The sequence below is a fragment of the Abrus precatorius genome, unplaced genomic scaffold, assembly GCF_003935025.1.
Source record: "Abrus precatorius isolate BTA unplaced genomic scaffold, Abrus_2018 Scaffold3, whole genome shotgun sequence".
In the NCBI taxonomy this organism is placed as follows: Eukaryota; Viridiplantae; Streptophyta; class Magnoliopsida; order Fabales; family Fabaceae; genus Abrus; species Abrus precatorius.
Window position 1 is genome coordinate 34,002,169 of NW_020874373.1, and position 134,372 is coordinate 34,136,540.

At 30.2% G+C, this 134,372-nt stretch overlaps 12 protein-coding genes and 2 pseudogenes across 25 annotated transcripts; 1 reads left to right on the forward strand and 13 right to left on the reverse strand.

The window, feature by feature from the left end:
- Positions 1-8,195: 8,195 nt before the first annotated feature.
- Positions 8,196-10,732, reverse strand: LOC113862544 (UDP-glycosyltransferase 83A1-like). The gene is made up of 2 exons (XM_027495625.1): positions 10,243-10,732; positions 8,196-9,043 (listed from the first exon to the last, which is right to left on the reverse strand). Exons 1-2 carry the CDS (start codon positions 10,730-10,732, stop codon positions 8,196-8,198), a joined length of 1,338 nt encoding a protein of 445 aa, XP_027351426.1.
- Positions 10,733-18,713: 7,981 nt separating this feature from the next.
- Positions 18,714-23,002, reverse strand: LOC113862545 (annotated as a pseudogene).
- A 1,873-nt stretch (positions 23,003-24,875) lies between these two features.
- LOC113861701 (UDP-glycosyltransferase 83A1-like) lies at positions 24,876-26,623 on the reverse strand. The gene is made up of 2 exons (XM_027494690.1): positions 26,021-26,623; positions 24,876-25,919 (listed from the first exon to the last, which is right to left on the reverse strand). The coding sequence occupies exons 1-2, from the start codon at positions 26,619-26,621 to the stop codon at positions 25,072-25,074; spliced, it is 1,449 nt and encodes a 482-aa protein (XP_027350491.1). The 5' UTR covers positions 26,622-26,623; the 3' UTR covers positions 24,876-25,071.
- Positions 26,624-31,133: 4,510 nt separating this feature from the next.
- LOC113863708 lies at positions 31,134-33,200 on the reverse strand (annotated as a pseudogene).
- A 1,138-nt stretch (positions 33,201-34,338) lies between these two features.
- LOC113862546 (UDP-glycosyltransferase 83A1-like) lies at positions 34,339-37,782 on the reverse strand. Its single transcript, XM_027495627.1, has 2 exons — positions 37,281-37,782; positions 34,339-35,213 (listed from the first exon to the last, which is right to left on the reverse strand). The coding sequence occupies exons 1-2, from the start codon at positions 37,780-37,782 to the stop codon at positions 34,339-34,341; spliced, it is 1,377 nt and encodes a 458-aa protein (XP_027351428.1).
- Positions 37,783-39,633: 1,851 nt separating this feature from the next.
- Positions 39,634-41,688, reverse strand: LOC113863718 (UDP-glycosyltransferase 83A1-like). The gene is made up of 2 exons (XM_027497395.1): positions 41,165-41,688; positions 39,634-40,522 (listed from the first exon to the last, which is right to left on the reverse strand). The coding sequence occupies exons 1-2, from the start codon at positions 41,634-41,636 to the stop codon at positions 39,675-39,677; spliced, it is 1,320 nt and encodes a 439-aa protein (XP_027353196.1). The 5' UTR covers positions 41,637-41,688; the 3' UTR covers positions 39,634-39,674.
- A 5,514-nt stretch (positions 41,689-47,202) lies between these two features.
- Positions 47,203-64,110, reverse strand: LOC113861187. 4 transcript variants are annotated; one of them, XM_027493843.1, is made up of 16 exons: positions 63,880-64,110; positions 63,682-63,754; positions 63,476-63,595; positions 63,271-63,331; positions 60,741-62,238; positions 60,592-60,623; positions 59,961-60,093; positions 58,891-58,988; positions 58,166-58,210; positions 51,983-52,088; positions 51,506-51,632; positions 50,474-50,589; positions 50,176-50,252; positions 48,878-49,012; positions 47,856-47,924; positions 47,203-47,625 (listed from the first exon to the last, which is right to left on the reverse strand). In XM_027493843.1, the coding sequence occupies exons 3-16, from the start codon at positions 63,586-63,588 to the stop codon at positions 47,353-47,355; spliced, it is 2,883 nt and encodes a 960-aa protein (XP_027349644.1). In that variant the 5' UTR covers positions 63,589-63,595; positions 63,682-63,754; positions 63,880-64,110; the 3' UTR covers positions 47,203-47,352. The 4 variants fall into 4 exon arrangements, with proteins under 4 accessions (XP_027349644.1, XP_027349643.1, XP_027349645.1 ...); XM_027493842.1 differs by having other exon boundaries at positions 63,163-63,331; positions 63,880-64,078; XM_027493844.1 differs by lacking the exon at positions 63,880-64,110 and having other exon boundaries at positions 47,206-47,625; positions 63,682-63,809.
- A 1,889-nt stretch (positions 64,111-65,999) lies between these two features.
- LOC113860723 (histone H3.2) lies at positions 66,000-66,767 on the reverse strand. The gene has a single exon (XM_027493225.1). It carries the CDS (start codon positions 66,638-66,640, stop codon positions 66,230-66,232), a length of 411 nt encoding a protein of 136 aa, XP_027349026.1. The 5' UTR covers positions 66,641-66,767; the 3' UTR covers positions 66,000-66,229.
- A 1,807-nt stretch (positions 66,768-68,574) lies between these two features.
- On the forward strand, positions 68,575-78,206 carry LOC113863891 (protein RIK). 5 transcript variants are annotated; one of them, XR_003504569.1, is made up of 12 exons: positions 68,575-68,913; positions 70,083-70,299; positions 71,080-71,181; positions 71,272-71,306; positions 71,396-71,471; positions 71,818-71,949; positions 72,027-72,104; positions 73,051-73,144; positions 73,247-73,364; positions 74,367-75,000; positions 76,070-77,310; positions 77,504-78,206. XR_003504569.1 is itself a non-coding variant. In XM_027497658.1 (12 exons), the coding sequence occupies exons 1-12, from the start codon at positions 68,834-68,836 to the stop codon at positions 77,623-77,625; spliced, it is 1,887 nt and encodes a 628-aa protein (XP_027353459.1). In that variant the 5' UTR covers positions 68,663-68,833; the 3' UTR covers positions 77,626-78,079. The 5 variants fall into 5 exon arrangements, 1 of the variants encoding a protein (XP_027353459.1); XR_003504571.1 differs by having other exon boundaries at positions 68,663-68,913; positions 70,087-70,299; positions 77,504-78,051; XR_003504570.1 differs by lacking the exon at positions 77,504-78,206 and having other exon boundaries at positions 68,663-68,913; positions 76,070-76,389; positions 77,112-77,129.
- Positions 78,207-79,388: 1,182 nt separating this feature from the next.
- Positions 79,389-82,891, reverse strand: LOC113862783 (glycine-rich RNA-binding protein 4, mitochondrial-like). Of its 2 annotated transcripts, none has more exons than XM_027495985.1 (5): positions 82,740-82,851; positions 81,698-81,842; positions 81,551-81,619; positions 80,963-81,069; positions 79,389-80,235 (listed from the first exon to the last, which is right to left on the reverse strand). In XM_027495985.1, the coding sequence occupies exons 2-5, from the start codon at positions 81,831-81,833 to the stop codon at positions 79,777-79,779; spliced, it is 771 nt and encodes a 256-aa protein (XP_027351786.1). In that variant the 5' UTR covers positions 81,834-81,842; positions 82,740-82,851; the 3' UTR covers positions 79,389-79,776. The 2 variants fall into 2 exon arrangements, with proteins under 2 accessions (XP_027351786.1, XP_027351785.1); XM_027495984.1 differs by having other exon boundaries at positions 79,578-80,235; positions 82,744-82,891.
- A 4,011-nt stretch (positions 82,892-86,902) lies between these two features.
- Positions 86,903-89,880, reverse strand: LOC113862643 (exocyst complex component EXO70E2). The gene is made up of 2 exons (XM_027495738.1): positions 89,545-89,880; positions 86,903-89,409 (listed from the first exon to the last, which is right to left on the reverse strand). The coding sequence occupies exon 2, from the start codon at positions 89,209-89,211 to the stop codon at positions 87,178-87,180; it is 2,034 nt and encodes a 677-aa protein (XP_027351539.1). The 5' UTR covers positions 89,212-89,409; positions 89,545-89,880; the 3' UTR covers positions 86,903-87,177.
- A 4,279-nt stretch (positions 89,881-94,159) lies between these two features.
- On the reverse strand, positions 94,160-100,529 carry LOC113861826 (serine carboxypeptidase-like 25). 4 transcript variants are annotated; one of them, XM_027494878.1, is made up of 8 exons: positions 100,165-100,529; positions 97,826-98,029; positions 96,972-97,147; positions 96,375-96,610; positions 95,870-96,022; positions 95,645-95,740; positions 95,162-95,267; positions 94,160-94,389 (listed from the first exon to the last, which is right to left on the reverse strand). In XM_027494878.1, exons 1-8 carry the CDS (start codon positions 100,430-100,432, stop codon positions 94,246-94,248), a joined length of 1,383 nt encoding a protein of 460 aa, XP_027350679.1. In that variant the 5' UTR covers positions 100,433-100,529; the 3' UTR covers positions 94,160-94,245. The 4 variants fall into 4 exon arrangements, with proteins under 4 accessions (XP_027350679.1, XP_027350680.1, XP_027350678.1 ...); XM_027494879.1 differs by having other exon boundaries at positions 95,870-95,992; positions 96,351-96,610; XM_027494877.1 differs by having other exon boundaries at positions 95,870-96,000; positions 96,329-96,610.
- A 7,309-nt stretch (positions 100,530-107,838) lies between these two features.
- LOC113861526 (probable endo-1,3(4)-beta-glucanase ARB_01444) lies at positions 107,839-109,947 on the reverse strand. 2 transcript variants are annotated; one of them, XM_027494397.1, is made up of 3 exons: positions 109,508-109,947; positions 108,164-109,429; positions 107,839-108,121 (listed from the first exon to the last, which is right to left on the reverse strand). In XM_027494397.1, the coding sequence occupies exons 1-3, from the start codon at positions 109,913-109,915 to the stop codon at positions 107,951-107,953; spliced, it is 1,845 nt and encodes a 614-aa protein (XP_027350198.1). In that variant the 5' UTR covers positions 109,916-109,947; the 3' UTR covers positions 107,839-107,950. The 2 variants fall into 2 exon arrangements, with proteins under 2 accessions (XP_027350198.1, XP_027350197.1); XM_027494396.1 differs by having other exon boundaries at positions 107,839-109,947.
- A 3,271-nt stretch (positions 109,948-113,218) lies between these two features.
- Positions 113,219-117,472, reverse strand: LOC113862746 (LRR receptor-like serine/threonine-protein kinase RPK2). 2 transcript variants are annotated; one of them, XM_027495917.1, is made up of 2 exons: positions 116,941-117,433; positions 113,219-116,892 (listed from the first exon to the last, which is right to left on the reverse strand). In XM_027495917.1, exons 1-2 carry the CDS (start codon positions 117,240-117,242, stop codon positions 113,838-113,840), a joined length of 3,357 nt encoding a protein of 1,118 aa, XP_027351718.1. In that variant the 5' UTR covers positions 117,243-117,433; the 3' UTR covers positions 113,219-113,837. The 2 variants fall into 2 exon arrangements, with proteins under 2 accessions (XP_027351718.1, XP_027351719.1); XM_027495918.1 differs by having other exon boundaries at positions 113,219-117,472.
- Between the last annotated feature and the right edge of the window lie 16,900 nt (positions 117,473-134,372).

Below are 134,372 nucleotides of genomic sequence, written 5' to 3' on the forward strand. Positions count from 1 at the left end.
AGAGTTTTCTCTTTTTAAAATAAAAAGTACACTTATTTTTTAATTTTTTTAAAAAATTATTTTTAAGAATACAAACAAACATATTTTAAGACTTTTTTTAAAAAAACAATAATAATAAAGAAGGGAAAGAGACAAAAATTGTTATTTATACAAATGATTTAATGAGAACCATAATTCAGCCTACCTTTATTGACATGAAAATGGCCGGTCTAATTCAACTCATAAACAAAATAAAAGTGATTTTCTTTTTTAATTTTTTATACCCTTAACGAAAAATATATTGACAAAAAATTTAAAAAGTAAAAATATAATATCAGATTTGATGTAATAAAGAAATTAAATAAAAGAGAAATAAATTAATGTATTAAATATCATAAAGTGCATAGATTCATGATTATTTAGACTCTTTTTTATTAATTTTACAAAAATATAAAAAAAGGTCATAAATCTTTCGTAAATTAACATACATATGATTTAGTAGTGCAATAAAAAAATATCAAATATATTAAAATAATATCAAATATTATTAAAAAAATCACTTACTAATAATTTAAAATCGGATTATAGCCTCTCTCTCTCTATATATAATTATTTTACCGATAATACAAGCATATAATAACATTATATATTTTTATAGGTTTTCGCTTTTCGGATTAATTTTAATTTATATATTTAATTAAAATTTTAATTCCTTATCACAGTTCATGCAATGAATTTAATAGGATAGAATATAATATTACATGATAAGAAGATTGAATAAGATCGCAATAAAATTCTGTTAAATTTAGCATGTATTAAAATAATAATAATAATAATATATTAAATATATTATATTATTTATTATGTTTATGTTTATTCTAAACCCTCCTAATCATAAAATTTACACAAAAAGTAAGATACGATATGTTCAAAGAAACGATTTATTATATCATTTTACTTGATCAAATATAAAAATACGATAAAACTATCATATCGTAGTCTATAATTTTATCTATTAAACAGAACTTTAGTATAAAATTTTTTATATTATCAATAAATTAATTTTTATTACTGATATAAATTTTTTATGCATTACTTAAATATTGTTAAATTAATTAAAAAATATATATGACTATGTTTAAATTTAGTAAAAAATATAAAGTTCTGCTCGTAAGACAATAAGTGAAGGATCTCCACCGTTGAAAAATAAGAGAAATATTAAAAATATATAATTAAAAATTATAAATAAATTTTATTTAATAAAAAGTATATTTTTTATATTTTTTTTTCATGGTTTGCACTTTGGGGCGTGCTCAACGTGTATTTATGGGGGGATCCAATAATGTAGTTGCAACAGTAACATTTATTGAAGGTGTCATCAATATTCGTTGTATTAGTTGTAATTTATTGCAATCGTACTTTTATACCTAATCTTTTATTTAACTTATAATTAATGGCTATTAATAAATTATAACCTGTTAAATGTAAGTTAAATAAAAAGTTCATATTTAGTATAAGAGTATTTAGACTTATACTTACACTCAATTTGAATCTTTCATTTAACTTAAATTTAACGGTTAATGAAATAATAAATTATAACCCGTTAGATATAAGTTAAATAAAAAGTTTAAATTTAGTGTAAAAATTTTTAGACTTGCATAAGTCGTGTAAGTCTAAAAACTCTTACATTTAATTTGAATTTTTTATTTAATTTAAATCTAACGAGTTATAATTTATTACTTTATTAACCGTTAGATTTAAGTTAAATGAAAAGTTTAAATTAGGTATAACAACTTTTAGATTTACATTCATATAAGAAGATATCCGTATATAAATGAAAAATATGTAGGCATAGACTAATTATTTAAGCAATAAAGACAGTCTCTCGAAACATCCTAATACAAAAAGCATGACGAAACAAAGTGTAAGACACAAATCTACCCTTTCCAGCTCGATGACGACAAATTTTAAAATGAGAACATTTTTTCAGATACATTCATTGAAAATTAAAAGATTATAAGGAAAAATAATAATTTAAACATAAAATATAAATGATTTTTATAATTTTTAATGAATTTGAAGTAATAATAAAAAATGTGATAGAAAGAGTAAAAGAGTGCGTTATCATTAGTATTACTCTTTTCTATCTCTAAATCAAGACTACATGGATTCAAACATTACAATAATTCAGCTAACGTACATTGATTTTACAGCTTAACATTATGACACTAACGTGCACATTGAATTTGAGATCTTATTCATGGATACGGAACTTATCCACGGGCCATGCATTAATAATCAAACCAATAAGGGTAGCAGTGTAAGTTTTAATAGAACAAGCTAATACAGATAAGTTTAAAATAATTCAAACTTTTAAAATTGATAACTTAACCTTTTACGAGGAATGCATTATGTAGTGACTCACTTTACGATTTTTTAAAAAATATTTTTACTATATATTGTATTAAACCAATGGTGTTCTCCATTCTGCATAAATAAAGTTTAGGTATCAAAAGAAATTTGATGGGAATTGATATAGTAGACGACAGTAAATGAACTCGAAAAGCAATACAAATTATAGAAGCATAATATCTAACAATTACATAAATGTGAAATAAATTATCTGCCCACAATAAGTTTGGTCACATATATGAATTGGAAGAATTGATGAAAACCAAATTATGCATTGTCGCAATCGGACGGACAGTCTATAAGAAAAATATCTTTAAAAATAAAAGTATTTTCAAATATAAGATGAGTCCTTATTAAATTTATTTTAAGCAAATTTTGAAAAAAAATTAAAATAATATGATATTTAAAGCTAAAAATAAGTTTGAAAGTTATTTACATGTAGGGAAGATATTAATACCCTACAACGTCCATCTAAAAATAGTTACCAAAAATTAATTGTACAAATTTATTTTAATTTTAAAAAATATTTATTATTTCTATTTTAGAAGAGAAAATTTATTTATTAAAATGTTAACTCGATATCTTAAAAAAAAGACAAAAATTATTTTAACTTGATGGTACAGTTCTGCTCCTACTTATCTAGGTGCACTGGAGAACTCAAAACTACTTAGTTTTATCTAAAAATTATAAAATTAGTTGATTAAAATTAAGTTTTGTAAAGAAGATTTATTTTGAGATTAATTTATAAAATAATATTTAGAATACGAGAGATAACGCGATTATATACGCATTTTATAAGAAATATTACGGAAGGTGAAAAAAGATCACACAACCATATTGCAAATCATTAAAAAATATTTTTACTTGTAAATAAAATATTTGAATTTATATTTTTAAATTATAATTAACGTTGAAACAGTAGTTAAGATATCGTAAGGTATACATAAATCTCTTATAATTTATTAGACAATCGAATGTAATGTAAATTACACATCGATGTTATAAAAATTTTCATAATAAAATTACGTAATAAAATATTTTGTTATTTAATTTATTCAAATTAGAAATATGACTCAAAACAATTAAAAAAATTAAAAATTTATTTAATGAAAGGAATAAATATATTTAATTGATTAAAAAGATTAAAACTTCGTTTAATAAATTTATATTACATAAAACCCAAGGTAACGTTAATACACCTAAGTCTTAACGATTTAAAGCATATAAAAGTAGAGATGTTACATAATAATACTATATAAATCACTGCATTAATATAATAAAAATATTATAGATGATAAATTTTAATGAAATAATAAAAAAATAATCAATGAATTTTAGAAATCAAATAGAATTGTTTTAATATATTAACAATGTATAAAACTCAAGGTAACGTTGGTACACATGAATTTTTGACAATTTATAACGCATAAAGGTAGAAGTTCTACATATTAACTATAAATTGTTGAACTTAGTATACTAAAATAATTTTTATTTTAATTAATGGATTGGTAAATTATTTATTTTATAACTAGAAGGAAAATATATTTTGGTTGATAAAGTCAGCATTTTTTTAAAAATAATTAATTTTTCTTAAAATTATTCATATATTACATGAAACCTAAGATATCGTAAGTATACATAATCTCAATGATTTACAACGTATAATGGTAGAGATGTTACACATTAACATTATATATCATTTCCTTAATTCTGTATAGTTATTTATTATATAATTTTAAAATGGAGTTAACTTATCAATCATGAGATAAAAAATAAAATAAGATATGAATCTAAATTAAATTATATTAATTTTTACATAAAAAATAATTAAATAATTAAAATTAATAAACATTAATATTTAGATAATAATAATGTATTTAGAGATAAATGTTTTATTTAATTTTATTGCAAAAAAAAATCTTTTTTATTTTTTTATTATTATCACTATTCCATTATTATCATTTTTTAAAATTTATTAGTAAAAACAAACACATAAACTAAAAAATGTTGATACGTAAATAGTATCTTATTTATTCATAAATATAAAAAAAATAAAAAAATAGATGTAAAGTAGATGTGAAACCGATGTAATAGGAGGTAGTAAAAAAAAACATAAATCCACATAATAGATGGGATCACTATGTATGGTAGATGGCATCGAGAAAGAGACATTACATCTATTTCATTGTATTATAAAAATATAAAGAAAAGATGTCAAAGTTGAAATTAAATGTAAAAGTAAGCTGGCAAGGTCACGGGAACTAGTTTGCAATGCATGGTCTAATCGAGAGAAAAAGACACAATATACTAAAATATTTCATCTTTATCTTTATAGGCAAATCATCATAATATTTTAGCTGTAGAGGAAACATACTCAAACGCTGACAAAAAATAATATTCAAGCTCCAACTCAAAGAGAAAAAGAACAAAGATCATACCATATACTTAAACACAAGAAATAACATTCAAATTACAACCTAACAAAAGAGAAGAGGAAAGTCATACGGAAAAAATTATACAAAGTCTGAGGATAATAATCTATTTGTATTTTTGGATTTTTTTTCTTTGGTCTTCTTTCTTTTTCATTTTTTTTTTCTATTGCTTCACTCTTGTTTCTTCTTTTGTATTTTTTATCCTTTTCTCTCGCTCAGATCTTTCAAAGAAACTTGTTATCTTTCCTAAATTTTTTTCTCTAAAACTTTGTTCTCTTCTATTCAAAAATAATTTTTTTTGACAAAAAGAACTACCCTAGTTGGATCTCTTACTTACCTTTTTATATCTATCTATTTAGGATTTTTTTACAAAACGCTAAAAATTTTAAATTTCTTTTTTCATGTTTAAAGCTTATTGTGGATGCTGAGCATAAATCTGCACACTGAAAATTTTATTTCTGGGGCCAAACTTATTTTTTAAATTTTTTATTATTTTTGTTTGTAACTAACATTTTATTATATAAAACACGAGAGCAACTGTAGGAAAGAAAATAGAAAAAAAAATGGTATTCACATGCATGAAAACCAATATTTCCATTAGAGCATATTCTTTGCATGGACACATACTTTGCCCTCCACCAAATGGCACAAAAGTGTAAGGAGCTGGCCCATTTCCTAGAAAGCATTCTAGATTCTTATGTATTGAACTTGCACTCCATTACAACCACACAAGTATAAAACAGCCTAAGTAAACTTAGATGATTACGTATTAATTGCTATATAAAGTTATTAATTCTTGCAAAGTAATTATGTTGTTTTGCTTTGTAAGTGACCACTTAAAAAGATATAAAATGGTGTAGAACAAGTTTTGGAATTTACCATGTAAACAAAGTTTGTTTCTTAATGGAATTGCAAAATAGAAGTTTAAATTTACAACATTTATGGCATTTTTTGGTATTTTTTATTTAATATCTTATTATATTTTTTATAATTTCTTTTTAACAATAATCTATTACAATAAGATAAAAGATAAATCTAATATGCATAGGCATCACTCTTAATAACTTATTAAAACTAAAACGTATTTTTTATATTATAATTTTAAATTTTATACTAGAAAATAAAATAATTGGAACATTTTTAAAGTAAAAAAGACATTTATATTTATTTGTTCTTTAAAGATAATGAGTTTGTTTAATTTTTAATTAAAGATATATTATAAACTTAAATAATTATCATAAAAAATATTTTAATCTCTTTTTATAACTTAAAATTAACTTTTAATAAAAATTTAACAATTATTATTGTAGACTTCATGTATGATTATCTAATTCTTTTGACATATATTCATTTAGTAATACTTAAACTTCAAAATATAAATATTATCTCATCTAATTATATACTCTTTTAAAAAAATAAATTGCATATATTTTTTTAAAAGAGAACGATCTTGATATAAGAATTTATATTTTTTAAAAAAATATAAGAAGTAAAGGATTAATTATATTTTTTGAAGAAATATAGGGAAAATTTTTGTTTATAAAATATCAACAAAGGACAATTTTGAAAAAAAATCAATAAATATTATGTGCATTTGTATGTTAGCATGCACGTTACCAAAATAAAAAGAATTATTTTTTCTTTTTTATTATCTTAAAAAAATAGTCAAATCATTTATGTTTTTAGTCATTTCAAATAAAGAATTTATTAATTAAATAATAAATATTAAATTAATTTGTGTGAAAATAAATAAAAATTATTAACTATAAAAAGTAAACTATTCGATCAAATAATATTGAGTATGTTATTTTGTCTCTTCTTAAGAAAGAAGCGAACTATTTTTTTTTTTAAATTGTGTTCAAATATAAAGACCGATTAAGAAGCAAGTTTGTTTTTTATAAAAATTACCAGTGCAAAATTTAAAGATTTTAAAATTAAGAATGTATTAAAACTTAAAAGAGTTAATCACGAATACAAAATCTTTGTTAAAAATAATATTATATTTATATATGAAAGATAAAATAATTTTTTTCTTATTCTCACACCTAATATTAATATGAAAAAAAAGATAAAAAGGCAAATGAAAATAAATGTTTCAAACTCAAAATTATTTCTATGCACAGCAGAAAAGCTTTTAGTAAAAAAAAAAAAAAAAACTGTGAAGTCTAACGAACATATAATAATGCAGTAACATATAATGACGGAAAATCATTCATTCAAATTTTTTGTTGTGCTATTTTTTTTTCTTGTATAGAAAGAATGTAAATATGAAAAAAATAAGAGCATGTTTGTTTCTCTTTTTAAAAAGTTTTCAATTTTTAAATAAGAAAACAAAAATAATCTAAGGGAACAAAAATAATTTAAGTAATAACATTTGAATAGTGTTTATTTGTCAAAAGAGGTAATATATGAAGGAATACTTAAAATTTATTTGAGTAAGACTTGTGTAAGAATAGTGGTCACCAAATATCTATATAAAATTTTTAAAAATAGTAAAAATCTTAATTGAGTTCAAGAATTAATCATAATTAATTGCTTTAAAGGATAAATACAGTTTATTTATATTTCTAACCTTAGTCCTTTTGTCTTTCTTTTTGTTTTGTCTCTTTCTAAAAAAAAATGGATTACTTTTCAACATTATGTAGTGTTGAGTCAGATATAAGTTAAGTAAAAAAAGTTTTACATTGTCTAATACTATAGAAGATGAATAGTATATAAAGGATAGCGTCCCCTTACCAATTGCTTTAAGGCTTGAAATGGATGTGATAACTCAACCCACTTGTGATTTGTTCAATGAATTAGTGACCTAACCAACTTAACATAACACATGCAAAATAATATTTCACCCATATAAATTTTATAGAATTGACTATTAAGTTCATCGACTTCTTTTAAGAAAATAAGGATTGACTAAGTTTTAAATTATAAATAAAAATCTTGATATTCAATTTTAAAAAGTAAGAATACAAACTAAATTTGTATTTTAATACACGTATACTTATCTATATATAATATAGTTAACATGACACTACTTTCCATTGTAAGGTATCTAACCTTAAAATGGCTAAGAAAAGTGATTGAGAGAAAGAGAATTCAGCATAAAGCAAAGTATATAGTATGGATCTGAGTACAAGAGATCAGGTTATATATAGACAAATTACAGAGGAAAGAAATAACTATTATTGATAGAAAAATGATTTAGTTACAACTAAAAACTAAGTTATTTAGGGCTATATATCCTTCACATCTACTACTAAATACTTTTATTCTTTAACCCTCTCATTTTATTTAGACTTGATTATTAAAGTTGTGTGCTAGATTGTACTCATTTCCAGTGTTTTTAGAAGCATCAATAAGGCATGAAAAACATTCTTATTTCTGATTGGCCCAATTGATAAACTTGTTGATATTTTTTTCACCTTCTACTTTGTTCTTGATAACCATTTCCATCAGTTTCAAAGATCTTACTTTTATTACGTCATCTTCAAGTAGTTGCTCCACCTTCTTCTTTATCTCTTCCCTTAATATTAATCCATTTTCATCCTTGTCAAATCCCAGTCCAACCTTCCACACATCACAGATATATGTCTTGTTCATAAGTTGATCACTGCAGAATGGCCAACACAAGAAAGGCACCCCGTTATATACACCTTCCATGGTTGAATTCCAACCACAGTGGCTAATGAAACATGCTAAGGAAGGGTGGCTCAAAATTTTCTTTTGTGGTGCCCAACCAACAATTTTACCTTGTGTTCCCCGAAATTCATCTGGGAATTCATTATTCACCTTGGAACCATTATCTTTGCGCACAACCCAAATAAAAGGCCTTTTAAGGAGATCAAGTGCAAGAGCTAATTCTTTGAATTGACTTTGTTCTATTGAGGCCATGCTACCAAACGCAACATATATCACAGATTGAGGTGGCTGCTGATCCAACCAATCTAAGCATGCTGTGTCTTCTTGCCACAATAAACTTATGTTGTGCTCATTTTCCACCAAAGGGCCAATTGGTAGGAGTTTTGGGGATGTGGAAAATGCTCCTGCTTCAAGATCGAATGTAGTGTTACAAAGCCACCATTCTCCTAAAATCAAATTTTGCATCTCTTGCTTCATATGAAGGAAGAAAAAGGCACTATCCAAGCAGTACCACGGCATGGCAGCTCCGTCCATCATAGGCAAATTTGAGGAAAGCTTAATTTCTTGTTTTCTGGTTGGAAGTCCTGAAATGCCAAAAATGCAATTTTAATAATAAATAAGTATTGCACTTCATAAATCTAGAGTTCAACAATAATATACTAAGTGAGATATAATTAAAGTCAAATTAATAATTTAATCTATACACTGTCATTGTTTTTTTATTTTAATCCAACGTAATACAAAGCATTTGTATCGTTTGCCACTGTCTTTGCTGAGAGAGCATGGTTATGATGTCATATCATTTAAGCAAAGACAGTAAACAACTTAGCAAAATTTAACAATTAATAAAATAATTTTGACAAATAAGAAGGATATATGATTTTTTATGGAAGGATTAAAAATGTAAATTTCTTTAATTTAAGAAAAATTTCGATATCAAGTATCTAAATTTTAATTTAATGTATAATTAATTATTAAAATTAACTAATTAAGAGAACAATATAATGCTTGATTAAATCTAGACAAATTTCCATTGGACCATACAAAACACAACGCTCAGCGATTGCATGTGACACGAAGAATATAGGTAAATACTACTGAATGATTATCGATAAATAGTGGTCATGGTCAGTATATACTTAGAATTGCTCACGAATTTCTTTTGAAATAAATGTCATATGCAAACGAATGATGAAACTTCGAGTTAAATATTATTAGAAATGAATTAGACTAAAAGTTAACTTATAGAAGATAGATTATTCAAATCTTAAAAATAAAAGAAAAATATTCATGTACGATACTTTCAAGTTTTTAATATTTGAAGCGTATTATAAAAAGAAAATAAAAAACAAAAGATAAAAATAATAAAATTTAATGTAAGTGTCAAGTTTTTTAGATTTAATAATATTTTTATTGTATTTATAAAAAAAAAATGAATATTTAATTTATCAAGACTAATAAAAAGCAGTTATATATTATAAATTTATATTCTATTGCATAAATATTTATAATATTGTATAATCAAATTAGTGAGTTATATATATTAAATGAATGTATACACTTTTATGGATAAGAGGTAAGAGAAATTAATATTATGTTATCACAAATTTTATAATAAATAAAAATATTAATTGTTTTAGTAGTTAATGCATTTAAAAAATGATCTTTATTTTTTATATTTAGGAATAAAATAATTTCTTTTTATAAATATAAGAAGAGACAGTATAACATTAAAAAATTACATTATGCACTTAGAACATCTTAATATATAGATATTTCTTACCATTTTTGGAATCTATGTATCCTTCATCAACAAGCCTCTGTATGGAGTCAAAGGATATAAGAGAAGTTGCTGAGGCTGGCCAGAATAGAGCCCCTTTAATTCCTAATTCGAGGCCGACTTGCAAGGCCCATCCCATATTTTTAGTGACAATTATACAAGAAATCTTGTTTTCACTATCCAGATCATTTATATCTTTTATGAGCTTGGGAAGCTTAGCATGCATGTTGTTTATGGTGGACTTGATAACTTTGGTTTGATCCTTTCTGTCATCTTCAGAATCCACACCATCTGGGAGAGAAACTACATTTATATGTGATTCTATGACTTTGCTCTGCCCCACAAATGCACTCTTCAGTTTGTTGTAGTCACCATCTGAAATCACGAAAGTGACTTTGCATATTTTGTTGATCAAAACCATAGAGAACTGCAAAAGGGGATTCATGTGTCCTAGGATTGGGTAAGGTATTGCAAGAAAGTGTGGAATGCCCATTGGTAAGGTGTGGAATGTAGGATTGTGGTAGAGTTATTGTTGATTTGTCCAAGAGCATTATTTGTGAAGTATATATGGAAGGCTTGAGCAGCAAACATTACATTCCAGGTTTGTTTTCTAGTTTTTGGGTCAAGTCAGGCGTGAAGAATGGGGTCTGCTAAAGCTCGCATTCCAGGTCTCTCTGATTTATTTTTTAAGAAATGTCGACTTTTGTGAATGAGAAAAATTGACGTTGAAAGAGTTAATCTAATTTAACTTTAGTGTAAATATTTTGAGGTCGAATCAAATTCTCTGTGATAAAAAGAACATACCAAAAAGTTAAGCGTGAGCTATGGGTTTGTTTGTAGTATTGAACTTGGACGCATGCATGAGGCTGTACCTGCAGGTGGTGAGTGCGCATCAATTTCCAAATTCCAATTGACCTGTAATTGAAGAGTCAAGAACTTGGTCAACACGCCATGGAAACTGCACATTCTGCAAATGCAGCTGTCGCGACCCAAATTGCAATGCGACACCAGTGTCACTCCACACATTTTGGCTGTTTGAAGAAAGTGAGATGGGAAAGTGTTATGAAACTTGCAAATATTTCAGTTCTTTTAATCTAAAAGATTTTTTTATTGTTAATTATCATTCTTTCTCTTTCGTCTTTCGAACTTTTTCTTTTTCTTCCTTCTAAACTTTTAATAAAACCTTAATTTAAGTTTAGAGTTGAATTCACTGTCAATTTCAATAATAGTGAGAAATTTTTTAAAAATAAAATAGCCTATAAAAAATCATATTAAATTTGAAACTTAATTTATGCATAAGAAAAGGAAAAAAAAAAAAACTCACAGTGTGTCTACTACATCCATTCTAATGTTTACCTTAAATTGACGAAAAAAAATTATAATAGCCTTTAAAATTATTTATGTTACTCCTTTGATCCAAATTAAAAGAATGAGAACAATTAAAATAAATGAACAAACAAATAAGTAAACAAATGATTAAGCAAAAGAGAAATAGATATAAAAAATAAATTTTAGTTTGATGGTTTAATTTAAATTTTACAATATTTTTGTGCAATCAAAAACTCAAAAGCATATAATTTTTAAAGAAAACAAGTATGGATTAATTGATTTTAATTAAATAAAAATAAAGCAAATGAATTAAACATTAGCATAAGTTTTTAATATTTAAAATAAATAATTAAAAGTGATAAATTTTAGTAAAAACTATTATTTTAAAATATAAAATATAATAAATATTATATATTTTAATAAATTTATTTTTTATAAGGCATAAACTTAATTTTAAAAGTTGAAATTAATAAACTTATTTTTATAATTAAAACAATATTATTTTTGAATAAAAACATTTATAATATAATAAGATGAATTATTAATAAATAACGAAAACAAAATATATACTATATGAACCGATCACTTATTAATAACACGAGTTTGTTTACCGTGATAAGAATGATTTTGACCTGGACACAGTGAATTATACATACACTCGCAGGAATTCAATTGAGTTAAGAATAGCATAAATGTAATATTCATAAACAAAGTTGAAAACGTCAATTTTTTTTGGAATTAAATACGTACCATCAATTTGAATAATTCTCATTCATGATTTGAAAAAAAATCAAGAAAATTTTCACGCAATATGATTTGAATAGAAAAAATTAGACTGAATAGATTGAACACATGTGTATAAATGTAATTTTTTTAACACGTTAATTATTACTAATTAAAATTTATTAAAATTTATAAAATATAATTGAGAGATTGAAATTTATTTGTTCTTTATTTTTAATAATTTTTAATTAATAAAAAATATACTAAAAATATCTTTTTCATTTTTAAAATTTGTTTTTTTTTTGGTGACCTCATATAATTGCCCATCGATGAATGTATTAAAAATAATTTTTATATTAAACTATTTGTTGCAATGTAGAAATTTAATTTTTAGTGATCGTCAAATATATATTTAGTGTGTTTGGATTGGATTGTTTTTGTGGATTATTTAAAAATAGTATTATTCATTTGTGATTGACAAATTTTAGAAAACTAGCTTAAAATCTTTGGCCTTTTTTTTTATAAAGGAAATATGTTATCTAAAATAAATAAAATCTTGGAGCTTATAATTAAAATACAAAATTATTGAATATGTTTTTTGCTAGGGTTTTCTTTTACGCTCCAAGATTTTTTTTCTTGAGATAAGTGAGAGAAAGAGCCTCTGCTACTCTGCTAGGGTTTTCTTAGCCCTAGGTTTTTTTGCTGTCAATCCAGACGTCGTCACGCTTCTGGTGGTCGCACGGTGGTGTGTGAAGGGGTTCTTCCCCAGAACCCTAACATCATGTAGTTGTAAAGGTGAATATGGAGCCTCTTGAAGAAGAGAATTGTCCCAACGAAGACACGGATCTGGTGTTCAGAAGTAAGAAGAAGATAAAGAGGGTTCAATCACCTTCCTTGGAGGATCTGGACCCGAGAATGCAAGAGGATGCTTCTCAGGATCCCGACATAAACCAGGTGAAACCAAACCCTAATATCTCTACATGTATGACATATAGGGATAAGGTTATTGAAGTTAATGACCTAGATCTAGTCTTAGATGATGACGAAATTATAAAATTAGTTATGGATGATTTTAACATTCTTCTGGATTCTGATGAAATTGTATCAGAAGATGATAATAATCATCTTTGCCCTGAGCTAAAAATCCCTTTAGAGGACTACGAGGCTTGGTGTAATCCTTGGAAATTTACCCTCATAATAAAATTGTTAGGTAAGTCCATTAGTTTTAGTTTCCTAAGTCAAAATTAATAATCTTTGGGGGTAAGAATGGTAACCTTAAAATTTTGGACTTGAACAATGATTTTTTCTTAGTTAAATTTGAGAACTTAGCTTATTATAAACATGCCTTATTCAAAGGACCTTAGCTTATAATGGATCATTACCTTTTAGTTCAACGATAGAGGCCTCTGTTTAGGCCCAAAGATCATAACCTTAGGAAATTGGCTATTTGGGTCCGCATCCCAGATCTTCCTCTAGAATTGTACAATGAGAAATTTTTATGGCAGGTCAATACCTGCCTGGGATCTATGCTAAAAATTGATTCTCATACCTCCTTATTAGCTAGAGGTCGCTTTGCTAGAATTTGTGTTGAGATTGATCTAAATAAGAGACTTATCCCTTCATTTAAAGCCCTAGGACAGGTATTTAGAATAGAGTATGAGGGATTGCATCTTATATGTTTTAAATGTGAGAAATATGGGCATAAACTGGATTCTTGTAATGATATTTCTAAATCCCCCTCTGTTAGGATTGATGCTGAGAATTCTCTTCATCCTTCTGTAATGTCTAAAGATAAAATGTCTATTGGGCCTGAGTGTTATTCTGGGGATAGTGCTTAGGAATCCCAATTAGATAAGTCTAGTGAGGAACATAGTCAATTTGGTCCTTGGATGTTGGTCAAAAAACCCTTTAAGAAAAAACCAGCTCAATCTAGAGTTTCTGGGGGGTCTACTCCTAGGGGTAAGGGTAAAGAGTTATCCTCTGGGTCAAGATTTGGGGTGCTTCAAAAAACAGATATTGAGTTGGAACAAGAATCTTATCCTAATCAAAAGAGTTTATTTGATAGTAAGGAGAAAACTAACTTAGAAGTGTCTCATTACCTTGAAGGATCTAGACCTAGGTTTGTAGGTAAATCCTTTAATGATCATAGTTCTAATAAGAATCTTAAAAAGTTAACTAAGTCTAGATCCAAACCTAAGCATGAACTTCTTAATGATTCAAGAAGTGAGTCTAATCAAGTAGTGAAACAAGTTTTGTCTGAAGGGGTTTCTAGGGTTAGCAACTTAGATATTGAAAAAGATAAGGATATCATGCTTCTTATGAGTCAAATGCAGAAAGATATTAATAATAACCCATCCCAAAATTGTTCTATTCAGGGCTTGTTAAGTATGAATCATAATAATAACTGGTCCTTTTATATTAAACTTGATAAACCACCTGATAAGGAGGTTCTTATGGATATGGATTTAGGTGGTAACATAGGATCGGGAAATGAAGCTATTCTTGATGTCCCTCTGGACCTAGAATCTGGGTTAGTGAATGACCAACATCATTTAGATGCTTCCTAATTTTCTTTATTTTTATGAATAGTTTTTTTTGGAATTGTAGAGGAGCTAGTGGCAAGGGTTTTCATAGGATTATTAATGATCTAATTGACATTTACAGCCTGGACTTTATATCTTTATTTAAGCCTAGGGTCAGCCTTGAGAAGGCTGATAGTATTATTAATAAAATTAAACTTGATAGTAATACTAAAGTAGATGCGCTTGGATTTTCTGGAGGCATTTGGTATTTCTAGAACTCCTCTAAGGTTAAGGCTTGTGTTTTATCTAAATCTAAGTTTATTATTCATATGGAAATTAGTTGTTGTGGTCATCCTGACTGGATTCTCTTGGTTATTTATGTCAACCCTAAGGAAAGAGTTAGAATAGATTGCTGGAATGAGTTGATTGTTTTTAGTCGTACTGTTACTAGCCCTTGGTGTGTTGCTGGAGATTTTAACTTTGTTCTATATGAAAAGGAAAAACTTGGTGGGGGTCCTGTCAATACTTATCTTATTAACAACTTTGCTGATTATCTTAATAACTGTAGACTTCAAGATTTGGAGTTTAAAGGAACTTCTTTTACTTGGCAGAGAGATAACCTTAGAGAGAGAATAGATAGAGTTGTGGCTAATGAGGATTGACGCCTTTTATTTCAGAATAATATAGTTCTTCATATTCCTGTCCCTAAGTCTGACCATGTGGGACTTTGGCTCAAATTGAATTTCAGGGATAAGGGTCACTCTGCTAACAAACCTTTCAAGTTTTTAGCTCCTTGGGTTTCTCACCCTGACTTCCCTAGCCTTGTAAAAGCCTCTTGGTCCAGATCTAGCTCTTGGACTGATAATATTCTTAGGTTTACTAATATTTTATCTGATTGGAACATATCCACTTTTGAAAATATTTTCTATAGGAAAAAAAGAATTTTTAGCAGAATAGAAGGGATCTCTAGGAAACTTGCTCTTTGACCTAATCCTTTCCTCACTAATCTTGTTAAGTCTCTTTGGAAAGAATATAATCAAATCTTGGATCATGAGGAATCTTATTAGTTCCATTACTACAGATCTAATTAGATGAAGTTAGGAGATAGAAACACCAGTTTTTTTCATAGAGCAGCAGTTGTCCGCAGAAATAAAAATGTTATAACTGCCCTTAAAGATGATAACGGTAACTGGGAATACAATCCTTCTAAGTTTCAAGTTATTGCCCTGGATTATTTTAAGGACATTTATCATGATCCTTCTCCCTAGGATTTCCATCTGATGACCCAGTCTGGTTTTCCCTCTCTAAGAGTCTCTAACAACAAGAGATTCTCTGTTGACCCTTCCATTGAGAAGGTTAAGGCTGCTCTTTTTAGCATAAGAAATTTTAAATTCCTTGGTCCTGATGGAATTCATGCTTTATTTTTTAAAAGCCAGTGGAATACTTTATCTCTTATCATATTTAATTTTGTTCTTGATCTGTTTCAATATCCTGATAGAATTGTTGTTGTTAATCATACAATAATCACCCTTATTTCCAAAGTAGAGAGCCCTGAAACTATTAAAAATTTTAGGCCAATTTCTCTTTGCAATGTCAGCTATAAAATTGTTACAAAACTCTTTGCTAATAGGCTTAGGGATTCCCTCCCTCATTTAATCTCAGCTAATCAATCTAGTTTTATTCCTGAGAGACAAGGCATTGATAATGTCCTTATCTTGTAGGAGTTAGTTCACTCTTTTCAAAACGTTAAACGTGGATCTAATTTCATGATTATTAAGCTTGATTTGGAAAAATTCTATGGCAGGCTGAGATGGAACTTTGTCTATGAGACCCTTCATAATATAGGTCTAAATTCTTCTTTGGTCAATTTAATTTACCATTGTTTATCCTCCTCTTCCATGTCTATTAATTGGAATAATAATTTCTCCACTCCTTTTGCTCCCTCTAGAGGTATTCGCCAGGGTGATCCTTTATCTCCCTATCTATTCGTTCTTTGCATAGAAAGACTTGCCTATTTCATTAGGGATAAAGTTACTAGTGAAGATTGGGCTCCTTTTTCTTTTGGGTCTCAAGGGCCTAAAATTTCCCATATGCTTTTTACTGATGATCTTATTCTTGTTGCTAAAGCTAACTCTCGTCAAGCTAATCTTATTTCAGAGCTATTATCTGAGTTTTGCTCTGCTTCTGGTCTTAAAGTTAATACTGATAAGTCTTCTCTTTATTTCTCTAAACATACATATATATCTACTATTAAGGTTATTAGTGATTCTCTAGCTATCAAACCTATTAGCCATCTTGGTACTTATTTAGGGGTTCCTATTCTTCACCAAAAACCTAATAGATTCCATCTAACCTTTATTTTAGATAAAATCAGGAAAAAGTTAGCACTTTGGAAAATGAACTCTCTTTCTATGACTGGTAGGGTTACTCTAGCCCAAGCTTGTCTAATGAGTATACCTGCCTATATCATGCAATCCTTGGTAATTCCCTGTCTGCAATGAGATAAATAGCCTACGTAGGAATTTCATTTGGAGTTCTTTAGAAAAGCAGAAATGTCACCTTATTGGCTGGCAATTCATATGCAAACCTAAAAATGAGGGTGGCTTGAGATTCAGAGATCTAAATTTACTTAACAAGGCCTCTATGATGAAATTATGCTGGAGGATGGTCACCTCTCCTTCTGAATTATGGGCTCAAGTTCTTTTTCACAAATATAATTTTAGTCCTAGTTAGAATTTTGGTGTGAAGAAAGTTTCCAGCTAGTCCTATTTATGGAAAAATTTAATGAGTATTTGGACTGAATTTTCCCAAGGTCTAGGCTGGTGTGTTAGGAATAGAATGTCCATTAAATTTTGAACTGATAATTGGATCCCTCAAGTTGATAGGTTGATTGACCAGGTTGTTATTCCTAGCACTGAGCTTGATTTGGAGGCTCTTGTTGCTTTGTTTGCTGCACAAGGCAGCTGGAACTGGGATAAAATCCACTCTCTCCTTCGTGCCCATATAGGTGATCACATCTCTTCCATTGACCCCTCTCTTAGACTTACAAGGCCTAATTCTGCCTTCTGGTCTATTTCCAATAATGGGTTATTTTCTCTCAAGTCTGCTTATTATATGCTGGATAATGTCTATCTTCATCCAGCTAGTAGGACTAACCTATTCAAAATTATTTGGAAGTGGAAAGGTCCCCTAAAATTGCTTTTCTTCTTTGAAAATTAGCTCATGGTAGATTATTTACTAATGAGGAGCGATTTCTTAGAGGTATGTCTGAATCATCTTCTTGCCCTAGGTGTGGAGATGGGCCTGAATCTATTATGCATGTATTACGGGATTGTTTCTTTGCTAAGAAGATTTGAGATAATTTTATTTTCTCTAATTAGTGGGTCTCTTTTTTCAGCTTGGGAATTTTCAATTGGTTACTGTCCAATCTCTCTAATTCTCACTACTCTCTCTTCCATAATTGGTCTATTTTATTTGGCTGTGTTATTTGGAATATCTGGAATGCTAGAAATCTTTTTGTTTTTCAGAATTGTTTTTCTCAGCCTGGTAATGTTGCTAAAAAATCTTTATATGATGCTAATTATTTTTCTTTTAATGGCAGGTCTAGTACTACATCTTTTTCCAATTTAATTTCTGACTTTGGGTTGGTTCGATAGAGTCCTTCTCCTTTTGATCAGTTCAAACTAAATGTGGATGGAGCAATTTCTAATTATAATGGGGTGGCTGCCGGTGGAGGATTAATTCGAGACTGTCATGGTAAATTTTGTTTTGGGTTTAGTAGAAGCCTGAGCTTTTGCTCTCCTCTCCTTGTTGAGCATTGGAGAATTTATTTTGGTATTCAGGTGGTTATTTCTGCCAAAATTCAAGTAATTTGGATAAAGAGTGATTCTAAGAAAGCAATTACTCTTGTATTGAATGTCCAGCTTCCTTCCCACCCTCTATATTCTTTACTTTGTAATATTAGAAATGCTTTGAAATCTATTAGATTTGTGAGATTCGCTTATATTTGTAGAGCAGTGAATCAATGTGCAGAGTTTTTAGCTAAATTGGAGCTAGATTCTCTAACTTCTTGTTCCCAGATTATAGATCCCCCTCCCCTTCTCTTGCCTTTCTTATATTTGGATTCTAGTGCTCATGGTTGTCTTAGGCATAGTGTCTAGTTTGTCTATTGTTTTGGGCTTTTAAGCCCCTCTTTCTAGCAAAAAAAAAAAAAACAACAAAATTATCAACTTATTTTTATTTAACACTAATTTTAATTAATCTTTTATAATTAATTATTTAAATACAAAATTAGATATTAAAAATAACTTTAAATCCTTTTTTAATTTTATCATAAAAATAATCATTTTATACCATTTAAAATAATAAATTATTTTAAAATTACTTTACACTTAATAAAACTTTTTGTATAATCAATAATCACAATAGTTAGTTATAAGTATAATCGATTATACATTTTCATTTTATTTTATCTAATTCAAATTAACACGCACTACTTAATATTCTGTTGTTTCAAAGATTTAACAGTAACGTTGAAATCTTTGATATTAGCTATAATTTTGCTTTACAATGAAAGTCTTAAAAAATGATCTGGAAGTTAGCACCATTGATTAAGAATGAACAATATCAAATATAAAATTTTTATTCACCAATGAGCTCAGTTAAACAAAGCCTATGTTAGAATGCACCATTGATTAAGAACTAGTGACAAGACATGAAGTTTGTTAGCTGTCATATGAATTTCGAGGCAACGAGGATGACAGAAACACATGATAGTTGACCCCGTAGACCCTTCCTTCTTTTGTCCGGCTGCATAAAGAAAAGAGAGAAAAACAAATTTATTTAAATAATTCTTAAAAGTTTTTTCTATATTTTGAAATTTATTTTTATTTCTCGTTTTTCCGCCAATCTAAATTCTAAGTAAAGGATAAATTTATCCATATAAAATAAATAATATCATTTATAATCAAAAGAGATGTGAAAAACAAAGAGACAGATAAGAATGTAAAATAAGATGAGTGGTATAATTAAAGAGAAAAAATCATATAAGAATAACAATATTACTCAAAGAAATTAACGGGACATGCGAAGAAAAGCTTCATTTATATAGAATAATTGAAGTGTAGGGAATATAATTTAGTCGTAAAAGTGAGATTCTTTCCCTGGCCTCTTCATAGTCCAATCAAAAATCGTATTTCTTAAATAAATCTAATCATTTATACTTTTTAATGAACGACTTGCGATACAGTCTAATCATAATTAAGTTCTAAAATTATTAAATCTAAGTTTTTAAAATTGGATCAATAATTTGATTTATTTTTTTTTTTACTATGCATAAAGGATTCATATAGAAAGAAACAATATTTTTTGGAAAAAAAGGACAGATCAAATTTAACGTGTTGAAAAAGTTTCTTAAAGATGGAAAGTGACATATTAATTTGTGTCTTATTTTGTCTTTATTTAATTAATTTAATATTGATAGAAATTTTGAAAATGATAGAGAAGAAAAATCAATTCACTCAAGTCTATTATTTAAATAAAGCTAATTCTCCAAGTTAAATATATCTAAAATTTTTGAAGTATTTAAATTTTAGTATATAAAGTTGGATTTTAAAATTAATAAAAGGTTAGGTATCTTATTTATTTTATTTTTTGATCAGTACTTCTTCCTAAAACCAATTTAGCTGAGTTATTCATCGTGGTCATTTCCTTCAATTTCAATGATCTTGTTTTAATGTCTTGGTCGTAAAGAAGTTGTTCCACCTTCTTTCTTATCTCTATGATGTCCAGCACAATTTCGGTGATTCGGTGCCGTTTTCTTTGACTTCCTAAACAAATAAATAATATTTTAATAAATGAATAGTAACTTCATTTGACTATAAATAGCCGTGAGGAATGAAATCAGAATATGCATCGCAAGAGGGTTTATCAAGCATTGATAGAATTCTAGTGAGAGAAAAATAGAGTGTTGAGTAAATCTTAAGAGTGTGAGAAAAATATACTGGGGTGGGTATCATCTTTATTTCTTCTTGGTATTACAAAATTTGTAATATTTGAATAGGAAGTGGGTCTCACTGGGTACACTATATTTTACATCTTTTGTGTGATAGAGTGTTGAAAGGATATTGTAAATATCTCGAGATATAGTGGAATATTTTTCAGAGTTTGTCCCGTGGTTTTTCTTCCACATTGGAGGTTTTCCACGTTAAATATTGGTGTTCTTTATCTGCTTATTTTATTCAGTTAGAATAATTCTTAGTATGCTCTGTGGTTGCAGTTTAGTCTGATCTTCCACATCAGAAAAGAATTATTTCTGTTATCCTTCCGTGGCTGATTGTTGGATTGCTGGAGAAGTGTGTATTTGTATTAGTGTTGTAACTGGAAAGGTTCTGACTAAGGAAAGACTTGGTATTGAAGTGATCCGTTGTGATCCACCTTTCTTTCCTGGGAAGTATTCCAGTGCACACTTTACAAGTTACACCGCTGCGCTGTTAGATCTATTTATTAGGTCTGAATTATTGCTTGCCAGTTTACGTCAGATTTTTAATTTACACATCCAAGTTATTCCGCATTTGAGCCCAACAATCTCTCCAGTCCAACCTTCCACATATCACAAATATATGACATATTAACAAATTGATCGCTGAAAAAAGGCCAACACAAGGTGTGCCACCACATACACCTTCTATAGTAGAATTCCACCCACAATGACTAATAAAGCAAGCTATGGCAGGATGGTTCAATATCTTCTTTTGTGGAGCCCAACCAACAATTTTACCTTTGGTTCCTTGGAATTCATTTGGGTATGCATTGTTTATTTTGTTTTCGTTATTTGGACGCACAACCCAAAGAAAAGGCCTATTGAGGAGATCAAGTGCAAGAGCTAATTCTTTGAATTGGATGGGTTCAATTACTGCCAAACTACCAAAGGAAACATATACAACAGATTGGGGTGGATGTTGATCCAACCAAGCTAGGCAAGTAGAATCTTCTTCCCAAAATGAACTTTTGTTGGTGTCACTTTGCATCAATGGGCCAATTGGAAGAAGCTTTGGTGATATGGCTAGTGCTCCAGGCTCAAGATCACAAGAGGTGTTGCAAAGCCACCATTCTCCTAACTTAAAAGTTCGTGTATCTTCTACCATGTGAAGGAAAAAGTTCTTATCAATACTACACCAAGGCAAGTTTGATGTGTCTATCATAGGCGAATTTGGTACAAGCTGAATTTTCTGCTTGCTGGTTGGTAGTCCTACAATGTTAAAAGAAAATTAAGAAAATTATTTGTCTTTGCTTACAATCTGATACAGCGATAGACCCTTTTTATATATCGACAAAATTAGTGAGAAAGAGACTATCTAATCAGAATCTTAAGATTATTAATTAAAAATATATTAAAATACGTTAGACATTATAAAGAGAAATATATTAATAATATTCTATGATAATGTTTTTAATTTTTTATTTCTTAAATCACTGATCTCCAAACATTGGTTAACATTTACCAATTAATAATAACAATATGAGCATTACGAGATTGATGAAAAGACAAAAACCATGCAATTTAACTGCACAGATCGATGGAGAGTCAAACTACAGTTTGTCACTGTATTTTAAAGTTTTTAACATACAAATAATGGATTAATTTATGTAATAGAGTAATTAATCAATTCTTACCAGTTTCAGAGTCAATAATTCCTTCATCAATAAGCCTTGGGATGGATGCAAAAGAGGCCAATGAAGTAGCTGATGCAGGCCATAGAAGAGCCCCTTTAATTCCCAATTTGTTGCCGACATCTAAGGCCCATCCTATGTTTTTAGAGACAAGAAGACAAGTGATATTGTTGTCACCATCCAAAGCATTGATTTCTTGTATAAGCTTGTGAAGCTTAGTAGGCATGGTGCTTCTGAGTGACAAAATTACCTTTGTTTGGTCACTTCTTTCATCTTCTGGATCCAAACCATCTGGGAGAGAGACAAACTTTATGTGTGACCCCAAGTGGTCAATTGCATTCTTCACTCTCTTTTGGCTGAATTCAGTGATTAAAAATGTGATTTTGCAACCTTGTTCTATCAAAACCTGAGAGAACTGAAGAAGTGGATTGATGTGTCCTAGAATTGGATAAGGCATAACTAGAAAATGTGGATGTCTCATTTCTGTTATAAATGTGAAGGGAGAATAGGGATTAGGGAGTGGACATGGAGTAGAGTTATGATAGAAAAATGTCTAAATTTATAGCACGACAAAATTAAAGTACACTATACAAGTATTTTTCACGTTCTTATCGAAACAAAATTGAAATTTTATTTTGATAAATAAACCATGTTATGAAGCTGAAATTCAAATTTTTATTCGATCATAGTATTAAAAAAAATACCTCTAATATAATATAGATCATAAGTTTTATCTGCTTTTTGATTTGTTGCTTGGTGAGAAGGTTGATTGAATTAGTTGGTTTCTTCAAGTGATACGTGGGTCTCAAGAAATCTAATAAAATAAATAGTGATAATGTGTTGATTTGCTTCTACAGTCTACAGAAAGGTTGACTGAATCACATGGCTTCTTGCGGTACGGGGGTCTTAAGAAATCTTCCACTGAAGTGAAAAAACAAAATGTATGTATTTTTAAAGTAAGAATAAAATTAAAGTGAAAAATAATTAAAAATGTATTGTTGAATTTATGAGATATTTTAATTAAAATAAAAAAAAGCATGTAGTTTTACTCTCTAAATTTGCATCTAACTCCCAACAAAATAATAACAAAAAATGCTAATTAATCAAATACACGAGTACAATTTTTTTTTAGTTTTATCTATATCTTAATCTAATGCTCCTATAGAAATCTTATATTTTTTTTAGAGTGAAACATCAATATGCTTTGTATTGGGGTCAATTTCTTTAGTTGCCAAAGCCAACCTTTCGGAGAAAGTCTACATAAATATAATATTTAATAAATTGTTCGATCTGAGTAACAAATTTCGTTACGACAACCTCCGAAACACGAACACGATGGATTAAGATTCGATGTACGTATCTGCATTATGCTGTGTGGGAGAAAGGGACCATTCGGGTGGGGAAAAAAATTCCACTCTTTAGGTTTTTCACTTTTTTTAGGTTAGAAAATTATTAACCTTTTTTAATACTCTCTTCAATGTTTTTTTATTAAGATCCAAAAATAAGGAATTAGATTTTTTTAGGAGAAATTTTATATTTTAGTTTAAAATGATTTAATTAATACATTTTGTGATGATTTTGAATAAAAAAAATTTAAAGCCTTAGATATAAGATAAATGATAAACTAATGAAGAAACTTAATTATAATAACTAAAAAAAGTTGAGGAATTAAATTTACCAAACAGTTATTAGCTAACCAAATCACACATTAATTATAGTAAAGAGATTAAGAGTATAATAAAGTTAAAAGTCTAGCTTGGTCATTTAAAAATAATAATAAATTAATAAGAACCTAACAGCAATGTAAAGTTCAAAATTTTTCAGCGGTAAAAGCTCTGAACAGTTAAAATTAAAAGCTCTTGTTATGTTGACAATCATTGTTTAATATAAGGGTATCATAAAATTTGAAGCTGATCCTCTAATATTCCATAATCATCATTTTTCCTATTCTGTATTGTGAGTTTGAATGGAAAAATAATTATTCCCTTAAATATAGGGAGAAATAGTCTCTATTGTTTATTGGAAAGCCCATGTTTGTGAGAAAGATTTATAATATTATTCAATTTAACGCATGTTTTTTACCCTCCAAATTTTATATCCATATTACATCCTTTTCTATTTTTGTTTTCTTCTTTTTTTGATATCACACTCATCTATGGACTAACAAAATATTTGTGTTCTTGCTTTTCTTTCTTTGCTCCATTTATGTTCATAATGCAATTTTTTTTTTTAAACCTCGCATTCTCAACATTTTTGAAGTTTTGCACAAGTTTCTTTAAGTTAATATTGGGCACAAGTTTTGGCAAGAAAAACCGAGCCCTTGGACTTGCTCTGTTCTAGCTAGTGTTAGCTGAATGAAACCAAATGAAATTATTGAAAACAAAATTTATGCAACACATAAAAACAGATTGGCTATAATAATTAATGAAAGGAACACACGATTCATTGAATGAACTTACAACACAAACGGGATGTATACGACAGGACACGTTTATTCTAGATCATTTTGTCTATTACATAAATATATGTACGTAATGAATTTCAAACATTAAGAAAAAAAACAAAAAACATCTAATCCAAAGTATTGTTACTTTGCCCAGTTGATAAACTTTTCAACATTTTTTGAAGATTGACCACCTTTAGCTATGTTCTTCAATGTCAATTCCTTTAGTTTCAAGGAACTCGCCTTAATGTCTTCATCCCCAAGTAATTGCTCCACCTTCTTCCTTATTTCTTCCTTTGATATTATTCCATTTTCATCTTTGTCTAATCCCACTCCAACCTTCCACACATCACAAATATATGACTTGTTAACAAGTTGATCCTTAGCAAATGGCCAACACAAGAAAGGTATTCCACCACATACGCCTTCTATAGTAGAATTCCAACCACAATGACTAATAAAGCAAGCAATGGCAAGGTGGTTCAATATCTTCTTTTGTGGTGCCCAACCTACAATTCTTCCTTTACTTCCATGAAATTCAACAGGGTATGCATTGTTTACCTTGTTGTCATTACTAGGACGTACAACCCAAAGAAAAGGCTTGTTAAGAAAATCAAGTCCAAGAGCTAATTCTTTAAATTGGTTGGGCTCCACTACTGCCAAACTTCCAAAGGAAACATATATGACAGAATGAGGCGGCTGTTGATCTAACCATTCTAAGCAAGTTGTGTCCTCTTGCCAAAATGAACTTTTGTTGCTCTCACTTGCCATCAAGGGGCCAATTGGTAGGAACCTTGGTGATATGCAAAAAGCAGCTGGTTCAAGGTCATAGGTAGAGTTGCAAAGCCACCAATCTCCTAACGTCATAGTTTGCATCTCATGCACAATATGATCAAAGTGTAACTTATCATGGCCGCGCCATGGTAAGTTTGAGGTGTCCATCAAAGGCATATTTGGGGAGAGTAGAATTTCTTGTTTCTTAAAGGGAATTCCTACAATGCCAAAACTATATAATGAATGCTCAAATTTTGACATAAAATTACTAAATAAATATAGTATAACAAGAATAAGAATTATTAGATATTATTCTCACCATATGAGTCTATAATCCCATCATCAATCAGCCTTGGGATGCAATCACACAAGGCCAAAGAAGTAGCTGATGCTGGCCATAGAAGAGCCCCTTTGATTCCCAACTTGTTGCCAACTTTCAAGGCCCAAGCCATACTCATTGTGACAACTATACAGGTGATCTTATTGTCAACATCCAAAGCATTGACATCTTCTATGAGCTTGGGAAGCATAGTGGGCATGTTGCTTTTGATTGAGAAAACAACTTTCTTCTGATCACTTCTATCATCTTCAGGGCCCAAACCATCTGGGAGTGTCACAAACTTTATCTCTGATCCTTTGAGGTTGTCTAGCCCAACACCACTAGTTGTGTTTAGCCGTTTGTGGCTGAACTCTGTGTTGAGAAAAGTGATTTTGCAACCATGTTTGGCAAGAAGCTGAGACAAGTGCATAAGGGGATTCACATGTCCTAGAACTGGATATGGTATAACAAGAAAGTGAGGGATACCCATGTGGTTGAAATTTTGACTCTCAAGAGAATGAGTTGTGAGGAGATTGAAAGATGCAAGTGTGAGTGATGAAATGTTCCAATTTTTGGGTAAAAGCTTGTACTTTGTTGCCATTAAAGATGAATTGACTTTTCGGCACAAGAGTACTAGGTTCATTTACTCGAATTACGAACATATGGACGCTTGTTTCGTTTTCATAGAACACGTACAAAAGCGTTAATGAAAAACGTTAATTCTTAAACAGTAGTTTTAAAAAATAATAGGAAAACTATAGATATATCAATGTTATTTATGCAACACATTCTGAAACAGTTTACACCTACAAATAAGGGAGAAAAAAAGATGTATAAGATAAAATAAGTGGCGTAATTAAGATATCAAAAAAGTAAATGATATATATATATATATATATATATATAATTGTTGTAAAAATTTATTATATGAATAACATTCATCGTATGAAAAAGCTTTTCTTTTGAAGCTCACGAAATTTATTTGATTTCATTTACGACAAAAGGAGTTGCGTTCTCTATGAATTGAAATGGTGTCGTGTTTCTCTTCATGGACAAATGCTTCGTTGTCTTAGATTGCTTTTCCTTGGGCGAGGGTGGTCACAGAGATCGGATTCCCTACCGTAATAGTGACTGAACAAAAATAAAATCTTCAATCTTAATTTTATTTTCATCTATTAAAAATTTTATAATACAAAATTTGAACCATTGCATCATGACTGCACGATCCAATAGTTAGATTATAAGTGCTGGAATCCAGGTCTCTGCTCACCAATAAATAGCATGTTTCAATTCAAATTTAAAGGATATGAATAAATTATTTCAACGCCATTAGTAATAATTTTTGTACTTCATTCACATTTATAATTTTTTAATGTGTTTTCAAATATATCTTTAATAAATTTTGGAGATTTTTTTGGGCTAAAATCAACTAAAGTTGTAATTTTTAGTAAATTATTGTCCTAAACCCTAAACTTAAACATACGATGTAATTGACTATATCAGGTTTATTCAGCTCAAGTCATTAAATTACAAAAATATTCAATTTGTTCATACGACAGTTATTGTAAAATCAACAAATAAAGGGGGGAAAAATATGAGAGCTTGAGTTGGACGGATTTGCAATATCAAGTTAGAAGAATGCGATAATATTAATCTTTGTAAAACATTAATCTTTTTGTCTATCCAGTTTATTAAAATGCGATAATATTACCTGACTGTTACTTTTATGATTCATGTCAAGCCTATATAATATTAAAATTTTAACAGACCTTATATAATTAAATAATTTTAATCTTACATCACAAGGTCTTACATTCTATTATGTTTACCTAGCGAGTTAGCTAGGTTCATTTCAAAACCATTTGGTAAACGAAAATTGATTTATTATGTGATATTTTCATTGAAAAAGAGAACAGAAGAAAACATTAAATAGGTCGAATTCTATTAAAGTTCGTATGGCCCCGTTTACGGTGTTATATACATTCGAGGATTCATATAAAAATAGATATACATATAGGGATATTAAACAGTTAAGATCTTATTTAAAATTTTTATGTTTATCTTTATATATTTTCACATTATTCTATTTCAGAAAATTGAATCAGATTCAGAAAAATCATAGCTCCATTAGCTGGAATAATATAAGGACCTACCCAGGAAAATTATGCCAATCTCCTGCAAGCCTATCAAACCGCACTGTTCCACCGATTGTAGGCACCGCAACAGTACTTAATTTGCATGAAAATTTTGCTTCATTGTTTAATTTTACTTTTGCCTCTTATACTCTTATTCTTTTATTGCATAAAAAGAGTGTGAGTGGTGCTTGTGTCAAATTGAATTAAACTTACGAGTCTTCCACTGTTATTATCTTATTATATAAAAATTTATATAAAGATATAAATAGACAGATACATGCATATACCCAATATCTGTAAAGAAGAATCGTTCAATGTTAGCTTCATTTTCATATTTTGGCAGCAATGATTGTATACTCATGTTTAAAAAGATATTTAAAAACAATCTTTCTATGTATATAGGTGCTTTTGTTTCGTCTTTAAGAACGCCAATGTTTTTTAATATTATATCAGATATCTGACTAATCTAGATCAAGACAGGTACGATTATTATTGATATTTTTTTTTCTTTCAAACTTTACTTGCAATATCAAGATAGTGTAGACACTTTTGGAAGGACTTTTTAACCACTATACTTCTAATGTCGAGGGCTAATATCTCATCTTCGTCTATAAAAATCCTTGATTTAACTTTGAATTAGAAGGAAAGTTTGAAATTTTGCATTTCTTATCATAATTTTTTTAAAAGAATACATAGAGAATTAACTGAATCACGTAAATTCTTTTGTTATTATTCTAAAACATCTTAAAATATTTTTGACACCTATCATCTATATACTAAAATTTTGATCCACTATTTTAAGTTTCTCAGTTGAAATACATGCACACATTATGTATGAAAAGGTTTGTAAGGAGAGGAGACAAAAATTGATTGATTATTATACCTTTAACGTAAATAAGTAAAATTATTAAGCTTAAGTATTTATATTTAAAATTATTTTGTTAGTAGTCAACATATTTTAAGCAAAAATTACTTTTTTACGTTCTTTAAGATAGAAAGATTGATATCTTAAGAAAAAAAAAGAAATAGATTAAAATAAAACAGAGATAAAATAAAATATATGATGAATATAAATATTAAGAAATGAAAAATTCTACGAATTCGAATAAGTTTTGGCAAGAAAAATCATGCCTTTGGACTTGGAGCATGTTTGCACAATATCAGCTCAAAATGCTTATCTTCATTTGACTTTGATATTTGTTTATTTATTTCCTTTTCATCTAAAATCAAACTGATTTTATGATTACAAGAATCCGAATGAAGCATTCCAAAAATGTTATTCTTATCCTAATGTCTGGTGAATAAAAACCAAATGAAGTTCTGAAAAACAGCCAAGTTCGTTACAAGTTACAACAACTTCCAAACTATTACTAGTCCTCTCAGTTGATAAAATTTTCAAGATTCTTTGAACAGTGACATCCTTTAGCTATGTTCTTCATGCTCATTTCCTTCATTTTCAACGACCTTGCTTTTATGTTGTCTGTCACCAACCACTTGCTCCAATGCCAGTCCAATGCCAGTTTTGTGTATAACTATTGTCAGTCCAACCTTCCACACATTACAAACATATATATGACCTGTTACAAATAGGACATAGGAAAACGGCCAACACAGAAAAGATTCATGTTATAAATTTAAGCTTAATTCACCTATAAGGAGTATTTTTTGTTATATTCTTATGTAAAACATCTAAACAACATATTATTATGCACATGATAATTGTTTTGTGTATAACTATTGAAGATATCTTTTAGACTTCTAGTAGTTTCTTTTGGTTTTTTAATTTGTTTTTAGACTATGTATATATTGAAAAAAGATATAATATAATATATATATATATATATATGATAATAAATATAATATTATTTTTCAATTGTTTAAATAATAAAATTGCTAGATACCCATTCTACAGTATAATTGACTTTAAAGAGATTGCAAGATCCGAATGTGAGTGAGAGTTTTTTGGACACACGTTTGTGGTTGTACTTGTTTGTCGTTGAAGATGCCTTGACTTTTCGGGCACGCTAGTGAAAGTAATCGTTGTGGACTCGAATATTCTACCTCCTCTCAATGTTGAATATTAGTCAATTAAATCTCTAAAATTATCAAAATATTATTTTTAATTATGAAAACTGTCAAACTGTTGTTATTTTAATCTTGCTATCAATGTTGGACAAATCCATTCTATTGATGTCAAATATAGATACTCGTATAATCCACTTGCATCCGTATCCTAAACATATTTGTTAATTATTATTTAATTATTAGCGATATTTTTTTATATTTTATAGAATTTATTAAAATATTTTCTTATTTTTAAGGATTTTATTTCTGTAGAATTGTTATTTGACTAAGATCAAATCAATGGTATCATGAAATATTTAATATGCATATAAAAGTAATAGTATATTTTAGTTAATATATATTCTCATACTTATATTATAATCATATTGTATCCGATACTCGCCATGCAGTACAACATAGCTTGCTATTGACATCATTACCTTTTTCTGCACACCCATCTCACTCTTCTTGTATCCCTGAAATTTTGTATGTGTTCACTGTTCAAAAACTCATATAGGTGCTTATCAATGACATTGCAGGTGATGCTTTTGCAATGGTTTCCATGTGTTTAATTTTCCGTGATTTGAAGTACTCTAGTAGATGCAATAATTAGTGCTATTACTATAATACATTTGTTGAAAGCCTGAATGAGGAATTTAGGATTACTCTGTGTAGAGAGACAATCGACACTCTCAGAAGTTGCATAGTGTAGAGTTTACAATCATGTTTTAACAGAATGCAGCACTCGCAATTATGAACCTTAGAAAATTTTGAAAAGGCAAACCAACCGACAACTAGCTCAACACTAGTTAATTGATTTGTTGGTAGTGTCCCTAAAATGTTATTCTTCTCCTAGTGTTGTTGAAATGAACAAAAATGTTCTTGAAAAAGGATAACTAAACCAGAACATTTTGTTACTCTGCCCAGTTGATGAAGTTTTCAAGATTCTTTGAAGAATGCCCACCACTTACAATGTTATTCATGGTTAACTCCTTCAGTTTCAACGACCTTGCTTTTACATCTTCATTATCAAGAAGTTGGTCCACCTTCTTCCTTATCTCTTCCTTAGATATTAGACCACTTTCTTTCTGGTCTAATCCAAGTCCAACCTTCCAAATATCACAAATATATGACTTGTTAACAAATTGATCCTTTGAAAATGGCCAACACAGGAAAGGTACACCACCACATACACCTTCTATAGTAGAATTCCAACCACAGTGACTAATGAAGCAGGCTATGGCAGGGTGGTTCAATATTTTTCTTTGGGGTGCCCAACCTACAATTTTGCCTTTACTTGCATGGAATTCATCAGGGTATGCATTGTTTACATTGTTATCATTACTCTGAAGTACAACCCAAAGAAAAGGCTTGTTAAGGAAATCAAGTCCAAGAGCTAATTCTTTGAATTGGTTTGGGCCCATTACTGTTGAACTTACCAAAGGCAACATATATGACAGATTGAGGTGGCTGTTGATCTAGCCATTCTACGCAAGTTGTATCTTCTTGCAAGAATGAACTTCTGTTGTTGTCACTTATCATCAAGGGGCCAATTGGTAGGAATCTTGGTGAGAGGGAAAATGCTGCAGGCTCAAGATCATGTGTAGTGTTGCAAAGCCACCATTCTCCTAACTTCAAAGTTTGAATCTCTTGTGCAATGTGATGAAAGAGGATCTTACCAAGGCCACGCCATGGAAAATTTGCCGTGTCCAACATAGGCATATTTGGGGCCAGCTGAATTTCTTGTATTTTGGTGGGATTTCCTGCAATGCCAAAGGAAATTAACTGAGAAATTAAGATCAGCCATTGGGAGCTGAAGTTATAGATAAGATTTTCTGATAATTCTCAAACGTAAGTGCTGGGATTAGAATCAAGAAGAGCATTTAATGTTACATTTGGCTTGATTCTCCTAAGTCTATGTTTTTTACAAGCTATACTAAACAATTGTTTAGTGAAACATAAAATATTAGAACAATGCTATTTATCTGATATGGATACATGTGGCAGCAAAGAAACAAGTGGTGGTGGAACAGAAAATTCACTTGTCCATAATGTATGTCATTTTTGTAGTGAGTTTCATTGTGTTCATTCATACATATTAGTAGGTGTTAATTAGTAATTATACTCTTAAAAGTTTTGACATGGAAGTCCTAGAGATTATCAAAACAATTTATATCATAGCAAATAAATGACCTACTTAGATACATTTTGGTATTCTATATCTGAATATCAAAACCACCATCATCCTCCAAAGTTATCCTACTTCTAAAAGCAGCTCTTTTCAGATGTTTTCAAAGATAACAGGAAAATTTACCCATTTATGTATAATATACAACAAAATAGCATTTTTTTATACTGAAACAAACTGGTTCAATAATTATCAGTCCCTTCTCAGAAACATACGTATTCTTTATTAACTTTGTGAATGTAACAAGGAGTAAATTAAAATATCTGTAGTGTCACAATGAACAGAAAATATGATTCTTACCATCCGAATCAATGATTCCATCATCAATCAACCTTTGGATACAATCACATGTGGCCAACGAAGTTGCAGATGCAGGCCATAGAAGAGATCCTTTGATACCCAATTTGTGGCCAACTTCCAAGGCCCAAGCCATATTCACTGTGACAATTATGCAAGTGATCTTATTGTTAACATCCAAAGCATTGGTATCTTGTATGAGCTTAGGAAGCATAGTAGGCATGTTGCTTTTGATTGAGAAAATAACTTTCCTATGGTCACTTCTATCATCTTGAGGGTCCAAACCATCTGGGAATGTCACAAACTTTATTCTTGAACCCTTCATGAGATTGTCTAGTCCATCACCTGCTGATGTGTTTGCTCGTTTGTGGTTGAACTCTGTGTTCAGAAAAGTGATATTGCAGCCATGTTTGGCTAGAAGCTGAGACAAGTGCATGAGGGGATTCACATGTCCTAGAGATGGATATGGAATGACAAGAAAGTGACGGTTAGCCATCTAGCTCAAAATTGGCTTTAAGAATTCAGAGGATGAAGTTTTAGAAGATTGTAAGATCAAGTGTGAGGTATTGTTCCTTGGGCAAAGATTTTGTAGTATGTTATCATTCAATATATAAGTGTGAGCTATCAAAATTGTTTATACATTATAATATTACTATAATACTTTTATACTATTTTTTATATTTATTTTTTATTATATTATCTATCACGTCTTTTTTTTTTTCCTTGTTTTATCCCTCAATTCATTTAACACCTAATTTAACAGGTGTCAAGCAAAAATTTCACCATCATAATAGACTGAGAACACGAATATGAAACTAAGAACTTTAAAAAAGTTTTTATTTGGTTTCATTGACCAAATGTAAAATGAATATTAATGTAAATATATTTACGTTGCATTACATCGTTTGTTGCAAAGTACAATTATATATATTGAATGTAAAATATTTAAATGCACAAAAACATGTTAAAGAAAGTCCTTATCCAGTCACGCAAATCTATGTGTGAAACTTCTGCAAACTTATGAAATCACACTGCTTCACCGATTAGAGCGCCACAGGGCTACTTAGTTTGCAAGACATTTGTTTATTTGACCCTATCATCACACTGCCCAAGCATTAATCTTTGCTTCACTATCGATGAACAGGTCGATAAAAGACACGAAAAAAAAAAAATACGTGATAAATTGTTTGTTCATTGACAAGATGCACTCTTACTGGCTCAACCTGACGTAATTTAATTTTAAAAAAAAAAAGGCATAGTTTAAACTACATAAAAATTGTTGCTAATCAAGAGTTCGATTCTGATTGTGAAGGTAAAAACTTAGTGGTAATTATTGTCCAATAAATATTTATTGTAATTCCATTACATAGAAGTTAATAATTTAATTCTCACAAAATATATTTGCTCAATACTTAAGTCTAATTCACTCTTAAAAAGGTAACTCATAACAAAAAGATCACTCTAACTCTAAGAGTAATTTCTCTGTTCCAAACTAACGTAACACATCTTAATAATAACCAATATCAAATATAAAATTATAAACTTCCATTTGCTTTTTCTGTTTCCATCACGTCAAATTTCAAGATGATGGGAAAAGCTTTGTTCACAACATCAGAGCGTCAAACAGAACATCCTCATCCTTTGAGCCACTCCTCAAACTTTCTGAAATTCTCATAGGATTGCCCTCCAACTGCATTGTTATTTATGATCATCTCCTTAAGCTTTTGACACCTTCCCCTTAAGTTCTCATCTCCAAGAAGTTGATCCACTTTCTTCTTTATCTCCCAACGTGATATCAACCCTTTCTCATCCAAATCAAATCCCAACCCAACATTCCACATATCACAAATATAAGCCTTGTCAAATAGTTGGTCAGCAAAATAAGGCCAACACAAGAAAGGTACCCCATTGGACACACCTTCCATGGTAGAATTCCAACCACAATGACTAATGAAACAAGCTGTGGCAGGATGGCTTAACACCTTCTGTTGAGGTGCCCATTTCACAATTTTACCACAAGTGCCTTGAAATTCATCTGGGTATGCGTTTTTGGTGCCTCCACTTGCATCCTCACGCACAACCCAAAGAAAAGACTTGTTTGTGAGTTCAAGTCCAAGAGCTAGTTCTTTGAATTGATCAGGGTCAAAAACGGTGAAGCTACCAAAGGCAATGTATATCACAGAACAAGGTGATTGTTGATCAAGCCAAGTCAAGCATGATAGGTCTTCTTCCCAGAATTGTCCTAGTGATCTAAACTCATCATCAATCTCCTTCAGTGGACCGATTGGTAGGATCTTTGGTGATAAAGATAATGCTCCAAGTTCAAGTTCACTATTGGAGTTGCAAAGCCACCAATCTGTTAATTGTGAATATTGCATCATATTTGCAATGTAATTATATATAATCTTCTGCTCGGTTGAGTCTCCTATGCAGCACCATGGTATGTCAGCTGTATCCATAACTGGCATTCTTGGGGATAGCTGAAATTTTCCTTTTACAATTGGGAATCCTGCAGTGGTAACCAGAGGGAACTAGATGAAGTATTTATACACACATACCCGTTACATGCATAAGGTTTGAGCAGTTTATCTTGTAAGATAAATAACTTTATCTTAAACAAATTAATAGAATTTTATTTATAAAAAAAATAATACAACTTTTAATATAATGTTTTAGTTTTTTTAGTATATCCAAGATGAAGTTATTTATTTGTGGAAGAACTTGAGCAATTCTGGTAATGTTATTATCATAAATGCTACAGTTGCATTACCTTTAAGGGATAGGTTTGCATTCAGAAAATTTAAAGTTTCTTTTCTTGAATGGATACATTTGCAATAAGAAAATGAAAGGGCATTGGAGGATCATCTAGCGTTTACATGTGGTTCCGTAAAGGTAATTATGAAAAAACTTGACAACATTCACCGATGAAGAAACGACCAACAACAACTTGACTTCTAATGTTAGACAATCAAGATCAAACTAAGGACGTAAGTGAAGTGAATTGTTTATGAACAAAATTTAAATATTATAGCATGTGTATTAGGATTAATTTCCGATTAAAATCATTTTTTTATCTCAATAATTGCTATTGATTATAGTTTTTAAAATGAGATGTCAATTTTTATAAGATTAATTGTTATTAGTTGAACAACACTAAGAATACTTATAACAATATATCTAAACTTGTTAATTTAACTAAATAATTTTTTAAAAGATATTAACATTAATGATTTATAAATAACTAAATGTGCATTACTTAAAGATTTAAGAATTGTTTGTTTTATAGTTAGAATATCATTTTTTTCACTTTTCAATACAAAACATTTTTTCTAATAAAAGTATGTCATACAAATTAATTTTTATATATCTTAAAAATATTCAGTGATTTAAATTTAATTCTATTAAACTTTAAAACAAACAAACACTTAATAATTTTACTATCTTATTTTTATTTATCTAATTTTATTTTTTAAAAACTAATTAAACTTTAAGGCTCTTTTTAATAAATATAATAACAGAATATAATTAAATATTTTTTCATCTTATCAATTTTTTAGTGTTTATTTAATTAATTAGAAATGATTAGTTATATCTTACTTTCTAATATAAACTTTATCTTCTAATAGAGTTTGAATTAAAAATAGTTGAGATAAAATAACATAATATATTTAATTTATTATTTTGATACATATAAAATAAGATCATATATATCTTACTTTTATCATTTTTTATTTTTTATTTGATTCAAATATTTTATCATTTTTATTCCGTCTACTAAGCATGTACTGAAATGATAACGATCAACCTTTGAATGAAAAACACAACATCTGGGTCATTAAAATTTCATTTTTTTAACTCTTCAGTAATAAAATGCATGCTAAATAACAAATTAACAAACCTAACAACTAATTCAACGAAAACTTTGATAATTAAAGGAGAAAATAATCAAGACATACATAAGTTAAGTGACTTAAATTCAAGCTTCATATTTTTAACTAAACAAGTTAAATTCTAAGTTTTGAATTAAGTTAATATAATGAAAAATGTTTGCTTATTTTCTGTTTCTGAGGCAAACTTAAAACCCAACTAGAATGAAACTAAAAACGAGAGTAGTTGAGCAGTCACTGATGAGCGTTTATATATCCTCCGTTATCTCCATCAAATGTAAATGAGAAAGTAACACAATAATTCCCCTATTATATAATTACGAAAAAGGAAATAACAGCACAATAAGTAGAAAAGTGCATTTCACCAAATAGTCCGATGGCACGATTCTAGCTATTAAGACTTAGAATTTGTTTTTATATAAAAAAAAAATTTAAAATAATTTAATTTTAGCTTTTTTAAAAAAAATCACTTCAAATAACTTTTTTTTAGAAGTTATATAAGTAAATTTTTATTAATAATTTTAACATTTAATGGTATTAATACATTGAATTCTATAATTAAAAAAAAGTTATTATATATAACTTTTTTTTCTTGCAACAGATTAGAAAATTGTTTTTTTTTCAAAAATTGAGACAAATGACCTTAAATTCATAACTGATGAAAATGTCAATGGCTAACTTCTGATTACCAAATGTCTTACCATCACTGTCTATAATTCCATCTTCAATGAGTCTTGGAATGTTGTCTTGCAAGACAAATATAGCTGCTGAACAAGGGCAGAAGAGAGCACTTTTGATTCCTAGCTTATTAGCAATTTCCAAGGACCATGCCATATTCGCATCAGCAACTATGCCAGTGATTTTCTCACTACCATTATCAAAAGCATTAATATCCCTTATAACCTTCTCAAGCAAACAAGGCATGGTGCTTAAGATTGCCATGCATAAACTAGCCAAGTCATTTCTGTCATCATGAGGGCCTAAACCATCTGGAACAGAGATTAGTCTAAATCCAAATCCATCATGATTAACATGCTCATTTGTCGCACTCACCTTTCTCTTGTGGTTGAAATCTGTGTTGATAAAGGTGACTTTGAAGCCTTGTTGGGTTAGTTTTTGAGAGAAGTGCATGAGAGGATTGACATGCCCTTGAGCTGGAAATGGCAAAACTAGTACATGTTTCATACCCATCTTAATCTTAACTAGTTTGTGAGTGAGTAGAGAAGACAAATGAGAGGTAGTGGTTCTTATTGAGATGGAGAAGAAGCATTTATAACGATGCTGGAGTCTGCAGATAGAGAAGGATTGAGAAGCTGAGCTCTTTATTAAATGATTTGAAAAATAAAATTATATATATTCTCTAAACTATGTATATCCTTAGGAGAGATAAAATTTTAAAAATGACCACCGTACGCAGCAAAGTTTTTCGTTTTAATTTTTTTTATTATTAATACATAAATATATTTCTACACTTATGAAATAAAAGGAGGGTGATATAAGTATAAAAAATGAACAAATAAAAGATGAAATAAAAAAAAGATAAATTTATGATAAAAGAATGTGACAAAAATTAAAATTAATTACTAAAATATCAACTTGTTTTTCTTTTACTTTTACTTTTAAATATTATATAAAAAGTAGTGAGGTAACTTATTGTTACTTTTACTATTTTTTATATAATTTTTTTAAAATGAAAATAAATGATATTAACAAAAAGAAAGAATAGATATGTTATTTAATAAATAATTTTTATAAATTTTAAAAATTTTCTTTTACTGTTAGTTTCTTGTGTTTCTTTTTCAGTAAAACCTAGAAAGGTTGGGGTTAAAATTCTAAGAAGATATTTGGTAGGAAGATTTTTCTAAATTTTGTAAGAATCTTATATTAATAGATTATATTTTCATGTTTGGTACAAATTTTAAAACTATAATAATTTTATTTTTTAATTATATTTTCTATCAAAATATTTTTATGGAACTTTTTACCAATTAAGAAAAGTTTAAACTATATTCATTAAAACAATTATAAAAATCTCTTAACCATAGCAAACATATTTTCATTCTTAAATTATGGTGTGTCCCATGTGTTGAGGAAACATAAAGAATGCGGTGAGGCAATGTTCAATGAATTCGAATCAATTTTGACAAACACACCTCATACATGATCGCCATCTTTATCTATATAGTTTTATATCTCAGTATATAATCTGTCAATCATAATTTTTAAATAAAATATCTTGAACCAAAATGTGTTTAGATATTATTTTTTATATATTGAGTAATTTTATAATTTAAATTTTTATGAATTATTTTTAAATTTTAAAAATTATATTTCTTTAAATTAATTTTATTTAATATAATAAAATATTTATTGTAAATGCGTTTATGTAACGGCTTTCGGATTATGAAAGTGATTCTTGTGATGAGAAAGGCTTAGGTGACTGAGACTGGTGAAAAAATTTAACGTGGAAAGCCCAATAGCATTTTGGACTGTTTGGTAAATAGAACAAAATAAGAAAAGATTCAAAGCTATTGCTGGATAGTAACAGAACAAGAGTAAGATAAATAACTATTTTCTAATTTTATTAGATCAATTGTTGTTTATTCAAATAATGATACATTTTAATGAATAAAATTAGAAAAGTAAGAAAACTTTAATTTAACCCCTCTCTTTTTCTCCTTTTTTTATTTATATTTTATTGGTTAAATTAAAAAATTGTATTGAGTAATGTGTGTGTTGGGCATTGACCTCTGTTTTTATCTGAAAAACAGTTCAAAATGATAAATTTACTTTTAAGTGAAAATAAGTCTAAATAGGTTAAAAGATGTCTCATTTTATTGAGAGAGAAATAGAGAGAGGAAGGAAGGGAATATTTATTACACTATAATAATAAGATTAATTTTAATAACATCATTAAAACTTATTTAAGTACTTGAAAATAATAAAATTTATTATAAAAATATTTATTACATAACTTTTAAATGAACTTTAAAAACTTATATTTATAGTTTCTCAATAATAATAATGACAATTAATGAAAGTAAAAAAAACGACTCCTGAAGAGAATTTTATTTAAAGCATTATTACTTCGCCCAGCTGATAAACATGTTGAGATTCTTTGATGATTGACCACCTTCTACAATGTTGTTCATGGTCATTTCCTTCAAATTCGAAGACCTTGCTTTTATATCTTCATCGCCTAGCAGTTGCTCCACCTTCTTCCTCATCTCTTCCCTTGATACTAATCCATTCTTATCCTTCTCTAATCCCAATCCAATCTTCCACACATCACAAATGTAAGACTTATCAACATATTGGTCAGTGGCAAATGGCCAACACAAGAAAGGTACACCACTACATATACCTTCTAGGGTAGAATTCCAACCACAATGACTAATGAAGCAAGCAATGGCTGGATGATTCAATATCTTTTTTTGTGGTGCCCACCCAACAATCTTACCTTTACTTCCATGGAAATCTTGTGGGTATTCATTGTTTACCTTATTGTGATTGCTACGACGTGCAACCCAAAGAAAAGGCTTGTTAAGGTGATCAAGTGCAAGAGCTAATTCTTTGAATTGGTTGGGTTCTACAATTGCCAAACTACCAAAGGACACATATATGACTGATTGAGGTGGTTGTTGATCTAACCATTCCAAGCAAGTTGCGTCTTCTTGCCAAAATGAACTTTTGTTATTGTCACTTTCCATCAAAGGACCAATTGGTAGGAACTTTGGTGATAGGGAAAATGCTGCTGGCTCAAGATCATATGTAGTGTTGGAAAGCCACCATTCTCCTAACTCCAGAGTTTGCATCTCTTGCACAAGATGATCAAAGAAGAACTTACTAAAGCCACGCCATGGAAAATTTTCTGTGTCTATCATAGGCATATTTGGAGAGAGTTGGATCTCTTGTTTTTTGGTAGGACGCCCTACAATACCACCAGAAAATCATGAATAAATGTCTCTGCTTGCACTATTAATTAACAGAAAATATGAAACTAATATTTCAATGTTTTAATTTGTGTCTATTCAGTTTATGGTTAAGTCATGTCCCAAACCTCTATCAAGCTTTACAATGATATTTTAGATCTAACGGAGGTTTGAGAGAATTAAACTTAGAGTTTGAAGTGCTACGGCACTTAGCAGCAAAATGTCTTTCTGATAATTATAGCAAATGTTTCAAGTAATTAAGATTTAGGGTGCATTCAGATAAACTATATAGTTAAATTAATCACTGACAAATGTTAATCAATGCTCTAAGAGCACTTTAAATAATTAAAAACAATGTTTTTTTGTTAAAAACATAATAACTATATTATTTTCTGTAATTTCTAATGCAATTTAACACAATCTTCAATAAAAATATTATCTTTCTGATTTCTTAATTAACTTATATACTGAAGACACTGATTAGCAAGACCCTCAAACATTTATATAACCAAATTTTATCATTGAAATAAATGATAAAAGTTATTGAAAAGCTTATTAAAATAAACAAAAATAATAATATAAATTAAATAAATTATCATAAATTATTTCAAACACTACCTGAAAAAGAAAAAAAAAATTACCTTCAGAATCGATAATTTGATCATCAATGAGCCTGGGGATAGAGGCAGCACAGACCAACGAAGTAGCAGAGGCTGGAAATAGCAGGGCCCCTTTGATACCCAAATTGTGGCCAACTTCCAAAGCCCAACCCATATTTATAGTAACAACTATGCAAGTGATTTTATTCTGAACATCCAAAGCATCAATATCTTCAATAAGCTTTGGAAGCATAGAAGGCAAGGTGCTTTTGATTGAAAGAAGAACTTTGGGTATATCACTTCTATCATCTTCAGGGTCCAACCCATCAGGGAGTGTCGCCACCTTTATCTCATTGTTCTCTTGCCCTGCACCATTGCTTCGTTTGTGGCTGAACTCTGTGTGTACAAATGTGACTTTGCAACCACGTTTGGCCAAAACATGAGAGAATTGCATGAGGGGGTTCACATGTCCTTGAACTGGGAATGGTATACAAAGAAAGTGAGGGATACCCATTGCGTTAATTGTTGATGCTAACAAAAAAAATTATTCTAAGATTCAAGTGTGTGATTTTTATTTATTTGTATTGCACCTTATAGTTGTGTGTGTATGCTCTTACATGTCTTTGGACAAGTCAAAGTTGGTGGATTTGAAGCCTCTGTTATGATCAATTGTTTTGAAGGGTCTACATATTATTCGCCGAAGGTAACTTTCATATTTTCTGGCATGCATGCAGTCGCCAGTTTTGAACGTTGAAAAGCTTCAGGGTTTTTTAATTAGTATTTTAAGGAATTAAAAAATAAAAATTATTAAAAGTTTCACAAGTTCTCAATTCTTATAACAGTTTATCACTAAACCTCTTAAAGTCTGAGTTAAATAAAGTGATAGAATGTTATAAGTTAAATAAAGATGACAAGATTTAACATTTTTCATATATATATATATATATATATATATATATAAAAGATGTAATTTAACCTTATTTTTATTTTGATAATATCTCTTATTTATTTAAAAGTTTAATTTTGATGTACACCAATGAAAAAAAATACTCCTATATCCAACCACCCATTAAATACTATGCAAAAACATAAAATGTGTTATACTGATAATATACAAAATTAAATATACCTTTCATAATAATAAATATATGAAGAGTTTATATTTATGCATTCTCAATCTAAAGTTTTTCATTGTCAAATAATAAAAAATATACAGTAAATATATCTTTTAATTATAATTAAATAATAATATAAAATCCATACACAAACAATATTCAAATTAAATTTATATATTATAACACTGAAACCTTTCTCTTATTTTTAAAATTTTTATGCTAAGCATTGTTTTCTGTAAGTCTCAACTTATGCATTCAAAACATTTTAAATATTTATTTTTATATTATTTTTCTCTTCCTAATTTCACTAACTTATAATTTTATATTCATTGTTTTTAAATACTATACTTTTATACATTAAATTAAAATATAATATTTTTAAAGTAATTTAATCTCCTGATATATTATTCCAAAAAAATAACACCTAATATTTTTAATATTTTATTATCCTTGTAGTTAATTTTTAAATAATTCTGAATATTTCATAATATTAAACGTTGCTTAAATATATATTGGTGTGTATGAGTAACTTCGTCATTAAATAAAGATGAAGTTACCTATTTTAAGAGAGGAAAAAAGTATAATGAAAAATATTTTATCCTCAATAACAAAGATTTATTCTATTAAATAATAATAACTTTTATAAAATATTGTATAAATAATAGTATTTTAAATTTGAAGGAAATCATAAAATATTAAATTAATTAAGATTTTTAAATATAATATTTATAATGCTAAATTTTGAATTTTTATTATATATTTTAAGCTTTTATATGAATTAATTATATATAGTTTTATAATTTTATATTTTTAAAGTTTTACTTAAATTTAAATATGGTACAGCATTGAGCATAAGATACGTGCATGATACAGAATCGGGGACAATATTAGTCAAGCGTAATAGCTGACGAGGTGGACTCTTAAGTTTAGTGCAATTTGAAGTAAACTTTGAAAAGTAAGAGACCTTATGATTTACGGTTGACGAAAACACAAAAATTAGGGATAGCATCTGTGCAAAACATAAGATTATTCTTTCACTTTTCTGTCTCTATATTTTATTTTTCTTTCTATTTTCACCTCCATTTCTTGTCTTGGTTTTTTTCTTAACAAAATTTAGGTGCAATTTTTAATTATCATTTTTATTTGCTAATTAAAATTAGTTTTATTAAATACAAACCTTTTATTAAACGTCAATTTTTAAAAAGTCAAAAGTAAAATAAATCAATGAAAATACTAAAATATGTTTTAAAAATTTTTTGAAAAAATAAAATCTTCTTTCTCATTTTCAAATTTACCGTGAAAGACTATCTAGTCTCATTTCTATTCTCAATAGATACAGAGCCAGTGCAGTTAACATGGAAACTGCGTGTGCAGTTCTTTGTTCGTTTAAGCCAATTTGATAAGGTTTAAGCAATTAATTTTTGCTTAAGCTCATATGCACTAGCTTAAGCGCATGAAGGCTTAAGCAAGTAATACATGCATGGAGTGAGACAGTGAACTACAGCGAGTGCATGATGCCCTTAATCTAAAATGTACGCACTTAAGTGAAAAATAACAGAGAGCTTACCTCCCAGGATTACAAATTGGCTTAAGCATATTTGATTTGACTTAAGCTGATGAGTTGTGAGCTTAAGCACACATTTGTAAGGCTTAAGCGAGTAAATGATGAGCTTAAGCGATACCGTAATGACTTAAGTCTAAAAAAACAGATAGCACACTTTTCAAGATTACACTCTTACTTAAGCGTGCATGGTTTGGCTTAAGAGGATGAACCAAAAATTGCATAAAAATAATATAGAGAGAATGCTCTTTTGGACTAATAAACTAGCTTAAGCTATTACAAAATGACTTAAGCGAACAAATATCAGCTTAAGCGAATATGATTTAGCTTAAGCGAACATTGTGAGCTTAAGCGAGTATTAGGGGCTTAAGCAAATATGCAGAAAAAATGAAAAAAGTAACTTAAATTGACAAACATGGATACACCATTTCTGAAAATAAAATTATTTGTCCTTTACATAATTATTTTTAACAAATAGAAATAAAATAATTAAAATATAACAACTTTTAATTATTAATCAAGGATTGAATGAGTTGTATCATCTAAAGTTCCTGAAAAAAAAACATAAATCCATAAAAAAAAAATTATACAACGAAGTGAGAGAAAGAATTAAATTTTCATTGTGAAATTTAATAAACTTATGGTCAATAATGTAGTAAAACTAAATTAGTTATTCAAAGCCTGAGGAGGATGATAAAATGGAGGTGTTGAACAAAATTTTATTTTTCTATCACTTTTCACCTCCATTTCTTTCCTTGATTTTTTTCTTAACAAAATTTAGGTGCAGTTTTTTTATTATTGTTATTATTTGCTAATCAAAATTAGTTTTATTAAATATAAATCTTTTATTAAATGTCAAATTTTAAAAAGTCAAAGTAAAATAAATCAATGAAAATACTAAAATATGTTTTAAAAATTTTTTGAAAAAAAAAATTTTATTCCTTATCTCCAAATTTACCGTGAAAGACTATCTAGTCTCACCTCTATTCTCACATAGATATATCAGTTCAAAGAAAAATTGTCATTCTACGTGTAACTTATATGTGTTAGCTATGATTAACTTTTAAAACAATCTAAAATATTTGTCATGTCTTAAACCATTTAGTATAACACCAAGTTAATAAATAAAATAAATTTTATTCAAAAATATAATTTTTTATTTTTTTTTTATAGGCAAAACAAATCTTATTAAAAAGAGTTCAAGGGGAACTCAAAACTCATATACACAAAAAATTACTTACTCAGAGAAATAAAAAGTAAAAATATATTTATGCAAAATTAAGACAGATGCAATTTCGTGGGTTCAAATACTAATCAGCTAACATAATAGCTTCTCCCTTACTAACAAATGAAAACCATTTCCAGGATCTCAGAATAATAGAATCTAAGACTTCCCTCTCATCCAAAACACCATTGGAAAATATAATTCTATTTTTATGCAACCACAAAGACCACACTGTACTTACCCAGATAATTAATAAGCATATTCCTTCTCTTTTACTACAGCCAACACCAACTTTTTAATGAAAAATAAAGAAAACATCTTGAAATTTATATTAAAATAAACAATATACAGGTGTATTATTTTATTCTATTGGTGTGAGCTGTTATTTTCACCCATAGTCCCTTGAACATTACTTGCATGTTTTAAGTGCAATATAACTAGGTTTGTTGTTTTTTTTTTCTTTTTCAAGGACTTATATGTATTTTATTAAAGTATTAAGGATTAATCTATAAATATAGAAAAACCTATATATATACATATGAAAGAAAAAACTTTTATTATCAGTAGGCAAATTTAATTGAAAATTTTCTATTATTAGTTAATTTCCAGTAAACATGATCCTATTCACTAGCAAGGGTAGGAAAGTGAGCAGAGCTCTAATTTTGGTCCAATATAAATTAAAAAGAGTAACTTGATTATTCAACTCATCTTCAATAATAGAATAAATAGTAAAACTAGATAGTATATATTTATTATGAACCAAGATATCTTTCCAAAACCTGTACTTTTTTTTTTGTGAAAAACTACTCATGAGGGGCTATTAACTAATGAGTAGGGATGGAAATAGGCTAGGTCAGGCCGGGCTTTACCATAAATAGGTCTAGCTTATAACAAAATTATTAGGCCTGAGTTTAATCTGTTACCTGTTAAAAACTTTTTTTTCAGCCTGATTTGGCCTGTTTAGGTAGCTTAACTCGAGCTTGGAGCCTGTTAACAAAGTCTATTACAAAAAACAAATATCTTAATTTTAATGAAAATATAACTATTTTATTATTAAATTAGTTTACATATTTTTCTACTTTTCATCTGTGTTATTAATAATTATTAAATAATTGTAATAATTTTATAAATAATTTTTAAAATATTATTTAAGCACTAATTATAAATATTTCATATTAAATATATTTTTTTTATTTTTTTTATTTTTAAAATTATTAAATTATTAAATATTTTAATTTTTTTTAGAATCATATTTTATTTATTTAAAGACATCTTACATTTAATAAATAAAGTCATAGTAAACATATAAAATTAATCACAAAAGATAACATTCACAAAATTTGTTAAATCAGCTGAAAGAAAATTATTATATTTTAAAAATAAATAAATTTAAATTCAATGTAGTATATATATATATATATATATATATATATATATATATATAAAATAATTACAAAATATTTAATTTTATTTATTTATTTAATTTGTTATTTTAAATTAATAAATACATGTAAAATTAACAACACTATAACATTAATATAATATAGAAAAATATTATTGATACAATAAATTAAAATATAAATTGATAAATTATCTAATACTATTTGATGTTAAATTACTTTCATTACTATTGCAAAAATGCATAGAAGAATATGGTTGGCATTTAGGAAGTTCAGCGTGTGATGAAGTGACAATCTCCTTTGGACAATAAACTAAAGATGGCTTAATTCGAGATAAATTTAAAAGTTTCATTACTGATTATTACAAATCTTCAGTCGCCTATCACCCAACTATAATTAAACTTTGAAAAATATATTGAAACCTCTCGTTGGTTATTAATAAAAATATTTATCTTCTTTGAATAGAATATGATTCCAATGATACTATTTCTTTAGTTTTTAATGTTCAAAGTTATAATCATCTTTTTTTACTTTTATATTAACAAATTAAGAATATTTTTAGACATATTAAATTTGTTAAGTTTAATAATTTTTTTAGAGAAACTAACCAGAATGTTGATTGGTTGGCTAAAATAAATCCTGAATCTAAGTTTCCTTCTTCTAGTGTCTTTTTTGCTAGGACCTTTCCTAAGCCTTGATACTTTAGGGATTATATGGTCTAAGCCAATGGCTTAGTTTCTATGCCCCGTTAAAAAAAAAAAAAAAAAACCCTTTAATAACATGAGAAAAAAGAGAGATCCATTGATAATATTAAAAGTTGCTTAAATATTTCAAACAAAATATTTCTTTTTCCTTTGATGGCGTTTGCTTTATGAAGCTATTTTGATTTCCATCACGGAAAAGAGTAATGTATACAGATTGGAATTAAATTATTGTCTCAACCACACTTGGTAGTCTGATCCTTTGTCAACAAACTTCTGCCAGCTCCCTTCCAAATGGTTCTCCTTTGAGGGATTCCAATCGAACTGCCCAAGTTTCATTACAAGTGCATCACCAACCTGAGCTACATAACCTTCATTATTTGCATGGTATATCTTTATAGAGCTCCGGCAATGGATCCCAGCCCGTCTCCGAGCCTCAATCAACTCAGCGATCACATCATGGATGCCAAAATCATAGAAATGGTCATAAAATATCACAGGCTGCACAAAATTGAAACACGATAAAAATAAAATATGATAAATATGGGGCCTTGACGATCCGAAGAGTTGCGTAAACAAACAAATTACCCTTAATTTATTTTGTTAGTGGCAAACAAGAAACTACATTTTTTAAGCGGCCACAAAAACAGCTGTTTTTTAAGGGAAATCTTATCGAACTACCTTAAACAATGATAGTGAAGGGATTAGATGTTCTTGTATTAAGAACTTACAGTTCCAGGATGAGTCAAAATATATGCATATCCCTGCATTAGCTTATCACGTGGGAATGGCCAGTGACCCTGAAAGTAAAATGAAATGTTAAATCCATTTTCTTCATTCTCTAGCGTGGCCAGGTTGCAACTTGAGCATAAAAGGCAGTAATTGTTATGCAATATGGCTCAAAACATTACTGAGGAAAACAAAGATCACACTTTGTAATCAGTGGAAAACAAAGGAATTGTATATTACAACAGCTACAAACTTAAATAAGCTATGTTATTGTTATAAGAAACGGAAATTCAAGATACATGAAATGATTGGGACAGATCAAATTGAAGTATATAATTGGGGAGTTATAATATAGTTGGTAAATTAAGAATCGAGGATTATGATGAATGACTTAGACTATGTTGGTTTTAATCAACTATATAAACTGAATTCCTGGTGCTATGAACCACATCAACCAGAACCAACCACAGGAATATAAACAAAAAAGCTAACATTATGGTATAGTCAACAACCTCAATGCGATATGTTTCCCTTGCACACCTATATAATACCCAAGAGGCCAAGACTAAGACTGGTGGGCTTTTAAGTTCTCATTTGCTGGATACAAGGTGATACTCTTCTAGTCTAAATTCCATTATTTCCATATATTAACCCATGATACTGTCAGGACATAGGGGAGTGGGAAGTTAGTTAGGACAGCTAGGATATTAGTTAGTTAGCTAGCTAGAGGGGATTAGTAAGATAAATAATAGAAGGCTACAAGGGGAGAGGACTTATTTTGTTTTCTTACCATTTGGGAAACTATTCATTAGCTCTGTTGCAGAAAGGAGAAATCCCACGTGAAAGGGAAACCCTTGGAAGGAGAATTTCTCGTGGCATTCTTTTTCGTAATTAAGTAATCACTGCCAACCCATTACTTTCCTACTCTATGTTTTTTTTAAATCTCTCCTTGAGAAGGGTCCTAACTCCTAAAAAATGCTTTATGCATCATATTTCATCAGAGAAAGAGAGAGAGAGATTATACTTGTGTGGACCCAGTATCATGGTTCTCTAGGAATGTAACAGCACGAGAAGGCCACCATCCCATCACCCCTGTTGGTTTCCCTTGAGGATCTATCAGTCTCCAATATTCATTATGCAGAGCAGAATGAAGTATCCCCTGAAAAAGGATAACAAACAGAACAATAATCTTTAGACTGCAGAAAGATAATACTAAATTTTAGAATAAAATTTTCCATTTTTGTTCACCTGCCCCCTCCTCATGGCACAAAAAGAAAAATCAAAAACTTGGTCAAGAGAATTTCAACATGAGAAAAACTATGGTGGTAAAATAATAGGCATGTTGTCAATTGCAACATCAAAGTTTGAAATTTCACCCTGAGGTCAAATCTTTCATTTGAACAACAGAGCTTTACAAGATTAACAAAATGACATTAAACCTGGAAAAGCTCTTTCTCCTGCTTTGCATCTCATACGCAGACCTAACTCAAACTGAGTTCGTTGATATTTCTATTGTAAAACAGTTAGTTTCTAGTGAATTAACCTATTTGGCATAAATTAGGTTGTCCTCTCACATTGGATCAATTTTTCAGAATATATTTCAAAGATTCTGGCAGAAAAAAGCAGGCTATAACATACACCAGTCTGTCGTTCATGCTGTTTTTTGGTGGCATTTCAAAGGTGTCTCTCTTTACCAATGCATTTCTTATGGGATAAATTTGTATCAGCTGCTTCTCTCTGGTGCTATACTTGCAGCTGTTTCAAAGGAATTTCTATGACTGATGTCTGATGCGAAGGGAGATTGAAAAACCTTACGAGATATTTTGGCTTGCTGTTTTCTTTTAATTTCTTTTTCTGGATATTTCTTTTCCTCCCTCAGGATGTATATTCTTATTTTTATTAAATACATTCTTCCTATATGTGTTCTTTCTCCAGATTTCCACATAAGTTCGTCCTCCAACTGAACATTTATCCAACAAAACAAAATTTATATTCATAATCACAAAAAAAATAATATAACTTAACAGTTTGATGCCACTTGTTCTTCTATAGAGAGCAATTTGACACCACTTGACTTAAGTACATCTTTTTATCAATCATCCAAAGAATATCATCATTTAAGCCCTTGCTATATTCTAGAAGGATTAAAGTTGAAAAGGGGATAAATGCACGTCTACAGGACATGTCAAGCTCAGATAATCCGTTTTGCACGACTGAACTGTAACTTACATCTCTTTAAAATTATATTTTCCCCAATAGAAAGCTTCTGGATCTACTAAGATCACCAAGAAACTTCATTAACTGATGTCAAATATAGAGTACCTTTGTTGTGATATCAAATGCAGACGAAGTGCCACCAGTTGCATTGATCCAATTAATTATCCGCTGCCGATGAGCATCTATTTATTATAAATGTCACAAATAGCTTTTAAGGCAATGATAAAAAAATATTATATATTGGAAATATTTCAGTAGGACCAAGAGATAATAAATAAGCAGAAAATATCACATAATTAGTCTGAACACTTACGAAGGTACTACAAGATTTCTTGAGGCAAACACAATATTCAACCAGCATTACTAGTAATATTAAATGAGTCTATGAGCAGTGAACAATAACCTTGGTTGTAACACAAACTTCCATGTTCATAAGCCAAGCTGTCCCAATATTCTCCAATAGCAAACACGGGATTTGATGCTTCAATATATTCTTTTACATATGTACCAGAGAAGCCTCTGCAAACAGCATGGAGTTATCAATTTTTCATTAGAAGAAGCTAGTTATCACACAAAAAGAACTAGATTTATCTTGCCAAGTTCCACTTGATAAAAACTAAAGATGTGTAGCATATAGCAAACGCAGTACTGAAACATTTTAGATTTTTGGCTCTTTTGAACATATTATTCACACATTTTTTTTATTCACTCATGACACCATTTATATGAGATATGAAGATAGGCCTTTCCTATTAACAATTTCACTATTTAGCTTCACAATTTTCAGTTTGAAACTAAAAATATAACAATATTCTGGTAAGAAAGTTCCCTTAAAGACATATTTCAGAGAAACAGGTCTTTTTCTTTTTTTTTTTTTCTTTGAAGAGCATGCTGCTGACAACTAGTAAGAACTCTAATTTAGAATTCAACGGCTAGTTTTTATTGAAGAAAAAATTTACCTCAAATATTTAACTATTAAGAAGGACCACAGAATGGTTTACGACTCTAACATGCCCTGGCATAATAGACCAACCATTGGGCTTGAAATGTGGTTAAAAAGCTCCGTTTATGCTGAAACTAAAGGCTGCTTGAATTTTTAGTGAGAGTGTCAAGGATTGAATTCTATACCACTTGGTTTATTTCTGTCTCTCTCCAACTACATTGCTGCAGTGGCTACAGAAGAATTACTTATCAACTAGGTGATAGTTAGAAAAACAAAATTTGCTTTCATCAAGCACTATACACAAGACATGGACTTGTTGCATCAATCACAAGAGTGGATGGTCATTGATTACATTTACTTTGACTTAGTAAATTATTCTAATTATTTTCTTCAATTACTCATAATATATATTGTGATAAAAGCAATTTAGTAGGACTTAATGGGTAAAGAAATTGTTCCAACACCTTAATACACTTGAGCATAAAAAAATACCTAACAAAGTCAAGACGCCATCCATCAAAACCTATATCATTGCGAAGCCAGTTCAACCACCCCTTGATATCTTTCCGTACAAAGTCCTGAGAATGATCAATATTTGGTGCAGCATGGAAGATATCACCTACATATAGCATGAAAAAAGTCTACAGATAAGGAAGACCTAATCATCACTGTAGTAAATGGTAAAGATAAAGTATTCTGCAGTCTTATATTGTGGAAAAGGTGCCATAATTTTGTCTTCCATCTCAGGGAAATATGACAAGTGGAATGTACTGTTTTTAGGACCAGGTCAACCTTGGTCGAAAAGATGCAAACACTCAAACAAGTTACAAAATAATGGTTTCTCCAGATTTTTCAATTTTTTCATCATACTAATTTGATTAAAACAGCAAAAATGTGTCTCATATGTAAATTATTTATTAAAAAAACAAGATTGAACTAGCACATCTGCGGGAGTATAGATAAATATACCACTTGAAGGATTTCCACGCCCCTCAAAATTTGGATCATCACATACAATTGCTTCAGGTCCCCATGCAAGCTTGCCACCAAAAATGTTCCAAACACCATTAGGACTCTGAAACAAGTAAAATTTGTTAATTTTCAGCCACTTAATGGCACATGTTATTAATTGTGCCTTTTAAAGAGATTTCCCCAACTGGAGTTTCATATATTTAACAGATAAAAGAAGAAAAGACAATTTGCATAAATTTCTGTCTACAATTATTCTCAATGATTACATTATATATATAGTTTGTACAAAAGAATTGGTGTGACCTAAAAACTTTTGAGGATAAAGGCATATTTTGTACTATCTATTGACAGCTCATTGTTGCTCTAGAATGTTCACTAAAAGGAATAACAGAAATGAAAAATAAAAAAGATTCCTCTGCTGTGCTGCCATTTTGTTATGCTAATTATGTGGTGTTTAAACCAGAATTATAAGGCTCTTCTATTAGCCCCCCACAAGCTGGAGGTGAAAAAATGTTTTGTAACTGCAGCTTGGATAAATTCAGCTTGAAGGAATGTGGAGGTAAGGCTTTTGTGAAGATGTCCGCGAGCTGATTAGCAGAAGGAACAGGAAGCAGTGTCATCAAGCCTTCTTGGGATTTCTCACGCACAATGTGACAATCTATATCCAGATGTTTCGTTCTTTCATGAAACACTGGATTGGCAGCAATGTGAAGGGCACTGTTATTGTCACAGTAAAGTAGGAAAATCTGATAAAGGGAAATATGGAGATCTCGGAGCAAGTAAATGATCCATTGTAACTCGCAAGTAGATGAAGCGAGGGCTCTATATTCAGCCTCGGAGGATGATCGGGACACAGTGGTTTGTTTCTTAGTTTTCCATGAGACAAAGAAACTTCCAATAAAAAAAACAATACCCTGTGATTGAACGTCTTGAGTCCACACAGGTGGCCCAATCAGCGTCGCTAAGGCCAGAAACTTGAGTAGGACAGATTCTAAGGAAGAAGAGACCTGTACCCGGACAACCTTTAAGGTAACGAAGAACACGCATAGCTGCAGCATGATGAGCTTTGGTGGGCTTGGACATGAATTGACTCAGCTGTTGTGTTGCAAAAGCAAGATCAGGGCGAGTATTCGTCAAATACACCAATTTGCCAACAAGGCGCCTATATGGCAATGGATCATCAAGATAGTCAGAAACATCATTGTGAAGCCTAAGAGTACTGTCCATTGGAGTGGAGGAGGGTTTGCATCCAAGCATTCCTGAATCTATAAGCAAGTCTAAGCAGTACTTGCGTTGACAAAGCGAAATTCCCTTTGAAGAGTGAGTCACTTCAATTCCGAGGAAGTACTTTAGCTTTCCTAAATCCTTGATATGAAAATTGCTATGAAGAATATGCTTAATGTGGTTGATTTCTTCAACAGAGTTACCGGTTAGCACAATATCATCTACATATATTATCAAAGCAGTGAAATTTGAACCATGTCTCTTGGTGAAGAGACTATGGTCAGCATGAGCTTGTTTATAACCACATGTCAACAACAAATTAGATAACTTTTCGTATCATTTTCTACTTGATTGCTTCAGCCCGTAGAGGGATTTGCGCAATTTGCAACTCTGACCAGAATGGTATCCTGATAAGTCCGGTGGCATCTCCATGTAGACATCCTCCACAAGGTCTCCATGGAGGAAAGCATTACTTACATCTAATTGTTGGATGTGCCAGTGGTTGATAGAAGCTAAGGCAAGGACTATACGAACAATGGTCATTTTGACAACCGGGGAGAATGTTTCGAAATAGTCGATGCCCTCAATTTGTGAATACCCCTTTGCTACCAATCGCGCTTTGTAGCGCTCTATGCTTCCATCAGGCAGCCTCTTGATTTTGTATACCCACTTGCAACCTATGGGTCGAACATAGTGAGGAGTCTCAACCACATCCCAAGTGTGATTCAACTCGAGGGTTTTGATCTCACATTGCATGGCGTCACGCCAACACTAGTGCTTTACTGCTTCGTAGAAACTGGCGGGCTCACGCTCAAAAGATATGGCCATGAGAAAACGATGATGGGAAGGAGAGATATTAGTATATGAGAGAAAGCTTTGAATCGGATGTGAGCACCTTGTGGATGATTGTGCGGACTTAAGGAAAGGAAGCTTGTACTGATATTCGGAAAGGTATGGAGGAGGATGGGTGTCGCGTTCTGAACGGCGCGGTGGTGGCACGGCAATTGGGGACAGTGTGTGGCGGGCTGGAATTTCTGGTAAAGTGGAGTTAGGGTTGGAGGTCGCAGTTTCAGGGAAAAGGGAGAAGCTTCGTTCTAGTGAAGGTGAAAGCGTGTTGGGGTTGGGGCTTTGAGGTTCTAAGGCCTTTCTGGGTAGTGTGTTTGGAGAATCTGGATTTGGTTCTATGGATAGGGTATGTTGGGTTATGGGTGTAGAGAGTGATGGAGGTGTGTGGAAAGGAAAAACTGTTTCATGGAAGACAACATTTCTAGAAATGAATGTTTCTCTTGTATTAATGTCCAGAATAACATATCCTTTTGTACCGTTTTGAAAACCCAAAAAAACACCTTTTTTAGATTGAGGTTCAAATTTATGAATTTGATTGTGAGTAGATGCATAACATAAACAACCAAAGATTTTGATCATAGAAAAATCGGGTGTAACTTTATTTAGAAGTTCAAAAGGCGTTTTATAGGAAATGATGGGTGAGGGAACGCGGTTAATGAGAAAAATAACATGTTTGATAGCATAGGACCAAAAATTTGATGGAATTTTGGATTGAAACATGATGGCCCTAGCAACATTGAGAATGTGTTGATGTTTGCGTTCCACTCTCCCATTTTGTTGAGGTGTGTAAACACAACTAGTTTGATGTATTATTCCTTTAGAATTAAAAAGATCTTTTAGAAAAAGTTTCAGTCCATTGTCGGATCGGATACATTTAATTTTGGTTTCAAATTGATTTTCAACCAAGTTAATAAAATTTTGTATATGTGTTTTTACTTCACTTTTTGATTTTAATAAAACAACCCATGTGTATCTGCTAAAATCATCAAGTATAGTAAGAAAATATTTGTGCCCATGAATAGATATTTTGGAAAAGGGGCCTCAAATATCCATGTGAATCAAATCAAAAATCTTAGAACCTCTACTAAAGCTAGGAGAATAAGGCAACTTCTTTTGTTTAGCTAAATGACAAATGTCACAAATTTCATTAGAACCCTTTGAAATAAAAGGAAATTGTTAATTCAAGACATTAAGACGGCTACTAGATAAATGTCCTAATCTAAAGTGCCAAAGGTTGGAGTTATTGATGGTGGTGGCAGTAGCATTATTGGTAGATGGGCTCCTTTCCTTTCCGATTGTCAAGTGAAAAAGTCCTTCCTTTAAGTTAGCCGAACCAATCATCCTCAATGTGTTCATGTCCTGTATTTGACAAAGGATATTAGAGAATTCATTTGAAAAAATTATACGGCAAGGAGCAGTAGTTAATAATTTAGGAAGAGATAATAAATTAAAAGTAAAGTTTGGAACAAAAAGAACGTCATGGATAATGAAATCTGGAGAGAATTGTATGCTTCCGGATATATGGACCTGAACAGTAGACCCATTTGGTAGATTGATGTTTAATGGCTTAATTTCAGAATATTTAAAAAAATGATCTAATGAAGTTGTTATGTGATCAGTGGCTCCAGAATCAATTATCCATGGTGTGGTGTGTGAAAATTTATTAAGTGTGTGTGTGGTGTTAATGGAAAAGATAAACCTACTGCCAAAACCAGAGTTGTGAGATTGGTTTGGGCTTGAGTGCGAGATTGGCCCTTGAAGGGATTTCTGAGTTTCCCCCACTAAATCCGCAGGCTTTGTTCAGAAGACTCATTAGTTGTTGGAATTGGGCCATAGTAATGTGAAGACCTTGGCCCAGAGTTGAAGTGTCTTTTCTTTCTCCTTCTAGGGCCGGCGCAACATCTGAAGAGGAAGAGGCAGTAACGTTGTTCACGGTGCCTCCGGCGGTTGTGCCGCTGCCACCAAAGGTGTTCTTGTTGTTGAAAGGGCGTGACTTTCCTGGATATTTGGGATGTCCAGGAGGATAGCCAAACTTGGTATAACATACATCGCTGCTATGTCCAACACGATCGCAATGGATGCACTTTGTCGGAGTAATGTTGTTTTTCTGGAAGCACGAATCAATAGTGTGTCCGAGGCGGCCACAGAATTCACATTTGCGAGTTTGTTTTGTCCCCCCTTGCTGTGGATGGCCTCGGCCTTTACCAGAGACAGAATTGATGAAGGGATTGGTTTCCATGGAAGAAAAAGATGGGTTATGCTATTGGCACTCATGTTGGATTATCTTGGAAAAAACACGATTAGCAGAGGGAAGAGGGTCAAGTAATAAGATTTGTGAGCGAACCATGGCGAAACAATCGTCAAGTCCTTTCAGAAAACGGATGATGAAATCCTGTGAATGGTAGGTGCGAGCAAAGCAAGAACAAGGGGTTAGAGTTCGGTAGTTGTCCAACTCTTCCCAGAGTGATTTCAGAGAGGTGTAGTAGTCAGTGACGAAGAGCGCACCTTGTTTGAGAGAATAGATTTCTTCCTGTAACTCAGCGACACGAAGCAAATCTCCCTGAGAAAAACGTTCGTGAAGGTCAGTCCAGACATCAGTGGCTCGCTCAAAAAACACAACACTTTGAGCGATTGAAGGAGAAAGGGAATTGAGAATCCATGACATTAACAGGGTGTTACATCTTTCTCAAGAGGGGTATAAGGGATTGGTGGTTTCTGGGATGGGGATGGCGCCATTGAGAAAGCCCATTTTTTAGAAATAAGGGTCATTCGAAAGGAACGGGACCATGACTGGAAATTGTTGGCAGAGAGAGGTGGAGAAACCACAACAGATGAAGGGCTCTCACTTGGGTGTATGTAGAAGGGGCTTGAAGGATTTTGGCTAGGATCAACAAAGGGAGGAGGAGGTGAAATGTCTTCCTCCTCATTTCCAGAGGAGCATGAATCGGCCATGAAAGAAGTAAGCTAGAAAAGCTTGAACCTTTAGAGGGCTCTTGATACCATAACAGATAAAAGAAGAAAAGACAATTTGCATAAATTTCTGTCTACAATGATTCTCAATTATTACATTATATATATAGTCTGTACAAAAGAATTGGTATGACCTAAAAACTTTTGAGAATAAAGACATATTTTGTACTATCTATTGACAGCTCATTGTTGCTCTAGAATGTTCACTAAAAGGAATAACAGAAATAAAAAATAGAAAAGATTCCTCTGCTGTGTTGCCATTCTGTTATGCTAATTATGTGGTGTTTAAACTAGAATTATAAGGCTCTTCTATTAATATTATTGTTTGATATAAATATCAAATAATACTAGATCAAAGCAATCATAGGCAAACTTGCATGTCCAGACATAGACTGCCTATACTAACAAATTTCTGCAAAGTTTAGAATTAAGTGAATGCAAAAATAGAGCTTGCAGAAAAGTCTCTAATTTTAGGTGTTAATATTGGTTTATTAGTAATGAAATAGTGAATGACATTTTGAGTCAATGCAATGAGCTGAATTAGATAAATGACTAATAAGTAGCATCATATTCCCTAATGCCAAGAATCAACTTTCTAAAAGCTTAAGCTGTTAAGTGCATAATACAAATAGCTTTTCATCTCCAACAACTCATAAGAGTCATTTGAACTTAAAGTATGGACACTGGACAAATCACAGATCAACTTTGAGCTGGAATTTAATTTATTTATGAAGAATGGAGGAAGCAAGGGCAGACCACTTGGTCATATTATATGGTGGGGCTTCTGGAGTCTCAAAAATGACAAAAATGCACTAGACCTAAAACCCTAAGTTGTCAAGCAAGGATTCAAGAATCTCTTTCATGTGTCTTACTCACCCATCGTGTTGCATGAAATGAGGACAAAACACAAACTTAAAACTATCTCATGCTAGAACAAAACATTACTTTATACCAGAACCTTTAACTATAAAATTGGAGCAAATAAGGGTCACTCTTTAAATAAAAAACTTTGCTCGCTCTTAAACTCTTCAAACAACCATAATATCCTTGAAGTTAAAACTCTTCATCAACAATCCAAAAACATGCTTATAAACTTTCACAGAAAATAAAAACAAGAATTCATGCTAAACAATAATTTACCTGTTTTTGTGCACATCGATGATTAAGTACAACATCTCCCAAGGCCTATTTACAAAGGAAATGTTTTTACCAAAATTACAACAATATTAAGCATTTGATTGAAAATTTAAACACAGGAAAACAATTTGAGTACACAGAAGAAGTCAAAGTGTCAAACAGTTAGCAGAAAAATATAACCATTTGTCCAATAGAACCAGTTTAAACATATAAATCAGTTTGTGCAACAGGGAAACCCACATACGATGAAATGAAACTCAGTGAAATCATCAAATTATTTCCTTATAGCATTCAGCAATAACTGATTTTATGCGTGTCTTGTCATTAAAGAGGTACTTTTTTTTCCTTTATTAAAATAAGGTTGTCATTTAAAGATAACCATGATGTATTGTGATTCCCACACAATTTATTTTAAGAACATAACTGAGATATCAAATGACTTAACATTCTTCCTACCACCAAATAATTTAAAATAATGAATTAATTAATTCCAAGAATCAAACAGTTTCCTTATTTGTAATTCAAACAATATAATTTAACAGAGAATATATTGTCTGCAGGAGAAATGTAAATTTGAGAGGGGAGGGGAGGGGGGGAGGGAATTGAACTAATCACTTTTGGACACTCAAAGCCCATAAAACTTTATATTAATGTAAGATTTGAAGAAATCAGTTGCCTACAATACATCTTCAAGCATTCAATTTTTCAAAATTAGCAGCACAACTTACCAGCAGATCTTGAGAATGCATTTCCTCTATACAGTATTTAAGCTCTTCCACAGAACCATAGGATGAATTCAAGTTGTAAAGATCAGAAGGCATATAACCTGCATATAGTTATAGTTTATACTGTTTATGTATGTTCTGTCACTGGTTGATCATGTTATCCTATAAAATAAATTTGTTTGGCAATAAATTTAAAAAAGGTTCCATTATAGGATGAAAATTAAAAAGAAAATCTTGCTGCCAGACCTCTTGGGAAAAGAATAAAGCATGCAAAAAATTAGATGTCATGAGGATTAATAATCTTACATTTAGTATGCATTTATTTATAAGCTATCCAAATTCCAAAGTACAAAGTAGTATGCTAATCTTAGATCAAATATACTATATACTATTTTTACTCCTTTTTTTAACACATTTACAGAAAAATAAGAAAACACAAATTAAAAAGACTTTGGATATGCTCTTAGTGCAATGACAATATCGCATGGTGCTAGTGAATATAAGGTAGCCAAACCATGCTTTACATAGAAGATGACTAGATACATGATTGAACACATGGACTAATATAAAGAATTATGAGTTTGCAACATGTCAAATCTAATGAACAAATTTTAAGATATAGGAAGAGACAACAGTTCAAATAAATGGAACAGATTTTCTGGGAAAGACCTGACTGGCTTGTTTATGAAAAAAGTTGTATCATTTTTCAGACAAATAAAGCTAAATGTTTTGCTTAGTTGAGTTGAAAGAAATCATACGCTGTAGAAAAAAATTTATTGTTATGCCTAATATGAATATATAACGGTATTATACTTTGAAGTTAATGCGAGATGACTGTAACACCATCAGCATCGTCTTAAATTTAGACAGACAAAAATATGACATGTACGCACATGATCACACAATCCATATTATTCAGATTGTTTTGTCATATATAAATAGATCTACAAGCCAAATAAAAAGGGAAAAAATGAAATAAAGTCTTCTACTAAGATCATAGGATGCCTCTTCAAGTCCCATGGAATTGATAGTCAAGGACATTGATGAAAGAATACAGAAGAAGTAAGTCAAACCTTGAGGAGAAACAGATTCTGTTGGTGGTGGCAACCACACTGCTGTCACCCCACAATGAGATAAATCAGCAGCTTTATTTGCTAATTCCAGATACCAGCGCCTTCTCCAGCTCTCCCAGTTAAAACCTTGAAACTTGAGTAAAATAAAAATTCATTAAAGATATTTGTTTCTGCTTCTTTTACTTGCTACTGTAAGAAGTAAATACATGCAACAGAAATTGAAGATAAAGAATACTTGCAATATCAAGAGTCAATGAACAACAGCAGACAGAATCATACAAATAAAACAATGTATGCGATATAATGAAATGAATGGTAATTTAGTCAAATCACTGAGTAAATTGGCATATAGTGTATAAGCACTAAATGCTTTAGTGTTTCTACATGCATAGTATTGCAGTTGATGGTCTTAATTATTGTAGAATACTACACTATCGATAATAAAAAAAAAAAAATACAACTTAGAAATAATCTAGATGAGAGATCACTTAAATTGGAATAACCACAAGTTACATACTACAAGGGGGGAAAACAGCACACTCGATAACTATGATCGTCAGATCTGAGCAACTCAGCATTTGCAGCTAATATAACACAATCTGACAATTTTTGGATAAGTAGATGTACTAACCACAATCTCATGTCCTGTTCCTGTTCCTGGCTCTGCATTGAAGTTATATCAATTTTTTAATGCCAGAAGTGGACCATATAAACAAAAATCTTCCCAAATCAATTTTTATATTTAATTTCAATAAATGCACTAAAACAGAGCACATTGACCTAGTTTTGTTTGTTCAGGGGCTCTCTGCCACTGTATAGTCTTCCGTTGAAGAGCACGCTCCAATGCCTTCCGCTTTCTCTCAATTGTTTCTCTTTCAAAAACATGTTCAATTAAAGCATCCCCTTCCTTTGGCTTTTCTCGAGCAATGGACCACACTTCATCCACTTTAGGCAACTCCAAGGATCTGAACTTTGATGTCAATGCTTCAGCTACATCAATCTTTCTTGGTGGAAATTTGGGAGAGACAGCGTTAATCCTTCTTGCCATCCACTGAGGTATCTCTCTACGAGGACCATCACTAAGTAGTTTCCACTTTTGAGAATCAACATCTGTCAAAAGATCTATTCGTCCCCCATTAACAACATAAATAGAATCTTCATCTTGAAGCCTTTCCTTCAATAGCAATGATTCAGCCATTTCAGCTCTCTGTCTCCACATCTTCAAAGCATCTTCTGCTGCCTTTAATGACCTCTGCAGTGCTTCACATCTTCTTAGGTAGGCATGATCTTTAGAATGGACCACTTCTTTTGCAGCTTCAACAGTAGCCTTGATGTTTTTCAAGTCAGTCTTTAAAGCCTTGGAAATTGCCTTGGTCCTTTCTGCCACATCTTTCTTCACTTTTTCCAACAATGAATTCATCTCCTCCTCCTGCTTGAGAGTTTTTTCTCTGCTTGACTCCTGAAGATCAAGCAAAGCTTTCTCTGCATCATTTGCTCTTTGTTCAAATGCCTGTAGCTGTAGTCTGGTGTGCTCCAATTCTAACTTCAGTTTATCAGCCTCATTTCTTGCAATTATCAATTGAGTTTCTATATCACTTACTATTCCCTGTAACTTTATATTTTCTGCCTGGACAGTGGCAAATTCAGTAAATGGAGATGTACTATCGATAAATGTTTCCATGGACTTTTTTGCAAGTTCCCCTGCTTCCTCTGCCACAACTAGAGCCTTCTCTATAGCATATTTTGATTTCTCCACTATGGATGATATGGTACCCTCAGTTGCATCCTTAATTTGCTTTTCAATCATATGAGCTGTTTCAGCAGCTGTGGTTTCAGCAGATGAAATTCTGAGTTGAGCATCTTCTAGAATATGAGAAGTTGCCTGCTGGAAAGCAACCTCTGCTAATTTTTCAACCTGCACAGCAAGATCAACAGCATCTTGTTTGGCAAGGACCAGCTTAGATTCCAAAGTGAACTTCTCATCCACTGATTCCTCCAGATTTTTCTGGAAAAGAGATTTGGCAGCCTCAAGTTCTGCTATAGCTACTTCTTTGTCATGTAAAATGGTAGTGATGTATTCCTGTTTTTTAGCCTCAGAACGAGCGAGTTCTTCAAGCAACCGATCTCTCTCTTTCTCAATAGCCTCTTGTCTGAGTAGTGCCTCTGAAAGAGCTTTTTTAGCTATCATTAACTCATCTTCTATTCCTATGACTTCATTTCCTCCTGAATAACCATCTTTATCAACAACTAAATCCGTGAATATGTCATCTGAATCATTCTGTCACAGGAAGAGGATAAGTATAGGTCACTCCCCACTATCAAAAAGCATGACCTCTTGTCATTTATACATACTTAATAGAATATCATTGAAAACTTGGTTGTCTTTCTGAAACTCAATTATTCAAGAGCTAGTTATAGGCTTAACAGATGAATTCAACTATACAGGTCTGTACTAGATTAATAATGAGATAGAATTTCCAAGTATAGAGTGTAAAACAAATAGAGAGGCAAAAAGTGTGGTTATAGAAGTGATGCAAATTAAGAAGTAAAAATAGGATAAATTACAAATAACACAAACATGGTTGTAGTGGCACTCAACTTCGCACACTAATGGTTCTACATCTCAAACCTTGATTCAAAGTGCCTTATTCTGTTACCAAAACCACCACCTACTCTTACAGTCTTACTATTTTGACATTAAGTATAATTTAAATGCGTAAGTGTAACAGAGAAACTACATACAAGAAAAATTACAACTTTAAACCATATGTGAGTAGTGTGGGCAACCCTAAATAACATGTGCATTATTTGTAATTAACCAAAACTTATATCAACATAAGTGGTAAGGCTAGTCAAGTTCTAGATAGATGTAAAATGGTTTGGAGAGAGCAAGAAAAGGCCAGCGACAAGGAATGATAATAAGGTGAAGTCCAAATAAAAAAATGTTCAAAATATTCATTTTTATTTATGAAGTATTCTCTAAAGTAACACTTTGAATGATTATTGTTCCTTTACATGGTAAATATTAAATTCTTTTCAGCAATCTTACCAAATAATTTTCCAAAGGGTTTTTTAAAACTTAAAAGTATACAGCTGAAAAGCAAAATGCCCTTATGAAAAGTGTCAATGACATTTTATTTAGCTAATTCCAAAATGCTATGACTAGATTAAACTTCCTATCATTATAGCGCACTACTATAACCTTATAAGTTAATCTTCTCCATATTGATGAACATCCACTAAATTTGTGTCTTAGTTCAAGAAGCAGGTCCATCCATCCTAAGCAATATACACAAGGAAAACTCCTTACTGTGTGGGAAAAAACTAAGTGTGCTGATTTGGAGATCCTCTTGTCACCAAAGAAATGATTTCTGCCAAAAAAATTAACAAGGAAGATTAAGGCATATACTTCAATAATAATTACACAAGTTAGACAGGGAAAGCTTTGCACCACTCAACTCAGTTGAACAAAATGAACACAAAAATACAACACAATATAACTTCTGTAAGCAAACCTGTTTCTAATTGATCTAGTTGAAGCTATTTTACTGATCAAAGAATGTTTGGGAATAAAGGAACAGCGTGGAAAAAATCCAAATGCCGCATCAGGCAACAGAGCAGCTCCCATTTTATTCCTGTATATGATACAATCAATTCATATGACATTAAGCTTCTGTAAAGTAACAATAACACCACAACTCCACAAACGACTTTTCCTAACCTTCCTTTTATGTTTCTTATCTCTTTAACCTTACATCCAGAGCCATCAACAACAATTATCTGAAAATGAAAAACTGAAAAAAAAAAAACGATGATAATTAGTTAATAACAGCAAAGTTGCAACTGAATCAAATTTTGGAAAATATGGGAAATGCAACTTCATAATTAAAATAAGCGAGTTTGGATTTTTCTTCTTTACCTTAAACAAAACGCGTAGAGTCTTCTTTATTTTATATTTTTTTTAAAAATAGTATGAATTGAAAAGAGCGAATTATTGTATGTTGAAGGTCATTGCGAAGTTGGGATGGCACGTAGAGGAGAGAGATGGCAATGGCGCGGACAACGAGAAGTTTTCACGGCCAGAAAGTTGAATAGCGAAAAGTGTGTGGAAGGGAAAAGTAAATCCATAAAGTGACGTAAGAGTCACGTTCAGAGTCAAATCTTAAGAAAAAGCGGTAAAAGCCAGAAAACAATTAAAAAGTCCCTAACTCAAAAAAGTCCTTTTCTAATTGAAATTATATAAAGTTAGTTTAATATTGATAAATTCTTAAAAGTTATGATGGAGCTTTTGCATTTAAAAATTAATAATTTTTATTGGACAACTTTTAAAAACAAGTTGGAGGATTCAGTAATCAACTTTGGCATTTTATAGTAAGAGAATATTAATTACAAAACTACTCACGTATTTATTTCATTGGGTAGTATCTTAATTACTTGTTATTTTATACTTACAAAACTTTATTTGGTCTCGGATTTGTTTTACAGAAAATATTACTGTTATTATAGATTTCTACAATATAATTCTTAATCTCACTATTTAATTATGCACTGTTAAATTGAACTGTACTAATATTTATCTGTTGATTCAAATTCTACCTATCACTTCACTAATTGAGGCTAGTAAATTTTCATTTTTTTTTAAGTTTTACAAGCATGATATCATGATAATTTTATAGGTACTTTAATAAGATTTTACTTCACATAAATTAGTTAAAATAAATTTTTGTGAAATATCATTTAAGTCATTAACAAATTAGACTAATTGTGAAAATTTTAACCAATTTATGTGAAGTCAAATCTTATTTTAGTACCTACAATGTGATTCTTATAGATTAACTTTATTATTTTGATTCCCTCTAAGTTAAAGCTTCTATTATTTAAATTTCTCAATCTAAATAATGAAAGTGAATTGGACGTGGGTTAAACTGAAAATATTAAGAAATTAAACTTTGAAGGATCAAATTAATTAAAAAATAACCAGTCTCCAAATATTATTTTATAAATAGTTTGACAATAAAGTAACTTGTTCACACATGTTCAACCACCATTCCATGGAAAAAATAGATGCATGATTCGTGAATCATCGGTTGATTGATCCCGCTCATGGATTATGCCAGGAGCTTACCCATAAAGGCAACTTTTTGGGACATTTAACCGTAAATCCCAAAGAAATTAAAAACACAATGCAACACAACTCAATGTAGCCACAATCAATGAATGTTGCTCTGACCTTCGTTCTTTCATCGGAATGCAACCCTTGATTTGATTGCAGCTGCAATTATCTTCACGATGTAGTACACAACACAACGCCCAAGTAGCTGAAAACACTTGTGCACACAATCGGTGGAAAAGAAGAAAAATAATAAACTAAGTTTTAATGCAAGTACGCAACGGACACTGAGCTCGTTAATAGAATCTCTAAGACCACTAAATTTCACAAGTTCCACCAACTCTGTCAATGAAAATAAGGATAAAAAGGAAAACGGAAAATCATTGACGGTTTGAAATTCCCTTTCTGCCACCATATCTTCTTAATTCTTCAAATGTGCTGTCCAACCCCAAATGAATTTTCAAAATACTGATTAAATTCAAGTATGGTACCTCTATTTCCTCAATTTGCTCTGGAAGTAGTATGACACGTTTGGAATGGTAGTTATCAAGCTCCAATATTCAATCTAGTATCTCTCTCACCATTGAACAGCACTTGAAAACATAATGCTAGGGTTTAAAAGTTAATCACCAATTCAAATTTATATTTCCACGACCATAGAACATTCAAGCATTTAGTATGAAAGACAGAGTGCAGAAACCTAGAACCTTTGACAAATTGCTACCTGAAGAATGGCTACATTAAAAAAAAATTCTATAAACATGAATCTAAGCACGAACAATAGCAACGTTAAAATAAACCTGCATCCACGTGAACTCAAACATGTTCAATCTCGAATTAGGCCCATACATAATTTTCCATTTTATTCATCAAAATAGCAGAAACTAAAACACCCAAATAACTTCGATAAGTACAATCAACTAATCGTAAAAGAAATACTCAAATTGCAATAATGAATCCAAATATGTTGGCAAGCATAAGAAATGCTTATCTTACAATAGCGAATAGATTATATTTCACATTCTAAGCCGACACAGATAAAAAGATTGTTTACAAGGGAATAAGGCTTAATCTCAAACCAATGCCCAAAAAATAAAAAAGACCCAACATTCAAAGTTAGACTCCTAACCCTAATCAAGCAACACCTACATCTTCTAATCTAAGCCCTCTCGCCCCTAATCCTGCGAGCGAGTTGAATATCCTTAGGCATAATGGTGACTCTCTTAGCGTGAATGGCGCAAAGGTTAGTGTCTTCGAACAATCCAACGAGGTATGCTTCGGCAGCTTCTTGAAGTGCGGCAACGGCGCTACTCTGGAAACGTAAATCAGTCTTGAAGTCTTGTGCGATTTCTCTTACCAATCTCTGGAACGGAAGCTTCCTGATGAGAAGTTCAGTGCTCTTCTGGTACTTTCTGATCTCCCTCAACGCCACCGTTCCTGGCCTGAAACGGTGAGGCTTCTTTACTCCTCCGGTCGCCGGGGCGGATTTCCTAGCGGCCTTGGTGGCCAGCTGCTTACGTGGCGCCTTGCCTCCGGTGGACTTGCGTGCGGTCTGCTTGGTACGAGCCATGCCGATATGAAAGGAAAAGAGGAGCGTTTGTTTCCCGGGAAAGTAAAGGGAAATTGGGAGTAGTGATGAAATCGGCGAGTTTGGGGTTATGTATATAAGGGGAGATTTGGGGAAAGGAAATGAGGGGAGGGGCGGGAATTGTGAAAAATTTTGGGAAAATGAGATATGAGAAGAGAAGAGTGTGACCGTCGATGGGATGAGATATCAACGGTTGTGAGTGCGTTGAAGTAAGGGCACGCGGATTACGATCCGTGGCATGAGACTGTAACCAATAGAGTTATCTCGTCAATGTATTGTCATCGGAAATTGGCACAAAGAGCATAGAAATAGATTGTTGATTTTTTTATTCTTTAAAATTACAGTTCGTATCTGAATCTGATTAAATTTAATTAATTAATTTTAAAAAAATTAAAAAATAATGTATCTTTAGATATATGATAAATAATTTGTTAATTGAATTTTTTTCTTAAAAAATTAAAAGCAAGCATTTTTTATTTAAATACGTATTTAGTCTAATTGAAATTAAATAAAACTTTAAAAATATTATTGTTCTAATAATAATAATCCAAACATGCACTTAATCAGTTTGTATGTGTTTCTTTTTATAATTCACTTCTCATGATACGTTATTGGACAAAATCTGTGCTCGTTTGGTATAAGTTAATTTTAAAAAACTAATGGAAAATAATAATTAAAAAAATTAATACAAACTAAATGATAAAAAAATATATTGATATGTCCTTTTATTTCGATGAATGGAAAAGAATGATGGGAGAAAAAGTTGCGTAAACAAAATGACAATATATAATTGTTGAATTATGGATTGCTTTAGAAGGGTTAAAGTTTGGCTAGAATATTAATTTCAATTAAGTTCATATTCAGATCGATTTTAAAGTAATGATAAATTCTTTATTAAAATAGCTTAAAATATTGAAAGACTTATGTGCCGTTTGTTTTTGCGCAATAGCAATTAATGAAATTACAATAGATGAAATTTATACGTTTTTTGGATACTTGCTTTGAATGAAATAAAGGGTTGAAATATTTTAATTTCAATGGATCTCACAACTCTTTCACCGTCACTGGACAGAAAATGCAGTCGTGCTGCAACTTTTCTCATTTTCATTTAAAACTATAAATAATTATATATTAAGATAAAAAAAATTGTGTTGTTTATTTGTTTCTTTTTTTTTTCACCCATTCCTTTTAATTTATATTTATTGAAATAATATACTGCTTTTATTTTATTTTTTCTATTGATATAAATTCTATTTGAATCATTTCCATTTTATTATTATTTTATTTAATTTCTCATCTCAACAAAACATTATCATTAACAAGATTCGTGGCTTGATACAAATGATTAAGAGATCAACGTGATATACACATATAAAGTTACAATTAGATACACAAAGAGGCTTGCTAATATACGATGATATCATGTTATTTAAAGTTATTACTATGACTAACCTTTTACGAACAATGTTACTCAGTAACATAGCTACGTAATATTTTTCTTTCAGGGCTTTAACCCTTTTGTTTAATCAACAAAACAGGTTTGAACACAAATAATAGATATCTACTCTTTACATTACTAGAATTCATCTTGTACTTATCACATAGCAAACACTTATTAAGTGGACTTTAAATATTTTTTAATAAAAATAACATAATATTGAGTTAAACATACATAAAAAATATCACAAAATAATCAAGTTAAAATCATAACTATTTTAATATATACTTACAAATTTTATTGATTATGTATATATAAATACCTGTACGTACGAATAGGAGGTATCATAAAAATCTAACTACTGCTTTTTTAACTTCAACAATGTTATGCATAAAATAATTGCAGATTTTAATAATTTTACGCATATACTTGCATATTAATTTGTAAAATAAAAAATCTAAACTTACATTTACAATTCATTCCACACACGTTTATTAGGATGTCTGTCAATCGTCATCGTTTAGTCCTCGCATGGTGTCGTTTATTCTCATATCGCGTCATGCAACCGTACGACAATTGCATTTGCTGAGCCATGGGTTAAAAAGACGGCGATAGGTACAAAAACCCCGTTTCGCTGACCAAACACGTTCATCGGTAATTTGCCTTTGGAACCGAAAAGCGCGAAGAAATTGCAAATTTTCTTTCTTCCGCTCGACGAAGCAAACACAGAATAAACAATGACAGAGGATAGCAGCGTTAGGGTTTCTTCGTCCGATGAAACCTCCGTAGCCAACGATGCTTCGCAAACGAGGCAGAGGTAAAACCTACTTCGTTGGAATGAATTCCTTTTCATGTTTTGTAAATTATGTGCAATCAAGTTTGGCCTTTGCGTGGTGTTGCTTTTATCAAATGATTTGTCGATTCGTTTTTTTTTTAATCTAGAAATTGAAATTATGGGATCCGGATCCCCTCCCTTTCTGGCGGGAACTGCCGGTGCAGTCCAATTTTGGCTCGAATCCTCCAATTTTGCAGTGATTCTGCTGAGTCCCAGAATCGAGAAAGAAGGAGGAGGATGGTTTGAAGGTGAGTTCTTAGAGAAGAACTACAGAAAACGTAAAGAATGAGAAAAGGATGCACTCTTTCTTTCATTGCGGGCATAGCTTGGAGAGTTGGAAACCTCCAGTTCCATCACCCCAAAATCTAATTTTTCAATCCAATCTAATCCATTGGCTCCCGAGATTCAGGGGATTATCTCTTTCTCCTACAACTCACCAGTCATTCTCTTCACCCACAAAATCAAGTCCCGAATTTCGGAGTCATTTGATGGATCTCCTTCTTGAGGTGCCACTGTGGGTGCTTTTTGAGTATTGTCTACGTCGCCATCTTCCTCATTTGGTCCCCCTGTAGGTGCCTCACTTGGTGCCCCTTCAGGATCCTCTAGAGTTCCACTTGTTGGTATTGGTGCCCATTCACCTTCTTCCTCTCCTTTAGGTGCTGGCACGGGTGCGTTTGTTGTGCCCATGTTGGTGTTTTTCTGGGTGCTGATGTGGGTGTTTCCGTTGGTGTTGAGGTAGGTGTTTCTGTTGGTGCATAGTTTGATGTTGCTCCAAATGGTGCATTAGTGGGTGAGGACGAGAAATGGGTCTTGGTTAGAAGCTTTATTGTAGATTGGGGTACCCATTTTCATCCCTTGTCTGCAAGGTCCACCAAAGAAATGTGGAGGAATATCTACTATAGAGATAGGGGAACTCACCTTCAAACTTCCTCCTCCTTCTTTCTTGATTCTGGGACTCATCAGAATAATTGCAAATATGGAGGATTTGCTTAAGTGAAAATTGGACTGCACTGTGCAGTTCCCGCCAGAACGAAAGGGGATCCGGATCTATGGCGTAGTGCTTGAGATTTTAGGTTTACACTGACACATGATGGAATTGCTAAACGAATTTTACTCTTTTGGATTTGATGCATGTTTTGGTTTTTGTGTAGGAAGAAGAGAAAGTGGGATCAACCGGCAGAGTCCTTGGTACCTGTTGGGATGGCAGTTCCTGGAGCCCTTCCTTTGAGCAATGCTGCGTCCCTTGGAGGAGTTGCATTTCCGGGTGTGAATCCGGTTATCTCTGGCGCTCTTTTGACAAATCCTCTGGCAGCTTCAGTTCAGCTTCAGCAACTCAATGCCTCCGCTGCCACCCAAAAATTGAATCAAGTGAGATGTCTAATCTATTGAAATGTTTATTGTTTTTGTGGGTGCCGTTTCAGCCTTTATTGATCAAACAGTCACATTGACGTTTTATTGTCTGGTTTTGGGGATGGAGAGTTTGTAGACTTTAAATGAAATTCCATCCAGGGATTTTAACATGGGAATGATAAGGAGATTTTTGAAGGTGCAAGAAACACAAAAGGGGGATGAATTATGCTCCACCAGGGTTTCTTCAATTTGAAAATCGTAATATTTGTCCCAAATGTAGTATTGTAAGAGCAGCATTAAAGTTTGTAGGGAAGAACTGTGATTATGTGGAAACAAGGATCTCTCCTATGTAGCATTATTCCACAGTCACACAATGACAAATAAGGCTATATAGAAGGCTAAATAAAATGCAAACAGAGATTACCAGATTTAGTATAGTAAGTTGTATGAGCAATACTTTGTTTTGGTTGAAATATAAGCAACAGTTATTACTTGGTTATAAAAGTCAGCTATTAGAAAGAGTACAAAAAAGCATAGCAGAACAGGGTATTGCTGAGAATCATATTTTCCTCAGCAGGTTTAAATACCCATTGAAGTAAATTTGCATAAACAAAAACTACTAAAATGAACAAGATGCAAGGACGGAAGCAGAAACAACATAGATATTTTGCATCATGCTTCTGATGCCTTTTTCCCCTTATAAATTTTTTACAACATTTTTTCATTATAGATTTCTTTGTGTGTTTAAAATAATATTTCAAGTTCCATATCTTAATCGTGGGATAAATTTTCTTGTAGCAAAAGATCCAAGATGAATTGATAATTGCTCGAGAAATTGTCATAAATGATGCAGAGTCTTCAGTACGTTACAAGTTGACAAAGCGCCAGACACAAGAGGAGGTGACCTACCTACAGTCAATTCTACATCCTTTTATCTTCGAGCTTCTTTTATGTTTTTTCCTCTAATGATTGATTTTCTCCTCCATGCAGATCCAGAGGTGCACTGGTGCTATAGTCATAACTAGGTTTGTAGGTCATTTAAGGCATTTCTAAAGTCCTTTTTTAATGTTTTCCATACGCCTGCCTGTAATGTTTATGCTGAATTTTTCCATAGGGGGAAGTATCGACCACCTAATGCACCACCTGATGGAGAGAAACCGTTGTATCTTCACATCTCTGCAGGGGCTCATGTAAAAGCTGCTGTCTTTTTTTTATATATAACATGATGACTGGGTTAAATAATCAAAATTCATTTGAAATTTTTGTGTAATTCTTTATTTTGATATGAAAGCAAACATTTATTACTTTATGGTCAGTCAGATGTGTAGTTTTGAAAGTTGGAGAAGTCAAAAGAATAATAATATATAATCAGTTATCAAATTAATAAATGAAATGTCATACGAAAGGGATTGATGAGTTTGTAACTTTAAATGTTTTATTGTTATTGAAAAGGAACCACATGGCTTTTTTGTATCATCGCTCACAACATGGTAATGCAAATTAGTTTGCTTTTGGTGACACTAAATTATATTGCAGATAAAAGAGACAGCAGAACGAATTTTAGCTGTTGATCGTGCTGCTGCAATGGTGGAAGAAATGCTGAGACTGGGGCAAAATTCACCGTCAATTTCTTCTGCCTCTCCTTCAGCATTGGTTAATGGACTGAAGGTAATTATTCATTCACTACTACATTTATTCATGTTTTTTTGTGATGCGTAAACAACTGAAATTTCTTACTGAATCAGATGCTGAGTACATGTGTATTTTTGGGCTTTGATGCTGATCCTTCACTGAACATTGTTGCTCGTATACGTGGACCAAATGTAAGTTCATCTCCACCCAATTGATTTATCTAGTCTAATCACTCTTGGAGGTGGTGCTTGTGTATATGACCATATGTGGATAAATTTGCCACAAATTTTATGAGAGGATTGCTAGAACCTATGGAGTTTTTCTTCTGTAATCCACTGGCCTTTTTGGTTTCATTTGATGATTTGTGGTGTGACCACTTAGTCATCTGTTGCATTTGTTTTCATGCATTTACTATTTTAGCCGTTAGCTCACTAGGAGTATCGTTCTGAACTTCTAATTTGATGGCATGAAAATCTGAGGTACGGCTAAGAGAGATGATTTTCCAAGAGTTGATTATGCAAGAAAAAAGAGGGAACGGACTGGGGAGTGAAAGAATGTTGTTGCAGTTTATGGTTTCATATGGCCTTGTAATACTTGTTAGACGCTGAAAGTTATCTTTAGAAAGATGGGAAGGGTTATTCTGATGACTTTAGAAGACTTTTTGGTATAGAGCAAAATTTTATGAAGTTTATTACTAGAGACTGGGGTCAAAGTTTGTCCACACACATGCACACACTCCCAAGATTAGGTTGCCTGCTAAATAAAATAGCTACAAACTAAAAATTTAACTACCAAAAGAAAAGGTAAAGACTGAACCTTTAGTAGTTCACACTTCACATATCAATAACTAAGTCTAAAAGCTCAATTTACCCAAACAACAAATCTTGACTTATGCTAATTAGTAATTATCCTACAGAATTAGTAATCCTGCCTAGGCTGTTATTCTTTCTTCGATGCCCTGCACCATTATATTTATTTCCATTTGCCAATATAATTCTCTACTTTAATATTTTCAGAATTTTTACATTGTTTATAATGAAATCGAGATAATCTAATGTTTCAAGCTTTCTCTGACATCTCCATACAATTGGGAGAAATTGTTTTGGTGTTGGTGGTGGTTTGGATTTGAACGTGCAGGACCAGTATATAAATCACATTATGAATGAAACAGGAGCAACGGTTATACTGAGAGGATGTGGTTCAGGACACAATGAGTCCTTGAATGGAGCAGGTACTTCATTTGTGGGATCTGGACCTTTGAATGGCATGGTATTTCAGCATAGCATATTTTAAATCTATATGGTTTTCAATTTGAGTCCTTTTCTGGTTGCAGATGGACAGCAGCCTCTACATCTGTTTTTATCTAGTAACAATGCAAAAAGTCTTGAAGATGCCAAGTTTTTGGCTGAAAATCTTTTGGATACAATCAGTACAGAGTGTGGTGCTTCAAGGTATTTAATTTTATACTGTGATAAGGGTGTAGGATCTGTGGGCCAGATGTCCTACAGAATGGAAAATTTCAGAAATTTTGTCCTCATCAGATTTTAGCTCTTACCACATTCATTAATAATATCTTTTTGCAGAAATTACTAATTTCTAGTATTCAATAATTCATGAAGCATGACAACTTACCTTCTGATAATGCAATTTTATTGCGTACCAATGTCAACATACCTTTTTCATTCATGGAATTATAATTGTCAATTTTTGGTATATTACTTTGGTACCATTGAGGAAAGGGGGGGTCTAAATAGTAATTTTTTCTTTATCCATCTAGGAAAAACATGAGAACTCTAAATAATTGCTAGGTACTCTTTTGTCAGGAATATGAAAGGATTGATATACAATAGGATCAGACATAATAATAAAATGAACACTCAAGCATTTGTTATTACAATGAAAGGAAGCCCTGTATGCTCTAGAGTTTTGTTTTCAGCTTGATGCCTAAGAGCTTTTAGTCTCAAGTCACTTCCTTGACAGAATGTCATGAAGAGCTGCATAAATTATTTTCTTAAAGATGTGTTTCCTTTAGTTGCTGTCTGTCTCTCTCATTGACAAACTTACAGTTATCCTACAATAACTATTTATTATTTAATTTACAACTTGAGTACTTCTGTGTTGCAGATACTGTTCTTGACTGTGAACAGTGTATTTTAATATGGTAATTTGAACTCTCAACTTTGTTGGCTGATTCAAATATTAAATTTTGAACTTTTGGTTCGTATTGGATATTAATTTTCTGTTAACTGAGATTGAGTTTGAGAGAGCAGTGTGTGGGTGGGAAGTAAGGGGTCTGATAAATCTGACTGGTAGTAGAGTAAAATTCTCCTATCATCTGATATTTCAATTATTTAAACTGCATTATTTGATTAATTTAATGTTGTTACCGTGATAAACTTCTTTATGTTGGATTTATAGTTTTTAGGAAATAACTTGTGGTTTAACTGTCATAGGGTTTCATCATGTAAGGTTTATAGTGCTGTTCCACCTCCGCAGCAGGTATATACTGCTGTTCCACTACCGCAGCAGATTTATAGTGGCTCTTCATTGCCAAAGCAGATTCCTACTACCATTACACCCCCACAACAAGTTTATAGTGCTGTTCCACCCCCACATCAGTTGTTGACTGGAGTTCAGAGTTCTGGAATTGAGCTAGAGGCAAGCACAGGCCTTACCACGAGTTCATTGTCATCACCAGTCTCAACACTGGTTCCTCCAGCTTCCTTGGTTGGAGTGCCTGGTGTCACCACTGCCCTCACTTCAGGGACTATGCTGCAATCTACAGGACAGTTAAGCTCTGTGCCTCAACCAAACATGGTTGGTTATACTCCCTCTTTGGTATCACGTTGCACTAGCTATTTTGGATATGACGGGATATATCCTCAAGCTACCCCTTTGCAACAAGTTGCCCTTGCTTTGAGACACTCACCTCCTGTTGCATCAACAGTTGCTCCCACAACATCGGCATCAAACAGAGAATCCAAGTCAACCACAAGCTCTGATTGTGAAAAGGAGAAGCAGCCACCTCAGAAAAGAAAGTTTCAAGAGTTACCAGTTGGTTCAAAGGGCTCTACAAAGCTTGATCAGGTCATTGCATTGTCATTGATAAAATCTTTAAATACATCATTGCGTTTATCAAGGGAGAATATCATTCAATCCCCTTCATCTAATTGTAGTTTCTAGTAAGCTAGCAAATGAATGGAAGCGCTTGGTTTACAGAAAGTCAGATTTATTTCTACTGGTGCTCGGTTGATTCTGATATACTATTTCTATTTGAAAATGTCAATATCTATCAAGCATCAAAGCAAGAGTTAACCTGCCATTAGTGCTGTAAATGAGGAGCACCATAATGAAACAAGGGGAAAAGAAGCATTGTAATTCTAAATTGGCAGAATGATTTTTAAGAATCTTGAATTTACTTAAACAAAAACATTTTTGAAACAAGACACCAGCCCCAAAACTCTACTCTCTTTTGAAACTCCTTTGTTGAGTTGACACTAACTCCTGACATTTTTATGCAGAGTTGTAGACTGGCCTTTTCATTAAGTGATTCAGATAATCTCTGACAGCAATGCTTGGTTTTCTTTTGATAATGATTCTATACCCACATTGCTATTGAAAATTATTTATATTATTCACTAATATTTTTTAACCGTAATTATCAACTTATCATTATGAATTTTGGTTTTCATAATGAACGGATGTTAAGTTATAATATTGTAGTCCAATAACTAAAATAATATTGAGTTTCAAAATCTTCAGAAAGGGAGGTGAATTATGTGTAGACAGATTTGTCTTAGGCTTAAATAATGTCTCCAAATTTATTGATTTGGTAAGAAATTTTCTTTATTTCCCCAAAGGATACAAGTGATAATTAGCTCATTTCCACTGTTGTTCCTATCCTTTCTCTCCCCACCCCCCCTCCCTCCCTTCTCTTCTGATTGCAGCTTGGGGTGTGCCTGTGGTTCTCATGCTTGCATGATGCATATATTTTGCATATTCACTTCCAGTTGTTTGTTTAGATGAACTTACCATTTTTTCCTTTATCAAAGAAAAATAGCCTTACAAAACTTTTCCCTCAAATGTTCTTCGTCTGTTGCTCTGTTCTGATTCAAACACATTATCTTGTGCTGACTGTTAATGCTCAATATTCCAGGTATTTTCTCTGACCTTCTATGAAGCTAATAGGCTGACACTGGACCTGTCTGTTGGGCCGTTGGTTTGTATGTTTGACAGGGTTTTCAGTTTTGAAGGAGTAGGAGGGTGCTTGTGACTTCACAGCATATGCCCTTGCCAATCCAAGATGTTATTCTGGTTTTTACCTTCGTTGGTAAAATAGCTGCAAAAGGTGTTGCAGCATGCTTTTGGTCATACCCACTTGAAGAAAAGGGTTTATCAGCACCAAATTGAAACATCCCGTTACAGGGAAAAATAAAATTAGAGATATAGGATATAGATATGAGATATCAGGGCAAGGTACAATAAGAAAATGAATAAAATTAAAAATATATGAGCGGAGTTTGTTAAAATAATAAAGCCCTTTCAGTGGGTTATCCATTGAATTGACACTAACAAACATCTAATATTTTAAAACCATGGTGCTGTCAACCTGGAGGTGATAAAATAGAAACCATTTCGTTTGATATTCTTGCATTTTTCTTTAGCCAATTACAACTAAAAAGATGAAAACATCTTACACCACCATGTAAAAAACACACCCTCACATCTTGTGTGCTACCAATTAACCCATTGCTTGCCAAAAATCAGGTTCCAGTACTACCAGTGAACCCATCTCTCACCAAAATACTCAGTCTTGAGTGCAAGATTTATTTATCTTGATTTTTGATATCAATGCTACATTGGTACTGGTGCTCAAACCTTTTTATATGGAAAATTTGAGCTTCAGATGTACAGTTATCTTGCCATGATTATCTATTGGAAGCATGGGTTGCAATAAATTTTGCACCCATCTTAATTATATCATCTATTCATTTACACAATTACCATTTTTGTACTTTCCTGGTTGCTACACTGCTTAGTCACCTTATATTGTTTTACCTTGCTTTGTTTACTTGTTTTTCTCCTTTGAAGTTGAGAGTCTTAATTCACTTGTTTGGCGTGTTGAAACAATTAGTAAAATATCTGATTCGGAAGTTGTGTTTGGATTGTTGTTTTCTCCCACTCTAACTCAATTGCAGGGATTGGAACCTCTAAAACCTAAAATATCGACTATGCCTGCTCCTAAGAAGTTGGTCCAGCCATCATCCAATGGAAAGCTGCCACCTCCACCAAGAACTATGCCCCCTCCACCTCCACCCATATTTTCTGATGCACCTGAAGCTAAAGTTCAGGACAGCATTAGGAATTCAGTTAAGGCAAAATCTGATGCAGTTCCTGGTTAGAACTAAATCTGCTTTTACTTTATCTGGGTTAATGTTGGTTTGATGCTCCATTCATCGTTTTCTCTGTAATCCGTAGTATGGGTGTTTATTGTTTGCTTTGTCCGACTTTGTAATTTTACTGTTCAATGCCCTTGTTAGTTATTAGCCATCTTTAGATTGCTCTTGTGTAACAACTTTATTTATTTCAGATACATTGGTCAAGCTAATGGAATATGGAGAGGATGATGATGATCTAGACGATTCCAGTGGGGATTCACTTCCTCATGCCACCCGAACAATTGGGGTTCAAAAGCCGTTTTGGGCTTTATGAGCTGCGAAGTACATATTAACATAAGAGATGTAAATAGGTAATTATTTGGGTTGCGACTAAGTCATTGCACTAGTGGTCGTTGAATGCTGGTTATAGCAACACTTTCCCAATGGAACAAGAGTGAAGCCCATGGATTTTTGGAGCCGAATAGTTGGCTGTTGAGTAGCATTTGACTTTAAGTCGTAATTGCCCATTCTCATATACTATGAGACCGGATCGTCTGTTGTAATTTTTTGTCCTTATAAGTATACATGTACACTGGTAGTCTATTTTTTGTAGTTTAGTGGGCTAATATGATGTTACGATGCCTATGATAAGGAATGGTTTTTGCTTCTTCCCCTAGTTCATTTTTAGTTGGCACCCTCTCAGTGATTCCTCCGAACTGATGAACGAAACTATGCTTCCCGTTCTACATGCTACCTTTTTCCTACAACTAAGCATCTTGTTCTTATTGCTGTTTCCATAGTAATGCTCTAAATTTTTGGAAATGCAACTTTTAGAAGTACAATTTGTATATGATGTAAATGCAAATTGCCCAAAATCTTATGCAATCTGAATATAAATCGTAGTGCGTTTTCCCTACAATATATTAAAATTGATCTGCAAGTTGCAGTGTCGCCACGTCTAATGTTTACAGTATTCAAATTTGGCTAGTCAACATTTCTGTGGAGATGTCACTTGCCATTTCACCTTATCTTTCCATAATTTAAAACTTTCATACATAAATAAACTTTCACCTTACCTGTTCTTTTATTAACATTATGTTTTCAGTTATAAATAAAATTTTTAGAACAAGCAAAAGCTACAAACTCAATTATTATAAAGAAAATTTAATTGTTACATAAACAAAAAGGTTTGTGTCAATTATAGAAGTTGTGCACTATTGACTAAGACAAGCAAAAGCTACAAACTCAATTATTATAAAGAAAATTTAATTGTTACATAAACAAAAAGGTTTGTGTCAATTATAGTTGTGCACTATTGACTAAGATTCAGGCCTGTGGATGTTCATAGGAAAAAGGACAGGTTGCGACTAGTACTATATAAGAGATGTTCGTGTGTAATAGAGAAAATGTGGATATGTATGAATTTTTTAGTTTATATTTGTTGTATTATTGAGTTTAATTTTAGTTTATTTCAATTACACTGGTAATTCATGTTTGAGAATCAGTATATTTAAATTCTATTATTATCTCCATACTTGATATTCAACCACAACATAACATTCAAAAAAAATTATATTCACCCTCGCATTTCGGAAGTCTAAAACCTAGTTGGACAAATTTCCACTTGCAGTGCTAACTGAAGCAACAAAGACAAGCTATTTCCAATTTGCCTGGCTTGGTGTTCGACAATATTGGCATGTTTGGATAGGCATTCTATATACAATATAAGCTACCTTCTGTAGCGCTAACAAGATTCGCGTCCAAGGTACCACACTGCCGAACCAAATATGCTTTAAATCAAAGCTCAAAAATCAAGTCACCTATTCTTTAGAGGTGATTCACAGTGAAAACATTTTGAGAAATAACGTAGTTGTATATCGGTTAGCAGGGATCTATATCTTGTCCAATTTTCAGGATGGAGGCTAACCAAGGCTCTTCCCATTTTATTTAGGTAATTTTAAATCTCAATGTATTAATGACCCCAAAAAATTTGAAAAATATCAATGTATTAACCAGTACTGATCCCTTCAAATGTGTTTTCGATCATACCTATTTTGTTCTTAGAAGAATATATGCTCGGACCAAGTGATATGTTCTGCTCTTCTAAGAATATATTTTCTGGCCAAGTGATGTTTTTCTTGGTGCATGTTTCTACAAATCCACAATTTCAAATGATTATCAACTTGTTAGGAATATTCATTACTCATGCTTCTCCAAGATCTTTTATCTTTGAGATCCGTCTGAATGACTTACTCCATCTCTGAAGCAGTAGCACAAGCGAATAGCTAATTAACTTTCAAACGCCTAGAAAAATCTTATTTTACATCAGTCACTAGCTGACAAACTATCAAATTCAAGCCAAACAATGAAGAACAGAAAGTTAAAGGGATGAAAAAGTAAACCAATATTGGAAACACATTGGCTTATCATCAAACCAAAAGGTAACTTGCCCTGTGCAAGGAAATTCTTCATGGAGAAGATTCTCTCACCCCCGGGTCTGGGCGAAGTCATCAGGTTCGTCGTTGTTCTCCCTCACATGATTGTCTTCAAGTGGCTCACTGAATTCATCATTGTCTGCACCTGTTCTGTCATTTTGGTTGCTACCAAATTGACCATCATATTGCAAACCAGACTTGTTGCTTAGTTCACTGCTAGCAGGGCCAAAATCTCCACCAGAATTTACATTGAATTGGTAATTACTAGCACCCCCACCACCAGAGTAACTAGTTTCAGCATTGCCACCACCATAGCTGCTCATAGCACCATAACCATCACTTCCACCCCTATTGTCATTGCCTTGATAATTACCACCACCATAGCTGCCTCCACCATAGCCACTGCCACCACCACCAAATCCGCCACCACCATAGCCGCCGCCACCACCAAACCCTGGACGTGACCTTTCTGCAGCATAATTCACTCGTATCCTCCGACCATGAAGATCCTGTAACACTACTATTTGAGATGCCAAAGAAACAATGCTCAACCTTTTAAACTTTGTAAACATCAGCATCAGCAAGATTAAGCTATTGAAACTAACAGTAACAATTATTTGATGCTAAAATTCTAATTCAACGGTCATATGAAGAATTGTATCTTCATTCCTCTTTTCTTTATTTAAATAGACAAGATTAAATTTAACTGGTAACTTAGTTTACTAAATTTTAATTGATAAAATATTTTCCTACATTATTCAAATTCTAAATCTTGGATTTGAAATATAATTCATGTTGTAAGATTGCTTGGGTTCTCAAATTTTCTTACTTTTGAACTGATTCTTGGAATAAATAGAAAATGTAACAAAGATTATTCAGTACAAAGCATTCTTGACAACAATACTAGGTAACATAAGTTATTTACACTCAACTTCAAGAAGCCTCAACCATTACAGAATAAATGTTTTTTTTAATGCCTGAATCTGAACTCTAAAGCCATTTGAATATGCAACAAAAAGTTATCATCATTGTGTTCTACATGTCAATCTTACCTTGGGCCCAAATAGCAGCAATTGTGTACTCCAGTTATGTATACAAGGTTTTTCACTAATAACTACTTCATAAATAATATGAGGACAAACGTATAATTTCTTCATACATGAGGATGATGTCTTATCACATGAAATAGTGTCATGAATGCCAATTTTAAAAGTTAGCATGAAAAATTGATAATACCTGGCCATCCATGCCCTGAATAGCAGAAGATGCATCCTCACTTGTTGCAAAAGTTATGAAGCCAAAACCTCTTGACCTACCAGTTTCACGGTCCATAATAACCCTAGCTGGAAGAATATCCAAAACAACCAGTTTCAGTGCTGAAACCAATAAATATCATATTATGAAATAAAAATGCTTGAAAAAGCCAATATTTTATTGTTTGTTATATAAACATTTTATTGTTGCTCAGCAGTTTGTCACACATTACAGTTGGTGACAATTAAACCACTCTATCATCACTCATCAGTCATGACTAACAACTACAATTTTAAGATTAATTCTAACAAAATAGAGGAACAAGGAGCAAAGTACAACCGCAAAAGAAACAATGGCACAAGTACACAACTACAAATGAATAGCCTCTACTTTAAATCTTTAACATTAAAAAAGGTATCCACTCTATCAAACTATATATATAAAGAGCATTATATTGGTTTACTTTGGCTCACCAGTGAAATTTTCAGAAACATGTGAGCCTATTTTGGGGGGCATATTACTTTTTCCTGTAATAATGAAAAACTAGTACAGTATGAGCCAGGAAAATACCATCAATTACTTCTCCATAGCGAGCAAAAGCTTCCCGCAGACTCATATCATCAGTGTTGTAAGAGATACCTGCAATATAATTGGAAATTGAAGAATTATAGCTATGTTCTATTCTAAAATATAGATCAGCAAGACAAACAAATGTACCTCCAACAAAAAGCTTTCCAGATGACATGGATCGAATTGCTTGGAAAACCGACGGAGTAGACATAGAAACTTCTTGATTGATATGCTTGACAGCAGAGTTCTTGAGTAGATTTCCAATTTTATTGACGAACGCCATTGCTCAAACCTTTAAAAGTATAGCACAACAAAAAGTTATACAGTATATTAATTGTTGATTGCAATTGATGCTCCGCAGCATACAAAAGTTCCAGCCCAGGGTTACTTGCACATTAAAAAGAATCATTAATGCAGTTGCAATCCAATTTCACATTAGCCACAGGCAAAAATCAAAGGAGATCACCAAGGGTTGTGGACTTGTGGTTGAACTCCACACTCCACAGCACCAAGTTTGCATGTCCGAGTACAATCCATTAGGCAGAGGCCTAAGAGGGGAACGATGTATCACCGCTTCTCTCTTGGCTGGTTTCTATCCCTTTGGACTTCACTCCACTTCCCTTCCCTCCCTACCCCAAAACTAAACTAAATGGCAATGATGATCTTATAGTAGTCATGGACACTTGAATACATGCTTTCAGCCCCATTATTAGAAGTAATTCACTCCTAATTAAATTATAAACTTATCATGGCCTTTTGTACCCAATACAAGAAATGGCTTCCAAGGACCCTTGGTATTGCCAATTGCCAGATTAAGAATGACAAAATAACACCAAACTCTATTTATGCTGAACGCATGCCAGTATCATATTGTGCAGTGGAAACTCCACAGACTTCTAAGGGAAAAAAAAGTTTCTTAGCCATAAATGTACTGAAAAGCAAAACCAAATACACTCACTTGCATTATGAATAAAACACAAGTCTTGCAGACCATAAAAATCAAAATTTGCACCGTAATAAGCATAACCAAGGAGATAAACAAGCAATCACTACAACCCCAATTAAAAGGGGAAGCAGCAAAATAAAAGAAATGAAAAAATAGCCAAACAAGCTTTAAGAGAACAATAGTGAAACGATGATGGAAATAGGAAAAATGGGTTGCAAGAAAGTTCTGAACTTGAGATCATACAAACTTTGAAAAGCACAGTGAAGGCTCTCTTCTCTTCTCTTCTCAGCTGTATGCTGAGACTCAAAACGGTGTTATGAAGCTGCCAAAGCCAAAACCCTCGTAAATCCACGCTTACCTAAAATAGGGCTTTGGCTCTGCCTTTGCAGCTTGACACGTGGTGTTGCACAAATAATTCTGGGTCTTTTTATTGTTCAAAAAATTAATTTTGTATTTTTTTTAATAAGAGTACACATTTTAATATAACTAGTTATTATACTAATACTTTGCATGAATTAATTATAAATAAAATAAATAAATCCATTTTATCTATTTTATTACATATTAATTATTTTATAGAGAAAAATAAAAATAGCAAAATTCTAAAAAATTAATGTATCTTCAAGAAATGTGAGATAATAAAAATTTTGAAAAATATTGAGTTTAACAAAAGGAATGTGAATAAATTAATAATTAACTAAACTTTAGAAATATAAAAAGTGTTGAATAACAATAAAACTATGTCCCTTAACAAATAAAATACCATAAGATATTGTTGTAAAAATAAAGATTTTTTATTTTAGTTTATTAAGGCATTTCTTTATTTGGTTTTCGAAAAACAAAAGGTGACGCTGAGGAATTTATTATAAAATTTTAAGTTTGTTTTTGTTATTTCCTAAGTTCTAAGTATTTTTGTTTTAATTTGAAAACAAACTTCATCCTACTATATATAGAGCTGACGTATATAACAACGGAACAAAATCTGGAGGGTTTTCAAGCAAAACTCATACATGTATCTACTATTGAGCTAGGAATTAGCCATTATATTACTTTATAAAGCTTTGGATTTGGATTCTACTAGTTGTGTTATTATCATTTTTATTTGTCAATACTTGTTGTATTATGTTTAGTTTTTTTATTTTTTTATTCAAAAATAATACATATTAAAACGAATAGATGAGATTAAAATTGGAGGGAATGCAGTGAATTTTCCACTGTAGAGATCTCAATCCAGTGAACACACAGTAGAAGGGTGTGACTTTGGATCCCAATCTCAAATCAATGTTTTCCTGTGGCCCGTGTTTGAGATCCACTAGCCCAGTTTGGTTGGATGATGCTGAACATATTCCCAAGGCACACGATTATTCTTGACCAAAATAATGGGACACACGTTTATTGACCAAAAATAAAGAAATAAAGGACTCACGTGAATACACAATAAAAGACTTTCAACAAAACTTTACTTATGTAGTTGCCAAATGTTGGTAAAGATTAATGCACCTTTGCTTGTCTATTTTTTAGAAGTTAAGTTTATTTTAAAAGTGACTTGACCCAATTTCGCATTGCTATTCAACTGTGAAATGCTTAAAAAAAAGTGGTGCATCATTTTGATATGGACAAATGAAAATCACTATACTATATAAGAATAAAGATTGTAAAATTGTATGTATTGAAGTTTCTTTTGACTCGTTCCGTGCCTGCAACATCAGTATTTTTTTTTCCTATGAAATCTGTAAATACCACTAAAATTGTTTTTAGTACTAGGCCAGGTGGTTGGAATCCTCACCTAGTCGTATGATGATAATAAGGTTGATTGACACTAAAATCCGTAGGGTTAGGACAATGGCTGACCTAATCAGTGACACGAATGAAAACGTCCACTGCCCATGAAGGATAATTGATCGCAACACATAGGGGTAAAACGAACAAAGTTGGTTATGAACAACCTGGAGGAGTGCTTGAGCAAGTGATCCAAGGAAGATCTACCATGTGACATGGCTTTGTTGACTGCTTCCAAGCATTATAAATTGTTGAAGATTCAAAGTAAAATTATGTCTAGTCCCCAACATACTCCGGTCAACCATAATACATAAATGCACCATACTTTTTTTCCTTAGATGTTTATTTCAAGTCTTTGTCTGTAAAGTTTTAGTTTGTTTTGTTGAATCACATCCTTACTGTGACCCCATTTACACCCCTTCCCCCTCTCCTTCTATTTGACTATTGTTTTTGTTTTAAAATTTTTCTGATAAGAAGATTGCATTGGGTAAAATCTTTGTTTATGGTGATTTTAGTACTAGGCCTTTAGCCAATTATATATAATGTTGGAAATTGAATTTTATTATATTAAAGTGAGGCGGTGCACTTTAAACGTTGATTGCAGCTATAATTATTAATTAAAAAAAGTTAATAATTAATATTTTAATAATTTTATGATTGATTATATATGTGTATGTGTTTTATCATTATTATATATGAGGGGGATCCGAACCCTCACTCATGGGGAAGTTTGCTGTCTATGGTCACCAATTTTTGCCTTAATTGGTGACATAAATTTGCTGTCTATGAATGCTCAAAATTTCAGCCACAAATTCGGGTGAACAACCATGGTTGAAATTGCAGTAACTTGTAAGAATTTCTTAACCATTGAAAAATAATTCAAATCACAGTTCATAATATCCAATATTCTATACCTACATAATATATTGCTAGAAAAGGGGTTTCAGAGCTTAGTTCTTTAATTTTGGTCAAAGGGTGATTATATTTCTCACTAGTCATACAACATTTCAATAACGAGTCTTCGAAGAACACTCATTGCCACTTAGCAATTTTAACATGTCACCATGCTTTTGCCATATTACACTTAAAATAAAGCCAACCAATGAGGACCTTAAACATTTTCAATGAGAGAAGAAATAATAGTTTTTATTTTTGGGTCCATGAGACGAAAGAATAGTTGTTTGAGGAAAAGCTTTGGTGGATGCACCGTACCGGTCCATTAATTTATTCCTTATTTCTTTTGGAGTGATGGTGGGACAAGGGGTCTTATTATCTACATAATTCACATGGCTTGACAAAAAGTGTTAGGTCCAAATTCAATTTCCCATTAAAAACATTGACCAATGATGCAGACTATTGGACATGTGCACTTAGAACCCTCCCAAGATTTCAACTTGCTCAAGGAAGTGTCTCTTTCCGTTAGCAGAGTTACACTTGGAGGGGGAAAGACTAAGTGCACTTCACCAATTTGCCAATAGGCAGAGTTGGACCCACTTCTTTTCAACTTTTTAGTACAGTCTATTATTAAGTTTGGTAAAATTAAGTTTAATAATCTTAATTTTAAACCATTAAATATTATTAAAATGTTTGTTAAAGTTAAATTTAACCATAAATTTTACATTAAAGTGTATGCTACACAGAGTGTGCCTATTTATGTACAGGTTAGTTAAAAGTCTCATGTACAGTAGAATAAAATGCTTAATGTGATATTTAAACGTCGAAATTTTTCTAATTAATAACTAGTCTTTTGAGTTGAACTCTCCACATGTACCAAATACTAAATAACAGTAGGTGCTTTCATTGAGAGTTGAGTTTATTAAGTAAAATTAGATACTCAATATGATACTTTGAAGTACTTTCATCTAATGTACTAGTAGTCTTTTGAGTTAAACTCTTCTCATGCGCTTTAGTTATAATAGTTTTAAACTTGCCTTAAATAAAAGGAGATAATTTTCACTTCAGAAAAACTCCATTTTTAGGCTTAGGAATTCGTGAATGGAAGTTGAAACAAACATCCAAACAGGTTATATATGAAATTTGTTTTAGATGGTAAACGAACAAGCGCTAGAGTTAAAGCTCCTCTAACACAAGCGCTTAAAAATTGAAGCTCCTCTAACTAGCCTCTTCAATAAGTTTACTTTAGGGCTTTTGTTCATTAGAAAGCTAATTTTAATTTTTAAGGGTTTTTCTAAATTGAATTTGTCTTGACTTCCAAAATTCAAAAAAAGGTTAAACCAAATGTTAACTTATACTTGAAACTTGAAATGACTACAAAATTGACCTAATTATTTTTTGCAGGCCGTTTGGTGAATGCATCTGACACGAAAATCTAAAGTTGACTTCAAAGTTCAAATCCCTCCTTTCCAGATAATTTCATCAATTGCAGGTCAAAGTTAAAATACCCTCTTGCCTTATCAGGAGCAATTTCAAATACTATTTCTAGATTTTGACTAACACAGATTTCTTTGATGACCATTCAGTGGAGTCAAAACGCTAACTGTTACCGGTTATTTAATTTTGGTTTATGGTGTTATTCTTATGCCTCCAACATAACTTGAAGTTCTAAGCAAGTTTTGTGAGAATCACAAGAGAATTTGAATATAGAACCCTGCTTTTCATTAAGGTCCTTAATAATCTCCATCGTTTTAGATTTATTGCGTGTCTTGGACTCAAAAACCTAAAGAGAAAGGCAACAGAATATCATAATACTCCTATTTTAATTCAAATATAAGAAAATATAAAGAATACATTGCAAAAAGTAGCATAAACCTGAAACTTTTCCAATCATTACATGTAATGCACACTAAGTGGAAAAATAAGGTTTTGACATGGACCTTAACCTGTTTGTGACCACATACAAGTCTCTGCTAGAGAACACAGGATTATTCTTGTCTATCTGCTATCACCTTCTATGGGGATTTTGTAACCACTTTTGGGATCCTTCAAAGAAATCCAAAAGGTAGTTTTCTAAATCATCAGCAGTGTATTTAATGTGTTTGTCGGTTATGTGACTATTATTCCTCCCAACAAATGTCCTATAAGCTTGTATTACTTTGAGGGATATAGAAATTCGCAAGTCTTCACGAAGCTGAACATCTGGAATATGCCAAGCTGTCTGGATCCTGTAAACATCCTCAAAGCCAAGGTAGAAGCTGCGTAACCTCTCTTTAAGAAGACTTTTCGAGACAGAATTTGTGCCTGGAAGATGAATTCCCTCATCCTTAAGCAAATTGAGAATGGAACTCCAACTAGCTCTTTCATACTTCATTGCATGCTGCTGAAACTTCCAGTTGCGCTTTCGAATCCATTCATCTCCATATACGAGCCTGAGTTCAGACCCCTTAACCTTTTCAGCCATATAATGTAGGTTGTTCATTAAGAACAAGTGCTGCAAGGAGGCCTCTTTGTATAACTTGGACTTTTCGTCAAGGTTGCTTTCCAAGATTGAAGCAATTGACCGAAAGTGGAGGGCCATTGAGGAAACTCTACCAGGAGATCCCTGGCTTCTACTATCTTCTTCTGTACCTGGGCTCATGTCAGGTGACAGCGAAATGGCATCCTCTTCTTCTTGGTCCTTCAGAAGCAGATTAAGTATTTCGCTGTAGTCAGTAAGAGTCCTAAGATAATTCATAACATATTTGGTCAAAGGATGTATCCCACCACCTACAAAAGGGGTCGATGATACATTTGTGGCAATGGCATTTTCAAATTCAAGAAATGTTGCCCTCACACAATCACCTAATCTCTTCAGAACCTCATGACATTCAATTTTAACAGAAGAACCAACCTCATCTGAATACAAAGCATCAATGTCTGGCATGAGGTCTGCAAGAACCTCATACATGTCAAGGATTCGGAACAATTTCTCAGGTTGGTGAGGGCCAATAGACATGGCTTCACTGAAATTCAGAAGCTGCAATATTGAAGCCTTAGATGCATCAACAAAACAAGCTAGACTAACAGGCTCACCCTCCCCAAAAATCTGGTCACTAAGCCACCTCTCACTTGCTAGATACACCCTAACAAAGATTTTCACTGCCCAAATCCATCTTTTGATTTTTGAATTCAAAGTACCCCACTCCATTTTCAAGACATCCTCAATGCTAAGCCTTTCCATTTCAAGAATGAAGAGGCACTCATCTAATGCATCTCTCCGAACAATGGTATAAGCATTGGAACATTCCTGGACATAATTAGAAGCAAAAAGCAAGTTTGCAATACACCTGACATCTGGGATCACAGCTGGATGAACCAAATCAATGATATGCTCCTCAGAGGCTCTGCTGACACTATCTCTTTGAAGTGATTCCTCAACTGATTCATCACCTAAAGAGACTATAGAGTTTTCATCAACAGGATCTTCCTCGCTGGACCGAAAAGAGACGTATTCAGGTTCAAAAGGTTGCCTGTTCTGGATAAGCAAGTTCCTGAATTCTTCTTCAAGCCTTGCCATAGCTGTTTGAAGAACACTATAAGCCCTCTGCATAAACTTATACTCTAGGTCCTCTTTCTTCAAATGTAAACTTTCCAACTTCTCAATCAACCGGCGTGCTTCATTAGCAGCATGCAAATACTCAGATGCTTCTTCAGGTCCCATATCCCAAATCATGGACTGATCTTCCTCCCATTTCATTATTTTCTCCTGAATCACACCAAGCCGTTCTTCGATAGCACTAACACCCTCATCATCATCGTCGCCGTCATCACCATCATGATCGCCACCGTCACCCTTCCCTTGCCTTTGTTTCCCCTCCTCCTTCTCACTTGGTATGGTCATGGAAGACAATTGAGTGCCAAGATCTGCCAGAATTTTCTTGGCATCACTAGTTAAGTTCTTATTTGACCCCAATGCCTTCACAATATGCCTTGCAGCAGCAATTAAGCTCTCCTCCCTTTCTAACTCCGGAATCACAGGCTCAGACTCCTCTACAGCCATTCAGAGCACTCAACAAAACCACTTCAAAATCAAACCTTTTCAACTTCAAAATCAAGATTAACACTTCCTTCTCCACAATCCTCCAACACAAGCTCCTCAATAAATTCACACACCAACCAAGAACATCAGGACTCACCAATCAAATTCAAAACCAAAAGGGCATATGGGTAAGAAGAGAAACCTTCTGATTATGTCAAGCTGCAAAAACCCAAAAAACTCATTTTTATTTACAACAAAGACCAAAATACACATATTGCAGCCCTCAGATGAACCATGAACCATAAAAAAAGTATAATCATAATAAAAAGAAAAAGGGAACACACAAAAACTTACCTTTACTTCCTGTTTAACAGGAACAACCCAGAAAACAGTGAGTGAAGAAGAGTTGAATTTAATCTTGTGCAAGATCTGGAAGGACAGCAAAAGCACCAAAAGCACTGTACGGTGAATTTTGACTTTTTTGAACGCAGGCACAATTGTTGTGTTGTGATGAAAATGGAGAAAGAAAGTGAAGGGTAAAAGGGCCAGCCTTTTGGAACTTTTCAAACAGACAAATTTAAACAAAGTATATATATCTGTGAAAAAAGAAAAATATAAGAAAATAACGCTATGGCTGCGAATTTCTATGACCAATCTCACCCTCGTTCTCTGGCTGCAACTTGTTTCAAACTATCCTTAAAATATAGAAAATTTTCCGTACTGAACCTTGTTTTGTTTTATTTTTACACCTCTATTTTTTACATTTTTTCGGTTACATTATTGCAGTCTCTTCATCTTATTTATAAATTATATAGGATATATAGTATTTAGTACTTTGAAAAGCATGTTTGATTTGGATATGCCGTTTTCTAATGTACAATTACCCGACAATTAGAGATTAAAAATTAATTCTTTAAAGGGGATTATTTGTAAAATAAGCCATAAAACTGTATTTATCTTTAAATATTAGCATATTAAAATTAATATATATTTTAAATTAAATCAATGATCAGTGTATCATTACATATTTTAAGAATGAACACGGTTTTAAGAAAATTATTTATGAAAATTTATGTAAATCTGACGTATCTAATTTGAATGCACTAAATTAATAAAATACTAACATAATATTGAGTTTCTTGTGTCACTGTTTTTGCCTTTGACTTCTCCGAACCTTATCTTTTCCTTGGCCTGCCACGAGTGAGTTTTTCCCTCCTTCATTGCTGGCAAACTTTGGTTAGGTTAGGGCGCAATAATTTTTTACCAGATTTGGATAACTTTCTTAATAATAAGTAAAAGCGATATGGATTTTTTTATTTTTTATTTTACATGGATTCATTAAAATTAGCATTAGATTACTGTTTCTTATTTTTAAAATGAGAAATTATAAATCTAATTTTCTTCACTCCTGAGCATATGTTTAGTTAAAGTGAGAAGGAAAATAAATATAAGAAAAAATATGAAAATAGAAATTATGTTTTTTTTTTAAAAATTAAATACTTTACATTCGTTGGAGCATCTAACAATTAGGGGAGATAAAAAGGGTTGGGACCGCCTGTAAAAACCCCTTCCTGATTTGAGATGAAAAAGTGAAAGAGAAGAGACTCCTTTGGTTAGTATAAAGATAAAAACTTGTGTCTAATTCTTTTTTTATTATATTATAAAGGTTTAAGTATCATTTAATATATATCTATTATTATTTTCTTTTCAAGCAAATAAATAAAGGGAAAATGGACATTTTTATTTCTTTAATTTTTAAAATCTTAACAACTTCGAAATTTATTTACTTTTTATTCATTTGTTATTATTTTATTTAATTCACAGGTATTCTTCAATAAACCTACTTGAGCTGAGATTAAGTTATTGAGAAAGATAAATTTTTCTTACATGTTTAAAATTTAAAATTTAAATAACTAGTTAAACTAAAATAATTCAATACTTATTAATCCATGTATTCAACAATCTTTTCTTCAATTTATTTATATTTTTTATTTCTTTTCAGATACAAACAAGGCATAGAGGGAATTTGGTGGTATTGTAGCAGTGCAAGTATCAAAAGTGTAATAGATGTGACAGTGAATCAATTTGGACGGCACAAATTTAATAATAATGAATAGACAATAAAGAAGGTAGCATAATTTATTTTAAGTAACATAAACAGTGACTCACAAAATTATGTGACACTGGGCTCCATTGCTGCTTTATCTCTTTCTTCAAAAAAATTTCTTCTACTTTTCTTTTGAATCGACACTCTCTTTCCACTGTTTCCCAATTCACTGTCACATAAAATAAACACAGAAGGACCCTTTGATTCACTCCAAAGTAAAAAAGAAAGAGCTTTGGACAAATTGTGGTTTGAAGTTTTACAATTACAAAATGGGCATTAATTGTGATGTTGGTTAAAATTTATCCGTTAGTTAAAATTTATTAAAATTTATAAAAAAAATGGATTTCATTCATTTTTTTTATATTTTTTAATTTTTAATAAATTTTAATTAATAATAAAGAATGTATTAAAGAATATATTGCTATCATTTTGCTCAAACGAAATGAAACATCAAAATATGTATATTTAATGGGTTGGTTTAACCTATAGAATTGAAATATGCATGCTTATAGTTTAGTTGGAGTAAGGAACTTGACTCCAATGATCCCACTTAACTACATAAAGTATGAACAATTATTCGAATTTGAAAATGTTAAAATGGTAATTTTTTTCTACATTTTTTGGTCAGAATGAATATGTTTGTTGACTTTGGATGGAAGTTAATAGTGCCTGATCTCATTGACTCATCATCAATTTTTGTCCAATTTTTAGACTTTTTTTTTTCCCGTCATTCTATGGTATTGCTTCAAATTTTGACAATTTATTAAAGCTCTAAATTGCTAATTAAGGAGGGAGTTTCTTTGCTTTTTTTTTTTTTTCTAAAAAATCAATACACATGAGGACTTGTTTTAATTTTTGTTTATCACGTTAACATTGTAAATATTTGGATAAGTAATTTAATTAAATATTTATTTTATAAGCTTTCATTACATGAGACATTATATGATATAATTTTGACCATAACTTTTATTGAAAATAAGTTTAAAAATGTAATGTCATATTTTTTTCGTCACGTCTGACATTTGAGACTTTTCTCAAAGAACGTTAGTGTATCTTTTAATATATTTTTTATTAATTTTCTTGTTATTTTATAAATTAAATATAATGTATTTTTATTTTTAAATATAAAAAAACAATAATTTAAAATAATTGTAAAGATAAAATAAAAATATATATATTCTTTCTTGAAGGAAGCTGTTAAAAGCCAAGACACAGATTATGGTTGGCGTGACTATGATAAGATAAATGTTAACAAAGCTCTTAGAAAATTAAAAGTGAAAAAAACTGTAAGAAAATATTATCAATGTATTTTTTTGTATAATTTTTAATAAATTACTTACTTTTTATTTTTTAATTAGTATTTTTAGGACATTGTTAATTTTCTCAAATCTATTTTGTAGATTAACATTAATTAGCTATTTGTATATTGCATAATCGTGAATGACAATGATAAGATGTTATCATGATCATTAGATATTATTTATTGAGCTTTAGATTAAGATAAATCATGAAGAATTAGACTATTTACTTTGTATTTTATAAGAAATTTTTACTCTCATTTGACGTAACTATATAAAATGTTTTCTATCAAACAATTTAAGATGTGTATTATGAAAAAGTCCTAGCCGTTAGACAGAAAAAAGTTCTGTCTCACTCATTTGTGTTCATGTATCAAAATTAAAAAAATATATTCAAACTTATCTTTAAATGCATATAAATTTTATAAGAACATGCTATAATGTTGCAAAATTATATGAATAGATTAATTTTCTCTCTTGTTTATATTTATCAATAACAAGCCATTTGTGAAAAATAAAACTTGAACAAGAGCTTTAGAAGAAACACCACAAAATGCCGCCCTTCTAGATCTGTGTAACATTTTCTATACAATGCATTGGAACATTAGAATTCGAAACTTGACCCGATTGTTTGGGCTATACATTTTATTTCACATTATTATCCATAGTCAAAGGAGTACTATTGGAAAAGAAATATAAAATGAACTAGCTGCCAAAGGTTGAAACTTCATTAGTGGCGTACTTAATAATGTTTCATAAACAGAACCATACTTAATAATGTTTTTTACATTGAGTATATTGTCAACTTACAACTTTTGGTTTTTTAAAATACATTAAAAGTGTAATTTACTAACATATTTAACAAATGATAATAAGTAAATGTATATAAACACCCATGGTTGCTAACTTAAATCCACTTATTTTTTAAAATGTGTATTAGCAAGTTTAGTTTTCTTATAACACACCAAAAAGTATAACATGCTAAAATATTATTTCTAAAAATAAGCAAGTGCATAATAACAAACCAATGCATGATCAATTATAAAAACTTGCGTGATTTTCTAAAATTATGATATAACTTTTATATTTTAATTTTATCATAAAGGACCTTAGTTAAAAACAGATAAGATAAAATAATAAATATATTTAATTTATTATTTTAATATACATCAAATATAAAATAATAATCAATTATAACCCTTGTTCTTATAAAATCTTATTTTCTAGCCTTCCGTGTTTTATCATATCCACCGAACGAATCTTTAATTTTCTAATCTTTATTTAATCGTATTTATTAGCATTCTGCTTTATAAATTTATACATACAGAGGAAATGTACACTTGTTTTCCCTGTTTGTTTTAGCTCATGTTAACTATAGTTTAACAAGTTACCAACGTTTATAAGATAAGATTTCCCTTTTTGTGCACAATTTATATTCTAGAATCGACAGTGGCTCTTTCCACCAACCTCTCTTGCTTTGTTGACAAAGGAAAATGGGATAAACTTTGTTCGGAACAAAAGAAATGCAATAGAAATTAGCACTCCTATGGGCTTTTACACTTGTTTTCCTCTTTCTTTCCTTTTTTTTTTTTTTGGGTTTTTTGGTTCCTTCGTTTTCCTTTTTCTTAACACCATCTTGTTTTTCAATCTTTAGGACTTTGGTAGAGGCTTTCCTGCAAGGAATGATTTGAATAACTGAAGGGCTGCTCTGGGCTTGAATAGTGGAACTTCATGCCCTGCTCCTCTCACTGTGGCAAATGTTACCCCTTCATACACCTCTGTCCACCCTCCAACCTTCAACCAAACCACAATTCATGAAACCCAAAATTTAATTAATTAATTTAAATAATTTTAGGTGTGAATTTAGTTTTCCATTTTTATACAAATGCCTTATGTGTATATATATGGCCATGAAGTGGCATTGTCTACTAAAGCCACTGACTGAATAGATTCAAATTACTATTTCATGTCTGTATTACTATATATTGCAATTGCCCCATCATAATTGTAGCCTATTTTGGGCCAAAATGCAGGTCCATTTTACAAGGGTGAATGGGATTAAGTAGGGGTAACTGTATGATAATTTTTAAGAAATATTTTAAAACAATTATTGAGGGCAGGACTTTTAACACTACTTTAAGCAATTAAGTTAAGCATAAGATTGATTTTGAATCAATATAGACCAGAAATGTTTAACTACTCTAGGATTCAAGAACATTGACTAAATAGCTTAAGGAGTCCAATAGGTTTCAAACACTATATTTCAAATTCTCTAATTTTAGCAAGAGGCTTATCCTATCCAAGGTTAGGGACCAACCAGCAACCGCTAAGATATTGGAATCTTCCTATTTCATAAATTAAGCTCCATTATTCATTCTAATGAAATTTCTTAATTATGTGCCAAAATGTCCCATTGGAGACTCAAGTAGCTCTATTGTCAAGTGTCAACCCTAGATAGCTAATAGCAATAAAACTACATAAGACCACGAGTATGTGGCAAAAACTACTAAGTAATTAACTAATAAATACATGGGGCAGAGGAAGAACGATTTTCAATTGCACTCACCTGATTTTTGACATACCAAGGATACCATGGTGTCTTAGTAGACAACTTAAGCTGTGCAAGGGCATATCTTGTTGCTGTGACTGGCACAACCGAGTCCACGTCCCCACTGTATTAGCACATGTGTCAAACATAATTATCAGGCATTAACCATAATCATAATCTTAACTTTTTTATTCTAATTCCATTTATTCACTTGAGCACGTGAATTAAAAAATTAACATTCTAACTTATATTAAATATTTTTTTTAATATATATCTAAAGATATATAATAAACAGTAATCATAAATCATAAAATTTAACTATTTATAATATTGAATATTATGATCTTTAATAAAAAATAATTAAAATAATTTTTTTTATTGTATACTCTTACCACATATTAAAAAAATTAATATTAAAATTCTCATTAACTTCTTAGCATCCTTATTTATATGCGCGCACATAGGAGATGGATCGTGGAACTATAGCATTTAAAAAACAACCTGAACACCCAAAGTCTCACTCCGTGAGCTATCAACTCTCTATAAATTGGAAGAACAGATACATCTGTATCGTTCCAGTTTCGGTTCAAAACCTCACTGCATCAAATGAAAAGCAAAGTAATCATCAATTAACCCTTTGTACACATGACCACTCTCACAACTTGTTTAACAATTTAAACTAGGCATTCAACCCTTCGAATAGTTAATATAAGAGCACAAACTCACTTGCATGCAGTCCATTTATAAGAAATCCCGGTTGTGTTAGCATGAAGTGCTTTCTGAACATCTGGCCTGTTGTAGTAAATCTCTGCATACTTTTCCGTACATGGATCATAACCAGACAATTTCCTAACAGCCTGAGAATAAATAAATTTCCACGTGACATACTAACAACATTATTTATCATATACATAAAGTGTATCAGGTGAGTAGAGTTAATCTTATGAATTATTTTTTTATATAAATTATCATAATTACTAGTGTATCCTTTCACCTGTCTTTTAAAGGAAGTATATTAACAAATTACAAAATTTAATTTTTTCAACATTTAAATGTGTAACTTGATAGTATATTTTTATTTATATATCATTTTAAATCACATGACAAATCCATATAAGAATGTGACAATGCATAATTACATAGAAGAAATTTACCATATAATAATAGTGGGTGAAAATTAAATACCAGATGGGGAAGGTGAGGTAACCGAATGGTGTGGTGGGTGGAGAAGCTACCATCAGAGTTGTTGCATGGAGGAGCATAGATATTGTACTGATCAATGTTTCCGAATTCTTGATCCATGGCATAGCTATATAGAGATTCACACTCATCAGATTCCTTCTGCCGGTGAAAGTCACACGTACTAATGAGTTGCCGGTAAGTCTGGTCGGAGATCATAGCATGGCTCCACCAGTACGTAACTGTGCCCAAGTTATCATAGTAGTTGTCTGTCACTGCATTTCCAACCTGCCATTTATTATTAACAAAACTTCACCATCAATAGATTAATTGTTTCAATAATTTTGACAGTTTTTGTGACGTGTATCCAAGAGGAAGTAGTAAAAATTTATATAATATGTTCTTCTTAAAATTTATAGTATTTAATATATGAATAAAGGTGAGTGTATAATTTGTAATAAAAGTTATTATTTTATATTGTGTGTCCTTAAATATATATTAAAAAATTATATATTTTAAGTTCTCATATATATATTTATTTAGAAAATAATAAAAAGATGATGGAAAAGATATGTGCGAGGATATAATAAAGTTATCTTTTACATTTTATCTTTTTATAATGATGAGAAAAAAAGAGTTGAGTATTTACCATTATTCCTTTGAGGTTGATGGGGTGCTTGGTTTTTGTGTTATATGTCATGATTTCCTTAGCTAATTGAGGGACATAGTGGCCTGCATAGCTCTCTCCAGTGATATAAAGTTCCCTATTCTTATAACGCGGGAATCGTTCTAACCATTGAACAACGAATTCCAGAGAATCTTGGGCTGAAAATGAAACATAAGCATAAAAATATTGGATTCGTTAGTCGTAAAGAAAATTATTACACATGTATTAATGCAAAAAAAACGAAGAAAGGGTTCCAACTATGTTGTAATCAAATATATGAAGAGAGTTGAATAAAAGAATAGAGAATGACTTGGTAAATATATCACTGGCCCAACAAAAGGAAAAGTTTATATGATTTATCTTAGACAACATCTTGTTGCTGATCTAGCCAAATGGATAAAACTTAAAAGTAAAACTGAACTCTTGGCGTTATTTTCAGCTGAATCACGTTTTGGAAGTTTCAATTATGATAATGAGAAGTTTGTGTACTGAAGGGCGTGCTACAAGTACAATGTGGCTAGTTTAAGCAGGTACGTGGTTGGTCAATACACAAATTATTATGTGATGAACGTGGACCACCAAAAATGAACCATCTTTATCAATTGGCAATTATGTTAGGGACACACATATCAACTAATCATAATAATAATGTTAGAAGTAGTAATTAATTTGGTGAACCTAGCCCATTCAGCTCCTCATTTTATCCCCAATTATAACAAGCTCATCTTATCATTTTCTATGGCCTACCAATAAAATATCATCGTTTCCTACTTTGAAATTATGTGAACCGTGAATGATGGTGGCATTAATGTAGACAAGAGGGTGGTGGGCCCTACCGGTGCGGCGGTCGCCGGTGTTGAATAGGTCGGAGGAGCGGTTGGTGTAGGAGAAGCCAACGCCGGCCGGAGTTTCCAAGAATAAGAGGTTGGCCACAGTGTTCCATGCGAATTTGTTAATGTATAGCCCAGAAGCTGTTTTATTTATTCTAAATGGCCCAATCTCTTCGGATGCTCCATATGCCACTGATGAACAACCTGGACCTATAATTTACCACAAAATTTCACATTCATAAACTGAATATAAGAAAATGTAGGCAACTAAATGATAAACAATGGGTTAGCCGATAACTTTTAATTAGTTTTGTTAACCATTATCCTTAATACAACAATTAATAAAATAAAAAATAAAATAAAAAGTTAAAAAGTATAACTTTTAGTATTATTAATATATGTATAGCATGATTTTCAATATTTTTTTTACAAATGCTTAAAAAATAACAAATATTAAAAAGTGTTATCAGCGCACTTTGACTATAATTTTCAATACGCCCTAAATGTGATTTTTAGTAAATATTTTTCATTTATCTAATCCTTAACTAATACCCTCACCATGACTCATTTGAACAAACAGTTTAATTTTTTTCTAACTATGCCTATTGACTATGTTAAAGAATTAAAATATAATAATATTTTACTAAAAACGCAATATTCAATGTTATGAATGTATGAATTCTGCGTTATTTGATTATTTTCAACAAAGGCTTATGATATATAAATTCTTGTGGTGTGCTGTTAGATACACTTTTGAAAAAATTAATATTTTAATAAAATACTTATTTAATAAGCATTTATATAAATATTTTTGACATAAATTCATTATAAATTTTTTTATTTTTATCAGTCTTGTTAGCCAATGTTCTAAGTGTACTAATTAAGAAATCAGGAAAAAAATATTTATATTAAAATTACATTGATATTGCATTAGAAATCATAATAAATATGCATTTAATACCATTTTTTTTAATAAAATCTTTCATTATTTGATTTTTAAGCTAATTACAAGCTCTTCTAAATTATCTCTTAATCGTTGTCCTTAACAAAATCATTTTTTAATTATTATATTTTTATTACTCCTAAATTTTCCTAACTTTTTGAGGGGGTACGTACCAAGTTTTTCAAATAACTGTTTTTGAGGTGTTTCGAAAAAGATTTTAAAGAAATTTAACTAAAGTTCAAAAAAGTGATTAAATATAAAGGATAAAATTTAGGCATGGCATTTTTTAATTAAAATCTAAAAAATTGTTCTACATGACTACAAATTTAATTTGTATTAAGATAAAATATTAGGAATTAAAAACAAAAAAAGAACTTAAGAAACTAAAATTCAAAATTTATCAGACATAAATAATGCATTTTAACAAGGACAGGGCTATAGTGCTAAATATAGGGTTGCATTGATGGTGCACCAATGCAAGCTGACAAGTTGCCTAACAGAACCTTAAATAATGGCTCTGAGGCTATTTAATCATAAATGAGGCTGGTTTTTAGTTGCTTTCAAGCATTAAGTGCCATGCGTGTGTATGCGTGCGTGTATGTGCAATGTAGAAGAAGAAAGAGAGAGGAATAGACCACAGCGTTTACTATGGCCTTGTGCGTGTATGTTGCTTTGTGGAGTAGTACCATTCATCGTTAGTTAGGTCATCATTCCAAGCTGAAGCTATCCATTGCCAACCCACTCATGTGGGCTCTACGTACACTTTCTTTTGTTTTTTGCACGGTACAAAAATTCAATGCATTTCTACACCCGTTCTTTTTCATTTTATTTCCCCAATTATATGTAATGCACAATATAACCCCACCCACACACACAAAATAAATCACATTTGTAATGACACATCAGGTTTAATTAAAGAAGCCAAATGGGAAACATTTAAAAGGTAAGTAACACGTAAAAGAAAAAATGTTCTCATTCATGTTACAAGTCAAAATAAGCCTTACCTAAGATAATGAAATTGAAAACTTCTCATTAAGGAAGCACAGAACAATATTCAAAAGGGTCAACATGGATATGTGTACATTTTATTGACCAGTATGTCGGCAACAAAGTAGTATTATTAGTTGTATATTTTGCATCGTTTGTTAGAGATACTAAGAAAGAACCAAAGGCTTAAAATACCAAATGAGGAAAAAATCATACCATTAATTAATAGGCGATATAACAGTGACTTTAGGATATGTATATATGACTAAGAAAAAAATATTGAATTTGCATGCCAACTACTCTCACTTAACACAATCAAAATGCTAAAGTAACTTTTGTGTGTGTGTGTGTGTGTGTGAGAGAGAGAGAGAGAGAGTGAAAAAAGTTGTGGGGTGGAGGAGTTACAACTTCTAACCTCCATTAAGCCAAATGACAAGGGGTTTGGTGAGAGGATTTTGGGGTGCTTCAGTGAGCCAGTAAAAGAGTGCTCTACCAGCAACCTTGTTGACAGTAACATAGCCAGAAAATTGCTGAAACGACACCTTGGGTTGCCCTGGTAGTTCCAAAATCCTATCAGTTGATTCGGATCCTTCTACTTCTGCTTTAACAGTGACATAACTTGCTATAACATTGACCGTAAACAACAAAAGCACCATATGAACAAAGATCTGTCTTTGCTCCATGACTTTGTGGGCTTAGTGAAAATGAAGAAGGGAATATGATCAAAGAAGTGTTAAAGTCTTACAGAAAAGAAAGCATGTCTCACTTGTTAGTTGTGTGTGAGAGTGAAAGGATGGATGTTAGGCGTGTGTGCCCTCTCAGAAGGATTAAATAGGAGAGAGAGAGAGGAAGAGGGATAGGGAGTTATGAGTGTCATAAACTACCGAGTTATGAGTGTCATAAACATTTGACTTTGCTTTTTTATTATTATTTTTATTAACATTAGTGGCTTCAAGCATTTAAAATTTATTATTTTATTAAAAATAATCATTTATATGATAAATATTTTCAATAAAAATATTATTTGCTTTTGTTTAAAACTAATTTTAAGGACAAATGATATTAACTTCACCTCTTAGAAATAATTTTAAATGAGTAAAAATAATATTTTTATATTAAAATATAGAATATAATAAAAAAATATATGCTTAAAAATATTAATTAACAAAACCGTTCTTGATGTAACTCTATTTTATACTTTTATGAAGTTATCGTTATTATTTTAGAATGTGAGCAATATATTTTTTTTTTTACAAAATTATTACATTTTTATACATACTTTTTTCTTTTTCTTGTTATTTTTACATATTTTTCTGGTATATCATTTATTACATTTTATATTTTTTTCTCTCTTAATTTTCTTCTTTCTTCTTATTTTTCTCATCCCTTGACCCATTAAATGATATTATAGAAATATTTTCTATTTTTAAATATATTCTTCACCATATTTTTCTATTGATTTATTTTTCAAAAATTTAATATAATTATTTGCAATAAATTAAACTTTTTAAAAACAATATTCTCTCCTGTCTTATTTGCAAAATAAATATCTAATTTATTAATATTATTAAAAATAGTTATATATTATAAATTATTATTATTATATTTAAAAATATTATAATATTAAATAATTAAATTAGTAACTTATACACTAAATAAATGAATACATCGTAATGAAGCTAAAACAAATCTCATACAAGCAAATGTTTTTTTTTTTTCAATTAATTTAACAGAATGTTAATAGTTACTTTTTACAATTAAAATTGAATAAACTAACATAAAATGTGTTTGAAATATAGTTAAAAATATGTGTATTTGACTTTTTACCTCTCTTTGTCATTTTCATTGTTTTATTACGTTTTTCTCACATTTTTTAGTGTACAAAAAATTTATAATTTTGTTGACGAAATTAAACTTATCCAGACAATTTGGGCACTCTAGCTAGAAATGTCATTCAAAATACTTTTGACCTTACTTGTATAGGTACTAATTTTGGTCTGCCTAATATCGAAAGAATGTTGGAACGCTTGTGTTTAAACATATGTTTTAAATAGTATAAATGTGAATCTAATTTAAAATTTAAAGTAATTATAAATTTATATATTATTTAACGTCAATTTATGTAGGTTAATAAAATCGATAAAATTTAGATAGATATAATATCATAGTTATTGTTGATATTGTTTTCTAATAAACGATAAAATTTTATTTTAATAATGTGTATTGATCTTTAATATTGATTTAGTGGTTTTTATTACAAAAATTATTAAAATAAAATTCTAACTCTAATCTAAAAACAATAACAAAGAGCGTATTGATAATTAATAATTTTAAGATGCGGACTAGGAAATTAATAAATACTACAATTTGATTAAAATATATTAACAAATTTATATTTTTTAAAATACTTTATTTATTTTTTATCTCTTAATTGGTGAAATAAGGTTGTATTTTGCGCAATTGAACTGGCTCATAGGGTGGTGGCAGGACAACGAAAGTGTGGCTTTGATCCTCCATTAATTAAGCACAAGAACTTTGACCATCTCTTTATTGGCTTTATCTATTCCTATTAATTGTTAGAAAATATCTAATTTGTCTTGTACAATACATATAATTGAACAAATTATTATATTTTTTTGTCATATTGTGTTGTAGTACATACTTAATAATTAGAGATTTTTGGGCTCATGATTTTGAAGCCCTTCAATTATTGTAGACGTAGACGAAGGATTGCTAGCCCAAACACAAAGCACATGCAACATTATAAAAAAATTGATGAAAGGCTCAGAGTATGAGTTTTAAATGCTCTTCCACTATTCTGCATATGACCTGTATGCTCAGAATGCAGAGCTGATGTAAAACAACGTCATGTCATTTACATTTTCTGAACCCAAAAGTTACTTCTCATTTTACCAATTTCGTCAAACAGCCCACTTCAATAGAACCATACAAGTTAATTGTGAAAATAATCACAATTGAAAAGAAATAAAATTTCACCAATACCCATCACCGTGTGAAATTTATCAAAAATTATCATTTTTAATGTATTTTAATATATTGATATTATTGGATATTATTTTTTTATTTTTTAATAAAAATATATTATAAATTTTTAGTAGGTGTAATTTTATATAAATTATAGTTTTTTAAAAGTATAAATTTGTTTTAAAATTGATTTTAAATATTTAAAATAATAATTTTAAAATTAAAATGTAAATTTATTAACAAAATTAACAAGAAGTGATGGTTAATTTTCTTTGAAAATAGTTGTATTAATGATTATTTAAAATTATCAGAAATTATACTGAAAAAATGTTAGAAATGATGATCGATGAAAATATATTGATGATTCTTTTTAATAATTTTAAAAAATTCTTACCTCTTTAATTAATGTTTTAAAATACTGATTAATATTTGTCAAAAAATATATAAAATGAATGTAAAATGCGATAAACTAGTATTAATTAATAGCACAATCAAAGCACATATGTGCAAACCAATACTCTCACTATTGGAATTTTAAGAAGAATTGCACTTATAGAATTATAGTATGTCAGTTTTTTTGGATTGGATCAATCTTCTTAAAATTTTAATTAACGTTCATTGTTAATGTTAAAGTTTCTATTTAAAATGATTGATGAAGCAAATATCCATCTCATCCTTCTAATCCCCTGTCCCATATGAAGATTTAATCTTATATGTTTTGGTTGCCCCACAATTTTTAAATCACTTATATTAATTAAAAAACCCATTTCACAAGTAGCATCACATATATCAACATTCATCCTGCATAATAACTCTTATTGCATTTTAAGATCACATAATATAATCTCATAATTACCGTTGAAAGTTTAGGGTAACAAGTGAATAATATATTATCTCTATAAATCCATTTCTTGTTTGAAGTTACTCAAATGATAGATTCTTTGTTACAGAGAAGAAGATAGAGCTTTTACCATTTTCTTCCATAATCTAACATTTCATTGTCATTCATTATCCTATGCAGAAGCAAGCTTGCACTATCTAAGTACGTTCTGCGCAAGTGAGTAATCGTTACTCACTCTAAATGACGATAGTCTTTTGCTCTTCATCTACTTCTAACCTTCAAAACTATACATTCAAATCTGAGGAATGGAGAAAGGCCATGCATACTTCAGCACTCCACAGATTCCTTAAATATATTTACATAATAGTCTCTTAATTAATTAAACAGGCAGTAAGATTAGAAGTGTTGAATTTTAATCATTATAAATGAAAAAAAGAAGTCATAAAAATATATGCATGACAGCAGTCACATGTTTTTTTTTTTTCTATTTCTCTTCCACACATCCATCGTGAAAGGATCATTATTCGTTTCCATTTTGGTGAAATTGAAGAATTATGGCTAACAAACAGAAATTGTCCCTTTTCCAAATAGAGGTATGAAGATAGAAAAGAAAGAGAACTTGATAGTGCAGGTTCTCTTTTCGTGCACGCGAGGAGTAGGAATGAGAGGTGCCATTGAATTCTGAAAATAGAATGGTGTGAGTGTTGTGGCCGCTAACATGATGACTCTTTAGGACCTGTGTTGCCAAGCTGCCCTACATGCAGGTAGCAATTGTTATTACAACTTAGCTTCTTATCAATCTAATGGTGGAAACAGTTCAATTATATTAGCCTTTATAAGGATTCTGTCGGATTTCTTTCTTAAATTTCAGATTTTGTGTGATTTATTTACTTTCTTAATTTTAAGCGTTTTTTGTTATTGTTTATTCTTTTCATCTAATATAAGTGTCTATAATATTAATGAATTAAATAAAATAAAGGTATAATAAAAAATAATTTTCAAAATATGATAAATAATATTCTTTTCTAAAAATCAGACAAATAAAACAAGAAAAAATTATGTAGAATAATACTCCTTCCTTTTAAATTGAGTTTTATCTTAGTAAAAACTACAGTTCAAACATTAAGTGGCATTTTAAGATTTTATTAAATATTGTTTTTATTCTCTCCCAAATAAATAATTAATCTAATAACTTTTGAGTGTTTTGTGAATCAAATTTTTTTATTAAATAAGTAGAATAAATAATAAAGATAATTTAGTAAATCCATTTTACTAACTGTTGTATTTATTATTTTCTTAATTATTGTAAAAAATTTCTTAAACATTAATAATTTCAAAATAGAGGGAGTAGTACATATTGTTTAAAACACATTTGTTGGTGTAGTTAGCTCTTTGAACTCTGCCAAATTAAGTAAAAAAAAGTCGATTTCTATTGGAGTCATAAAATAAAAATTTTAATTTAATTTAAAATGTATTTTATATTTAAATAAATTAAAATTATTTAAATTTAATAAAAAAGTTTCAAGTAATGAAGAATAAAAAGTATTTTTTATATTTTAATGAATATAACCGAACTCGTGAGGAGTTTATTTTATGTAGAATAGATTTTCTCCATTTTTTATAAAAATATTTAAAGTATTAATAATTTAAAAAAATGTATTATAATAAATTAATGAGAAGGAAAAAAGAAGAGGTTATTGAGTGAAAGAGAAAGAAGAGAAGGGAGAGAGTAATTGGAACTTGAGCTTTGCATAGGGACATAGTTAGGTTAGGGTCCATAATTAACCTCACTCCTAAATTCAAACCCATTCATTCAAGACTTGTCAGTGTCACAACTTTTATGGTCAATGCTCATCTTCTCCCTCAAGACCCGCACCACAAACCATGATTATCACCTTTCCCAATTCCAATTTTCCAAATCCAGTCAAATTTTATTTATGTTTACGCATTTTAATATAGTTTTTAGTGACAAAATTAATTTTAAAAAAGTTATAATTTGGTAAATTATTCTTTAGAAAATAATAATAAAATAAAAAAAGTTGCACGGAGACTGAAAATGTGCTGTTTGTATATATATTTGCGTCATGAATCTCTTGCTTCTTACGTTTCCATGTGACTTTGCTGAGTATCCACTCAAAAGTTTTGATACGTTTTGAGGACTGAGGAGTGACTAACTTCTGCTTCTGAAATCAGTATCAGTCTATAGGATTGTCAGATCAACCAATGAAGCTATGCTACACACTAACACACGTGCCCCTTTGAGTTCCTCTTGTCACTGCAAATATTATAATTAGGATTACGTTCCATCCAAGTCAACAAATACACAAAACAACCAAGTCAAACTTTTAATTTAAGAAAAAGTATTTTAAAGTTTATGAGATTTTTTTGGCAAAATAGTCCATTTATAAGATAAGTAGTTTAACTTATTAAAAAATCAATCAATTGTAAAAAACTGTTAAAAAGAATGAATTGCTAATATTTTTAATTTAAAAGTTATAAAAATGTATTTAATAACATACATGCTTTACAATAAAAAAAATCATTATACCATTAGTAAGAATTTTTTGACTCCGTTTAATATTATAATTTTAAGATATTTAAGATATCGGCTTGACTGAAAAAACAAGAGACAATAGAATGAAAATTATGCTCCAATGACATTGATTAATAAAATCTATTAAATAAATATCAATATGCATGCAATCTAATAAAATGTGTGATACTAAATATTAAAATATCTCACGTTAATCTTAGGAATAAATATTAAAATATTATTTATAAAATCTTTTTATATGAGCTAGACATTCATTTACAATGTTAAAATTAATAAAATTATAATAACCAATACTATACTCGAGGAATTCGTTCAACATTTACAGTAATCATTAATTAAACAAAATATTATTTAACACCCAAAAATTATGTTGAGAGAATAATATTGATTTGCAAAAGATGCGATACGGTTGCTAATTATATGCACGCTATTTAACTAATTTATACTATATTTTTTTAAAAAAATAAACTCTTTTTAGAAGAGAAATCAAACATGTTCTTAATTTGATCATTGGACAAATTATATCGTTTTTTGGTATATAACTCTAAAATAAAACACACACTCTCTCTCTCTTACGAGTCGCAGAGAGCTTCCCAAAAGTCTGAAACCCAGCCCAATAAAGCCCACACTCATCTCAATAAAATAGATAAACAAAGCCCACACCCATTAAGTGTTAACCCAAGAGAACAACAACATTGTTGAACAAAAAATGAAAAACACCACCACAGTGTAAATTATCAACATCCTTTTCTCTTCTTTCTTTCTTTATTTAATTTTGAGTTGTAGGTTCTATTGGTTTGAAGGTCCTGGTTTGGTCGTGTAAATGTTTGGACATATATATTATTTCACGGATTTTACTTGTTTAATTTGAGAGTTCCCGAGTTCTAGGGCTGTAGATGGACAAACATATTTCCAGAGTGTTTATGCGTTGAGCAGTGGAGTGGTGTGGACTGGTTGGTGCAATGGAGTGGGAGACGAACATATTTCCAGAGTTTACAAAAAGTTTCTTAATCAAATTATGTTCCTTAACCAACTTTTTTATAGTGTGCACTAAATATCTTTAATTGACAACTTAAGATTAATTTTTTTCAAAATATAAAAGATTATTAAATTCTTTTAACAAAATCTTTTTTATATATATGACCAGAATTGAATTCAATGAATATATTTAAAGGACTTAATTATCCGTAAAACTATGTCAATTTTATGATAAAAAAAAAATCTGTCTTACAATAATTTCCTTTTTTATATATATATTTAAGATCTTGGATGTGGGGTTAAGTTGCTTATGAGGTGTCCATACTTTTTAATTCTTTATTCGTGCAGTTGTGTGGTTAATGTAGCATTCATTTTGGCCTATTAAATTTTGAACCTTGAAAACTCTGTATTGCCAAAATAATATAGAAAAATACCCAGTCCTCATTGAAAGCATGAAGCGTTATGAAAATGAAACCACATCCACTTGGGTAGTTTTCTACCTTTCGTGTTTCAATCAGCTTCAACGTCATTCATTCATTCCACTCCCAAGTTTCAGACTGCAAACTTGCCTCTAATACCACTTGATCCAAACATAAACAAAGCGAGTTATGTTACTCTTAAAAACACCCTAAAATTATGGGGACCTAAGCGTCTAGAGCAGTAGAAAAATATAGTAAATTGCAAATTTTATTAGATTTAAATCCCAAAATTCAAATTTACACCACCACAATGGCAATAGCTGATAAAGAGATGCATAATTTCATAAAATACTACAAATTAGAACATCATTTTCCTTGGACTTTGCTCAAATTTTCTTGTCCAAAACCTTATTTGTCCCACTCCTCATCTGCTGTGAATCCACCACAAGAGATTACTGAGTGAATTCCCATCATCAAAACCTTTCAACATTCTTATATTCTTCAATGCTGTTTCTTTGTCATAAATTCCTTGCAAGGCATAGGTAAAACCCTTCCACCCTTCACTTTGCAAAGAAGTCAGTGTCCATTCCACAAGCTCCTTCACATAATCAGAATCAGAGAACAATGCCTCAGTAACAGGCAACAAGGGTAGAACTTGGATACCAAGTCTGCACTCTCTACACTCAGCAGGAGCCCACCATAGCTTAGTGTCCCTCTTGTTAGCCCACAGAACACCCACCATCCTGTTATCTTTTGCAAATTCTTCTTCATAGAAGTTGTTTTCCACTTTCACATGCCACCACATTTGTGCAGCACCAATTTCCAATGCCAATAGCGTTGATCCAATGGTAACAAGACGGGTGTCACCATATGCTAGCCCCATCAATGCAGCTGAATAGTAACCATTGGTTGCTTCACTTGTACTTTCCTGATTCCTTCCATCCGCATATTCAGTCAACCCTGCAGCCCAAGAGTGCAACTTGTAAAAGTCAAAACACCTTAAACGTGGATAATCCGAGTCATATCTTTGGCCCAAGTTCATAAAATCTGTCACAAGTGAATAAGCTTGTGGTTTGTATTTTTGTCCCCACGTAGGGTCAATCTTTGCAAGAACAGCAATTCCATAAAGGAAATACCCCAAATGGAAATGATGATCATTATAAATTCCAAACCCAAAATCAGCCGTTGAATCCGTTGACCCTTGTTCAGTGACTAGTCCACCCCATTTTCTTTCATATAAAAAACCATTCCCTTTGAAAGTTCCATCCAACCAAGGCTCAATAGTCTCCTTCAGAAACTGACTTATTGCGGGAATCACGTTGGAAAAAGACACTTCTTCCGCTATCAATGCCAACCTTGCAGCTCTTGCAACAAGCTTCCCATAGAAATAAGATGATTTTGTAGTTATTGAAGAATAATTCAGCTCCTTCACATCTTCAGAAAGCGCTGTCACAATCTCATCACGTGACTCTTTGACACCTTTGTTAGAATGCCATGCTACAGGTACATGATCCGTTTCCAACACCCATGAATCTCCAACAACGCCAACAAGATCACCATCAACGCTTCTATACTTCAAATCATGCAGAACAGTAATACCACCATGATCACTGTATAGAAGCTTAACATGGAGAGGGTGAGCTAGCATGAGCAAGTCCCCAGAACCATTCTTTTCCCATTCATATACTACACGGAATGGATCTTCGATTGTTGCATTCCCCGAGAGAGGGTAACAAGAACTGAACTTGTCTAGAATTTCCTCATACTTAGAATCAGGCAACACTGCTATGCGAATTATGCCAGAAAATGACTTGGATGTAACCTCAGAAGAACCATGGTTGAGATAGATAGGGGAAGAGGCGTATAAGAGCCATGTCTCAGTGTTGTTAAGCTGAAGGGTGTGCTTAGTGTTGTCATCATTGGAAGACAAAGAAACTATGTTATGCACTGTTGTGATGGAAAGAGATGTTGGCTTTGTGACAGAAGCAGTTAGATAAGGGCTTCCTCTGACAAGAAAGAATCTGAGGTTGGATGAGGGAATGTCCAAAGTGACACCAAGGTCACTGTAAGATGATATTACATGGTTTTGTTGATGGGAATATGTATGAGTCTTTTGGGTGGAAGAGATGGTGAGATCTGGCACAAAAACTTGGTACAAAACTGCTGCGGAAAAGAAGAGAAGAGGGTAGGAAGCGGAGAGAGAGGAGTTCGAGGTTTTGATGAGGTAAGGGTGAATGTACTCTGGTTGGGACCCATTTTGGAGAACAAAGTTTTGGAAGAAAGAGTTTGTGGGAAGTGGAGATGAGAGAAGGTTTTGGGAGATGAAGTTTGAAGGGTCTGGAAGAACTGTGGATTGAGTGTGTGGGAAGAGAAAAGAAGAAGAAGACATTGTTTGAGATTGATGAAAAGAGGAGGGGATGAGAATTGTGATCTGCTACAATTTTGTTTGGTGTTGGCCTCTTATATGATCGAAGAGATTGTATACAGCAGGAGGAATGTTGGCCTCAGAATAAGTGTTTTTTACATTCTAAATTTTATAATTATTTTATTCCAATTATGCTCGTAAAGAACTTTTATACTATTATCTAATTATAAATTATAAATTATCGTATATAATTAACATAAAAAATATTAATTTTCAAGATAATTAATACAAAAATGATATATTCATTATATTCTTATCGATTCAAAGTGTAAAAATCTTTATTTGAATAGTATATGAAAATTATTTTTTTTAATGTATCTTTAGATAAATTTTTATTAAAAACTTCTAGATATCATGTAAATTAATGTATATTTTATTTTAGAATAATGTAACATCTTTTTACTATTTATTATTTTGAATTGTTATTATTTTATTAAATATGGTTATGAATATATTTAATTTTATCTTCATTAAATAAATAAAAAGAATTTATAAAATATTAATTTTTATTCTATTTATTTTTGTTCTCTTCTCTTCCTTTCCTTATTTTATCATGTTACTTGGCTAATATATCTTATTTTCTTTTCTTTCTTATTAGATTTTCATTAGAAAGTTGAGAAGTAGATATTTGCTTTAATTAGTTAGAGATAAATATTAGAAAGTAGATAATTGGTGTAATTAGTTAGAGATAATTATAGATAGATATTGAAAAGATTGACATATATTTGGTAAGTTAGAATATTATGTTGCCTTAAAATTCGTATGTAAGGTTGTTATCTACACTTTTATTTTGCGTCTCTTTCAAGAAAGTTATAATTAATTCGATTTTGAGTCTTCTTTTCTTGCCTGTCTTTTTTCTACCAACAAGAGGGATGTCTCATTTTTCTTAGAATAATGCTTCTCCCATTTTCTGTGTTGCATCACATTCAATTGTTTACTTAATAATAATAGAATTTTTTACTCTAATTTTAAACTCTCTTTATGGTGATTCTCTCTTTCTTTAAAGATAATAACATAAACATTACTTTTTTTTTATCTATGCTTTAAATGCATAGATTAAGAATATATTTTCTTTTAAGTATTTTACATTACTTAAAAACATTAAATAATTTTTGTATGTTTAACATAATAAATATTTTTAATATAAATATTTTATCGTATTTCCTTTACTATATACTTTTTACACTAATCTTACACTTTTTTTTGTGATTTATTCAAAATTATCTCAATTGCCTAAATGATATAAAAGAAAATAATAAGATTGAAGTGTAATCAGATGATAGGGTTGAAAAGTGTGTAATATTATTTATTATTCTATTCGTAAGAATAACCATCAATATTTTTTTCTAAATATGAAAAAAATTATTTTTAATACATTAATTATTAATATTTTTTATAAAATTATTTATTATAAGATTTGTGTTAAAAAGATATTTTTTATGAAAATTGATACATTCATTCATTTAATATATAATATAATAATTTGATTAATTTAATAATATAAGTATCTTTTAGTGGAGTATAAATTTATGATATATAATTATTATTTTTTATTAATTTTAATGAATGAAAATTTTATTTCTTATAAATAGAAACAATTTAAATTTTTTATTCAAATGATGCAAAATATTTTTAATGAATTATTGACCGCATAAATACATTTATAACTCACTTTTAATCTTTTTATCTGTTATTTAAAGCTATAACATGTTGTTTAAGAAAAATAATTAATTTTATGTTTATATTAAAATTAGTTGTAATTTATTAATATGACTTTATCCTTTTCATTTATTACTATTTTTCTCTTTTCTAATGAAATAATAATTTTTTGATAAAGAGTAAAAAAATTTCTAATGAATATATAGTAATTATTACTATTTTAAAATAGAATATAAATAAATACCATTCTTCATTTATTAATTTTGAATCTGCTGGCAGTTTATTTGGAGGACATCGATGATTAATTGTATATTATTGCAACCAGGGGCAGAGCATGTGTCCATTTCCAAGTTAAGTAAAATTCCAACAGTGTAACAGAAACTTTTTCTTTGCATAAGTTGCATTGTTTAATTTATTTATTTATTGTCTAGCTTGTACGATAAATTCGTATTTAATTATGCTTTATTTTTATCTATATGTTTGAAAAGAGAAAAAATTACGAATTAAAGAGTTTATTTTATTTCAATTAATTAATGAACTTTTTAATTTTTTCTGAATTAATTGGTCACTTTGTGACTTTTAAGTTACTCAACTAGTGTTTGTTTTATTTATTTATATGAATAAAAAGGTATCAATAAAAAATTATCAATTAATATTATTTTAACTTTTTACATAAACAAATATATAGAAATAAAAGTAATCTGTTTTGAACCAATAAAAAAGAATGAAGGTAGTATAACACATAACATAACATTGTCATATACTATACCTACTTTATTTTTTTTATAAAAAAATAATAAGTAATATTTTTTGTCTTGACTATAAGAAATGTTTGCTCATCTTTTGAAACATTAATCAATAAATTATTTTTATATCTTTAGTTTATTATGAGATGTATGTTAAAAAAAATGCGTTCATTCCTTGTTAAGCTATTTTATACTGTGGATATTTGAAATACCTATTTATATTTCTTATAAAAAAAATTATCAGAGTTAGTATGTTATTATGTTAAAGTTAAAATATTATGTAGTAGAATTTAAGAATTTTAAGTTAGATCTAATTTGTTGAGACTAATAACATTGTACAGTTAGAGAGAAGTAAATTTCGGATTGTAGACATATTTTGCTGGCTTTAAGTTTGTTTATTATTTGTGTTTGTTTAGTTTAAATTTTGAAATAATTAATTTTGATTAACTAATATAAAAAAGTTGAATGTGAGGAAGATGTGTATTTAAATTAACTAAATTAGATATTTTCATTAAAACGTATATTTGTAATTTGAAAATATGAAAATTAATTTTTGAACTGTAAAAAGCTGTGTCTATTGGGAACCTGAGAGCTAAGTTTGTGGTTGGTGCATGTCATAGGCTCCTTTGTAGAATGAAAGCCGAAAAGAAAGAAAAAAAAGAAGATTGATGCCGTTCAACATAATTCATGCATTGTGCTGCGGTCAATTTGAACCGATCATCACGTTACGAATTTGCAAATGGTTTGCGCTCCATTTGCAGAAGATCTCGGTAGTATTGCACAACACAAGGAGTTGTAGTATGGTGGCAGACAAGTTTTAGTTGTTTGGATAAGTAGGATTTAAATAATCAAATAAATCTAAATCTGGATCTGAATATTTATTGATAAAAATTTATAAGTGATGCATGATATTATAAGTGATACAAATAAGCTATTTTTCTTAATAATGTACCATAAAAGCCTCGAATTTAATCATCTTAAATTGTTTTACACGTCCTACTTAAGTACGTGTTTGCATGTTAAACACAAAAGCTCGGTTTTATAGCATCCACTATAGATATAACACACTTCTGAACACACGCTAAGTCTGATACTTTTAAGAAAATCCCATCAGCAGAATACAAAACCCACGTAATCTACTGCAGAAGCCATTAAAAAAAAGTTTCGGGAATCTGATTCTATTCTATGATTTTATTGAACAAATCAAACTGGAATAGACAAGTATGGCGCTGGACATCAAATATCTGCATTCTTCTGCAGAGTCATCACCAAGCCCCCTAATCTAATGAGGAAAAGAGCATCGAAAATTGGGGGCACAACTATATTACAATGTACAGGGTAGGTAGGAAGGGGAGGGGGGGATTAAGTACAATTTCCAACTCAACCTAAGGGCAGTCCAGAAAAAAGGACTCAATGCTGAATCACAAATTACAATATTTCTAAGATTAATATGTCAAACTAGCACAGCCTCACCAGCATGGCTAGCATGATGGCGGTTGAAGTTGCTTAAGCCGCCGTACAACATGTTTCATTGAAGGTCTGGTAGAGAGAGAGTCAACCGTACACACAACAGCCAAGTGTAGGACCTCTACCAAATCATCTGCAGGCCCAGCTTCCCATAAGCCGGTGGCGAAAAAGTCCTTTGCCTTGCCTTCCCTCAGTTGCATGCATGCCCATGCTACTATGTTGAAACCATTCCCGTATGAAGAAAATGAAGGATCCAATGCCTTCTTGTCAGAGAGTAACTCTAGAAGCACCACACCATAGCTGTACACATCAGCCTTGTCGGAAACACGGCAAGTCATGGCATATTCAGGAGCCACATAACCAAACGTACCTGCTACACCAGTGGTAGCGTGGGTTTCTGAGGTTCCCAGAAGTCTAGCCAATCCAAAGTCAGACAGATAAGCATTATAATCATCATCTAACAAGATATTACTGGGCTTGACATCCCGATGAAGAACCCGCGGCACACACTGATCATGAAGGTATGCAAGTGCACGGGCTATATCCAATGCAATCTTGTGAAGAATTCTCCAATCCACAAACCTTGTGGACCTCTCTTGGATAAACTTCTCCAGATTACCACCTGGCAAATAGTTGTATATGAGAAACATCTCAGTCTCGCTAGCATGATAACCAATCAGAGTGACAAGATTTGGATGACGAAGCCTTCCAAGGGTCTTAATCTCAGCATGAAATTGTTGAACACCTTGGCATCGCCCAACTGCCAGACGCTTTATTGCCACCAAGTTTCCTGGTGATATCTCAGCCTTATAGGTTGCCCCAAATCCCCCATTCCCAATGCAGTTGCTTGTATTGAAATTTCCTGTGGCACGGACAACATTTTCAAATGTCAATGGGACCCCAATATCAGTAAACACAGTGACTTCTTTTCTGGTAGACCCAATAACCCTGGACCTTGGGTTCCACTTCCGTGTATAAATGAAAAGGATAATTAGGGCTAGAAGAACAGAAACAATGGCTGATGCAGAAGTTATAGACGCTATTTCAATAGAATTGAAACCATTCCCGCCCTTTCTGCTGGTGGCTTCTGGGGGTGCAGCAGTATCAGAATTAGAATTATCAAGCACTTGATCTGTTGATGGAACAGCAAGAGAAACTCCATTGCAAGAACGTAAAAATGGATTCCCAACAGCACTGCTGCATTTTATTGAATTACTATTTGAAGGCAAAGATCCAGATAAGTTATTGAATGACACATTAAATGCTGACAGTGTAGTAACATTTGCCAAACCAGTAGGAATTTGTCCAGAAAGTTTGTTATTATTGAGCAAAACATCAGACAGATTTTTCAAGTTCTCAATACCTTCCGGAATTTCACCAGTAAGAGAGTTTGAAGAAAGGTCCAAGACTTCTAGAGAATACAGCTGCTTAAAGCTGGAAGGGATGGAGCCACTCATGTTATTATCCGCCAAAGAGAGAAACTTCAGATTCTTCAACTGGCCAAGGGTGATGGGAATCTGACCTTGTAAACGGTTCTGACTAAGATTCAGAGAAACAAGAGAGATCATGTCCCCCAAACCAAGGGGGATTGGCCCAGTAATCTGATTACCAGATGCATCCAAGAACTTTAATGATCGGCACATTCCACCAAACTTGGAAGGAATCTGACCCGATAACATGGTATAACTCACATTTAAAAGCAATGCATTTAATCCATCACACTTCTCAAATAAATTTGTAGGAAATGGTCCTGTCAACTTGTTTTCTCCAACAAGAATTGCGTAAACCAACCCCTTTCCCAGCCGGTCGCGTGCTATTGGCAACGACTCCATGCTAATGAAGTTGTTTTGGCCAAAATTGTGAATAACGGAACGGCCAACTTCCCCAAGTGACAACAAAGGGGGGCTTCCAAGAACCTTTGATGCAAAAAAGGATTCATATGGAAGGGCTCTATCATCGGTTTCAAACAGATTTCCATTCCAGGAAGGAACTGAATTACACGCACTAACAGAGAATTCAGGAATTGGTCCAGATAAGACATTCCCACTAACATCAAACACAGTCATACAGGGAACAGTAAGTTCTTCAGCAAGCTTTCCTGTAAGGTTGTTTGAGCTTAAATCAAGAAATTGGAGCTTCTTGCAGCGACTAAGCTGATTAGGAAAATCCCCAGTGAAATCATTTTGAGCCAAGTTGAGCATCTCCAAGTTATCACATGCGCCCCAACCACTTGGAAAACTATCTTCCAGATTTGCCCTAGGCGCCCACAGTACTTTCAGCTTAGGAAGGCTCATAATTTCCACAGCAATGGGACCTTCAAAATAATTATACTCATCATTTATAGAAACCAGCTGCTCCATCCCCAGGTCCCTGCCCGTACCATTGACGTTCGGAAGTGGATTAAAAAGATTGGACAGAACAAGTACTGACAAATCTATACAATTCCCAAGCTCCCGGGGCACTGAACTGCCAAGTGTATTCCTAGAAACATCCAACACCTCGAGCTTCTTAAGCTTACCAAGCTCAGCAGGAATAGCATCTTCCAATATATTCGAATACAGCAAAAGGGTCCTCAACCCACTACAATTCCCCAAACTCCCTGGAATCCCTTGAACCAAGAAATTGCCAGACAAATCAAGATGCTCCAGCCTGCCACAATCATCCCCTATCTCCTGAGGAATAGTCCCACCAAGCAGGTTAAAAGACAAATACACCCCTCTAAGCCTACCAACAAAACCAGGAACAGACCCATTAATGCCATTTCCAGCCAAATTCAGAACCTGCAAAGTTGCAACACTTGACAGTGAACTCGGTATCTCGCCAACAATTCTATTAAACCCTAGATTAAGAACCCTCAAATTCCTCAACCCACTAAACCGAACAGGGAGAAACCCAGTTATCAAATTACCCTCGAGATCAAGAACCTCCAACCTGTCCATGCCCCAAATTTCACCAGGAATCTCACCCACCAGACCGTTGAAGGGAAGGGATAAAACCCTAAGTTCGGTGAGCTCACTGAACAAAGGTGAAACCTTCCCAAACAATGCACCTCGAAAACCCTCGCAGCTCCTCCTAATTCCAAAACCGTAAAGGGGAAATTGAGCGAAATCAGAACACGGAGAAGGGGGTTTTCGGTTACCTCCGTTGCCAGTGACGTTGATCGCGACGACACGGCGCGTGGTTGAGTCGCAGAGGACACCGAACCAGTGACAGTGGTCGGAACCGTTCCAGTTGGAGAGCAAACCCGAAGGATCGGAGAGCGAGTTCTTGAGCTGAAGCAGCACTGATTTGTCGGAATCGGCCAAAACGGCATCGTTGAGAGAGTGGGTGAAGACCCATAAGAGAGTGAAGAGGTGCAGAAGGGTCATGGGTTTATGAAAGAACCTCCATTTGACGACTAAATTAGAAGAAGAAAACATCTCAGAAAGCTTCGAGCTTTGTTGTTCCCCTTTCAGTTGCAGCAGGCAAAAGAAAAGGGTTTTCTGAAAACCCTAACCCTAATTTTCCCTGCTTGAAATTGAGGAAACCAGAGAGAGAAAGTGAGTTGCGGTGAAGAGAGAGAAGATTCAGCTGTCTTCTTTTTCAGAATACGCGTTTTTCTTCTTCCATTCTCTTTTGGATTTTGACTTTTTAAGACTCACATTCTCTCGAATTCATTTTATATCATTTCTTCTTCTTTTCTTTATTATTATTTTTTCTTCTTCTTATCGCATACTATTAGTTTATTACATGTTTTCTTCTTTTTTTTTTTTACTAGAAAGGTGACCAATGTAGAAATAAATTATTATATTATAATATAATATTATAATTAATAATTATAAAATAAATAATAATTGTATAAAATATTTATAATAATATTTAAATTATTTTAAAATTTAAAATTAATTAATATATATTATTAATAATAAAATTATTTTATATATTATATTAAGATTTATAATATATTTTTAAATATTTGTAAATTTATTTTAAAAGTAAAAAAATTAAAATTAAATATTATTTTAATTTATAAAATTATAAATTTAATTCTATAAAGTTTAAAAATACTCTTATAATTAATTTGTAATAATGTAGCATATATTCATACATACCACAATATAAAGATTCATAATAAAAAATAAATTTTAATATATTTAAATTTTTTAAGATAAAAATTATTAAAAAATATAATTATATATCTTATTTATTTTACAAAATTATTTAACACACAATTTAAAGATAAAAAATATTAATTTTTTTATTAAATAAGTCTATTTTATGTTTTTAAAACCACTATTATGTATTATAATTTAAATTCTTATTATTAAATTATATATTTATCGCTTAACTTGTTATTTTAAAATATAAAATATTTCATATATTGTATTCAAACTTACAATATATTAAAAATATATTTTGTAAAATTAAAACTATTGAAAGATTAAAATAAATATTAATTATATTTATAAATACTAAAAACATATTTTATCTTACAAAATTATATAACACATAATTAAGGAATAAAAAATATTAATTCTTTTATGCCTAATAAATATATTTGTGCAGTGCACGAATTTGCATATGTATATAATATAATATAAAATTAATTATTTTTAATATAACAAAAACATAAAAAATATTAAATGAAACTTTTGATTGTTTTTTAAAATAAATTATCTATAAAAAATAAATATAACAGTTAAAACTAATTTATATGTAACTTTAAACATTATAAATGTTATTAATAATAATTTAATTATAAATTAGTAAATATATTTATATATCACAAAAATTTATTTATATTGTATATTAAATTATTTTATTTTAAAATAAAAAATTATAATTTAAATATAGAAAAATATAATAATAAAATTATATTATATTTAATAATATGAAATATAAATAGATTAAAAAATATAATAAATAAATTTTCATATACAAATTATGAGTTTTCAAGAATAAAATTTAAAGTAAATCATTAATATTAAAATTTAAAATTGCATTTAACTTCTAATTAGAAAAGAGGTGCCCCAAACGATGCACCTCTTAAATATATCAAATTTATTAATTAGAAATGTATCATTTAACATATTTGAATTAAATTATTCAAAGCGACTTTAAACTTTGCAAGAATAAATGTATTAATATATTAATACTAAAGTTACAAAAAAAAAAAAAGGTAAATATGTTAATTTCACTAATATAACCTGACTAATTTAAGGAATATATTTTACAATGATAATGAAAGACTTAAATCAAAGTGTGCTAAGAATTTTTCTAAAAGAATTTAAAAGTTAAATTTATATATTCAAAATTTTGTACACTCACATAACATTGATAAAAAATATCATGGTTCAGATATATTAAAATATCAACAAATAGCTTTATAACTAGACTTAAAAAAAAAGTCACATATAAATAAATAAAAAATTAAATCCATAAAATTAAACATTTAACTCTTTCTTAATGATAACTTTTTTCAAAGTCTTAATTCTTGGATCTTGTATTTGTAATTCATCAACAACTGATAAACTATCTTTATTCAATTCCATCTTATAAGATTGTTTAGCACTAGGAGCTACTTCAAGAGAAACTATTTAGGAATCCTAATACAATTTAAATTATAATCAATATTTAAATCAATACTTTTTAAAATATTACTCATTTTAAGTCAATTCATTTACTACCTTCGTAATGTTAATTATTTGCTTATCTTTAACATTGTTCATGGTTAAGTCAACATCTTCATTCAAAGTCTTCATACATCAAACATAATACAATTCTTTTTAGAAATTTGACAATAAATAAATTTATCAATTAAAATTTCATTTCAATTTGAAGACAATTAAATTTATTTAAAATAAATTATAACCTTCAAATTGTTAGCAATTTGAGTTGACAAAATGTCCTTCGAATTTTCTTCTACTTCATCATCGTTTCACTAATATGTAAGATTTAATTATTTTATTTTGAAATCAAATTTGACACCTTTATTTCAATTATTAATAGTTTTAAAAATGTAACTTAATATTATGCAATGACTTAAACTGGTCAATTAGATCAACACTATCAGCAAGTCTTTTAATGAAACCCAATTGGCATATAGATTTAAAAATTAATTATCTGCATTTCACTTTATTATTTCAATACAAAATATATATAATTTGTCTCAATTATTTCATATATGGTCATACTTTGAGTTTAGAGCAAATTATCTTCCATTAAAACAAAAGAGTACCCAGACATCTGTCTTAATACTTAACTTATACATGCATCATTCATATTCATCCTATACCACAAATTGGATAGCTTATAAGTTAACAAAAATAAGAAACATCATACAAAATATAAGGATGTCTCTATAAATAAAAAATAATTAAAATACTTACTTATTTTTGTAATCAATAGTCTCTTTTATGTTAGGATTAATATACAACTTTGTCCCATTATAAGCATTTGATATGCCTAAAGTTTCTAAAACAATCATGAAATATAATTCGTTGATAAAAATAACTATCACACAATTAAAAATAGTTCAATATAGATAAAGAATCATATTACCAAATATTTTCATTTTACAAAATTGAATAACCATAATAGGTAAAACATTAGAATTTTTATTCTTTAGAAAATTAACTATTTGATCAACAAACTTCTCTCATAAAGTGCAAACAATTCTTTTATTCCTACGAAACAAATTTAATATAATATAACCTTAATTAGTATAAAGTAATGAAAGGACGAAAATATTAAACAAATATTTTAGTCATTAAAATATGTTATAAAATAATACTCACTCTAAGTCTTCAAGAATCAAATCAATATGTTTGCTTTTCTTTTCATTTTTTTCTATGTCTTTGAGATTATCTTTCTCAACCACATGAGCAATGACATCTAATTGAACATGTGTCAAACATTATTTTAAAATAATAAAGTAGCGTACATGGATAAATATGAAAGCAATTAAAATTTAAAAACAAAAACAAAACTTACTAATTATATATAGTTCATCTAGCCACTTAAAATTTTTGAGAATGAAACAAAATCAAAACGGTTAAAAGATATGTTATCACATTTGATTTCTAAAACTCTGGTGGTTACCATCAAACTTAATTTCCATTTGTGTTTAATTATTCGTATTTTCTTTTTAAGAGTAATTACAATAAAAATTTTTATGTTATACACATTGCCTTCATAGAATAGTTTTCCATAATGTGATATAATATTATTCCTAATAACACAATAAATCCTTGAATTCTGAAATAAAGAGAGAACATGAAGAAAATAAATTAATTAAATAATAAGAAAATTTTATGCATTTCGACTAAAGAAATTTAAAAGCTTAACCTTTTTATCGACTAAAATTATGTTCATACTATTGACTTGAGTTTTATTTTGAAACTCACGAGAAAAATACAAATGAATGATCCGAACCATTATCTTTTCATCCACCTTTCCAGGTTATATTTGAGAAAGCATTGAAATAGAAATCGCCATTTTGGAATAAGTTTAGTTCAAAATTTTATTTCAAACAAACAACTTATATTTTTCCTTATTTATACCAACTAAAATACACTTTCTTTCTCATTTTAAGATATTTTTTTACTTATTTTTGTTTTTATTTTTACAATAAACTTAATTTAAAGTTAAAGAGTTTTATATAATTTTATCAATTATCAATTTCTAATAATAAAATTTAAAATAAACATTAATATTAAGGTTCAAATATGTCATAAACGATGCACCTCTTGAATATATAAAAACTGCTAATTAGAAATGAATGCATTTAAATGATTTAAATTAAACCATTCAAAATGGCTTATATTAAAACTGCAAATTAGAAATGAATGTATTTAATTGATTTGAATTAAATCATAATAACCATTCAAGACGGTCTTAAAGGTAAAGATATATCAAAATTGCTAATTATAAATAAATGGATTTAACTGATTTGAATTAAATCATTTAAAATGGTGTTAAATATTAATTAATTATTATATAAAGATTATTATGTTAAAGAATGATGACAAATTTTACTCCAAAACTCATATACTTTTATATATATAAAAATAAAGATTCTTCTACCCTTTTATTTTTTTATTTTTTTTCTCCTCTTGTTTACTTCACACTTTACTATAGGAGTAAAATTAGTACTGCCTTCTCTCTCTTTTTTATTTTTTTTGTTTCTTTTCCTTTAGCTTAGGAAGAGAAACTTTTGTGACTTCTTTTAATATAATGAGTAATAATTTAAGATTTGTTTTTCTAAAAAAAAGGAAAATTAAGATTTTTTTTCTAAAAAAAAAAAGAAAACAATTCTCTAATGTATAAGGACTACTCTCACTCCAATTTTTTTATGTTATGTTGTTCTAACTTTTTATAATTCTGATTTTTAAAATATTATTTAAAATTTTAAATCTTTATTTAATTATTATTTTGTATTTATGTCCTCATTTAATGTATGAAGTTATAAATGAATAAAATAGTTTCAGTTACAAATGAGCTAATTTAATCAAAATATAATAATATACTACATTAATTGAAACTTTCTTAGTTTAATAGCAAAATTTTAAACAATATAATATAAAAATGGAAGGAGTATTTGAATATATAATTAATTTAAAATAAATAAATTTAAAAAAATTTAAAAAATTAATAATATATTTTTATTATTTATTATAAATTACACATTTTATATTTCTAATTTAATTATTATCTCATATTTTTATAATTATTAATCTTATTTTATTTATTTTGTTATAAGAAGGGACTAAAAAAGCTCAAAACAAGCAAATAAATTAAGTTATAGGCTTAGAAGAAGCTACTAACACCCATACTTAAGAATTTAAGAAGGAGATATGATGAGAAAAGATGTATATTTATAGGAGATAAGAAAAAAAGTTTTATTTTAACTAAGTAATCAGTATAATAGTTAGTCTCTTTGCAAATATAAACAAATCTAACAAAATTAATATTTTTTAACATTCTCAAAAATATCATATTATTTAATTTATTAATCTAATTATATTTTTTACATTAAGTTTTGTTTCATACAAAAATTATATAGTTTGAATTTAATTTTTATAAAATATATTATTTGAATATAATATTTATTTTTTATGAATTTTTATTTTTAATTTATCTAAATTACATGAATAATAAAAAGTTTATATTTATCGACATCTCAACCTCGGTTAATATCTATTAAAAGGACTGAAAATATTAGTGTATAAAAAAATATAGACGGTAATTTAATAAAATATATATTATATTTAAATTATATATTTTTTTATAAGGTTAAATATTTAATTAAATTTACAAAATTAAATATAATACGCCCTAATTTTATTATAAATTTTATTTTCATCTAAATTTAAAGATATTTTTAGCATCTAATTTTATGTGTCATATGTCCTATTTTTTTCTATCCAATATAGAAACTCTAAATGATATAAAAAATTGATGAAAGTTTAAAGATAAAGTCAAGTATAATCATCAAAACTCTTTTATCATTGGTTTTTGTTTCTTACCGTTGATGTTTTTATTTTTAGTCGGTTTATTGCAAAAACAATTGAATAACTATATCAATTTAGATCTGTTAAGAAACATTATTAACCCCCCAAACATTAGTCAAATATTTTTTATATAGCTATTCTATTAAAGTTAACTTTGAGAGTAGATCGAAGAAAAAGAAAGTGTATTAATTATGAGAAATTATAGTGTATTATGCTTAATTTTATACAGTAGAGAGAGCAATTAGATTAATAGATTAGAAGGCTAAATTGCTATTTAACCTTGTTATTTTAAAACAATAAAATTAGCATTTTAATATTTTTTATGTTTAAATGTTTTATTTTATTTTATTTTTTAATTACTTATTATTTTATCTTTTAACATTTAAATTTAAATTTAATAAAAAAATTTAGACCACATGTATTTTTTATTGGAAACAATTCTATTCAAATAAGGAGAAATTACATAAGTTTTTGTTTTCTTTAGATAATAGCGTAAAATAACAAATATCAGTAAAAGATTAAAATAAAATAAAATAAGCAAATTAAATAAATAGAATTTAAAGAATAAAAATAAAATAAAATAAATTTAAAGACTGAAATAAAAATTTTACAGTAGTAACTATGGTTGAAATATGCATCAAAGTTAATCTCAACCATATTTTTTTCATTGAAATATATACCTTTCATTGAAAATTGCGAAACATAAAATTAATGTTTTGTTAAGTAACGTTCTAAAAATAATAGTTAAAAAGTAATAAATTTGTTTAAAACTTATATTAATATTCACTAAATATCAATATTAACAACATAAAATGAATTGTGATAAAAAAAATTGTATAAAATTTGATTTCAAGATAAATAATTCAAAAAATTTCTAGAAATTTATTATAATATTTTTTTAAATTATGGAATAGCAAAAGGATTAACGAATTTTATAATTTAAGGGTACCTTTATGCTTCCATTATTTATTTGATACTTTTATAAAACATTCAAACATTTTATAAGAGAACGACACATTAGATTTTTAAAGAACAAGTTAATAACACTCGCTTTAATGGCAAGTGTTTTTAGAATGAAGCACTCCATGTTTGCACTTTGGGTTTTATTCAGTGATCAAGATAAAAACAATAAGTGAAGATAGATTATTATATTATATTTTAATTTATTGTTAGATAAATTAATTGAATAAACTAATTTTATCGTAAATTCATAAAAAATTATTTATCCTATGATATTTATTAGTTTTAAAAATATTTTAAAGAAAAAAATCAGTTAAAAATAAATAGAATAAGATAAAAAGAATTATTTTATCCTTATCTCATATTGAATAATTTCTTTGTGAAGAATAAATAAACATACTACTTAACTTGATTTAGGCTTTCATTTTGTTAGATTGATTTAAAAAATTTGAATGTCTATATATACCATATTCGCTACAGTTAGGTTTTTATAATTCATTAATACTATTATTATTATTCTTATTAAAAAAATTTCTATTTCAAATCTAAAATAATTAAAAATAATAATTGTATTTTTTATTAAAATAGCATCTACTTTAAAGATATACGTTAGTAAAAATAATCAATTAACAAACAAAAAGTTGTAGGTTTCTTTGTTTTAGGAATTGGATTGGGACCTACCTATTTGAGTGGAGACCACAAGTAGTCAACAAACGAAGTAGCCTCATCAAATGAATGGCTCCTCGGTGGTTAGGTTTAAAAGGTTACCTTAAAGCTGTACACGTGGCCGGCTAAAAAGCAGCCCACGTGGGCCAATGTTCCAGAATGTTATGTGGGCTCCCTCTTCTTTTTGCTGTGTTGCCCTCCAGATAAGCTCAGGGCCCCAATAAGACTATTATTAGCTTCTTGTTCTAATTGATTATTTTACAAATATATCATTATTTCAAATTTAAAATTATTATTATTATATTTTATATTTTTTAAATTTTAATATATCATTTATTTTTTTAGCATTGATTAATTATTATTATTTTTTAAAACGAATCTTCTTTAATATCCTGGTCTTCAATTCTACAAATTAAGAAGAGGAGAGCTAGAAATATATTTTATTAACATTTTTAATATATTTTTATTTATTAATTAAATTTTATGAAAATCAATAAAAAATACCCAAATTTCATTCATAATTTAATATATTTATTTTTAACCTAATAATTTTTATTTATATGTTTATAATGTTTTAAAAATTAATGATTAATTAAAAATGTGTTGTTAATACTCTTCAATTAAGAAAGAAAAAGGAAAAAAAAAAACAACAAATGAGCTAGATTTAGTTTAAAATTATGCAAAATCATAAGCATCTAAACCAAACCACACGATGGCATTGCTGCATCATCTTGAGACCCACTTGCCCAGTTCACAGAAATCAATTTTCACTGCATTGATCTATAACATCTTGGTTGAGTCACTAGTCGCCATTGCTGTATATGTCTCAATCAGGTTTTCATTGACCCATCTCTTGCTTCTAGTAATGGTGTGGAAATAGGTATTCAATGGGTCTCCATTGTTGACTAGGGATGTTCTTTGATTTAGAATCTAACAAATCAATTAACGCTCCGTTTAGAAAATCATTACAATCAACTTTGTTAGAATTGACAATAATTGCTGTCATTTAATGTATTCATGATTATTCGCTTCGCTTTTAATCGTTGGTTCCACTTTAAGATCTGTGTTTCGTTTTGCAAACAGATTCTAAATTGGTTTAGTTTAATTTATGTGTTCAAATGCAAATTATATTAAATCAATAAATTTGAATCAGCTTTAACTCGACTATTTCCTAATTTGAAACTTGACAACTCGATAAAACTCCCGCCTCTCTCTTACTTATATGAACAACACGAAGTTATTTCAATTAAAAATGTTTACTGTTTGAATCAATCAGCTCAAATTACTTTGAATTTATTATTATTTTTATTTTATTTGCACAGTATACGTCATTTTCAATAAATGGAACTAATTTTTCTCTCTAATTTTAAAAAATGAACCAAATCAAATTATTCTTAATTGAGTTACTTTAGTTTTAATTTGACCAAAAATAAAAAAACAAAACCAATTCTCTATCCATTTTAATTGGTTCAATTTCCCCCCCTTAAAATTAAACCAACCTAACACATGAACCCTCTATTAGAAATGTAGTTGAAGATGAAAGATCAAAATAAATTCATAAACAGAAAAATGGACCCTTCCTTTATTTCCTCCCCTCCACCCCTCTTCTCCAACAGAACCCAAAAATTGAAGAAGAATCACGAGTTTTAAATTAGGAACAAGGACCTATAATATACATGTTTATTATATAGTTTTCATGTAATTAGTGTAGCCACCTAAATGTCATGCAGGAGTGAATTTTAACTTCATTCGAGCCACACATACCGTAACATTTTCTTTAAATTTAAAGACAAAGGTGACAGAAAATTGTTTGAATGAAAAACTGATTTAATTAATGGACAAACATGAATAAAAGGTTTTCCAAGGATTAACAAACAAATCAAAGAATAAAAGGTCTTCTTTTTATTAACAAACAAATTAACCATAACAACAAATAATGTTATTTTCATTAATGACACTTCTATAATTCTAGTGCAACAAGAAAAAGGAAACTTAAAGAAATTTTCCAAGGATTTTTTTTAGAATTGAGTGTGATGAAAGTGCATGGATGGTTCGTGAATTTGAAGGTGTGATAATGGTTTGTTGCATAGCTAGAGTTGGCATTACTGGTCCAAGCTGAGTAGCACGCGATAGAGACTTCTATATCTCTACACAAATTGGTGTAGTCATGAAGGTGAGTTGAAGCGAGGAGAAGTAGGGATTAATTAGACATACGGTTGTGATATACTTTTAACAATTTTTTTGTCTTTCTTATTTCACCTAACTGAATAAGAAAAATTAAAATATTTGTCATAAAAGCATAACGTATGATGTTATGTTATTCTATAAATTAAGTGTGATACATGTAGGAAAAATAAAGAGAAGTATCAAATAAAATTTTATTAAACATCAAAAGATGTTAGTGTACTTTATATTTTATTTTTAACTAAGAGAATGCTTTTTTTTATTTATTTGGATGGATGCTTTTGGCTTTATATATCACTTGAGGTTTGTTGTGCATGCTGAAATTTGGAGAAAGGCTTGTTAATTCCAAGGGTTGAGTCTAGTATGAATATTATAAGTTTAATTTGTTGATGAATTTGGAGTGGACCATTCTTGTTTCTACAAAATTAGATTTAGCATTCTTTCCTTGTTCATAAACTAATATAATAGCTAAGTAATTATTTGTTATTTTCACTGTCTTGATTTCCCTTTTGACATGTAGGTAGATGAATTTGCAGCTTACACATGTATATAGATTCTTTGAATTCTTCAAACTGATAAGTACATAAAATACACACACACACACACACCATGACTCATCCTTTATGTGGTTTTGAAGGCAGAATATGTATCATAATACATGAAAGCATGAACAAGTAATTGATCTACAAGTGAGCCTAGCTAGTGCTTATGGAAGGAGGCATAACCTTAACTCTTAGGATGCTGCCTAGACTTAGGAACTAGTGTATGTTGGGAAATGCTCTTGAAATTATTGCCCAGCTTGTTAAAATATCAGCAACAACCACTAGCAAACATTGGCTATAAGGGGTTTGCATGTTATTGACAAAAAAGGGAAAAAAGTTAATTGATTAATGGAACTTTACTAACATTAGTAATTAATTAAATGAACTTCACGTGCGTGATCGCCGATAAAATTAATCAACTTATACAATATACTTTTATAGAAAGTCTAAGCCACTTTCAATTATAGATAGGCTAGATGTTGTAGGCATGGGTGAAACATCTAAATAATTTGATGCTAAAAGAAGGATTCATTTTCATGCACAATCCGATTCTCATATTTTTCTCTCCTTCATACATTTCCCAATACCATTTCTTTTAAGAATTTTGTTTGAATAGGACTTCACAATTGTTCGAATTTAGATAGAAATCTAGGATATTGGTGCTACAAGTTTGCTGTTTTACACAATTTAATTAGTTGAAAAATTATAAATCAAAGGAGCTTTTAGTATTTTTGTTTCTAAAACATGTTCTTAAAATAAATTTTTCAAATGAATTTTTTATTCTTTAATTTTTGAGATCGTTTTCAAAACAATATTATCGAACATATTTTGTTCTTTTTGTTTCTTTTTTAAAAAGACATTGTTAAAAATTATTGTATAAAAAATACAAAATAAACATCGGGCATACATTATTTTACAAAATAATTTCATAAATTTGTTAATAAATTTTTATTTATATTATTCTAAAAAAAATTTGTTCTTTATTATATCTCTAACGTTAGTCTTAATTATTGATTTAAAAAATCGTTTATTAAATTTTGAAAATTGATAAAATTTAAGATCAATAAGGATCAATCAGGTCATTCAGTGTCATCCTACAATTTTTTGAATAAAATATTTGTTGGATGATTGTACTCACCACCCGCTCAAGCTGCCCAATTGAAGATACAGCTCATGAATCATGTCACCGAAAGTATGGCCTTGCGTTTATTATGCACTTTCACACACTGTTTCCTCTTCTTCCATTACATATTATTATACCTTTATATAACCAAAATAATATATATAAAAATAAATCCTTTACTTTTCTCTATATATAATTAAAATTAGTCGTCAAGCTGTTATTTTTATTATTTTTCATATATATATATATATATTATTTTATACTTAATAATCTTTTTTTTTGTTTTAGCATCTTTTCACTCGTGTTTAGTTGTTAATCCATCATTATTTAGAAGCGACCACTTTTAATCCCTGTCATTAAGTTAACTCAATGAATGACTATTAAAATACCTTGATAATTTTTGTCATTGACTTCTCAACCTGCATTTGCATCAAATTAACACTTTTTCTTATTAAGATGTTACACATGAATTAAGAATAAATATAAAATACTCTTTATAAGAACTTTTGTAATCATCATTCAATGAGAAATGTTAAGAAATTGAGTCTAACTTTGATGGGAAAAGAACTAAACAATTTCTTATAAAATTTATTCTGACTTTTTTCTTAAATTTCGTCTACACAATAATTGATCTTACCTGACACAGAAAAAGAAAAAAGTGCTAAAGAGGAAGAGTGTGTTCGCTTGTTTGTTGGTGATATTGGCCCATTGGCTTGATTTCATGTGGGGAAGATAATTGGTAATTTCTTGGGCCAGTTTTACTTGGCCTATTTAATACCCAACTACAATTTCTTTGTAAATAGTTTTAATTTTTTAAATTGACCAAGTGGATAAACTTTTCTTATAGATATCAGTGAAAAATTTTATATGTATCAAAATAAAATTAATTTTCAAGAGATTGCTTTCATTAGTATATTCCTTGTTTAATAAAAATTAAATTGTTGTATATATTTAAAAATTTTACACACAAATTATAATGTTTAATGTATTTAAAAGTAAAATTATTTATTAGAACAATATATCATATTATTTACCTAAATATAAATTTAAGCAATATTTAATTTTTATTAAAAATAAACTATTAGTGAGTGTTAAGTTTTTCTGTAGCGGAAGAAATTATCACGAGCTCCAACATTATCATCACGCTCCAGTCTTAAGAACTTTACTCAATGCCAATTATTATCTACAAACTGGGTTGCATAGAATTCATTTTTTATTATATTAAAATTTAGCAAACTATCCTAAAACAATGATTCAGTCAACTCAAGGTTAGAAATGCAATATGTATATAGTTTGGCTTCCGTGAAATTTTGTTCACTTTGATTAAAATATATCATATTTTATTTGAGCTGAATTAAGATTATGTGAAATTAAGATTTCTTTCCGTATTTGATTTTTTCAGTTGTTCCACAGTAAATGAACTAGGAATGAAAATGCCACAGGGTTTATTTTAACCCCTAACTCTCTTTTTACCTATATTCATGCATGTATGTGAACGCGTTCCTTATCAACAATCGTCCAAAAGACACGACGACGGCTGCAAAATAAGCACGAGGGAAATTAAGTCAATAGAGTTTAAACATATAAACTTATTTTTAAGTGTTTGTTTAATATTTTTCAAAATATTTATACTACAAATTGAATTATTATTTTGAGAAATTTATACTATAAACTCTTTTAAACATGCATGTGATGTTCTGAAAGGACTAGGAAGCAAGTGTGGGAGAGAGAATCTTCATATAAACAATCGAAAGACACGACATAGATCTCGGGCAGCCCATTAAGAAGACACGATATTATAAAGCCTAAACCCTTATATGATTGCTTCTCTTATTATTACTCTGCTATTTCGTTTATTTTAGGTCATAAATGACTGGCGCAATTATTGCTATCACCTTTAATTTTTCTCCCTTTGTGGATCTCCATAACTTCAACAAAACCTAAAAACACGCATAGGTTTTGGGTTAGTGTGTATTAGTAAGTTGAGTAAAACGTTCATTCATATAGCCTGTTGGAAGGATTAGGGATCGATTATATTAATTTTTAAGAGATGAAAATCACTATTTTATATATTTAAATATAAAATTTTAACAAATTTAAAAATAAATTGATTGATTTTTCATTTTTAAGAAATTAACATGACCGACTCCAACTCTTTTTCATATCAATCTTGTATTTTAGTTTAGTAAGTGAGAATATTTTAATAAATGTAAATTATACTTCGTATGAAAAATAAGTGACTAGCTTTAATTATGAACTGTTAAGCTGAAAACACTTTTTCTGAATTTTTTAAAATAAGCATGTATTTATTAATACATTTTAATATTAATTATTTATATATGATTATATGGTTTAATTAGATCACAAATTATAAACAATAACATTTTAAGAATAATCATATTTTATAATATAATTAAAATCAAATTTTGTTTTTAAAAATATTATAAGTAACCCGCCCTACTAGTTTGCTATTGTTTTCAATATATAACCATTGTTAACAAATTCCCTCACTTATTAGTGATATTCTTATAGTAAAGTAATAAGTCCAAAAACGATTTATTTATTTGGTTTAGAATACGTCAAAACAATTTAATGCAACTTGCACGTATTTCTTTCTCATATTCATTATTTAAATATTAAATTAATTATGTAGAATTAAAAATAACATTTTCCTTTGTTTGTTCTTTGAACGGTCACATGTTACGTCATCTATGTGGTAGCGTGAAGCCGTGCACCCAGGGATGCATATTTGAATTCTTTTAAATACTTTATTACGAAATATTTACGTGTCTTTTGCGTTATAATACTATGGAACACAGTGTTAGATTTGGACTTATAATATTTAATAATTTTTTATAAAATGTAAATTTAATTAAAAAATTAAAAAATATTAATTAAATTTTATTAAATAACAAAGTTATTGATTATGTTTATAAAAAAATTATATAATTTTATAATTATAAAAAATATTTAATGATTAATTTATTAAATTTTATAAAAAATATTAAGTGACATAACTATCATTATTTAAAATAATTATAATTATTACCGAGTATCATCAAAATAAAATATTATATTTAATTAGAGAATAATATTAATAAAGCACATGGTATTGTACATAAATTTTATCATATTTTAAAATATATTTGTACTCAAATCAAAATAAATAAACTTTCTCAAATAATCAAGATAAAGACACCTCTTTAACCATTAGACTAATATATTTTTCAATCTCATGTGTATATGTGTGTCTATATATATATAATTTTTTGCCTTTAATGATAAAGAAGAAATTAATTTTAATTTAATATATATTTTTTACATAATTATTTAATTAAAATAAATGTAGTAGGCTTTAGTCATATTTTAATATATTATTAAAAAAGTATGAATTTTAATATAGTTTATCATTATATTTAATTTTTTTATGATACAATAATACATGGTTAAAAGTGAAAATACATCAACTCAGGTTAGATTTTTTTTTCTTAAATAAAATTACTTTATTTCTCAAAACTAAAACTCTAAGATTAAGGTCCGTTGGGGGTAGTTTTTAATTTAAAAAATTAAAATTAGTTTTTAACCATACGATTTTGTTTTAATTTTTTTAAAAAATTAATATTTAAATTTAAAATTACTCATAGTATATTTAAATTTATTTATTAAAAAAATAATAGTATAACAACAACAATAATAAAATGACTTAAAATATAATAATAATAATAAGAAAAACAAAATAACAATGACATTAATCTTTAAGAGTGATCATTCAATTTATTTATTTACTAACTATTCAATAAATTTGTATATAAATCAGCCTACTCATCCAATTGTAAAAATAAAGGGTTGAACCGTTGAATATATAAAAGAAAAATATCTATAATATTTTATATTTTATTAGATTAAAAATAGTTTAAAGTTTAATTTGTGTGAATTAAATTAATAATTTTTTAACATGTATTATTAATTTTCTTTGAAGATGTAATGGATTAAAATACTTTTTGTACTTTAATTTTATTTTTAATAATACATTGATGTTTAAAAAAAATAGTTCAAAATTTATTAGTTGACATAGATATTTAAAAGATGATATATAAATTGAAACTGTATAGATATATTTTTTAAGTACTAACATTTTTAAAAATATTTATTTAAATAAAGTACAATATATTTGAAATGGATGGATTTAATTTTATTCATAAAAATTATATTTAATAGATAAGTTGGATGAGTTTTTAAGAAATCATCAATAGGTTAATGATTTTATTTTATTTTACCTATTGATTATAATTTAATTTAAAATTCATCAAATTTATCCATTGGCCGAAGAGCAGTGACGAGTTAAAATAACATGCCAGTCTTTTAAAAAATAATTAAACTAAATGAATTATTTTTACAATTTAAAAATTAAAATAATATTTATTTTAAAATTGAGTTAAATTTATTTTAAAACATATTTAAAAATTAATTTAACTCTATTTTAATTAAATAAATATTTTTAAAAAGTTTACATTTAAAGGTAAAAAGTTAAAATGTGACTATCACTCTAAATATGTTTTAAATAACATATTACTCAAATTGAATATAAGCGGTTTTTTTTACTTAAATTAGTGTAAATTTTTATATATATATATATATATATATATAATTTTTTTTCTACTTAACCCTTTTAAAATATTTTATTTAAAAAGTTATTTAAAGACTTACTTTTATAGGTTTCTGAAATAGATGAATAAACTCGTCTATGAGTAAGTCAATAACTTAAACTTTTTATATAAGTCAACAGGCCTCTTATATAAGCTAATAAATATATAGTATTAAGATATGATCATAAAATTTAAATAAAATAATAACACAAAATAATATTATGATGTTATTTATATTTATTTAAACGAGTTAACGAATAATCTTATAAACTTATTTAGATTATCGAAAACATGTCATTTAAGTTAAATATTTTTTAGATTAATCTAACTCGTTCGTACCTATAATAAATCTGTTCATGAAAAACTACGTGTTAACTTCTTTTGCTTTGGTTTCCCACCCACTAATGGCCGTTTTGTGATCACTAGAAAAGAAAAATATAAATAAAGATTTAAATTATTCTTTTAGACTACCTTCTCAAGTTTGGTAAACAAATATAAATAAAAACTGAAGAATTTGTGGTTGAACTGAACTGTAATCTGGTCATTTTCTTAACGCATCTTACCTATTTTAAATTTGGAAAGTGACATGCAGATGCTAAATTGGACCATGATTTGTTGGCTTTGAATGTTTTTATCATGTTGAATAATGTGACATGGTCAAAGTTGAGATATAAAAATATTTTTTTATTAAATTCAATTAATGAACCTTATACTAAATTTTATTTGATAAAGATATTATTTAATATTTTAAAATTAAAAAAAATCTTAAATACTTTTCCTGTGATTTTTAATGTGTTTTAACATGCTTTTCTTAATAAAATAATTATTTTGAATTTCGTAATCGATACCCTTAGCAACCGTTTTCCTCTCAAATTTAATTATATTCTGTTATTAACCATTTAAGACAAATCGGATTAAATTTTCTTGTCTTGGTGTT

Coding starts and splice junctions, on each gene's coding strand:
- LOC113862544 (XM_027495625.1), bottom strand. CDS start 10,732: ATGGGCATTCCACACTTTCTTGCAATACCTTACCCAATCCTAGGACAC. Junction 9,044..10,242: donor ATACATAGATTCCAAAAATG/GTAAGAAATATC, acceptor TTGGCATTTCAG/GACTTCCAACCAGAAAACAA.
- LOC113861701 (XM_027494690.1), bottom strand. CDS start 26,621: ATGGCAACAAAGTACAAGCTTTTACCCAAAAATTGGAACATTTCATCA. Junction 25,920..26,020: donor TGGGATTATAGACTCATATG/GTGAGAATAATA, acceptor TTGGCATTGTAG/GAATTCCCTTTAAGAAACAA.
- LOC113862546 (XM_027495627.1), bottom strand. CDS start 37,782: ATGGGTATGAAACATGTACTAGTTTTGCCATTTCCAGCTCAAGGGCAT. Junction 35,214..37,280: donor CAGTGATGGTAAGACATTTG/GTAATCAGAAGT, acceptor TTACCACTGCAG/GATTCCCAATTGTAAAAGGA.
- LOC113863718 (XM_027497395.1), bottom strand. CDS start 41,636: ATGGGTATCCCTCACTTTCTTTGTATACCATTCCCAGTTCAAGGACAT. Junction 40,523..41,164: donor TCAAATTATCGATTCTGAAG/GTAATTTTTTTT, acceptor GTGGTATTGTAG/GGCGTCCTACCAAAAAACAA.
- LOC113861187 (XM_027493842.1), bottom strand. CDS start 63,588: ATGGGAGCTGCTCTGTTGCCTGATGCGGCATTTGGATTTTTTCCACGC. Junction 58,989..59,960: donor AGAATCTGTTTCTCCTCAAG/GTTTGACTTACT, acceptor AACTATATGCAG/GTTATATGCCTTCTGATCTT. Junction 49,013..50,175: donor CATTTGATATCACAACAAAG/GTACTCTATATT, acceptor ATCCTTTTTCAG/GGGATACTTCATTCTGCTCT.
- LOC113860723 (XM_027493225.1), bottom strand. CDS start 66,640: ATGGCTCGTACCAAGCAGACCGCACGCAAGTCCACCGGAGGCAAGGCG.
- LOC113863891 (XM_027497658.1), top strand. CDS start 68,834: ATGACAGAGGATAGCAGCGTTAGGGTTTCTTCGTCCGATGAAACCTCC. Junction 68,914..70,082: donor GCTTCGCAAACGAGGCAGAG/GTAAAACCTACT, acceptor GTTTTTGTGTAG/GAAGAAGAGAAAGTGGGATC. Junction 71,472..71,817: donor ACATCTCTGCAGGGGCTCAT/GTAAAAGCTGCT, acceptor ATTATATTGCAG/ATAAAAGAGACAGCAGAACG.
- LOC113862783 (XM_027495985.1), bottom strand. CDS start 81,833: ATGGCGTTCGTCAATAAAATTGGAAATCTACTCAAGAACTCTGCTGTC. Junction 81,070..81,550: donor CTATGGAGAAGTAATTGATG/GTATTTTCCTGG, acceptor ATATTCTTCCAG/CTAGGGTTATTATGGACCGT. Junction 80,236..80,962: donor TTCAGGGCATGGATGGCCAG/GTATTATCAATT, acceptor GTAGTGTTACAG/GATCTTCATGGTCGGAGGAT.
- LOC113862643 (XM_027495738.1), bottom strand. CDS start 89,211: ATGGCTGTAGAGGAGTCTGAGCCTGTGATTCCGGAGTTAGAAAGGGAG.
- LOC113861826 (XM_027494876.1), bottom strand. CDS start 100,432: ATGGAGCAAAGACAGATCTTTGTTCATATGGTGCTTTTGTTGTTTACG. Junction 96,611..96,971: donor TCAACCTCAAAGGAATAATG/GTAAATACTCAA, acceptor AATAAATGGCAG/GTTGGAAATGCAGTGACAGA. Junction 95,741..95,869: donor TATAAATGGACTGCATGCAA/GTGAGTTTGTGC, acceptor CATTTGATGCAG/TGAGGTTTTGAACCGAAACT.
- LOC113861526 (XM_027494396.1), bottom strand. CDS start 109,915: ATGTCTTCTTCTTCTTTTCTCTTCCCACACACTCAATCCACAGTTCTT.
- LOC113862746 (XM_027495918.1), bottom strand. CDS start 117,242: ATGTTTTCTTCTTCTAATTTAGTCGTCAAATGGAGGTTCTTTCATAAA.